The 118695-nt window shown below is 52.8% G+C and overlaps 8 protein-coding genes and 1 long non-coding RNA gene across 9 annotated transcripts in view; 6 read left to right on the top strand and 3 right to left on the bottom strand.

The window, feature by feature from the left end:
• Positions 1–3817: 3817 nt before the first annotated feature.
• LOC148593529 (uncharacterized) lies at positions 3818–69810 on the bottom strand. The gene is made up of 2 exons (XR_015913704.1): positions 69778–69810; positions 3818–3849 (listed from the first exon to the last, which is right to left on the bottom strand). It is a non-coding gene; the product is annotated as an uncharacterized LOC148593529 (long non-coding RNA).
• LOC104573719 (nuclear GTPase SLIP-GC-like) lies at positions 19012–35961 on the top strand. The gene is made up of 19 exons (XM_088530752.1): positions 19012–19039; positions 19422–19520; positions 20011–20125; positions 20761–20983; positions 21507–21713; positions 22277–22504; positions 23689–23864; positions 24007–24022; positions 24399–24401; positions 24890–24979; positions 28740–28845; positions 30611–30744; positions 31195–31359; positions 32146–32303; positions 33232–33361; positions 33826–33934; positions 34666–34802; positions 35444–35534; positions 35891–35961. Exons 1-19 carry the CDS (start codon positions 19012–19014, stop codon positions 35959–35961), a joined length of 2286 nt encoding a protein of 761 aa, XP_088386878.1.
• Positions 37043–48918, top strand: LOC104574874 (nuclear GTPase SLIP-GC). The gene is given in 20 exon segments (XM_088530751.1): positions 37043–37092; positions 38391–38438; positions 39320–39492; positions 39584–39689; positions 40335–40557; positions 40729–40944; positions 41219–41461; positions 41572–41747; positions 42755–42851; positions 43479–43565; positions 43921–44035; positions 44786–44919; positions 44980–45081; positions 45514–45672; positions 45962–46119; positions 46850–46982; positions 47267–47375; positions 47916–48052; positions 48603–48693; positions 48851–48918. Coding segments are annotated over 20 exon segments (2625 nt in total).
• SCARA5 (scavenger receptor class A member 5) lies at positions 50842–70789 on the top strand. The gene is made up of 7 exons (XM_088530734.1): positions 50842–50953; positions 51642–51770; positions 53086–53760; positions 57347–57427; positions 60354–60452; positions 69484–69678; positions 70593–70789. The coding sequence occupies exons 1-7, from the start codon at positions 50842–50844 to the stop codon at positions 70727–70729; spliced, it is 1428 nt and encodes a 475-aa protein (XP_088386860.1). The 3' UTR covers positions 70730–70789.
• A 2543-nt stretch (positions 70790–73332) lies between these two features.
• PBK (PDZ binding kinase) lies at positions 73333–78693 on the top strand. The gene is made up of 7 exons (XM_088530767.1): positions 73333–73381; positions 73468–73558; positions 73735–73877; positions 74583–74752; positions 75711–75840; positions 77102–77278; positions 78476–78693. Exons 1-7 carry the CDS (start codon positions 73333–73335, stop codon positions 78691–78693), a joined length of 978 nt encoding a protein of 325 aa, XP_088386893.1.
• A 1040-nt stretch (positions 78694–79733) lies between these two features.
• On the bottom strand, positions 79734–94709 carry ESCO2 (establishment of sister chromatid cohesion N-acetyltransferase 2). Its single transcript, XM_088530731.1, has 10 exons — positions 94613–94709; positions 91928–92951; positions 89655–89739; positions 87249–87309; positions 84634–84763; positions 83471–83602; positions 83051–83140; positions 81924–82067; positions 80924–81105; positions 79734–79917 (listed from the first exon to the last, which is right to left on the bottom strand). Exons 1-10 carry the CDS (start codon positions 94657–94659, stop codon positions 79755–79757), a joined length of 2058 nt encoding a protein of 685 aa, XP_088386857.1. The 5' UTR covers positions 94660–94709; the 3' UTR covers positions 79734–79754.
• Positions 94710–98889: 4180 nt separating this feature from the next.
• CCDC25 (coiled-coil domain containing 25) lies at positions 98890–105962 on the top strand. The gene is made up of 9 exons (XM_088530718.1): positions 98890–98949; positions 100923–100970; positions 101730–101769; positions 102386–102437; positions 102875–102950; positions 103482–103585; positions 104510–104712; positions 105675–105720; positions 105831–105962. Exons 1-9 carry the CDS (start codon positions 98925–98927, stop codon positions 105858–105860), a joined length of 624 nt encoding a protein of 207 aa, XP_088386844.1. The 5' UTR covers positions 98890–98924; the 3' UTR covers positions 105861–105962.
• A 2515-nt stretch (positions 105963–108477) lies between these two features.
• Positions 108478–112059, bottom strand: SCARA3 (scavenger receptor class A member 3). Its single transcript, XM_088530717.1, has 5 exons — positions 111966–112059; positions 111767–111886; positions 111401–111499; positions 110094–111137; positions 108478–108935 (listed from the first exon to the last, which is right to left on the bottom strand). Exons 1-5 carry the CDS (start codon positions 112057–112059, stop codon positions 108478–108480), a joined length of 1815 nt encoding a protein of 604 aa, XP_088386843.1.
• Positions 112060–116833: 4774 nt separating this feature from the next.
• The window catches only part of CLU (clusterin), a 5206-nt gene continuing 3344 nt past the window's right edge, over positions 116834–118695 (top strand). Inside the window, exons 1-4 of the mRNA XM_088530736.1 lie at positions 116834–116931; positions 117018–117166; positions 117247–117417; positions 118179–118584. Of these exons, the coding sequence (XP_088386862.1) occupies positions 116847–116931; positions 117018–117166; positions 117247–117417; positions 118179–118584 (811 nt within the window). The 5' untranslated portion in view covers positions 116834–116846. The remainder of the gene's footprint in view (positions 116932–117017; positions 117167–117246; positions 117418–118178; positions 118585–118695) is intronic.

The following is a 118695-nucleotide window of genomic DNA, read 5'->3' as shown; positions in this document are numbered from 1 at the left end:
ACTTGGACTTTCAACTTCAGGAGGGCAGACTTTGGACTGTTTAGGACATTAGTTGGCAGAGACCCTTGGGAGACAGTCCTGAAGAGCAACTATGGCTGAGACTATGGGGAAAAAAGAGGGTTTACCATCTTTGGAAGAAGGGGCAGGCAACATGGGAAGAGTACAAGGATATGTAGGGAGGAAACTAGAAAGGCCAAAGCTTAGACTGAATCCCGTGTGAACGCTGCTGTAAGACAACAAAAAATCTTTCTGCAAATCATTAAGAAGAGGGCCGAGGAGAATTTTCTTCCTTTATTGAATGAGGCAGTGAATATTGCCACCGAGCAGCAGGATAAGGCTGAGGTATATAATGCCTTCTTTACCTCAGTTTTTAAACACCTGGATCAGTTATATTCAAGGTACTTGGCCCCCTGAGCAGGAAGACACCTGTGCTGAGCAGAATACACCCCCCATATTCAGAAGGAAACAGTCAACAACCTGCTACTCCACTTGGACACCCACAAGTCTATGGGGCCACATGGGATCCACCTGAGGGTTCTGAGGGAGCTGGCAGAAGTGCTGGCCAAGCTGCTTTCCATCATCTATCAGTGGTCCTGGTCAATGGGGGAGGTCCCAGACAACTGGAGACTTACCAATGTGACACCCATCTACAATAAGGGTCATAGGGAGGATCTGGGGAACTACAGGCCTGTTGGCCTGACCGCAGTAAGGGGAAAGATTATAGAGCAGATGATCTTGAGGGCAATCACACAGCATGTGTGTGACCACCAGGGGATCAGGCCTAGCCAACAGGGCTTCATGAAAGGCAGGTCCTGTCCAACCAACCTGATCTTCTATAACCAGGTGACTCACCTAGTGGATGAGGGAAAGGCTGTGAATGTGCTCTACTTAGACTTCAGTAAGGCCTTTGACACAGTCTCCCACTGCCTTCTCCTGGAGAAACTGGCAGCTGATGGCTTAGACAGGGGAGCTCTTCTCTGGGTGAAGAACTGGCCGGGCCCAGAGTGGTGGTGAATAGAGTTAAATCCAGCTGGTGCCCAATGCCAAGCGGTGTTTCCTAGGGGTCAGTGCTGGGGCCCGTCCTCTTTAACATCCTCATCGATGACCTGGATGGGGGGACTGAGGGCACCCTCAGCCAATCTGCAGCCCACACCAAGCCGGGGGGAAGAGCAGATCTGCCTGAGGGTAGGAAGGCTCCGTGGAGGGAGCTGCACAGGCTGGATCCATGGGCTGAGGCCACCGTGGGAGGTTCGACACGGCCAAGGGCCGGGCCCTACTGGGTCACAACAGCCCCGTGCAGCGCCGCAGGCTGGGGCAGAGCGGCTGCAGAGCTGAGGGCAGGAAAGGGCCTGGGGGCGCTGGGCGAGAGCGGCTGAGCAGGAGCCAGCAGCGAGCCCGGGTGGCCGAGAAGGCCGAGGGCCTCCTGGCTGGTGTCAGGAACAGCGGAGCCAGCAGGACCAGGGCAGGGATCGTCCCCCTGCACTCAGCACTGGTGAGGCCACCCCTTGAACACTGTGTTCAGTTTTGGGCCCCTCACTATAAGAAAGACATCACAACCCCAGCCCTGGGGCTGCCACAAGGCCCAGGGGTGTCATTGCAACGTCACCATCACATCGCAACCCTGGGCCTGCTAAAGAGGTGGCCCTGGGCAGCCTCGGGTGTCGTTTCACCTGCGAGTGAGCGAGTTTGCGAGCGAGGAAGGGGTGAAGCGCGAGGATTCGAGCTGCCACCAAGGAGTTAGACAGCCGCCTGACAGTGTCAGTCTCCCGGTGTGGAGGATCACGTGAAGAGTGAGTGCAGAGCAGCGGGGCCGGAGTGGGTGCAGCGAGTCGGCCGGGAGCTGCGGGGCCAGGCTGTGGAGCTGCCGCCCGGCCTGGTGCTGGGTGAGGGTCGCTGCCAGGGGCACTCGCACCAGCAGGGCCGTGTTTTCCTCTGCAGACAAGACGTGGGCGCAGGCTGCAGGCTCGGAGCGCTGCCCTTGGCGACATGGATGCGCAAAGGTTGAGCGCCCTGTGCCTGCTCGCGAGGCTGAGCCTTCTGCTCCGCTCCCTGCTCAACGTCCCTTCGGCTTTGGACCTCCTGCTGCTGCTCTGGGTGGTCTTCATGCCCCAGGGGAGACCCCACTGGCCCAAGGTAGTAGCCCGGCACGGTGTCGACCCCAGCACTTCCCGCGCAGGGAGCGAGTCGAGTCCAGGACGGGGCCCATCTCCGGAACAGGATGGATGGACCTGGTTTGGGGATAGGAGAAGAGCCCCATGAGGACCCGTCTGGCTGGGCCACCCCCATGGAGCCTCTGGGCCACCTCCCTGCAGCCCGACCCTGCTGAGGACACTCATGTGCCCCTCTCACAGAAAAGATGAGTGGGGACATCCCCGGGCAAGAAATACCCCCTGCTCCCATCCTCCGCCCTGGAGCAGCTCCTGCACCCACGGCCCCCTCACAGCCTCCCCAAACCCTGCGCGCACCCTCATCTCCCTGCCCGGCCTCAAGGGCTCTGGAGGATGGGGAGGCTCCCTGCTCAGCACTTGCTGAGAAAGGTCATCCCTTTCTACCCTCTGGCAAGAGGATAGCGAATCCACAGGTGGATTAGGAGCGTCCCCCTGGTGCACTTCTTGAGATGACTGCAGGGGGCAGCTCCACCCGTCTACCTCTCTCTCGCACTCCCTCATGCTCCTTAGCGTTTCTGCCTCCTCCTTCCATTCCGCCAGCAGGTTGAGCAGCCATGAGGAGCGACGGCCTGCTCGCCACTCAGCCTGAGGGCTGCTCTTGTACGCGCTGGGACTGGGCCGCATTCCCTGCTGGCCCCCCACATGCTACTTCAGGGCCGCTTCTCGTGAGGGCCTTGATGCTGCCCACTTGGTCGTTCCCTTCAAGGTCAAAATAGCCAGATTCCTCATCAACAGTCTTGTTATGGGTCAGCCTTCACCAAAAAGGCCATAAATCTGGGGGCTGAGCAGTTGCTCAGCTGTGCTAGATGGACTGCAGGAGCAGTTGCTGTCCGCGGGGTTTCCAATGGGCACAGAGGACATGGTTTTCATGGAAGTACGCCTCACCAGTTCCTCTGCATCCTTGACTCTCTTCTCTGTGCAGCTCAATGTTCCTGCTGCCTCTGCAAGCGGGAGTTTATCTGACTTTCAACTATGTCCGCATCTAGGACAAAACAGGCAAGAGATTGTGCAGCATGGAATTTTTTCAGAAATTTAGGAGGACTCTGCCATGAAGATTCACCCAGGCTGCTTTGCCTATGAATTTCTGGAAAACATGTGAAAAAAAAGAAAGCAAGGGACCAAATACACATTGAATTGTAGAGTGCCTTTCGTTGGAAAGGACCTGAAAGTCAGTGGCCCAGCCTCCTGCCACTAGCAAGACTAACATCAAAATCCGATGAGGTTGTCCAGGTGAGTTTTGCAAGTCTCCAAGGATGGAGGTGCCACAGCCTACATGGGCCCTTTTCCCATGCACTATCCTCAAGGGAAAGATTTTTTCTCCTCTTGTTCCTAGGTAGCATTTCACCTTGTTCCTGGTGCTTGCAGTCCTTCCTCCCCATGCCTTTGAGGAGAGGACTGCTCTGGCTTCTCTGTAGCCCCTTTGGGGGGCCAGCCTATAGCCCCCTTGAAGGCCAGGTCAACACAAGCAGGGTTTCCACAAGAACAAGAGCAACAGAAGCAAGTTATTTTTGAACTTTTTTTTGGTATTTATTTATTATATTATTATTATAATTCTATCATTAAACTCTAAAGTGTGAAAGAGATGCAAGTCTGTCGGGGAAACTCAAAACATATTTCACAAAATCACAGAATTACAGAATGCTTAGGGCTTTAAGGGACCTCTAGATATCATCTAGTCCAACTTCCTGCTCTAGCAGGGACACGTACAGCATGTGGCACAGGGTGACCTCCAGGTGGGTTTTGAAAACCTTCAAAGAGGGAGACTCCACAGTTTGGACTGGGAGCATTTGTCCCCCACACGGGAAGGGGCACAGAGACACAGCAGGAGAAAACTGGGGGAGCCACAAGTGCCCATCCGAGACACGGAGCCACCAACTCATCTCCTCCCTCTGGGACACCCAGTGGTTTGCAAGGGAAGAGGATTTGGGGATTGCACAAACCTCACCATGGGATGCTCAGGGGAGGAAGCCTAGGTGGGGAAAGGGAGAAGGTGTTTTGGGAGAGGAACATGCATGGGAAAATAGGAGAGGGCACTTAGGAGGCGTTTGAAGCCTTCTGCATCTCCGCCTGTATCGTACTGATGAAGAGGAATTCCTCACGTAAGTCTGCAAAAAAAGAAGAGCACCTTCAAGACAACAGGCCAGGTACTGCATGGGCATGTTAGACATCTCACCACCTTGCCTCCGCCACAGAGATATGCCACAGAGCTCCCATCCACTGTTGGGGACAAGCTTAGTTGTCTTAAATGGTAAGCCAAGATGCTCAGGTGTTATTGGCCCTGAAGCAAGCACATTTTCAACCCATGGATCGGGTAGCTGGAGTTATCCTTGGAGCTTATAGACATGGCTGGTGCCTGCTGCCCCGAGGCCACGATACCCTCCATCCCCTGGGTCCGCGGGCTCCCAGCGCGAAGGCATCTCCCACCCAGCCCTGGAATCCTCGAGGGGGCTTGGACCCTACCTGTTAGCTCCCTATACCGCTCTTCCCACAGACAGAAGGCAAAGCTGAACATGTCAGAAAAGTCCTTCTCCAGCTTCCTGGTGATCTCCACCTGCAGCCATTGCATTGTCGAGCACATCAGGACATGACTCCGGGCTCCTCAGCCCCACAGAGCATCCCCGGCCCCATAGCCCCAGCTGGGCTCCTCCCTGGCCTCACTTGGTGGCACTCAGGCCATCCTGTCCCCACTCTCCCTCTGGACAATGTCCATATGGGCTGCTTGTTGTTGCTTGTTAGGTTGTGCATGAAGGAGAGGGCATTTTGCAGAGATGACTCTGGAGTGGGAAGGGTTAAATATTTCCATATCCCTTTTCAGGGCAGAGCAGAGCCCCTCATGCAAAACAGTGCTGGACAGAGCTGGGTGTTGCAGGATGTGACTCTGCAGCTCCGGTTAGTGCCTTGCATTAAAGGTGGTCAGTACTTGGTGGGCAGCTGTTATGGATTAATAACGTTAATAAATGAAATAGTCACACTTCAGATTCATCCCAAGTCCTTTCCCTGGCTCTGTGCATGGAATACAGCACAGGTGCAATCAATATATCCCTCAGACAATTTCCCAGGCAGCATTTTCTAGGGTCTTTGGCCATTAGCCTTAGCATGAGGCAGTCCTTTTCAGGATGCTGTCCTCTATCCTCAAAACATTATCTTCTACTATAAAGAAAGCCCTGCAGAAGAAGAAGACACGCAACTTACCTTCAGTTTCTGGAACTCCCTTTTCATTTGCTCTGTCGCTTTCTCAAACATTCCCTTTTCCACCTCACTCTTTATACCCTCGCGAATGATGTTCTGCATCCTCTGATAGGCTTGCGATCCTCGTATCTTGGCAGCCTCTGTGGTGGAGGAGGAAGAGCCACAATGATACCCAGACCCGGGACGGATGTGGGGAGAAGGGCTGGCACTCTGGCCTGGGGAAGGAGAATGGTGAAAGCCACTTTCTTCTGCACCAAGAGGCCAAGCTGGCACGGGACAAGCCATTAAGACAGCACTATTGGAGGACACCCATTTCCAGGACACTTGCCTACTCAGGGCAAAGTGTGACCAACTATTTCCTGGTGCCAAGAGCAGCTGTTCCTATTCAGAACCTGTTCATCGATAGACATCTCCACCCAGGTGTTTTTCTAAAGCAAACAGGAGTGACTTCTGGATCTTGCTTTTTCACTTGTTTTGCTTTCTGAGTATGCCACCTACTGATGTAAAAAAGCAAGCAGTGACAAATCCATAAGCTTTTTGCTGTAGCGTCCTTCCTTTGCCATCCTTGCTTTAGCATCCCGTCAAAGATATCTAAATAAGAATGACTTAAGTCTAGAAAAATACATCCTTAATTTTCAAGAAGAAGAAAATTAGAAGAGAGCAGGCAGCTATTTTTCCTTTATTTGAGCATAATCCACTTTGGACCTCAGAATCCTCTCTGAATGAATGATTAAGAAAGGGTCTTTTCAATCTCTGTTCCCAGGCTTTCTCTAAGCAAACTGTAAGCCTGGACGCTTCTTCTGAGCCCCCATTGGGATGATTTTGTATAAATCAAAACAAAACTTCCAGCACAAAAAGGAAGAAGGTGACTGCTCCTACCTTCATAAAATAGCAGTAGATCTCCTTGGATGGACAGTGCAAGGGAGCGATAAATATTTGCTTTCCTCTGGAGGATGAGCTGTTCAGTCTCACTGATAATGAAGTCCATCTGCAAGAAGAGTTTAAGAAGCTTGACATTGTCATTGTCATCACAGAAGTCATCTAAGCTAACGACCTCGTAGTGCTAATCTTATAAAAAAAGTCAAAATTTATGTTTGACGTTCAGCAGATGATGGTGTCAATGAACATCACCTTTCCATCATGTTCTGAACTATGGACGTGGGTGTCCATCCAGGAAGGCTGTGTCACAATTTAAGATCAAATGCATTAAGTCCATCCCTTCCTGAATACCATGCTTGCAAAAGACAAGTCAGAACTGCTCGTGTGATTCTTCTTCACTCACCCAGGTCTTGGCCTCCACAGGTCCTACAAGGACTATGCTCCCCTCCTTTCCCTTCTGCCATAGCTCGTTCCCACCTGTGGAACCCCCCACTGGAGAGCACCAGTCAGCAGGGCCATCCTCATGGATCTGAGCGTGCATGTTTCTGATACATCCCTCACAATGTGAGCCTACCTCCTGTTGGAGGAACTTGGGAAGGCAGCCGTTAGCCAACAAATTCTCCTTTTCTCCCATCTTCTTTTGCACCATGGATTTGAATTCAAGCAGATTGCCTTTCAGTGTGGCCCGGGTGCCCAGCTGGATCCTGAGAGGGGGATATGGGAATGACAGAGGAAACATGGACACAGCAACTTGTCCCCTCCCAAGTCACTCGCTCAGTGACGTGACCCAGGTTGTGGGGTGCTATGACATATTCCCACTCCCCACATCTGCTGTACACTGCAATCAATAGCTGCTCCATGGCATGCAGTGCTCTTTCATGTTAAGTTACAGGTGGAAAATGGTTTCCATTTTAGCTCTGTTGGGTGGTTATTTGCCTTCCTCTAGCGAGTCTTTCCGCCACTGGTCTTCCCTTTTGCTGTCTAATGTGAAGAAGAGGAGCCTAATGGGAACCAAAGTGCTCTCCGAGGAGAAACTAGAGCCCCATGGCTTCTTGGAAGGGGCTCACGGCCAAGTGCCCATGCCAGTGAACACAGATGGACAGTCCTCGTGTGGGCAGTGCCAGCCAGAGCCACAGGTCAGAGTGACAAATTCTGCGAAGAGCTGCACGGAGGAGGTGATCCATGGAAACCTCTTAAAACCCCATCATGGAAACACATTCCTCCTGCCGAACACCAGGGAGATGAACATTTCACAAGTGTTTTACTGCAATCCCTTTGGGTGCCCTGAGAAGGCCAGTGAGAGATCCTGGGTGTCCGGGAAGGGCCTTTAAGGGTTTGTTTTCAGTTGGATCAGTTTGTACAATGCTGGTCCATCAGAGGAGAAGGTGGGCACATGGCAGGCACATGCAGGGTCACCCTGACCTGGATGGGCTCTACAGCACTGCATGTACAGCACCTTGGGGGCAGGAGGTTGCTCTAGCAAAAAAGGGGGGACAGTCTTTCAAAACAGAGAAGTCCAGTAGAAATTAATAAAAACAAAACAAACTCATGCCAAGACAGAAGGCTTTGAGAGGACAAAGTATTATATCAAAAGTTACCTCACGTTGTTTAAAGCAATTCTGAGAATGGCTGATAACTTAAAGCGCCAAGGTTCAGGGAAAGGTATTTGGAACTGTACAATCTTCAGATCAGGAAATAAGAATGCCATCAATGCAGTCTGGCACAGGCTGAGAGATTAATGCTCTGGGAAAAGGGAAAAGCTCAACGCACTGCCACTAAAGCAGAATCATGAAGATGGCGTAAGGTCAAGGTGTGCTCAGAGTGTCAGCTCCATGCTATTTGATATGCTCAAGGAATCACAGAATGGATGATGTTGGAAGGGACCTCTAGGGATCATCCAGTCCAACCCCAGATGGACATGGAGCTTCCTGGGGTTCGATTTGTACCCCGTTACCCCTTGTCCTGTCACTGGCCACCACCGAGCAGAGCCTGGCCCCATCCTCCCTACATTCTCCCCTCAGCTACTTGTCCATGTTGCTCAGGTCCCTCTCAGCCTTCTCTTCTCCAGGCTCAACAGGCCCCGCTCGCTCACTCTTTCCTCACACGACGGCTGCTCCAGTCCCTCCATCACCTTCGTGGCCCTGCGCTGGCCTCTCTCTAGCAGCTCCAGGTCCCTCTTGTCCTGGGGAGCCCAGAGCTGCCCCCAGGGCTCCAGGTGCCTCCCCAGGGCTGAGCAGAGGGGCAGGATCCCCTCCCTGGCCCTGCTGCCAACGCTCCTCCTGCTGCAGCCAGGAGCCCATTGGCCTTCTTGGCCACCAGGGCACGTTGCTGCCTCACGGGGAACTTGGTGTCAGCCAGGACTCCCAAATCCCTCTCCATGGAGCTGCTTCCCAGCAGGTCAACCCCTAATCTGTGCTGGTGCCTGGGGTTATTCCTCCCCTGGGGCAAGACCCTGCACTTGTCCGTGTTGATCTTAAACAATGAATTTGGAGAGAGAGAGAGAGAGAAAAAAGCAATTCCTGAGGTTCTCTCAGGACTTCCCATAGCTCTTCTTGCACATTCTTGGACCCTCACTGCCCCCCTTCTCCTACCCTCTCCTATCCCATGACAGCTCCTTTTGTGGCCGTGCAGCCTCGTGTCCTTTGCCAAATCAGCCACGCTGTTCTAGTTGTGGGGATTTGTGCCAGCTGCTCCACAGTTCAGTTTGGGTCAAGAAGCATTCAGAGAGCCACGACATGGTTCACACAGAGAGAAAACCTGAATGTCACCTGTTTCCTCCTTGCTGAGCTTCTTGCCCTGCCAGTACTCCCGGGCGCTCACTGTGTACACAAGATCCTCCTTTTGCAGGACTGCAGAGTCGCTGGGAAGTCTTGCCTGCAACACAAATGTGACAAGCTTACATGCGTCACCTGCTAGTGGCACATATATTTTTAATATATTAATTAGCTTATAGTAATTGCTGGTGTGCTCTTGGGCAGCCACACTCCTGTCATGGACCAGCTCAAAGCTGATGCCATTGGTATTGCTGCTCTCTTTCCTTCTGTACCTACAACAGAGTGAGCTGATTTGGGTTCTTCCTTTTTTGTGAAACAAAATTGGAATCAAACGTCATCCTGGAAATCCAGCTACTTTCTAGATTTCCTGCATGTGGCCAAAAATTAAGCTGGGGAAGGCTAGGAAGACCAGTGAATCCCAAATGGAGAGATATGGGAGATTTGGGAGGGAATCAGAAGCTGCTAGATAATGACCAGCCTTCACGGGAAACATCTAATAATGATTATTACCAGAATGTCAAACAGACATGCCATCCAAATCTAAAAACGGGAGATTCACAAGATAGGCCAGACATGTCCTGGGTCTCTCTGCCCTTACCTGTAGTTTTCTCTTCAGTGATTCACTCTTCTTCACAGTTTCATTCTGTTTTAGGATGGCATCATGCTCATTTGTGATTGCAGGCTATGTATGAAAAAGCAATAGGAGTTATTACCTGCATTTCCCAACACACTAATCAGATCCCTATGATTTTAAGACCAAAGGGTTTCTCCCTAATACCAGGCAAAGAACTGCGTGGCCTTTCTGGTTTCTCCAACAAGTCTATCAGTTTGGTTCAGGTTGGATTAGATCATATGCAAAATCCCCAGTTTTCTTAAATACATGAAGTATCCAATCCGCTTCCTTGCAAACTGCTTGACTTGTTACAATTGCACACACTGGCTCTGCTGGTGCTAGCCTGAACCAGCTTCTCCTCATGTAATACTTGGAGGCTCTGAAGAAGTTGTGTTGTAACATTTGCTAGGACATAGCAATCAGACCATGTGATAATGAAGGGGTGGAGTTCTTGTATCAAAATTATGCTACAAAAATACTCCTTTTCTGAAAAACACTGATATTGTGACACTTTGGCATAGTCACATAAAATATAAGAAAAGGAAATCTTGTAAGTCCAGCCCCACTTGCTCTAGCCCTGCTCTGTTTTCTTAAGGCCAGTACTTTGCATTTATGTTGGTGCTGTGCAAGCAGGGATCACTTCATACCCATGACTGCTGCTTTGTCGATCTTTTAATTCACATTTAGCCTTACAGCTTCTACTGAAATATGGAGGGGCTGCATCTTTCTTGGGAACACAAAGTGGGGATATGTGGCCTGTGTTCCTGGAAAGCACACCTTGCATGCTTCAAATCTGAAGTGTAAAAAATACTCACATAGAATCATAGAATCATAGAATCATAGAATGCTTAGGGTTGGAAGGGACCTCTAGAGGTCATCTAGTCCAACCCCCTGCACACGCAGGGTCACCTAGAGCACGTGGCACAGGACTGCGTCCAAGCGGGTTTGGAAGATCTCCAGAGAAGGAGACTCCACAACCTCTCTGGGCAGCCTGTTCCAGTGCTCTGGCACCCTCACTGGGAAGAAATTTTTCCTTAAGTTCCTATGGAATTTTTGGTGTTTCAGTTTCCGGTCATTTCCTCTAGTCCTATCAGTGGCCACCACTGAAAAGAGACCATCACCGTCCTCTGCACTCCCTCCCTTGAGGTATTTATATACACTGATTAGATCCCCTCTCAGCCTTCTCTTCTCCAGGCTGAACAGGCCCAGCTCCCTCAGCCTCTCCTCATAGGGCAGATGTTCCAGGCCCCTGATCATCCTTGTGGCCCTGCGCTGGACTCTCTGCAGCAGCTCCACATCCCTCTTGTACTGTGGAGCCCAGAACTGGACACAATACTCCAGATGTGGCCTCACCAGGGCTGAGTAGAGGGGCAGGATCACCTCCCTCGACCTGCTGGAGACGCTCTTCTTAATGCACCCCAGGATCCCATTGGCCTTCTTGGCCACGAGGACACACTGCTGCCTCATGGTCAACTTGTCGTCCACCATGACACCCAGGTCTTTCTCCGCAGAGCTGCTCTCCACAAGCTCGGTCCCCAGCCTGTACTGGTGTCTGGGGTTATTCCTCCCCAGGTGCAGAACCTTGCACTTGGCCTTGTTGAATTGCATGAGGTTTTTCACCGCCCAGTTGTCCAGTCTGTCCAGGTCCCTCTGGATGGCAGCGCAGCCTTCTGGGGTATCAGCTACTCCTCCCAGTTTGGTATCATCAGCAAACTTGCTGAGGGAGCACTCTGTGCCTTCATCCAGGTCATTGATGAATAAATTGAACAGGACTGGACCAAGGACTGACCCTTGGGGGACATCGCTAGCTACAGGCCTCCAACTAGACTCTGCACTGCTGATCACCACCCTCTGAGCTCTGCCATCCAGCCAGTTCCTAATCCACTTCACTGTGTACTCATCTATCCCATACTTTTGGAGCTTGCCCAGGAGGATGTTGTGAGGGACGGTGTCAAAAGCCTTGGTGAAGTCGATGTGGATGACATCCACTGCTCTCCATTCCATCATAGAAGGCTATCAGGTTAGTCAAGCAAGATTTCCCCTTGGTGAATCCATGTTGACTACTCTTGAGCATCTTCTTGTCCTCCATGTGCCTGGAGACAACAGTCAGTATGAGCCGTTCCACCACTTTTACAGGGATGGAGGTGAGGCTCACTGGCCTGTAGTTGCCTGGGTCCTCCCTTGCCTTTTTTGAAGACTGGCGTGACACTGGCTTTCTTCCAGTCCTCCGGCACCTTCACCGTTCTCCAGGATCTTTCAAAGATGATAGAGAGTGGCTTAGCTATGACATCTGCCAGCTCACTCAGCACTCTGGGGTGCATCCCATCAGGGCCCATGGATTTGTGGGTATCGAGTTTCCTTAGGTGCTCTCTGACCCAATCTTCCTCTACCCAGGGCAAGTCTTCCTCTTCCCCGGCTTCTTCTCTTGCCTCTAGGGCCTGGGGCTCTAAAGGGCTGCCCTTGGTAAACACTGAAGCAAAGAAGGCATTCAGCAACTCTGCTTTTTCTGTGTTATTCGTAACCAGGGTGCCCACCCCGTTCACCAGCGGACCCATGTTTTCGCTGATCTTCTTTTTGCTGTTCATATATTTGAAGAAGTTTTTCTCATTACTTTTAATGTCCCTTGCCAGATTGCATTCCAACCACGCTTTAGCTTCCCTTGTCGCATCTCTGCATTCCCTGGCTACGGTCCTGTATTTCTCCCAGGGGGTCTGTCCTTTTTTTCACATTCTGTACACTGCCTTCTTCTGCTTGAGCATTGCCACAAGCTCCTTGCTCATCCACACAGGTCTCCTGCCCCCTCTGCCTGACTTCTTACACACAGGGATGCTCTTGCTGGGCGTGGGGGAAGTGCTGCTTGAAAACTAACCAGCTCTCTTGGGCCCTCCTTCCTTCTAGAGCACTAGCCCATGGGATTCTACCGAGGAGGTCTCTGAAGAGGCTAAAGTTGGCCCCCCTGAAGTCCATTGTTGCAAGGCTCCTTCCAGCCCTGCCTCCTCCTCGTTGGATCCTGAACTCCACCAACTCATGGTCACTGCAGCTGAGGCTACCCCGCACCTTCGCATCTTCTACAAGTCCCTCCCTATTTGATAGCACGAGGTCCAGTAGCCCACCTCTCCTTGTCGGGTCCTCCACAACCTGCATCAAAAACTTATTGTTGACGCTCTGCAGGAACCTCCAGGACTGTTTGTGCCTGGCTGTGTTGTCCTTCCAGTTGATGTCAGGGTAGTTGAAGTCTCCCATGAGAACAAGGGCCTGTGACCGTGAGGCAACATCCAGCTGACTATAGAAGGCCTCATCAACCTCCTCGTCTTGGTCAGGTGGCCTGTAGCAGACACCCACCACAGTGTCTCCCACATTAGCCTGCCCTATAATCCTTACCCACAAGCTCTCAACGTGAGCTATCTCAAGATATCTTTGACAGGATGCTAAAGCGAGGATGATAAAGGAAGGATGCTAGAGCAAAAAGCTTATGGATTTGTTACTGCTTGCTTTTTTACATCAGTAGGTGGCATACTCAGAAAGCAAAACAAGTGAAAAAGCAAGATCCAGAAGTCACTCCTGTTTGCTTTAGAAACACACCTGGGTGGAGGTGTCTATCAATGAACAGGTTCTGAAAAGGAACTGCTGCTCCTGGTACCAGGAAATAGTTGGTCACACCTCCCCCTGAGTAGGCAAGTGTTCTGGAGATGGGTGACCTCCAATAGCGCTGTCTTAATGGCTTGTCCCGTGCCAGGTTGGCCTCTTGGTACAGAAGAAAGTGGCTTTCACCATTGTCCTTCCCAAACCGGAGTGCCAGCCCCATATCCGTCCCGGGTCTGGGTATCATTGTGACTCTTCCTCCTCTGCCACAGAGGCTGCCAAGATACGAGGATCGCAAGCCTATCAGAGGATGCAGAACATCATTCGCGAGGGTATAAAGAGTGAGGTGGAAAAGGGAATGTTTGAGAAAGCGACAGAGGAAATGAAAAAGGAGTGCCTGAAACTGAAGGTAAGTTGCATGTCTTCTTCTTCTTCTGGAGGGCTTTCTTTATAGGAGAAGATTCACAGACTGGAACAGGCTGCCCAGAGGGGTTGTAGAATCTCTTTCTCAGGAGATCTTCAAAGCCACCTCTGTGCCCCGTGCTCTGAGTATCCCTGCTTGAGCAGATGTGTTGGGACTGGATGATCTCTAGAGGTTCCTTCCAACCTTAACCATTCTGTGATTCTGTGATTCTGTGATTCTGTGATAATGCTATGGACACAAAATATCATCCTGAAAAGCCCTGACTCATGCTGAGGCTAATGGCCAAAGACCCTGGAATATACTGTTTGGGAAATTGTCTGAGGGATATATTGATTGCACCTGTGCTGTATTCCATACACAGAGCCAGGGAAAGGACTTGGGATGAATCTGAAGTGTGACTATTTCATTTATTAACGTTATTAATCCATCTTGAGTCACATCCTGCAGCACCCAGTTCTGTCCAGCACTGTTCTGCCTGAGGGGCTCTGCTCTGCCTTGAAAAGGGATATGGAAATATTTAACCCTTCCCATTCCAGAGTCATCTCTGCAAAATGCCCTCTCCTTCATATGCATCCCAACAAGCAACAACAAGCAGCCCATATGGACATTGTCCAGAGGGAGAGTGGGGACAGGATGGCCTGGGTGCCACCAAGTGGGGACAGGGAGGAGCCCAGCTGGGGCTATGGGGCCGGGGATGCTCTGTGGGGCTGAGGAGCCCAGAGTCATGTCCTGATGTGCTCGACAATGCAATGGCTGCAGGTGGAGATCACCAGGAAGCTGGAGAAGGACTTTTCTGACGTGTTCAGCTTTGCCTTCTGTCCATGGGAAGAGCGGTATGGGGAGCTAACAGGTAGGGTCCAAGCCCCCTCCGGGTTGCCAGGGCTGGGTGGGAGATGCCTTCGCGCTGGGAGCCAGCGGACCCAGGGGATGGAGGGTATCGTGGCCCTGGGGCAGCAGGCACCAGCCATGTCTATAAGCTCCAAGGATAACTCCAGCTACCCGATCCATGGGTTGAAAATGTGCCTGCTTCAGGGCCAACAACACCTGAACATCTAGGCTTACCATTTAAGACAACTAAGCTTGTTCCGCAACAGCAGATGGGAGCTCTGTGCCATATCTCCATGGCACAGGCAAGGTGGTGAGATGTCTAACATTCCCATGCAGTACCTGGCCTGTTGTCATGAAGGTGCTCTTCTTTTTCTGCAGGCTTACATGAGGAATTCCTCTCCATCGATAAGATACGTAAGGAGCTACAGAAGACTTCAAATGCCTCCTAAGAGTGCCCTCTCCTGCTGCCTGACTTCCCTCTCCCTTTTTTCCCATGCACGTTCCTCTCCCAAAGCACCTTCCTCTCTCCCTTTCTCCATCTTTGCTTCCCCCCTGAGCATCCCATGGTGAAGCTTGTGCAATCCCTGCTCTTCCCTTGCAACCCACCGGGCATCCCAGAGGGAGGAGATGGATTGGGGGCTCCATGTTTCAGATGGGCACTTGTGACTCCCCTGCTTGCTGCTGCTGTGTCTCTATGCCCCTTCCTGTGTGGGGGGACAAATGCTCCCAGTCCAAAAACATTCTGAGTTTCCGTGACAGACTTATATCTCTTTTATATGTTAGAGCTTAATGATAGAAAAATCATAATAATAATAAATCCAACAAAAAAAATGTTCAGAATAAACTTGCTTCTATTGCATTTGTCCTCGTGGAATCCATGCTTGCGTAGATCTGGCCCCAAAGAGCTTTGTCCCTGTGAAAGGAAGTCATGGAGAATAACAGTGGAAAAAGATGGGCCCTAAAGGCACTCTCTTACCTCAGGGTTTGAGAGATGGCCCACGAGAAGCAGCTGAAGGTGATGAGCCCAAATAAGTCTTCTTGCACAGGAAAAGGGGCTACAGGGAAGCCAGAGCCATCCTCTCCTCAAAGGCATGGGGAGGAAGGACTGCAAGCACTGGAGATAAGGTGAAATGCTACCTAGAAACAAGAGAGGAAAACATCTTTCCCTTGAGGATGGTGCAGGGGAAAAAGCGCCCATGTAGGCTCCATCCTTGGAGACTTGCAAAACTCACCTGGACAACCTCATCGCATGTTGATGTTGGTCTTGCTAGCGGCAGGAGGCTGGACCACTGACTTCCAGGTCCTTTCCAACCAAAGGCACTCCAGGATTCAATGTGTATTTGGTCCCTTTGTTTTTTTTTTTCAATATTTTCCAGAAACTCATAGGCAAAGCAGCCCGGGTGAATCTTCATGGCAGAGTTCTCCTAAGTTTCTGAACAATTTCCATGCTGCACAGCCTCTTGCCTCTCTTGTCCTAGACGTCGAGGTAGTTGAAAGTTGGATAAATTCCCACTTGCAGAGGCAATAGGAATGTCGAGCTACACAGAGAAGAGAGGCAAGGATACAGAGGAGCTGGCGAGGTACTTCCATGAAAACCATGACCTTTGTGCCCATGGGAAACCTCACAGAGAGCAACTGCTCCTGCAGCCCGTCTAGCACAGCTGAGCAACTGCTCAGTCCCCCACATTTATGGCCTTTTTGGTCAAGACTGATGCATAACAAACCAGGAAAACCAGTGTGGTCTCTCTTGGAAAGCCTGATTTTGTTTCTGCAGCTCCCATAAGCCAGAAGCAAGAGTTTCTTCCTGCTGTTGCTCCACCCAGGAGGTTCTGTCCATTCTCCTGCCAGTCAGCATGTCTCCATTTCTCTTGCTTGGCTGAAGTGCAACAGAAATGACTGGCTGTTGAGGACCATGTTGTTACAAAGGTACCCAGCAAGTGCACAGAGAAAGGTGCAAAAGTGTCGCAGGTTCTACTGAACAGAGATATTCATCAAGGTGAAAAAAACAAAATTGAAACCAAAGAAAGAGGAAGTAGAGGAGCTGGCCCAGGCCCACGCCCAAAGAGGATGAGCACGACGTAGGGTGAGGTTCAGCAAGTTTCGTTTCTTCGGGTTCCACAAAGCAGAAGAAAAGCCACAGGAAACGAAACTTAAAAAATTTAAGGCCATTCATGTCTCTTTGCAAAGAAGTGGCAACTTTTAAGCAGCTCCACCAGAGTCGGAGGGTCTAGATTCATCATTCCAACATGATGACACACTAGAGGAAAATAAAATGAAATGGGTTCTTCTTTTTTAGCCTATTTGGAGTTTTTATCTCTACCCAGATTAACTTGTTTATTGTGCCGCAGGCAGAGGAGCTCTCTAAGCAGCTGGATCCTTATATCCAGAAGCAGGACAATGACGAGGAGGACCAGATGGATAGTGGCAGCAGCAGCATGAGAGAAGGGACATAGAAGATGCAGCTCTGGCCGCTGATCAAGCATGTAGAAGTGATTTTCCCAATGTCCAACCTGATTCTTGAGGGGGTTGTCTTTGTGGATATTGCAGGGATGGGAGATTGCAGGGATGGGAGATTGCAACAAAGACAGGGACGAAATGTGGAAAGAGGTGATTACTGCACGGGGAAAGGACTCTTGGGTGGGAGATGCTTCCTTGGCTGGTGCATGTGGTCCCATCACGCTCAGCGCTCCAATCTGCTTTTTCTTCTTTTACTCAAGAGTATCCTGGAGTGCTCATCCATCTGGATTATAGCTGATGTCGAACGTGTTTTTGGGTCTCCAACTTCATGTGATCAGGAGTAGTTAGCACGGATTCAACAAGTGGAAGTTATGTTTCACGAGCCTGACAGGCTTCTACGACGAGGACTGGATGGGTGAATGATGGGAGAGCCGTGGATATTGCCTATCTTCACTTCAGCACGGTTTTCAACGCTGTCTCTCATAACATCCTCATGGGGAAGCTGAGGAAGTGTGGACTGGATGAGTGGATAGTGAGGTGGTTGAACCCATGGAACAAGTTGAACCCATGGAACCCATGGAGCTCAGGAAGCTCCATGTCCATGTGAGGAAGAACAACTTTGGTTTGAGGGTGCCAGAGCCCTGGCACAGGCTGCCCAGAGAGGCTGTGGAGGCTCCTTCTCTGGAGATCTTCAAACACACCTGGATGCCACCCTGTGCCCCGTGCTCTGGGTATTCCTGCTGGAGGAGGAGGGGGTTGCACTGGATGATCCCTAGAGGTCCCTCCCAACCTCAACCGTTCTAGGGTTCTGTAGTCCCTTCATTCCTCTCAGGCAATGCCTGCGATTGGGTGGAATTGCCTTGAACCTTCACTATTTGGTCACAATTGCTTCTTGCAGGTTTTGACTCCACTTGCAGTTTGGGGCAGCGGCAGTGTTTAAGAAACAGGTAGATGAGGCACTCAGGGACATAGTTTAACAGGTATGGTGTTGTAGGGCTTATGATTAGACTCGATGATCTTGAAGGTCTTTTCCAACCTTAAAGATTTTACAATCCTCTGATTGCCAGTCACGGGTGCTCCTTCGAGCCCATAGGAGAGACCCAGCTCAATGTCTAGCTCCAAAGTCTGCTCTCAAATCTGGTGCTCCAGCCATGCCATGAAGTTGAGAGGAATTTCTTCCAAATTTGGTGTTTATTCAGTTTGGGGACACGGTGAGATAGCATCAGCAAGGAGGAAGGTGACCGAGTGCTCAGGGACCAGGGAGGTCTTAGCAAAGCGCATGGTCAGCGCAAGGCAAGGTTTGAGCGAAGAGCAACCCAAGAGCAACCTTTAGGGAAAGGCAGTGGTTGGTGGTTAGGGTGGCAGGAAGGCAGGAGAAGGAAGAAGGTGAGGAGTGGCCGAGGAGCATGCCCGGGCATCTGCAGAGGGAGGAGTTTCCCTCTGTGACAGTGCTTGCTCCAGGCTTCAGTTTCACTTCTGCTCTTCTGCTCTTTTGGGAGCCTTCACAATTCCCAAGGTAAGAACTAGAAATCACTTCAATTTACTTTGCTTTTCTATCAAAAAAAAAGTTTTTTAAGGCCATAATGATTCATTTTCTATAGGGCTCCTATGATCATTAGCACAGTATGTTTATGTAGAGCATGTGACAGTTATTCTCCTCAAGGATAGTTTGTGTTTAGGAGTAAGTTTTCCAGGTGTTGTTAAATCTACTTTGCTCAACAGTCACTCTCCGGTTACTTTTTTCCAAAGCTCTCTGTCTTTTGTCACTCCCACTCACTTAAAATTGTGCAAATGCAGCTGATTGCTGCTCCCAGGGAGACTTTAAGGGGATACCATGGTGGTCTGCAAACAAACTAGAAGCATAAAAATTCCTAAAAATCTTGCTGAGGAGCTGAAGGGACATCCTCCTCAAATCAAGGAGAGTCTGGATGAAAACTGTAATCGTGATGGGAGGAGTTTGCAATACTTTCACATCTCATACATATCTCTTTTCCTTCTGAAGCCACCAGGGTGCCTCCTGATCTGCACCCATCCTAACTTCAAATAAGTGGTCATCAGAGCCCATCAAGCTCGCTCAAGGCCACCCCTGGTCTAACCATGGCAGAGAAAATACCAGAACAACAAGGTAGGAGATTGTGTTCTGCTGTCCCACGTATGCCCTGGCATCTGCAGAGCAGGGCATCCTGGATGCAGTGATTTCCTGTTCTCCAGCTTGCACCTGGTGCAGAAGCAGTCCACAAATTCATAGTCAGCATCCTCTTTCCAAGTTCTGAAAAGAGAGATTTGGGGGAGCTCCCGTGTGGTCTCCTGTGGGAAATGGGAGCAGGTTTGGGTTAGGTAAGAGGCATCACACTTTTCCATCCTCAGACTTTGGCTCCCAGCAGGAGCAGCTAAGAGGTCAGGAGCTTAAACGGATCCTTTCCCAGAGCAGCCAGGCATGAGCTCTGTGTTGCAAAGTCTCTTGGGAGACTTAAGGTGCTGATGAGAATTTTGTCTCCTCTGGCAAGGTAACAATGATGATTCAGTGGTAGAGATTCCCAGGAAAAAGAAGAAGTTCTGCAAAGGTCCAAATTCAGATGAAGAGGGGCAAGAGGAACTGAGGAACTGTGAGTATGCCTAAGAGTAGTGTTGGCAGACCCTGGTGGGGCATGTTTGGAGGAAGAGCTGCTCTGCACATACATAAGGTGCCCCAGGGGTCAGCTGTAGCTTGTGGGAGTAAATGGGTCTGCATGGGATGGTGCCAGCAGAAAGTGATGTGGAAGCATCTGTGCTTGCCATGGGATTTCCTTGGCACCATCTCAGTGGCTCTCACACCTTTCCTGTTGCTGCCCCTTGAAAGGGTGAGGCAGTCCTCTGGGGCCAAGGGACACCATCCTTCAGGCTCTTCATTGCTGGTCTCCTGCCCACCAAACCACCCACATTAACCAAGTTTTGGAGTCATCCATGCTGCAAATCGCGTGCGCAGTGTTCTGCTTGATACTTGTGGGCTGGGTTTTGAGGGGGATTCTGCTGAGGGCTGCTAGTTTGGGAGGTGCCACACTAGGACATGGTGACATGGACACAAGCTCTGATTGTACAACCATGCCCTCCTTCCAGGTAAAAAGTTCCAAAAGGAGCTAAGATCCATCCTGGATCAGGCCTACGAGAAGCTCTCAGCGTTCCTCTCTCGACATGACACATCTGGGGCACCAGATGGGTTTCAATATATCAAGTGAGTTCTCAGCCCTTTTCTTTTTTTATTTTTCCTTGCAAAAGGGAATGTTTTATTGTTCTTTCATGGAAAGAGGACATCCAGAGTTCTTGCCTTACCCCTGGGTTTTTGAGCCAGGCTGCACTTGTCAGGAAAAAGAGGAAGTGCTGGGCTGGATGTGCAGCAGATATTTCAGGAAGATGTTTAGGAGTCTGGACAGTTGTGAGATACCCCTATTTCCGGGAAAGTTCTATCCTGCAGCTACACAACCTCGGAATGTATTATTATCTCAGGTAGCATCTCTTGATGCCACAAGGGCCCACTCTGACCAAGAAGCCTTCCTGAAAACCCACGGGCACGCTCCTCCCTAGACCCAAGGGGAAACTTCTTGTCCAGAAAGAGGTCCAGGTTGCAGCCAGAATTCTTGCTTTGCAGAATTTCCTGGAATTCTTTTCCAAAGACAGTAAACTCCATTTCCTGATAAGGAGAAATGCCCTTTAGAAGGTCTATATGATGTCCAGTGAGCCAGATCCCGCAGCTTCCAGCTGAAAATCTCCTCTGTAGATATAACAAAATGTGCTTCACCTTTTTCAAATGCAATGACTCCCTCCCAAGGGAGTCATTTAAATCACCCTTTCTTCCCTCTTCCTCCTCAGGAACCGCCTTGCAGGCCTGAAGCCAGATGTTTTGAAGGATCCCATTTATGTTGGTCTGTTTGGCAGCACCGGGGCTGGGAAAAGCACATTACTGAATGCCATTCTTGAAAAAAAAGACTTCTTGCCAGTATCTGGGAGCCAAACCTGCACGTCTTGTGTGGTGCAGGTCAACACAAGCCGCAACAAATACTATGAAGCAAAAATTTACCTCCTGAATGATGAGGCAAGGATAATATTCATGGTTATTGTGCCCTTGAGGGGGAAAGGAAGGACCCTCTCTAGGCAACCTGCTCCAAGTTGCTCCAATGCTCTGTCCCTCTCACAGACAAGATCTTTTTCCTCAAATTCAACTAGAGTTTTCTGTGTTTCACTTTGTGCCTATTGCCTCTCATCTTATTGCTGTCCAGCCCTGAAAATAGTCTGTCCTAGTCTTAGAGGGCTTCTCCAGAGGGAAGTTCAGCCTTCTGGAAGGGACTTGGGCATGGGGGAGGATTTAATAGCAGATGGCCAGAGTCTTCCTGGAGAAGTGTTCCTGCAGACCCTGGCAGTAGTTCCCACTGGTTTAGGTGCACAAATAGAGAAGCAATATGACTTCTTCCTTGCTCTCCTCTCCTGGAGGACCAAGGCACCTCAGCTGTGCCCATGTGCTGACTGTCTTGCTCCATCTTGCTTAGGCTCCATCCTTTCCTTCCCCCTTCCTGGCACTCAAGCTGTTACCGTTCTGTGTATTTGATGTGTGCCAACAGGAGTGGAAGGATGAACTGAAGAATCTGCTGGCACTTATGGAAACAGAGGAGGACGGCGAGAATGATGGTGAAAGAGATGAGAATGCCTTGAAGATCTGTGCAATCTATGGGGAAGGAGCTGAGAAGAAGACCTATGAAGAGCTGTGTGAGATGAAACCCATCGTCAATATTCCCCGTTCAAGATGCTTTGACTTCAAGGAAGCACAAGTGAGTATTCTGTGCCTTTCCAGGCCAAAACTCAGCTTGTGCCTTTGCAAAATCTCTGAACCCAGTTACTTGTCTGAGCTTCAGCAAGTGGGGTTAGTCTTTGGAGCAGGCCTACCTCTCTGGGAAGGATACCCAGGTGGTGCCACTCCACATCTTGTCAGCCTGTATGTTTCTGTCATGTCTAATCCTGTGTGCAGTGCCCAGCAGATTCCAAGGAAGGTGACTGCCAGGTGCCAAATGATCTTGGGGGCCTCCTGTTGCCCACTGGTTTTGGGAGGTGTTGAACTTTCCCCATCAGTTTGTTCTCTTCCCAAGGAATGTTCATCCTACTGGGAAGGGTTGGGATTTCTTGGGTTGCCCCACCAGTGTTAATGGTGAGGCATCCTGGGGAAGTCATTGTCCTGTTTCATAGTGTAAGGTCCAAGGTCATATTGGAGGTCCTCCAAGGAAAGGAGGCTCTGATGTCGCAATCACCCATGAAAGTTTTTCATGGGTTTCCTGTATCTCTGAGGTTCTTTGCTAAGGATGAGTTTTACTTTATTTCTATGCTGTGTCCTACCTAGGCAGAAGCGTTTTCTGAAAAGCTGGAACCGTATATTCGAACTCAAAGTAATGACGATGACACAGAAGAAGAACTAAGCAATGAAGACAAAAAGACACAGTGGTGGCCATTGATCAAAAATGTGGAAGTGACTCTCCCAAGGTCAAATGAGATTCCAGAAGGTGTCATCTTCGTGGATATCCCCGGGACAGGGGATTTCAATAACAAGAGGGATGAAATGTGGAAAGAGGTGACTGGCAAGCTGTCTCATGGGGCAGGGGGAGGACTTGTTAACTGTGGCTAGGAACTTATTTCAGCTGCAAAGGGGTTCTCATCCCAGAAGAGTGAGGGAGAGATTTAGAATTCTCTGCAGTGCAGTGGGGAACAGGGAAATCTTTTAGCAGAATAGTGGCCCAAAAGAGTGCTTCTGAGTATGCTGTAGGGCATGTCTGAGATAGTGAACTTTGCAGCTCAGATGTGGAAGAGTCATTCGACTTGTGCACTGCCTCTCTGGGCAGCCTGTTCCAGTGCTCCGTCACTCTCATGGTTAAAAAAATTTTCCATAAGTTCCTGTGGAACTTTTGGTGTTTCATTTTGTGACCATTACCTCTAGTTCTGTCTGTGGCCACCAGTGAAAAGAGGCCGGCCCCATCCTCCTCACTGCCTCCCTTGAGGTACTTCTAGACACTGCTCAGGTCCCCTCTCAGCCTTCTCTTCTCCAGGCTGAACAGGCCCAGCTCCCTCAGCCTCTCCTCATAGGGCAGATGTTCCAGGCCCCTGATCATCCTTGTGGCCCTGTGCTGGACTCTCTCCAGCAGCTCCACATCCCTCTTGTACTGTGGAGCCCAGAACTGGACACAATACTCCAGATGCGGCCTCACCAGGGCTGAGTAGAGGGGCAGGATCCCCTCCTTCGACCTGCTGGAGATGCTCTTCTTAACGTACCCCAGGATCCCATGGGCCTTCTTGGCCACGAGGGCACACTGCTGCCTCACGGTCAACTTGTCGTCCACCATGACACCCAGGTCTTTCTCTGCAGAGCTGCTCTCCAGAAGGTCGGTCCCCAGCCTGTACTGGTGTCTGGGGTTATTCCTCCCCAGGGGCAGGACCTTGCACTTGACTTTGTTGAATTTCATAAGATGCTGATACCATGTTCATTCTTCTTCCCACCTGGTGTCCAGCTGCTCCCAAATGCTTTGCAAGGATGAGCACTCATGCTCATTCCAAACTCCCCAACAGCTGCAGCATTGAGTTGTAGGATTTCATGATGGGTGGTTGAGGTCTCCAGCTGGAAATGCATTCCCACAAAGACCGCACAACCTCTTCATCAGCCAGTTCCTTGCCATTGAAAGTGTTGACCATTTCTGGCATTTATTGTTTGCTGATTTTTGTATCTTGTCTCTCTGGTCCCTCTTCCCCTACTGCCCCTTGTAGAACATCAACAAATGCTCTGTCATCTGGGTAGTCAGTGCTTTTGGGCGTATTCAAGGAGACAAAACCCATGAGAACATCCTGAATGAAGCCATGAAGGCTTTCCAGAGTGGGATGTGCAGGGACCTGTCTTTGGTGATCACAAAGTCCGATGACCTGGACCTTGAGGAATACAATAGGTAATGAAACAAGCTTTTCTTGAAGTCCAGGGGTCCTGAGGGAGTTGTGTGTACCAAGCCTGCAGTCAAACTGCAAGAGGAAAATCCCCTGCTGTCTTGTGACTGTCTCTTTTTGGCTTCTGGACATGAGATATCTTTGGAGTGAGAAAAAAAGGGGCGTTCTTGCAATACATTGAGTCCTAGCCATGAGTGGAGCTGAGCTGAGGGTGGGTGATGCTGGTTCTGATCTAGCATGACTGTGAACATGTGCATCTCAGCACTGTCCTCCTTCCCTTGTGCTGGCAAGAGCTGATGAGTACCGTCTGCTAAAATGGTCCTTTTGTTTTCATTCTTTTCAGGGAAGTAAGGAGCGTACACGTGAGTATTTTTTATACTTAAGATTTGAAGCATGCAAAGAGACTGACAAGGAGCGCTTGTCAGCAGACAAAGCAGCAGTCATCAAAGCAACAGTTGTGGGTATGAAGTGATCCCTGCTTGCACAGCACCAACATAAATGCAAAGTACTGGCCTTAAGAAAACAGAGCAGGGCTAGAGCAAGTGGGGCTGGACTAACAAGACTTTCTTTTCTTATATTTTATGTGACTATGCCAAAGTGTCACAGTATCAGTGTTTTTAGAAAAGGAGTATCTTTGTAGCATAATTTTGATACAAAACTTCATCCCTACATTATCACACGGTCTTATTGCTATGTCCAAGCACATATTACAACACAACTTCTTTAGAGCCTCCAAGTATTACGAGAGGAGAAGCTGGTTCGAGCTAGCACCAGCAGAGCCGGTGTACACAATTGTAACAAGTCAGGCAGTTTGCAGGGAAGCGGAATGGATACTTCATGTGTTTAAGAAAACTGGGGATTTTGCATATGATCTAACTGAACCAAACTGATGGACTTGATGGAGAAAGCAGAAAGGCCATGCAGTTTTTGCCTGTTATTAGGGAGGAACCCTTTGGTCTTAAAAACATAGGGATCTGATCAGTGTGTTGGGAAATGCAGGTAATAACTCCTATTGCTTTTTCATACACAGCCTGCGATCACAAATGAGCATGATGCCATCCTAGGACGGAATAAAACTGTGAAGAAGAAGAAGAGTGAATCACTGAAGAGAAAACTACAGGTAAGGGCAGAGAGACCCAGGACACATCTGGCCTATCTTGTGAATCTCCCCATTTTAGCTTTGCATGGCAGGTCTGTTTGCCATTCTGGTAATAATCATTAATAGATGTTTTCCAAGAACGCTGGTCATTATCTAGCAGTTTCTGATCACAGAATCACAGAACGGTAAAGGTTGGATGAAACCTCTGGAGATCATCTACTTCAACCTCCATGGTTGAGCAGAGACACCCAGAGCACGGGGCACAGGATGGTGTCCAGGAGGGTTTTGAAGATCTCCAGAGAAGGAGACTCCACAGCCTCTCTGGGCAGCCTGTTCCAGGGCTCTGGCACCCTCACAGCATAGAAATTATTTCTCATATGGAGATTAAACTTCCTGAGTTTCAACTTATACGTGTTACCCCTTGTCCTGTTACCTTGTCCTTGTCCAGGAGAGGAGCCTGGCTCCATCTTCCCTACATTCACCCCTCAGGTACTTGAACATATTGGTCAAATCTACTCTTAGTCTTCTTGTCTCCAGACTAAACACGCCCAGCTCACTTAGTCTTTCCTCATAAATTAGATGCTCCAGTCCCTTCATCATCTTTGTTGCTCTGTGTTGCACCCTTTGTAGAAGCTCAGTGTCCTTCTTGTCCTGGGGAGCCCAGAAGAGCACATAATACTCCAGGTGCCTCCCCAGAACTGAGCAGAGGGGCAGGATCCCCTCCCTGGCCCTGCTGCCAACGCTCCTCCTGCTGCAGCCAGGAGCCCATTGGCCTTCTTGGCCACCAGGGCACGTTGCTGCCTCATGGTTAACTTAATGTCAACCAGAACTCCCAAATCCCTCTCTGCAGAGCTGCTTTCCAGAAGGTCAAACATAATCTGTGCTGGTGCCTTGGGTTATTCCTCCTCAGGGGGAGGACCCTGCACTTGTCCTTGTTGAACCTCATGAGGTTCCTCTCTGCCCAACTTTCAATCATATCTAGGTCTTTATGAATAGCAGCACAGCCCTCGGACCTGTCGGTCACTCCTCCCAGTTTGGTGTCATCTGCAAACTTGCTCGGCGCCCCATAGACTCGGCCCCATTTATCATGACCCTCTGAGCTCTGCCATTCAGCCAGTTCTCAATCCACTTCCCTGTCCACTCATCCAGTCCACACTTCCAGAACTTTCCTATGAGAATGTTATGGGAGACGGTGTCAAAAGCCTTGCTGAAATCAAGGTAGACAACATCCATGTCTCTCTCATCATTCATCCAGCCAGTCACCTCATTGCAGAAGGCTATCAGGTTCGTCAGACATGACTTTCCCCATGCTGACTGCTCCTGATCACCTTATTTCCCTTGACATATCTAGGGATGGTCTCAAGGATGAGCGGCTCAATCACCTTTCCAGGGATGGAAGTGTGGCTGACCGTCCTGTAGTTTCCTGCCTCCTCCCTCTTGCCCTTTTTGAAGACTGGAGTGATGCTGGCTTTCTTCCAGTCCTCCAGCACCTCCCCCGCTCTCCATGACCTCTTGAAGATGATGGAGAGCGGATGAGCAATGACCCCCGCCAGTTCCTTCAGCACTCTTGGGTGCATCCCATCTGGGCCCTTAGATTTATGGGTGTCCAGTTTGCCTGAATAATCCCTACTCCAATCGTCCTCCACCAGTGGAAAGTCCTCCTCTCTCCCATTTCTCTCTCTTGTGTCCAGGCTCTGTAGTACATGGGAACTAACCTTAGCAGTAAAGGTAGAAGCAAAGGTGGCATTTAGTAACTCTGCCTTCTCTGCATCCTCCACCACCAAGGCATCCTCCCCATTCAGCGGTGGACTAACGTTTTCCTTAGTCTTCCTCTTGCTGCTGATGTATTTGTAGAATCCCTTCCTGTTGCCCCTGACATCTTTTGCTAACTCTAATTCCAGACAGGCCTTGGCCTTTCTCATTTCATCCCTGCATTCTCTGACAATGCTCCTATATCGTTCCTGTGTGGCCTGGCCCTTCTTTCACATTACGGACATGCTCTTTTTCTCATTAGGTTTGCCCAAAAGCTTCTTGCCCATCCACACAGGTCTCCTGCCTGCCTTGCTTGACTTTCTTCTTGTAGGAATGCACCGATCCCAAGCTTGGAGAAAGTGGTGTTTGAATATGAGCCAATTCTCCTGGACCCCTTTCCTTCTAGGACCTCAGCCCAGGAGTTTCCTCCAAGTTGCTCCCTGAAGAGGTCAAAGTTAGCTCTCTTAAAGTCCAGGGTTGCAAGCCTACTTCTTGTCCAGCTTCCTCCTCGCAGGATCATGAACTCCATCATCTCATGATCACTGCAGCCAAGGCTCTGCCCAACCTTCACATTTCCCACTACTCCATCTCTGTTAGTATTCAGGTCTAGCAGCAACCCTCCCCTTGTTGGCTCATCAGCCACCTCCATCAAGAAGTTACCTGCAATGTCCTGCAGGAACCTCCTGGATTGTCTGTTCCTAGCTGTGTGATTATCCCAGCAGACAGCAGGGTCATTGAAGTCCCCCGTAAGGACCAAGGCCTGGGATCAAGAGGATCAGCAGATTGCAGCTGCCTTTAGAAGGCCTTGTTCACTTCCTCTCCCTGACCAGGTGGCCTGTGGTAAACTCCCACAACTGTGTTGCCCTTGTTGGCCTGCCTTTTAATTCTCACCCACAGGCACTTGACCCGCGCTTCGTCCTCCCCTAGGCAAAACTCTATACATTCCAGTTGCTCTCTTACATAAAAAGCAACTCCGCCACCTCACCCTCCTGCTCGGTCCTTCCTGAAAAGCCTAAGGCCATCCATGGCCACTTTCCAGTCATGAGAGCTGTCCCACCATGTCTCAGTAATTGCAATGAGATCATAGCCCTGCAATTGAACACGCATCTCCAGTTCCCCTTGTTTATTCCCCATGCTGCGTGTGTTTACATAGAGACATTCGAGTTGGGCTCCCAATGTGCCTCTCTTTCTAGCTGGGGCAGCTGGAACTTGACCATGTGGCCTTCTGAAGTTCTCTTGTTTTCCCACCTCGCCTCTTTAGGCTTAGGGCACCCTACACAGGCTATGGAGTTAGGCAGCTGTGAGTGGCATGGCAGGCCATCGCCTACCCCATAACCTGCTTCTCTGATGATATCTCCTTCCCGCCTTCAATCTAGTTTAAAGCCCTCTCAATGAGCCCTGCTAGCTCATGTCCCAAGGCTCTCTTCTGCCTTTGAGAAAGATGGATCCCATTAGATTCCATCATGCCTGCTGCTATGCAAGGCTTCGTATTAGCGAAAAAAACAAAGTTGTGGCAATGACACCAGCCACGGAGCCAAGTGCTAATGGACCATATCCTCCTATTTCTTTCTATATTGCTGCCGACTTTGGGAAGAATGGGGGAGAATGAGACCTGCACACCAGAGTACCTAATTGTCTGCCCCAGTTCCCTAAAGACTATTTTGATCACCCTCAGGCTGCAAGGATTACCTTCCAACACTCCCATATCTCTCCCTTTGGGATTGGCCGGTCTTCTTAGTTTCAGCTTAATTTTTGGCCACATGCAAGAAATCTAGAAAGTAATTGGATTTCCAGGATGACGTTTGATTCCAAATTTGTTTCACAAAAAAGGAAGAACCCAAATAAGCTCACTCTGTAGGCACAGAAGGAAGGAGGCCCGCAATACCAGCAGGATCAGCTTTGAGCTGGTCCGTGACAGGAGTGTGACTGCCCAAGAACACACCAGCATTTACTATAAGCTAATTAATATATTAAAATATATGTGCCACTAGTGGGTGACACATATAAGCTTGTCACATTTGTGTTGCAGGCAAGACTTCCCAGCGACTCTGCAGTCCTGCAAAAGGAGGATCTTGTGTACACAGTGAGCGCCCGGGAGTACTGGCAGGGCAAGAAGCTCAGCAAGGAGGAAACAGGTGACATTCAGGTTTTCTCTCTGCGCGAACCATGTCGTGGCTCTCTGAATGCTTCTTGACCCAAACTGAACTGTGGAGGAGCTGGCACAAATCCCTAGTACTAGAACAGCATGGTTGGTTTGGCAAAAAAACAGAACAAGGGAGCTCTGGTGGGATAGGAGAGGGCAGGAGAAGGGAGACAATGGGTATGCAAGGTGCAAGAAGAGCTATGGGAAGTCCTCAGAGAACCTCAGGGGTTGCTTTTTTTTTTTTTTTTCCCCCCCCTCCTTGAATTCATTGTTTAAGATGAACACGGACAAGTGCAGGGTCCTGCCCCTGGGCAGGAATAACCCCAGGCACCAGCATAGATTAGGAGTTGACCTGCTGGAAAGCAGTTCCACAGAGAGGGATTTGGGAGTCCTGGGTGACACCAAGTTGCCCATGGGGCAGCAACGTGCCCTGGTGGCCAAGAAGGCCAATGGGCTCCTGGCTGCAGCAGGAGGAGCGTTGGCAGCAGGGCCAGGGAGGGGATCCTGCCCCTCTGCTCAGCCCTGGGGAGGCACCTGGAGCCCTGGGGGCAGCTCTGGGCTCCCCAGGACAAGAGGGACGTGGAGCTGCTAGAGAGGGGCCAGCGCAGGGCCACGAAGGTGATGGAGGGACTGGAGCAGCCGTCGTGTGAGGAAAGAGTGAGCGAGCGGGGCCTGTTGAGCCTGGAGAAGAGAAGGCTGAGAGGGATGTGAGCAACATGGACAAATAACTGAGGGGAGAATGTAGGGAGGATGGGGCCAGGCTCTGCTCGGTGGTGGCCAGTGACAGGACAAGGGGTAACGGGTACAAGTTGAACCCATGGAGCTCAGGAAGCTCCATGTCCATGTGAGGAAGAACAACTTTGGTGTGAGGGTGCTCGAGCCCTGGCACAGGCTGCCCAGAGAGGCTGTGGAGGCTCCTTCTCTGGAGATGTCCAACCCGCCTGGATGCCCCCCTGTGCCCCGTGCTCTGGGTGTCCCTGCTGGAGCAGGGGCTGCACTGGATGATCCCTAGAGGTCCCTTCCAACCTCAGCCATTCTGGGATTCCTTGAAGATATCAAATAGTACGGAGCTGACACCCTAAGGGCACCCTGGCCTTGTGCCACCTTAAGGATTCTACATTAGTGGCAGTGCGTTGATCTCTTCCCTTTCCCCAGAGCATAAATCACTCAGCCTGTGCCAGGCTGCATCAATGGCATTCCTATTCCTGGATCTGAAGATTGTACAATTCCAAATATCCTTCCCTGCACCTTGGCACTTTAAGTTATCAGCCATTCTGACATTTGCATTAAAGCAATGTGATGTGACTTTTCACATAATACTTCGTCCTCTCAAAGCCCTCTCACTTGGTATGGGTTTGTTTTGTCGTTATTTGTTTCTCCTGGACTTTTCTGTTTTGAAAGACTGTCCTCCCATTTTTGCTAGTTAAACCTGGTGCAACCCAAGGTGCCGCTACTGTGCTGTGGAGCCCATCCAGGTCAGGGTGACCCTGCACATGCCTGCCATGTGCCCACCTTCTCCTCTGATGGACCAGCATTGTACAAACTGATACAACTGAAAACGAACCCTTAAAGGCCCTTCCCGGACACCCAGGATCTCTCGCTGGCCTTCTCAGGGCACCCAAAGGAATTGCAAAACACCACTTGTGAAATGTTCATCTCGCTGGTGTTCTGCAGGAGGGATGTGTTTCCATGATGGGGTTTTAAGAGGTTTTCATGGGGTGCTTGGACTTCTAACTCAACCTGTTTGCATGCTGCAGAGATCCCAAAGCTGAGAAAGTACATCTGGAATTTTTATGCATCAGAGAAGAAGAAGGAGCTGAAGGATTACGTGGAAGAGACTTTTGTCATTCTTTGTTTGTTTGAGAATCTCAAAGCCAACCAAGACAAAGAGGTTTGTCAAGAACGGCTGTAGCAATTACTGTGATGGTTGTTATTGGCATTGCTGGGAGGGTAATAAAAACTCCTGATGGGACTTTCTACTTCCCTATGCCTTTGAGCAGGCAAGGTGTAATGTGTCCTTCTCACATGACTAGTAAGATATATTGCAGTGGGTAGACAAGGGTGTTGATGCACGGGTGGCCCAGACTGTTGCTCACTGGCATCTCCTACATCCTTCCCAAAAAGAGGTATCACAGGCCGTCCCTTTGCTCCTGGGGGCAGAGAGCAGCCCTTTTGCACACGTTTTTCTGAGCAGGGTCCCAGGGTGTGTGTAGGGCAAACTCGCCTCCTGCTCTGCAATCCGAGGAGAGGGAAAATCACACAAAGGTGGGAAAAAGGGCAGAATTTTCCCCAACACAGCACGTGTTCAGTGATTTTTTTCTCTCTTGTCCTTTTGTTTCAGGATTTGCATGTGAAAAAAGGAGTCTTCAAAGACTTAATTGTGGAGAAGATACGTGAGCTTGAGAAAGATATTGAGAAATATTTTGCACTTACGGAAAAGCCACTCCAAGAAGGCATAGCTGAAGCCAAAAAATCATATAAAAGAATTATGAAGAAGTTCCTTAATGTGGGTATAAAGGAGTGTTTTTTGAATCCTAGCACAATCTGATTAGGCAAGGACTTCTGGAGGTCTGCAGCCCAGCCTCCTGATGCATCACACACAGCTGGGTCTGGCTTCTTCAGGCAAGTCCTGAAGATCTCCAAGGAGAGAGTGCCTACAGCCTCTCTCAACCCCTTTCCCAGGGTTTCACTGCTCACAATGCAGCAGTTTTCCTTATATCTAGCAGGGATTTTCCTTCCTGAAGACCCCTGTCTCCTGTGCTTTTGCTGCATGCCTCTCAGAAGAGTCTGTCTCCTTCTCCTCGATTACGCGCTCTAGGCAGCTGCAGACACCAGGCAGACACCCCTGTTGGCCTCCTCTTCTGCAGGCTGTCACACCCTCATATTCCCTTGTCTAAGAGAAATAGCAAGTGTCCTCCATTCTCTGGTGAGCAGCACGCTCTGTTAGCCACCCCTCTGCTGCTGCTTGCCCACTGCTGGTGTTGGGCTGAGGTCTGCATGTGTTAAGGCAAGGTCCAGGTCCTCAAGGCAGGGCTGCTTTGTGACTCGCGCTGTGATATCTCTCCTGCAAAATGCTGAAATAGCCCATGCAATCTGTAATGCTCCCCTTGCTCCTCCACACATACAGTTTGTAAACATGGAGAACATCCGCTACCCTCTGGGAAAGAGGGTGAAAAGCCCTTCCTTCCCCTTGACATGCTGGAGCTTCCATCTCCTCCAGTTACTGCAATGCAAATAGCAATCACTCATCTGCCCTATGTGCATTTGATTCCTTGTGCTTCCTCTTCTGCAGCGAGACCATGGGTATCAGGGCTACCACAAGACTCTCAAAGCCGTGTGCCTGAAGAAAGGCGTGTATACCTCCCGCAAATTTGACCGGATAGACGTCAATGAAGCTCTGGCTCAGCCCATCTATGATAAAATCGACGCAATATTTGGAAATATATTCAGGTGAGAAACTCTTGTCCCTGCTTGAAATCAAGCTGTGAAAAAAGGACCTTGAGCTACTGTAGTTCTTGCCCCGTCCCACAGCACGACAGCTGTGTCTAGCCTGTGCCTTGCAGATGTTTGTGTAGCCTATTCCTATACCTCTCCGCTAATGACCACCTCCACTCTCCCTACATAATCTGCTTTGCAAATCCTCATTTCAGCAAACTTCCCCTAACATCTAACTTTAATGTTTTCTCTGGATCACCTCCCAGCTCTCTACAGCTCTTCCCCACAAAGAATTTGTCACTCTGACATGTGGCTCTGGCTGGTACTGCCCACACCAGGACTGTCCATCTTTGTTCACTGGCATGGGCACTTGGCTGTGAGTCCCATCCAAGCAGCTTTGAGGCTCTTATTTCTCCTCTATGAGCCCTTTGGTTCCCATTGGACTCTTCCCTCAATCGCTAACCCTTTTGCTCTGCTGCAGACCAACACGTCCTTGTTGTGAGCTCTCTGAGGTCTTGCATGCCTATGCTTATACTCTGGTAAGCCTTAGACCAAGGCCTGGACATCTGCTTTGGTTGCAAGCTTTAACACCTTTAAGCACAAGGAAGTCGGTAAGAAAGGTGCAAGGCAGGTTTCTGTCTGCTCTGTCTGGCACCGTAGACAGCAAAAGGGAAGAGCAGTGGGGGACAGGAAAGACCCACAAGACGAAGGCAAACAACCACTCCACAGAGCTAAAATGGAAAGTGTTTTCCACCTGTAACTTAACCTGAAAGAGCACTGCATGCCATGGAGCAGCTATTGATTGCAGTGTACAGCAGATGTGGGGAGTGGGAATATGTCGTAGCACCCCACAACCTGGGTCACGTCATTGAGCGAATGACTTTGGGAGGGGACAAGTTGCTGTGTCCCTGTTTCGTCTGTCATTCCCATATCCCCCTCTCAGGATCCAGTTGGGCACCCGAGCCACTCTGAAAGTCAGTCTGCTTGAATTCAGATCCATGGTGCAGAACATGATGGAGGAAAAGGAGAATTTGTTGGCTAACGGCTGCCTTCCCAAGTTCCTCCAACAGGAGGTAGGCTCACATTGTGAGGAGATGTATCAGAAACATGCACGCTCAGATCCATGAGGATGGCCCTGCTGCCTGGTGCTCTCCAGCGGGGGTTCCACAGGTGGGAATGAGCTATGGGAGAAGGGAAAGGAGGGGAGCATAGTCCTTGTAGGACCTGTGGAGGCCAAGACCTGGGTGGGTGAAGAAGAACCACACGAGCAGTTCTGCCTTGCCTTTTGCAAGCGTGGTGTTCAGGAAGGGATGGACTTAATGCATTTGATCTTAAATTGTGACACAGCCTTCCTGGATGGACATCCACCTCCATAGTTCAGAACATGATGGAAAGGTGATGTTCGTTGACACCATCATCTGCTGAACGTCCAACATAAATTTAGATGTTTTTTATGAGATTAGCGTTAGAGGTTGTTAGCTTAGACGACTTCTGTGATCATAATGACAATGTCAAGCTTCTTAAACTCTTCTTGCAGATGGACTTCATCATCAGTGAGACTGAACAGCTCATCCTCCAGAGGAAAGCAAATATTTATCGCTCCCTCGCACTGTCCATCCAAGGAGACCTACTGCTATTTTATGAAGGTAGGAGCAGTCACCTTCTTCCTTTTTGTGCTGGAAGTTCTTTTTGATTTATGAAAAAATCATCCCAATGAGGGCTCAGAAGAAGCATCCAGGCTTACAGTTTGCTTATGGAAAGCCTGGAAACAGAGATTGAAAAGACCCTTTCTTAGTCATTCATTCAGAGTGGTTTCTGAGGTCCAAAGTGGATCATGTTCAGATAAAGGAAAAATAGCTGCCTGCTTTCTTCTAATTTGCTTATTCTTGACAATTAAGGATGTATTTTTCTAGACTTAATTCATTCTTATTTAGATATCTTTGACGGGATGCTAAAGCAAGGATGGTAAAGGAAGGATGCTACAGCAAAAAGCTTATGGATTTGTTACTGCTTGCTTTTTTACATCAGTAGGTGGCATACTCAGAAAGCAAAACAAGTGAAAAAGCAAGATCCAGAAGTCACTCATGTTTGCTTTAGAAACATACCTGGGTGGAGGTGTCTGTCGATGAACAGGTTCTGAAAAGGAACTGCTGCTCTTGGTACCAGGAAATAGTAGGTCACACTTTGCCCTGAGTAGGCAAGTGTCCTGAAGACGGGTGACATCCAATAGCTCTGTCTTAATGGCTTGTCTTAATGGCTCTTGGTGCAGAAGAAAGTGGCTTTCACCATTCTCCTTCCCCAAACTGGAGTGCCAGCCCTTCTCCCCACATCCGTCCCGGGTCTGGGTATCATTGTGACTCTTCCTCCTCCACCACAGAGGCTGCCAAGATACGAGGATCGCAAGCCTATCAGAGGATGCAGAACATCATTAGCGAGGGTATAAAGAGTGAGGTGGAAAAGGGAATGTTTGAGAAAGCAACAGAGCAAATGAAAAGGGAGTTCCAGAAACTGAAGGTAAGTTGCGTGTCTTCTTCTTCTGCAGGGCTTTCTTTATAGTAGAAGATAATGTTTTGAGGATAGAGGACAGCATCCTGAAAAGGACTGCCTCATGCTAAGGCTATTGGCCAAAGACCCTAGAAAATGCTGCCTGGGAAACTGTCTGAGGGATATTTTGATTGCACCTGTGCTGTATTCCATGCACAGAGCCAGGGAAAGGACTTGGGATGAATCTCAAGTGTGACTATTTCATTTATTAACGTTATTAATCCATAACAGCTGCCCACCAAGTACTGACCACCCTTAGCGCAAGGCACTGACCGGAGCTGCAGAGTCACATCCTGCAACACCCATTTCTGTCCAGCACTGTTCTGCCTGAGGGACTCTGCTCTGCCTTGAAAAGGGATATGGAAATATTTAACCCTTCCCATTCCAGAGTCATCTCTGCAAAATGCCCTCTCCTTCATATGCATCCCAACAAGCAACAACAAACAGCCCATATGGACATTGTCCAGAGGGAGAGTGGGGACAGGATGGCCTGGGTGCCACCAAGTGGGGACAGGGAGGAGCCCAGCTGGGGCTATGGGGCCGGGGATGCTCTGTGGGGCTGAGGATCCCAGAGTCATGTCCTGATGTGCTTGGCAATGCAATGGCTGCAGGTGGAGATCACCAGAAAGCTGGAGAAGGACTTTTCTGACATGTTCAGCTTTGCCTTCTGTCTATGGGAAGAACAGTATGGGGAGCTAACAGGTAGGGTTCAAGCCCCCTCTGGGTTGCCAGGGCTGGGTGGGAGATGTCTTCGCGCTGGGAGCCCGCGGACCCAGGGGATGGAGGGTATCGTGGCCTCGGGGCAGCAGGCACCAGCCATGTCTATAAGCTCCAAGGATAACTCCAGCTACCCGATCCATGGGTTGAAAATGTGCTTGCTTCAGGGCCAATAACACCTGAGCATCTTGGCTTACCATTTAAGACAACCAAGCTTGTTCCGCAACAGCAGATGGGAGCTCTGTGCCATATCTCCATGGCACAGGCAAGGTGGTGAGATGTCTAACATTCCCATGCAGTACCTGGCCTGTTGTCATGAAGGTGCTCTTCTTTTTCTGCAGGCTTACGTCAGGAATTCCTCTCCATCAGTACGATACGTGCGGAGCTGCAGAAGACTTCAAATGCCTTCTAAGAGTGCCCTCTCCTGCTGCCTGAGTTCCCTCTCCCTATTTTCCCATGCACGTTCCTCTCCCAAAGCACCTTCCTCTCTCCCTTTCTCCATCTTTGCTTCCCCCCTGAGCATCCCATGGTGAAGCTTGTGCAATCCCTGCTCTTCCCTTGCAACCCACCGGGCATCCCAGAGGGAGGAGATGGATTGGGGGCTCCATGTTTCAGATGGGCACTGGTGACTCCCCTGCTTGCTGCTGCTGTGTCTCTGTGCCCCTTCCTGTGTGGGGGGACAAATGCTCCTAGTCCAAAAACATTCTGAGTTTCCGTGACAGACTTATATCTCTTTTATATGTTAGAGCTTAATGATAGAAAAATCATAATAATAATAAATCCAACAAAAAAAATGTTCAGAATAAACTTGCTTCTATTGCATTTGTCCTCGTGGAATCCATGCTTGCGTAGATATGGCCCCAAAGAGCTTTGTCTCTGTGAAATGAAGTCATGGAGAATAACAATGGAAAAAGATGGGCTCTAAAGGCACTCTCTTACCTTAGGGTTTGAGAGATGGCCCACGAGAAGCAGCTGAAGGTGATGAGCCCAAATAAGTCTTCTTGCACAGGAAAAGGGGCTACAGGGAAGCCAGAGCCATCCTCTCCTCAAAGGCATGGGGAGGAAGGACTGCAAGCACTGGAGATAAGGTGAAATGCTACCTAGAAACAAGAGAAGAAAACATCTTTCCCTTGAGGATGGTACAGGGGAAAAAGCGCCCATGTAGGCTCCATCCTTGGAGACTTGCAAAACTCACCTGGACAACCTCATCGCATGTTGATGTTGGTCTTGCTAGCGGCAGGAGGCTGGACCACTGACTTCCAGGTCCTTTCCAACCAAAGGCACTCCAGGATTCAATGTGTATTTGGTCCCTTTGTTTTTTTTTTTCAATATTTTCCAGAAACTCATAGGCAAAGCAGCCCGGGTGAATCTTCATGGCAGAGTTCTCCTAAGTTTCTGAACAATTTCCATGCTGCACAGCCTCTTGCCTCTCTTGTCCTAGACGTCGAGGTAGTTGAAAGTCGGATAAATTCCCACTTGCAGAGGCAATAGGAATGTCGAGCTACACAGAGAAGAGAGGCAAGGATACAGAGGAGCTGGCGAGGTACTTCCATGAAAACCATGACCTTTGTGCCCATGGGAAACCTCACAGGGAGCAACTGCTCCTGCAGCCTGTCTAGCACAGCTGAGCAACTGCTCAGTCCCCCACATTTATGGCCTTTTTGGTCAAGACTGATGCATAACAAACCAGGAAACCAGGAAAGCCAGTGTGGTCTCTCTTGGAAAGCCTGATTTTGTTTCTGCAGCTCCCATAAGCCAGAAGCAAGAGTTTCTTCCTGCTGTTGCTCCACCCAGGAGGTAGACCTGCTGTTCATTCTCCTGCCAGTCAGCATGTCTCCATTTCTCTTGCTTGGCTGAAGTGCAACAGAAATGACTGGCTATTGAGGATCATGTTGTTACGAAGGTACCCAGCATGTGCAACGGCTTAATGTGTGACCTGGCTCCACGTGAGCTGAACGTGGTGGGAAAAACACCTGCATGGGTCCCAAAAGCACAACAGCTCTGCCCCAGCACCTTTTCTGCACCCATTAGCTGTAATCTAAGTCCATATAATTTGTTAGCTAAACTAAGCATGCACTTTGTCCTCTAGCGAAGAGGTCCGTTTGCAAGAGTGCATGAGCCTGCTGTAAGATTTTCTAGGAACCTCCATCTTCTAAAAGAAAAACCTGTCTCCACACTCAACAGGGGCTGCAAACCCTTCCTCGAGGCGGGGACAGGGCACATCCCCTGCACATCTCTGTCCCAGGTAGATGGGCAGATGGCAAGTGCAAAGGAGGGTGGTTTGTAAAGGGCCTTCCTCGGTCCTGGCTCTGCTTTCCTTCAGAGGAAGAAAGGGCAGAGCTTTCTGCTCTACTCTGAGCTACTCTGCAGGGCTTCCTGGAGCTCAACGTGCCGAGAAACTCACACACAGAGAAAGGTGCAAAAGTGTCGCAGGTTCTACTGAACAGAGATATTCATCAAGGTGAAAAAAACAAAGTTGAAACCAAAGAAAGAGGAAGTAGAGGAGCTGGCCCAGGCCCCAAGAGGACGAGTGAGACGTAGGGTGAGGTTTAGCAGGTTTCGTTTCTTCAGGTTTCGCAAAGCAGAAAAAAAGCCACAGGAAACGAAACTTAAAAAAATTAAGGCCATTCACGTCTCTTTGCGAAGAAGTGGCAACTTTTAAGCAGCTCTAGGGCAGGAGATAGACAAAGATTTTTATTAAACCATTGATAGTATCCTTGCTGATTCTCTCCAAAGTTTGGAAGTCGTCGTGGAGCACAGGTGAGAAAAGCTGCTTGTTCCCTTTACCGGTGTTTCTGCGGGTGCATTTGAAGCTGTTTTTTCCCCCTCACATCTTTGCAGGTTTATGAGCGCGGACGTCTCACTGCCGCGGTTCAAGTTGAAGCTGGTGTGAGCTCGGTGGAGGGGCTGGTGGAGGGAGGGCTCCCGGATGTGATGACCGGGAAGGCGTTGGGGTCTCGGCACTTGGGGACGTGGGGTCCTCTCTGCCTTTCCACGGTCCTCTGAGACCTCATCTCAGGGAGCTCAGCGACAGTACCTGATCCCACATCTATTGATCTGGAGGAGGGAGAAGCAGCTGGGGTTTCTTCAGCCGTGCCAAGACCCCTTTCTGGGGAGAGTTTTGACATTCCTGTTCCTCTTTCACTCTTTCCCAAGGGATTGCAGCCCTGTGGCTCCAACAGCAAGCAAGAACCAGGAAAGAGAGTGGGTGCAAAGAAAGAGGGGAAAACAGGGCTTGTGCTCAACAGCCTCAGTAGGAAAGCCGTTGACCATCAGCTGACCATCCCGCAGGCATTCGTAGGATATAAAATCATTTCCTCTCCCCCTCTGTATATAAGGTGCTTTCTGTTTAAAGATTGTTGACCCAGCACCCCTGAGGAGCTGTATTAGCAGCTGCCTTGAACACGAAGCTATTGCATGTCACATAACCACGATGATACAAATGAAATTGCATCAATACAAAAGGGATTGTCTGGAAAAAAAAGTCATAATTATTTGTTTCTTCTCTCTCTGAAGCGTTTTTTGGATACTGGTGTCTCTGTCAGAGTTCTTGCTCGCTCTGAGCACAGCTTGGTGAAAAGCCAGGGGTGACCCAGGACTGCACGGAGTTGCCTCAGGCTCTGGGGATATGGCAGAGGCTCAAGGTGAGAAGGTTTCCCTTGCAACCATCCCATGTTTATACAAGAGGGAGGCTCCCCAAGTCACCCTCTAACTTACAGGAGCTGAGTAAAAGTTATTCCACTTTTGAGTTGCTTGCAAATTTCTGAAAGAGTTGTAGGTATTTTAATATTATACCCTGTAACTCTCTTTGCTTCTTGTGGTAATGTGGATGTCCTTCCAACATGAAAAGGTGCAGAAAGGGGAAATGCAGAGGAAATAGCTCGGAAGCGGCCCAGACTACCTCAGGCTTTCCAGGACGATGAGCAAAAGCTTCTTAAAAATTGTGAGTATGAGAAGCCAAGAGCATGTGTTGGCACAGGCAGAGACTTCCCTAAGCCACAGCAGGCTTTGGAGAGACCACATCTCCCTTCTAGATGAAAACATCGAGTCCAAGGCCAGAAAAATTCTGAACCTGGTGTGTGAAAGGATGGAATTTGTGGATCAACTGGGTGATGCGCCCAGCCAGCTGACATATCTCAGGTGAGTCTGCAGCCAAAGGGATTGAGGCAGAGCTTCCTTCCCTGATAGAGGGCTTGGAATATGCGTTGTGTCCAGCTCCAAGGTACTGCCGGGCTTGAAGGGCTTGAAGCGGGCTTGTTTCTGGAGAGGAGAATGGAACAAGGAATTACCTACCTGGATCTCTGCAGAAGTGTGTGTAGAGCAGATTTCACTCTCTGACTGCAGCCAGGGAACAACTTCTTTCCGTAGGAAAAATTAACCAACCATCTTGTCACCCCTTGGGAATATCAGGGAAGACATAAGAACCAGGGGCAGAAGAGGACCCATCCGGAGGGGTGACAGCAACTTTGGCATCCTTCTAGCAGTGCAAATGCAATAGGAGCCCATGGCTCTGAGTGAGGCAAGAGCTGCGTGCAGCATGGTGAGCATGGTGCCATGGCCTTGTGGAGCTCACCAGGGCTACTCCCACGCTGGAAAGGGCTGGAGCAGGGTTTGGAGCAGGGAACTGAGGGAAAGCTAAGGACAGCAGAGAGTTGAGGCTGTGCTGCAGAGGAAGCTCCCTTGCGAGGCTGTTTTTAACAGAGTGATTGCACTTGCAAAGGGAAAAACTCCCCTAATGTTTGTGTCTGCTGCGGTGGCATTTCTCCTTGCTTCCCTGCTCTGCAGAGACCGCCTGACCACGCTCCAGGAAAAGTCTACCTTCAGCGTCACCAGCATCGGCCTCTTCGGCAGCACTGGCGCAGGGAAGAGCACGCTGCTGAACACCCTTTTGGGCAAGGAGTACTTTCTGCCGGTCTCAGGGACACAAACCTGCACCTCTTGCCAGGTCCGGGTCAGTGTGTGCAGGAGCAAAGACTACGAAGCGAAAATTTTTCTTCTCTCAGAGCAGGTGAGGTTTCTCCACCACAGGTGTCTAACAGGGTCCTTTCCATGGAAGCTCTTTTTGGCAGTTGTCTTTTGGCCACCACATGGAGTGGGTAATGCTAAACTCTAAAGCGTTTGGGATGGATGCACCTCATAACAAAACCTGAACTGTTCCATTAAATAACCATTTTGGCAGGAATGGAAGGACGAGCTGGAGCATCTCCTCGCATTTTTGGAAGAACATGAGGACGACGAAGAGGATGAGAGCAACAAAGATGTGGAGCTTGCCATTTCCAAGCTGCGCACTGTTTATGGGGAAGGAGCCGAGAGAAGAAGTTATGAAGAGCTGCTGAGAGCCACCCCCAAGGTCAACATCTCCTCCACAGGACTCATCGCTTTTCAGAAAAGAAGTGTGAGTGCAGCGTTTTGGGCTAGGAAGACCAAAAGTTCTACTTCCAGATCTGAACATGTCAGAGGTTGAAAAAATTGTGTAGTTGAGCGTTTTCCTTTACTGACCTTCTTGTCACTCTGTTTTGAAGACTCTTCTCTCCACTAGAGTTGGAGGGTCTGGATTCATCTTTCGAAGCATGGTGACACGCTAGAGGAAAACAAAATGAAATGGGTTCTTTTTTAGCCTATTTGGAGTTTTTATCTCTACTCAGATTAACTTGTTTGTTGTGTCGCAGGCAGAGGAGTTCTCTAAGGAGCTGGATCCTTATATCCGGAACCAGGACAATGACGAGGAGGACCAGATGGGTAGTGGCGGCAGCAGCATGAGAGAAGGGACAGAAAAGATGCAGCACTGGCCGCTGATCAAGCATGTAGAAGTGATTATCCCAATGTCCGACCTGATTCCTGAGGGCGTTGTCTTTGTGGATATTGCAGGGATGGGAGATTCCAACAAAGACAGGGACGAAATGTGGAAAGAGGTGATTACTGCACGGGGAAAAGGCTCTTGGGCGGGAGATGCTTCCTTGGCTGGTATGTGTGGTCCCATCACGCTCAGCGCTCCGATCTGCTTTTCCTTCTTTTACTCAAGTGTATCCTGGAGTGCTCATCCATCTGGATTATAGCTGATGTCGAACGTGTTTTTGGGGCCAAAACCCAAGAAATTATGCTACGAGAGGCAATTAAAGCTTTCCAGGCTGGGAAGTGCTGTGATATCACCTTTGTGGTGACCAAGACGGACAACATGAATGTTGAGGAATACTTAAGGTAAAGAGCAGCTCCATCGTGTGCAGGGACTTGCAGGGCCTTGGCCTGCCTTTTCCTCCAAAATGCCACCACTCTGGCTGCTTTCCAAGCTGGCTTTAACCCCTGAAGCTCCCAGTGAGCACAAGAGCAGGGGCATTAAGCCTGAGACCTTAGGGTCCAAACTGAGTTGCTACTGCCACCGAAGGTAGACAATCCCTCTCTGTTACTTAAAGCTGTAATAGCCTCCGTGCATGCTCCAGGTCCCAAAGAATGGATGCTATCAGCCTGTGACAGGATCAGATCTTGTTGGTAGCCACTTTGCATATGGAAAATGGCATTCTCATACAATAGTTATTTCCCAGTGACATTTTAAGATCATTATGCATTTACAAACATAACTCCATTGACACCCAGACCATTTCTGGGATTTACAGCCTAGCCCCATCTTTATCCCAGCAAAATCTGTTTAACTGCCTTTCTCAAGAGAGATTTTGCCCTCTTCTGCTTAAACCCTTTTCAGGTCAAGGCACAATCCTGCCTCATCCCTTTCATTATTTTTATTTCTGTCTTTCTGACCAACACAAGTTGACCATCTCCTTTTGCCATCCATACCAATAGTATTTCTGTGCCCAGGATACTCAAAGAAATTGTCCTTTTCTTCTGCTGTCTGTGAACAAGAGCATGGCCTCTTGTGGAGCCCCTCGCATGAGCTGCCCTTACTTCAAGGCAGCTTGAAAGGAATGAGATATTGCATTGGCAGCCCAAACTAAAGCATTTAAGCTTTAAAATACTGAAGCCGACTCTGGGTCTGATGGGAGCTAGTAGACCCTGTGACTATGATGTGAGTGGAGTGGCTCTGCTGTCTGCTTTTCCATGCACTTTGCTGTCTATTCTTGCTAAAGAACATGATATGTTTACCATGTTTGCTCAAATGACTTTTTTTTTTTATTTATTCCCCTAGGGAAAAAAGAAGGCCAGAAGTGAGTATTTGCTCTTTTTGTGATCAAAACCCTCATTCCTTTTATAAGCCAGTGTTTCCAAAGGAACAGAAATGAGAAGCACCAGATTAAGGCTTTGAAGATGACCACGGTCTCCAATAGCTTCCAGACAGAGCAGGGAGTGATGGTAGGGACAAGGGGCCTCTGCTCATCAGGAGCAGAAGTGCAGGGACGCTGAGCATTTCACGAAGGCAGATTAGGCATTTCTCCACGCATGCCACTGGGAGCAGAAGACCTTGAGCTCTGCCTTGGTCCTGCATTTTGGTGGGGTAAAAGGAGGCAGTCTGGATTCCAAGCACCCTGGCAGATTGATTAGCTGGAAATGGGAAGATATGACAAGAAATGGGATGATACGGCAAGAAACTAGCGCGCAGCAAAGTCGTGGTGGGGAAGAAAGTCAGCTCATGGGCAAAGCCAGCTGTGGCCTCCTATTTGCTATATTGAAAGCTGCCAGATTCATCCTTCACAGGCAGAAATGTGAATTAAATCCAGGTCATTGTTTCAGGGGCAGGTTTCTAGACAGCTGCTCCAATAACTTACCTGACAATGGCAGAGGTTTGACCATTGACTGAAATTGTGATATTCCGTGTTTTCCTTGGAGAGACGATGAAGGTCTGGGTACAGCACTGTAGTTTGTGTGGAAGATCTGAGGGTCCAGGACAGAGCCTTGTTTCCAATTTTGTGTTGGTCTAGGGGCAATTTTCTGGTTTTGGGAAATGCCTCCTGTTAACATTCATTATCTTTTGAAATCTAGAATTCGATGAGCAAGCATGATGCCATTTTGGAGCATAACAAATATCTGAAGAACAGCAAGGACAAATCAATAAGATCAAGGATACAGGTAGGGTCAAGATGCAGAGTTTACTCGTTACAAATGAGCATCTACTTTTTCTGTTTCGGTAACCAATGTGTTGGCTACGTAATCATCTTTAAGCTTGCTTCTTTTCTCATGAAATACCATCTTTTCCTTCCCATTTCTGTTATGAAAACATAAACAGCAATGGCATCCATGGGGTGTGAATCGGGAGGTCCACAGCGGAGCAAGTCCAGGAGGGAGGAGGGTTGATTGAGCAGGCAGCACTGTGAACACCTGCTCTCTGCGGTGCTCAAGGAAGGTTTGCAGGGTTGCAATGTTGTATTAGGGTCTTTGCAGAGATGCCCATGCATGAACGGTGATACATGTGCATGTGTTTTAGAAAAGTCTTCCCAGCAGCGTAGAGGTGCTGCAGAAGCCCAACCTGGTTTACACAGTGAGTGCCAGAGAGTACTGGAGGAGTGAAATGACTAAAACACTCAACAAAGAAGAAACAGGTAACATGCAGGCTGCCTTCAAGCCACAGTTCTGCATACGGGAGAACATTTATGGCCATCGCTGTCAGATCTGGTGGCATGAGCTGAATTCAGGGTGCTCTCTCATGAGCTGCTTGAGTCTCGCCCTGATGGACTCATGGCATCAGCTGGCAGCTGAGTTTAAGGCACTCATTTGTGGCCTTCCTGTGGGCAAACAGTGGGAAAGAATGGTTTGCATCCTTCTATCAGCAATAGGTTATCATCCTATAAATGCATTATTCATCCCTCCCTCAGATAAGGAAAATATTTGCTGTGTACATGACCTGGCTTCTTGATCTTTCCTGGCTTTCCTAGAATTGCTCCAGGTCATTCTTCTGGCATCCCCATTCCCTTCTGACAGGATTTTCTCTGGATCCTGCATATGACCAGGTGTGAAAGGGTTCTCCATCCCCTCAACCATCACCAAGCTCAAGTCTAATCCCTGGAAGACCTGGTCCCACTTGTTCATAATGACTCAGTCCCTCCCTCCCTGCAGATAGCGAGGCCAGTCATTGCTAGGAAACGCTCCAACCTGGTTGTCCTTTGGTTGGGTTTTCATGATAGACTTTATTAAGGGTACAGCCTCTTTTATTTCTCTAAAGAAGTCTAGAATTCTGATTTGGTCAAAAAAAAAAAATGGAAGTTTGGGGTTATAGCAAGTGCCTATATCGAGTCCTGCAGGGCAATCCCTGCTACCCAGGGTTTAAAGCATCCCCTCTCCTTCCATTGCAGAAATCAACATGCTCCGAGACCACGTCAGGAAGCTCCGCCTGAATATGATGAAGAACCAGTTACAGAATTACGTGCGTGAAATCTATACCATTTTCTGCCTCCTTGATATTTACAGGAACGAGTCTGTTGAAGAGGTACGTGTATCCGTGCTACCACTGCCAGCGTGATGTCAGCAGCCAATATTGCCTCTGCAGCTGCTGATGTGCGAGCTGCCTTCTTCTCCTTCCTCCTCCTGGCATCTGAGCTATGGAACCAGCACCCTGGTCCGAATGCAAGCCTACTCCCCATACACTGGAGTAAGCTAATTAGGGGATTATTGCATAAAACCCCTAATTATTTTGGGGTTGGGGGTCACCCCTAGAGCAGTTAGGGCAATGGAAATCCTTTTGCCTATTTTGTACAGCTGAGAGGATGCACCAGGACTGAAGTCTAGTTAGCAAGTTGGTCTCTTCAGAGGGTGCAAAGCAGAGTAGGCAAGGAGATGCAGAAATGCAGCGAGTTACTCCATCCCTGAAGCCCCATCGCTTGGTCTTGTCACCGTCTCTCTTCTCCCTCATCTGCACAAGCCACTCATGTGCTGGTTCAGGACAGGCTCCTTCTCTCCTTGGTGCCATTCCTCTGCTTTCCCCCTTCTCAGCCATGATTGAACTCCGAGCAGTCCATAAATTTCCTGTTTCCATTACACTGGGCAGTCCAAGGGTAATGTTTGTGCCATTCTGCTGTTGCAGCGGGATCAGTCCTTCTCACTGGGTGAATATGTGAAGCTAAAGATCCAGCAGCTGGGGACACAGGCTGGGTACATCTTTGATAAGATAGACTTGCACCTTGACAAGGGAGTTGGGTCTGCCAGAAAACTGTACAAGAAGAATATGGAGAAACTCTTCAACGTGAGTAGCAAAAGTCTGATACTGTTACTGAGACAGGGTAAATTTATTTAATTTTCTGATCTGCAACTGTCTCCACCATCATCCACAAAGGCGTTGAGATCTTTGGGTAAGAGAAAGGCAATCAGGGATATTTTTGCTGTGCATTTTGTGTTACTTTAGCTTAGCTCTAATTTGAAGTTCAACATCCTGTAACACTGGGAGGAGAGTAGGTATTCTGCAGCCTAGGCCATGGCGCTGCTCTCATGCTCCACTCGTAACATTTCTATTTTTATTTTCCCTCTTTGTGCAGAAAGGTCAGAAATCCCGCGGATTCCACAGGACCCTGAAAGCCTTGTGCAGGAGGAAAGGGGAGCTCGTATCCCGGGTCTTCGGCCGCCTGGACATCAACGACGTACTGGCGCAACCCGTCTACGAACACATTGACGCACCTTTTGAGACCATATTCAGGTGAGAAGGACAGGGCCCTGCTTGGAGGGTAGAGCCCCAGCCTGCATCTTGCTCCAGCACAGGAGGGAGCCTGCAGGAGGATGAGGCATTGCCCAGGCAAAGCTAAAAGCATCTCTCCCGTCAGCCTCTTACTTTGGGAACACTCCTGATGGACTGGAGCATCTCAGCAACTCACTCATCTTTCACATAGTTGCTACGGACATTCCCATGGTCAATAGTCCCCAGGATCGGGACCGCTATGTTGCATTAACTGGGCAACATGTGTATATTGCCCCTCAATCTCTCTGCCCCTTCTGTTCTCTGATTTGCATGGGTTTAGACAGAAATAAGGAAGAAAACTAGTATCTCCTTATCTCCAGTTTCCAGAAGAAGAGGGATGTCAGTGAGCCCAGGTTCCTGAAGAGATTCCTGCTGTGCAGCTGGAAAGGCTTAATGAATTCATCTCATGTCTTCCTATAAAAGAAAATTATCTTGATTGGCACAGATAATAATAATGATAATAATAATAAAGGCATCAATTAAGTTCTCAGCCTGGACTATCCTGAGGATGGGGTCCTAGAGTTGCCCTAGAGCACCCTTTAGCAGCAGTACCCCAGCTGTCTTACCCCGGATCCCCTTGTGTTGCCTATGTGACCAGTCTTCCACAAGTCGGAGAGAAACACGTGCCAAAGAGAAGGTGAGTGTGCAGAAGGCCTTGCACTTACCAGTCGTTCCGATATTTTTCAAATAGAAAACAGCAGCCCATGAATGAGAGCCTGCAGTTGGTCATGGATGGTTTCAGCACTGAGATAAAAGATAAATTCAAGAGCTTTGAGAATAACACCGCTCTGAAGAACTTCAGACTCAATTTTCTCCTGCAAGAGGTGAGGTTGCAAGTGGGTAGGAGAACCCCAAGATGAGTGGCCAGGATCACTTGCATGGCTCATGGCCATGGCTTGAGTTGTATAGGTGCTTCCTCCTACCTCTCATTTTTACCGAAACTCTGGTCTTAGAACTGCCCTCACATGCCATCCCCATCCCACATAGAATGGCTGGATGGATCTGGGTCTTCAACCTGCCCTGGTGCTTTACCCCATTTGTTCAGCTCCTGTTTGCAACCGAGGGTTTGAAGTGAAATGGGTTAATGTTCTTCCACCAATTTCTGCAGACGGACAACATCATGAAAGGCCTCGAAGGAAAAATTCTTCTGAAAAAGAAGTCTATCTACGAGTCGTATGTGCTGGAGATCAAAAGCCGCCTTTCGCCGCATTATGAAGGTAAGACCGGGCCTCTAGCCTGGCCTCGCCTTGGGAGAGGTTTTCCTGGGTTTTGCAGAGTCCCATCACAGTTGTGCTAACTGAAGGACTGGGAGGAGAAGTAAGTGAATATGTCACCCAATGCCTTTGGGTGACGTATTCACTCGGCCACTATGGCATCACCAGGGAAGGAAATGCTATGCTTCCAAAACCTGTTCTGCTTGGATCCGCTTTATTGTTGCCCCACCATTAATCATTAAACCACATAAACACATCATATGTCTCTTGTGAAACAATTAAAGGAAGGCGAGAGTAGCAGGAGGGGTTGGAGAGCTGAGACCTTGCTTGAGTTCCAGAGCTTCAGGAAACCTACAGCTTAGCTTGAGTATCTGTGGAAGGGCTTGGCTCAAAGTTGTTGAGACGAGCAAAGGAAATTTTTAGGGGGATGGAAGGTGCTTGGGAAGAGGGGGCATGTGTTCTGCACCTACCATTCCCAGCCCCTATTTGCACATCTGTTTGGGGCTGGCAACAGTGTTGTGATGTTTCCCACCATTGCAATAGAGGCATCTAGGATACGCGGGGAGCAGTCAAGCCAGAGGATAATAAAGAAACTTTATGAGGCTGTTGACGAGCAGGTGGCCAACAACATGTTTGAAAGGGCAAAGAATAAGATGAAGAGCCAGTTCCAGGAACTGAAGGTGAGTTCCCTGGCTTATTTCCCCAATCAACCCTTGTGTTGCCTTAGTAAGCAAAACTTTAGATTTCAAATGTTCTAGTTGGGTCCCTTTATTTCCTGCTTTCTGACCTCATATGATCTCTTCTACCTCATCTCTGCCTATCTGCAGTCATTCACATGTGTCCCCACCAGACAGGTGGAGGTGATCACACACACCAGGTCCATCATGGTTATTTGCACAATGTTTCTTTAGGACACCCAAAGACTGTGCAAACCTTCCTTGACCAAGGAAGACCGACAGAATGGGTGGGCTCACCTGAAAAAAAGTCTCACCTGCTTTGGGTATTGCCCATCATTAGTGTGGGCACTGCCCAGCAGCTTGCATGAGTGGGCAAACACTAGAGCTGCCCTCATGAACACGGCTTGCCCCCTCATAAAGTCCATGCAGTTCTGTGCCAGGTCAGCACTGGGCTTGACGGTCTTAAAGACAGATTCACTCTTAAAAAAAATACAAAAAGCGCCAAACAATTAAAAAATCAAAATGATAAGTTCCTCATTTATGATGGGTGCAGGAGGAGATGACCAGTAAGCTGGAGAAGGACTTTTCCGACATGTTCAGCCTTGCCTTTTGCCCGTGGAACAGAATGTGCGAGATGGTGCCAGGTAGGGTCTTTCCCCACCGCTTATTCCTTCGTGAGCATCCCGGCTCCGTGACAGCAGGCAGGTCCATCCATCCGGACCGATGCTTGTACCGGGTCCTTCCCCCTCCGAGAACCAACGAGGCTACCAAGCCACTTTCATTTTGCTCTTCTCCTTGCAGTGTTCGCCCAAGAGCACCAAGAAATAGAGAGTTTGTTCAGAAGTCTCTCAGAGCCGCACTGCCCCTAAAGGCCTGCTGGAGACCTTCCCTTCTGCTTCATTACTTAGAAAATAATAATAATAAAGTTATTTTTGGCTCTTGCCTTTACTTGCACTCGACTGATCAACTGCATTGACCACCTTGCGTGCAAGCAATGTAACAACCTGGAGCTCCCACCCTAACACCTCACTGAAGGGCTTCCAGGAACCGGGGTGATATTTACCCTGCCTCCCAGTTCCATCACTCTTGTATTAAGTGTCGGGAGCAGCTTGCGTGTCGCTTTTGTGAAGGAAAACACCGTTTTTCCCGGCAGATCTCAGCGCTCAGCTCCGCAGCGACTCCTTTTCGTGCTGCAAAAGGAGGAAGCGTCCGGGAGTTTTCTGTTTTCTTCCCTGGGTTCAGCTGCACGCCTGGAAGCGGCGGCGGGGCCGGTGGGCGGCGCGGAGCCCGTCCCCCCCTCCTCCTGCAGCTCCCTACAAAACGTCGCGGCGCGTCCGGGGCGCAGCGGCGCTCGCAGCGCCGGCGGCTCCGCGCAGCCCCTCGCCCCGCGGCCACAGCGGCCCCTCCATGGGACGGGGGCAGCCGCCGGCCCCCTCGTTGCAGCCCGGCGCGAGGCGCAAGTGGACGAGACGCCCCGCAGGTGAAGGGGCCGCTCGGAGGGGCGGTTTTGTTTTGGGAAGAGCGGGTGGGAGGTTTGGGATGGGATGGGTCTGGAAGGGCGGTATGCGGAGCGGGAGGAATGTGGCGTGCGGGAACAGGACCGGAGTGAAGGTGTTGTGTTGTCCCGGCCGCCGCGGAGCATCCCGGTCCCTGGAGCATCCCTGTCCTGGGAGCCTCCTAACCCTTCTACTGGGGAGCATCTCCTTCCTGGGAGCATCCCCTCCCCGGGGAGCATCTCTATCCTGGGAGTATCCCGGGAGCTGGCTGTGTTGGGGGGAGCAGGAGGTTGGACTCCCCAAAGTTTGCATAAAGTGCTGTGAGATCCCTGAACAGCTCTGGATCCCTCCCCTCCTCCGCAGCCAGGATAACCCCGGGAGCCCCTGCACTGGGACAACCCCCATCCCTGCTCCCCCTGCTCCTCCAAGGGGTCAGTTTGGGCTGGGAAGTGCAGGGATCTCCCCTCTACCACCCCCAAGGCTGGATCCGGGATCCCTGCAGAGTGTGTCCGGACCCAGATGCGCTGGCAGCGAGGGGCGCTCGGGGCAGCGGGGGCTGCAGCCAGCTGGCAAGGGCCGTGCATGACACGAGCTGGGGAGTCCTCAGCGGATCCTGCCCGGCAAGGCCAGCGGGGAGGATTTTAACTCCTTCTGGGCTGGAGCTCTGCTGGGACAAGGGGGGCCCATTCCCTGCAGGAGCCTCTGGACCTTGTGCAACCTCCATGGTGGCCAAGGTGTCACCTTGCCAGGGCTGGCTGATCCCTAAGGATGAGGAGAGCCCTGGGACCAGCTGGGTTTGGCTGGGAGAGGCTGTAGCAGCAGGTTGGAGCCCTTGTTCTCCAAAGGCTCTTCCACCCCTTGTGCTGCATCCTGAGCACTCCCAGACCTGGGGTGGCCGCAGGAGGACCCCAAGTGCTAGGAAGGGATCAGATCCACACGCTCCTTGTCCAGCCCTGCGGTGGGACAGCCTGGCTCGGAGCAGAGGGACAACAGGTTGCACGTGGACCCGAGTGGTGGGAGCCCTTCCCTGGCCTCAGAGCAAGAGGTCTGTGTTGGTGGGAAGGGGATGGTGGCCCTGACACGGGGCCAGCACACGCTGAGATGTAGCAGCCAGCATTAACAAGGGAGAGCCAGGGGCACCCTTGGTGGCAGGTCTGTGTCCTCAGCACCAGAGCGGGGTGCCCAAGCTGTGCACAGCTGAGGAGCAGACAGGGTTGGGGTCCTGCCCCATCACCACGCGCCCTCACCACCCAGCACCTTCTCACGTGTGCGTTGTGCCCCTCCGGCAGCGGGAGGATGGACAACAAGGCCATGTATCTCCACACCTTCGGCGAGAGGGAGAGCGGCTCCGTCTTCGAGGAGCCCTTCGAGGGCAGGAGCCTCTCCAAGCTGAACCTCTGCGAGGACGGTGAGGTTGGATCCTCCTTGCTTGGCTCGGCGGGGGGAGCTTTGAAGGCAGAGGCACCTGGGCAGCTCTTGATGGGGATCCTGGGGGGTTCATGGGCATCACTTTGTCCCCCTCCCCGTTTGAGGTGGGGAGCCCTGGATCTGCCAGCGAGGGGCCGGGGAACGGGGCAGAGAGGGAGGGGGAAATATTTTGCTTTTCCCCTTGGTTACGGGCGGGCGCCCGCCCCGGTGACGCAGCCGCGGTCCCTCCCGCTCTCCGGAGAGGCGGCCGGGAGGAGTGGGTGGTTCAGGGCCCAGCGCCAGCTCCTCCCGGAGCCTCCCAGGGCCGATGCAAGTGTTGAGGGCAGGAAAACTGCGGCATCCCAGCGGCGCCGGATGAGCAGGGGCTGCCCCAGTCCCCGCTCATCTCCCACCGGAGGATCCTTTTCCAGTGATGGGCAGGGAAACTGAGGCATGGAGCCAGATGCCACGGAAAAGCTGGAGAGGGGCTGGGGCACGGGAATTAAGCCCAGCATCCTGGGATACAGCCAGTCAGGATCCAACTTCGGCCACCCAGGTGCTTTCCCAGGGATGCTCTTGGAGCAAAAACGGGGAAAATAATAAAAGCTGGAGGTGGACGGGGAGGAGCGGGGTCCTCTCCCGGAGCAGGCGGTGGGGATGCTCTGCTGACCGCCCGCTCCCTCGCTCAGCTCCCGGCAGGAGGATGACGGCGGCCGGGCGCTGCGGCCGGCTCGGCTCCCTGGCAGCGCTCAAGTACGCCGTGCTGGGGCTCTACCTCCTCGTCTTCCTCATCCTCGTCGGTGTCTTCATCCTCGCAGGTGAGGGCTGTTCCAGAGCCGTCACGAAGCTCCCTGCCCGTATGGGCTGGGAACGCCGGTGCCTCCTCCCTTTCCGCAGCCGCCTCCTGCTTTTGCTTAGTCTGCACCCAAATTAAACTGGTCACGTTGCAAAGGGTTTCACCATCCCCGCTTTGGGTCTCAACATCCTCGCGCCCAGCACAGGCTGTTTTCAGCTCATGCTCCGGGCGCTCTTGCAGATGCACACGCATGTGCATGCACGTGCAACAGCATCGCTGCCCTGCATACATGTGCAAACACAGGACACACACAAAACAGGTATTTTCCTCCTTGTAAGAAGTCTCCTGGGGTGTTTCTGACTGAGGGACCCTGCACATGGGGCTCTTTTCCCCTCGGTTTGGTTGCATGAAAGCCGTGGTTGTGTGAGGACCCGAGAGCGCCAGGTCCTCGCGTGTGCACAGCTTCTCCCACCGTATATTTGCTCTTAATGCAAACCAAATGTGCTCGCCGGGTTTCTCCTCCTTGGAAAGGAGCCGTGGGCAGCTGCCAGGCTGGTGCCGGGCCAGCCGGTGGCCGGGGGCCAGGTGAAGCCCAACGGCAGCTCCAGAAATGATAGTGGGGGGTTTAATTCTTATTATTTAGGTGGGTTTGGCTCCATGTCCCCCCAGCCCAGGGCTGCACTGGTGACTTGTGGGCGATGCAACACAAAGGGAGAAGAGCAGCCTTTGCAGGATGGTGTCGTGCTGGGACCCTCCGTGTATCTCCAGCCTCCCCCGTGCGTCTCCAATGGGAGCCAGGATGGGGAGCAAGGAGATGCAGCTGGAGCATTGAGCTGGGGGTGGATCCTTGCTTCCCATTCCTTGGCATCTGGGAGGTTGAAAACCACATGCAGCTCAGTGGCCAGAAGGGGAACCTGGTTGTTAAGCAATTAAATTGGGTTAAAAAAGGACCAGAAAGGAGGAGTTTGAGCAATTTTTAGGCAAGGGCGGTCCAGGCAAAGCCACGGTGCTGAGCATCATGCCCAGCTGCCCCAGCAAGGCCCTTCCTGTGCCCAGAACCGTCCCAAAACCCGAAGCCACCACGGGCCTTTCTGGTCCATCCTGAGCAAGGTCCATGGGAGCCATCTCCTTCTCCAGCCTCCCTGCAGCCATCCTGTTCTCGGGGACCAAAGCCGTAGGGCCAAAGAGGAGATGGCTCTGTGGGGATGTGCAAGGAGCCTCGGCTGTCACCTCTGAGCGCTGAGTGAGGTTGTCCAAGTGCTCCTCAGTGGAAAGAGGGTGGCATGTCCCATCTTCATGGGCTTCTTGCTGATGCCCCTTTGCTCTCCCCCTCGCAGTCTCGAGGCCGCAGACGTCCCCCGAGGACCTGAAGGCGCTGATGGGCAACGTGAACCGCCTGAACGAGAGTTTCCGGGACATGCAGCTGAAGCTGCTGCACCTACCTCTGAAAGGGGACGTGCTGGATCACATCTGGAGGCTCCAGGACCTCCTGCAGAACCACTCGGACTCCTTGTTCCTCATGACGGGGTCACTGCAGAAGCTGGAAGGGCTTCTCTGGAGCCTGCAGACCCAGGCCAGCCAAACGGACAAGGCCGTGTCCAGCTTGTGGGACAGCTTGGCTCACCAGGGTGACATGGCTCAGCAGGAGATGTACAAGCTCTCCGTGGAAGGCAACAGCAGCCGGCTGCTGCTCCAGCACCACGACCATCTCCTGGCCCACCTCAGCAGCAGGGTGGAGAGCCTGAGCGACCAGGTGACGGCAGCGAGCGGGGCCGTGGACACCATGAACAGGACCTTCTCCTACGACGTGAACATCCACCACACCCGCATCCAGGACCTACAAGTGCTCATCAGCAATGCCACCGAGGACGCCCGGCAGATGCGTCTTATCCACATAGCCATGGAAGAGCAGCTCAAGCACGAGCTGGCCATCCTCAACAACGTGACGGAGGACCTGCGGCTCAAGGACTGGGAACACTCAGTGGCTCTGAAGAACATCTCTGTGATACAGGGTAAGCTGAGCGTCTCCATGTGAGCTTCCCCTTTGCTCATGCATGAAGTCGTCCTGGAAGGGCATGCGTGTATGTCCTACAGAGATGTCTTGGATATTCTTGGGTGTATCAAACCCATTAAGCACCTACCTTTTGGTGTCTGCAATTTTGGATGTCTATTGGACTTCCTTTGCAGCAAGTGAAGGACTAGTCCATTAAGGAGGTGGAAGGGGTGCTGTGTTAGGTGGTCCAAATGTTGGCTGGTCAATATTATGAATAAATCCCCCAGGGCTTCCTCGCAGATGCTCAAGAGAGCTATTTCAGGTCCTATCTGACCATGAAGGTGAGCCACATGTGTGTATGGCAGTGACCAAACAGATGTTTTCACTCCCACATCCTTCTCCTTTACCACCCTCCCAGTAAACAGCCCACCCCCATCTATTCTTCGCCCATTGCCCCTAGTTTTGCTGATATCTTTTTTGGGTGTTTGTGACATGGTTGCCTTGGCAATCCCCCCTTAGTCACCAACCTGCTAAGCACCTTCTCTCCCCCTTTTTTATTATTTATAAGGTCCAACTGTTCCTCACGTCATTATCTTCTTAGTTCACCTATACAGTTAGGGTGAGCCGTCTGCTTGGGCATTCCCTCCCTTCGACAGCGGGAGTTTCTGCCCGTTTCTCCCATTGCTCTCCTGGTATCCCATACAGCTGGGATGGGTGGTTTGTCTGCACTCCCCAGTGTGGTCCATGCAGCAAGTGACTGCACAGCCTACATCTCCTTGGGCATAAGGAGCTCAGAAGTGGCCAGCTCAGATGGAGGTATCTGCACTGGAGAGACCCATGTGACAGGTCCCAGCCCAGTTGCATCCTCTGTTGCCTTCCCATCACCGCCACGTCCCGGCTCCACGTTTTCCTCCTTTTCCCTCTCCCCATCCGTCCCCCTTCCCGCTCGCTGTGTGGGCGGCCGCATGATTTACGAGTGCGGTGCCCGCCTGGTCAAGCTGCCTTCCAGGAAAGAGCTTTATCCCCAGCTCCGTGCGCTCCCGGCGAGCCCGGGGGGGATTGCAGGGAGCAGGGAGCCAGAGGCTGCCTGGGGCTCCCGCTCCTTCTCCAGGCTGTTTTTTTGGGACGAGGTCCTGGGGACACAGGCACAAGTGCAGCTGGGCTGCTGTTTTCCAGGCCCAGGCAGGGTGGGGACCGCCTTGGCCAAGGGTCTGCAGCGCTGCTCATGATTCCTCATCTCCGGACCGTGGCCTCTCCCAGCCACCCCTCCCAGGGCTCCTCCGGCCTCGTCCCGGCGCCTCCATCCTCATCCCAGCTTCTCCCCGCTCCCCTGTCCCACCATGGGTTATAGCAAGGAGCATCCCAGCTCTCCGGACATGCTGCTGTGGCCAAAGGATGCTCTGTTGGCTTAGGGGCCACAGAGGAGCTTTTTGGCTCAAGTGCTTCCAAGCTGGATGACCCAGAGGCCGCAAAGCAGGGCCAGCTGCCAGATCTCTGCTGTTCGGCTGCGGATACGCCGGGATAAGACACGTCCAGCATGGCTCTCCCCGGGTCTACTCTCCCATTCTGCAGCACCCCGGGATCAGAGAAGGTTGACACTTATTGTAGCCCTGCCCTCACTCCTCTGCCTTAGCCTGTGGCCTCCCTGGTTCTGTGGAGGATGGTTTTCCCACCCTTCCTGGAGATGGAAAAGCTCCACTCGACGCATGAGCCCACCTAGACCTTGGGCTATTTCCATCAAATGAGCCACCCAAGGTGGCCAGGGGCTGGTTTTAAGGCCAAAGGCCTCTGAGATGTGTCCAGGGCAGGCAGCTCCCAAGTCTTTGTGGAAATGAGTGGTGCCCTTGTGTGGGTTATTTCCTAGAGCATCTGTAAAAAACGGAGCAGATGAAGTCTTTGGGGCCAGCGCTTGATGCCTGCAAGAGCTTCAATCCTGTCCCACCAGTGAGGGCTCACCAAAGCGAAGGGTGTTTAACCAGGGAGGATGTGCAGGACAAAGGAGGCATTTTTTTTCCGGAGATGTTTCCAGCACTGCTCTTAGTTCTGCTGATACTGAGAAAACGTTGTGTTTAAGCAAGTGGCTTTTCAGAGCCCTGCTCTGCTGGGGAGCGCGTTTGGGTCCTGCAGAGCTTCCCTGGGCAGACCTGGGTCCAGAGGCTGGAGGAAGCCGGATAGGAAGCACTAAAGTCACGGAGATGCTGACACTCAGCTCGCAGCCCCGTCACCAGTACCAGGATGCCGCTCTGCTCCCCGAAATGCTGCAATTAGCGGCATCCTGCTTGAAATCTCTGTGAGATTCTGCATTAGCTCCTTGTTTCAGGTGGGACTGAGCTAAGTGAGGCAGACTAAACGCATCCCCATGTTATCCAACTTTGACAAACTGATATGGTCCAAAGTCCCTCTTGGCCACTTGGGACAAGCTGACAACCAATGGTGGTGCTTAGCACCGTGTAGTTATGTAATCCCAATCTTCCTGCTATTTATTTGCCTAATATTGATACTGTCTGTTTGATTCTCCAGACTCCAAGGGATGGGTAGCACCAAGAGGATGGTTTAAGCGAGGTGGACACCTAGTCCATCCATCCGTCCAGCCTAGTCTGTTTACCCAAGGGTGAAGCCCTCTCCCAGCCTCTGGCCACCTTCAGCTGGGGACGTTTCTGAGCCTGTTTGGGTTCATCTCCTTCGGAGCCATGGGGCCCTTCACCCCTGCATGGCATCTGCAGCTCCAAATAGCTCCTCTATTAGGATCCTAAGCCTCCCTCCTCTCCCTCCCTCTGTTCTTTATTACCACTTTGTCCCTAACCCCGGCCAACTACTCACTCTGCACAACTGTGAGTTTATGGCTTTTTGGATTTCTAGGAAAAACAGTGTTTAAAAGTTTCCAATTATCCTCGTGCCTTGGTAGGACAAACACCAAATGACCCCTTAAAGCCTCTCTTTGCCCAATCTTCTACAATCCCATGAGTCATTTTTTTTCTATTCTTACTCTGTCTTCCAATCGATTTAGTTCCTAATTGTTTTCAGCTTTGTGGAATTGGCCCTTTTCAAGCTGATAAATGTAACTCTATCATAGTCTGGACTTTCTGCTTGCATATACAGTGATGCTGCAGCAGTTACACTGAGGCCACCGCTGATGGTTAGCTCTGGACTGGGGTATTCGCCAGCAGTGATGAGTTCTGTGATGCAAATCCCCTTCTAAAGGTTCACCTATATATTTCCAAAATGCATTTCCTTTTTCTTTAAGTAATGTCATTCAGAAAGCCACGATTTGGGGTTTAGAGGAAATTCCAGTTTCCTGGAATTTCCTTTGGAGCCTCGTTCAGGTGGAATCACAGGAACTGCAGGGTGAAGCTTTCTGGCACATAAGGCAAAACCTGGAGAGTCGCTCTTGGCCTTTAAAATCCGCAGATCACGGAGCGAGGCTCCTGGCAAACTGCCCCGCTGTCACTTAGCTCCTCCGTGGTGGAGATTTGTGTTTATTGGAAGCCCCTGGATACCTGGTAAACAATAACGGCCGGCGCAGGAGGCGCCTGTGCACGTGTGCGTTGTCCATCAGCCCAAGGGCGGTGGGAGGATCGCTGATCTCCGTACCCGTTATTTTCCAGGGCCTCCGGGACCCAAAGGAGACCAAGGCAATGAAGGAATGGAAGGCGAGCCTGGCCTTCCTGGCCTCCCAGGGCTGCGAGGTAAGGAACAACATGTCCTGCTTATGCATATGATGGGTTTACAGCTGGACTTGATGATCTCGAAGGTCTCTTCCAACTGTAATGACTCTATGATAACCCAGCCTGACTTGACCCAAAGTGCACGGAATCAATGGGACCGTTCCCAGTGACTTCTCCAGGGTTCCAGTGTGACCATTGGGACCTTGCTGGTGTTGCAAAAAGATGAAGTAACATCAGGATGCAGCTGCCAGTGTGCTGGGGCTGTTCTTTGCAATAGATCCCCCTATTTCTTGGCAGCCTTTCACTCATTGAAGACTCAAATCACGATGTGTCCCCCGCATCCTACAGACTAGTCTGTCTTCTGAGGTCACCACATCTACCCTAAGTCCAGCTTATCTTTTCCTAGCTATAATTCCACCGGCTATAATTCCATCAGGCGTGCATGAGACTCAAGGAGGTTTTCCAGAGCCTGCTGTCCTTCTTTCTCCTGGGTATGAGGATGTGGACTGGGTAGGACACAGCTTGCAGTGTCTAGTCCCAGCTCTGACATGGGTTAGTTATGAGACCTTGGAAACTACTCCATGTTTGTAAGCTTGGGGGTATTAGCACCAATCCTCTCCAATATGGGATCCAGATGATCTCTGAAAGCTCCTAGGTCTTCTGGTCCCTGTTGCATCTCCTCACAGCACCGTTTCATTCCCTTTTTACATCCTAGATTGGATGTATCCAGGATCTCTTCCCCATCCGTGCTGACCTTGTTTCCAAGACCGCGTGACAGTTCCTCTCTTCCTTTAGCTCCTTAGCAGCTGTCCCTTCTCGAAGTCCGATATTTGGTAGGTTGGAGCTATCCCAGATCACACGGGTTTTATGCCAATGTGCACCTCGGGCTCCCACCATTAGCAGGGCAAATCTGCAGGACTCAGGATCTCAGTGCAGTGAGACACCAACCCTAGAGAAGCTCCCGCTTGGATACACTGTCTCTTCCTTGGGTGCAGAAATGCCAGTCTTTAGAGGCAAAAGTCTTTCACCTCTTCCAGCTTATCCCTTGGCCTCCTTCCATCCATAACTCAAAAGACAGCGAGAGCTACACGAGTCCTTTAGTGCCTGCATGCTCCTTTGAAACAGCCACTCATAAAGCAAAGGGTGATGTTTCTCCAAGCTGGAGACACACCAGAGGGGTTGGCAGCCAGCCTGCAACCAAAGGTGGGGAGGATAGACCCAGCTCAGGACCCATCCAGCCTGTGGGAGGAGACCCCAGTCATTGGCAAGGCTGGGAAAGTTGAGTGTTTGCTATGACACGTCTTCAATTTCACGACTGCATTCTTCCTTTTTCCTCTTAATTCAAACCATTGTCTTTAAGAGAAACTGAATTTAAGAAGCACCAATCACCCACCTCGAGGAAAACATGCTTTTTTCTAGCTAATAAGAACCCCGCTCTGTCACATCAGAAAGAGCCGTGAGGAAGAAGCTGGGTTACCCCAGTGGCTGCAATGGTGCAGACAAAGGCTCTGGCCAAGTGAGCCTTGACCACAGATATTCTGGGAATGCCCGGCCCTCCGGACAAGTGTTCAGCTTGAGCCTGCTTCTAATTTTAAGTCAAACCTGGAATTACTGTGTTTACACCCAAGCCTTGGATGTGATGCAGAGCTTGCTGGAGAATCCCTCCCGGTAAAGACCTCCGGGCTGGTGGCTTCAGGCTCTTCCCTGTCGAGATGACGGGATGCTTTCTGGGATGTCGTGCTGTAGTCCCCCCTCTCCATCCTCTTATATACGGAGAAGAAATCCAGATCTGACCATCAACCTCCTGTTGTGCCAGGGAATTAAACCATGGTGGTCCCTACAGGCAGGGATCCATGGGACAACGTCCCACCCTGGCACTGATGAACGTGATGGTGCAGATGTGACCTGTGTAGGGAGCAGGTAGGGTTTGGAGCCCAGATCTGAGCTGTTGGTGCTGGTGTGCACATTTCTGATACCCCTTTACCCATATTCCCAGGAGGATGGTGGGACCGTCCAGGCTTGGCAAAGCCACATGGGAAACCTGATCACTCTCCGCAAGCCCTTTTCAGCACTGGCTGCCCCTGCTCGTTCCATCGGCAGCTGTTTTATTTGTGCTGACAGATTCATGGCTGTTTTTCTTGGGTGTAACAAGCATCAGAAATGCATCGTCTGGCTTCTTTCCTTTTTCGCTTGAACGAAACAAAGCAAAACAAAACGATTCCTGGAGGGTTCACCTTTGGGAATTGTTGCCAGAATAACTGTGATTTCTAGCATTTTGATCCTTCTTCCTTTCCCTGGTGCTTTCCCAGATCGTGTCCCAGCTCTTTGGGTTTGGGGAGCTCAGGTTCAGACATGAGCAACATTTTCAAGTACATCTCATGAAGCTGCACTGCCCTTCACATAATAGATGGGCCCCTCTGGGCTTCCTTTCACCCCATGGGTCTCACCCAAATTTGGTGAGACGGGATGGAGAAGACCTGGCCAGTGTGGCTGAGCAGCACTTGCATTGTGGATAGCAGATGGCTGTGGTTCAAACCATAGGAAGATATGGATTGAGGCTGGAAAAGGCAAGCCCCGGAGGGACACGACGCTCCGTGCAAGGGGAACTTGGATCCATGCAGAAGGGCATCAAATCGAGATGCATGGATGCGAGGGGTGCACAACACTCAGCTCTTCCTGTAGCACCTCACGGCTCCTTGTGGTCTCCATCCCTCCCTGACCCCTCTATTCCTCACTCTCCAATCTCAGGATCTGGCAGCTATACAAAGAAATGATGGGCTAAACTCTCAGGTGTGTCATTCTGATGATCCTCAACTGTTGGTAAAGAACTTCAGGCCAACTAGTATTTCTGGTGGCAAGCAATGCAAGCGTGTCTCTGTGCAAAGCTGGTTGATGTAGGTTGATCCCATTGCAATAGGATCATTTTGTCTCTTTGCCCCTGCTCCAGGGCTCCCCGGGGAGAGAGGACCACCAGGACCACGTGGCTTGAAAGGGGACAGAGGAGACCTTGGCCCTCCAGGTCCAGCAGGGCTGCGGGGATTCAGAGGTAAGGACCAACCTCGGTGCATAGGACAGGTCATGGGTTTGGGATGAGCTTCCTGCAACAAACTGGCTCTGGAAAGCACTGCCAAAAAGGCAGAGATGCTGGTCAGGACTGTGAGAATGGCCCATCTGCCCTGGCTTGGACCCTCCTGGAGCCTCCTGGGTGAAGTGGGAAGCCTGGCGAGCTCGGGACGTGCCCACAGGCTCCTGTGCACAAATAGCATCTCCGCCACGATCCTTTCCACCAAGGGAGACAGTGCAGAGCTTGGAGGTGGAGGGTCCTGCAGCTCGTGGTCCTGCTGGCTCCCCCAGGCATCCGTCCTCCCACCCAGGCCCCGGGCAGGGTTTCAGCGACAGGAGGCAGCGCAGACTTTGGGTTTCCGCTCACCCTCTCTGGCTCCCTGTGGTTTTGCAGAGTGTCACCACACCCGGGCTAAGAGCAGAGAGAAGGTCCGCGTGCGGGCGATGTCTCTACACCTCTTTAGCAGGACGGATTAGTCCCAGGAGACCTTCCAAAAGAAGTCCCACGCAACGACCCAAAACAGAACCAATAATCCCAGTTTCCAAAACATGCCTTTTTTTGCCTCAAAACACCTCGGGCGGTGTGAGGTAGACAGGAAGAGCCCAGCCCAGCAGCAGTGGTGCTGTCCTGGGCAGAGCACCCAGGGCTGGGATGTGCCACGTTCAAGCATCACATACGTGTCTGTCCTCGCTCCCCTCGCCTCCTGCTTGCGTGGGTGATGTTGCCCTGGGACGTGGCCACTCCGGCTCGTTTGGGTGCGTTGGGTTCTCCTGTGCATCCTCTGAAGTGTTTGGTGCCGCTCGTGTCCAGAGGCAGGGACATGGAGGACACCTCCTTATCCCTCCTTGTCCCTCCTGCATCCAGCCTGATCATCCCTCCTTCTTTTGTGGCTAGTCCCTTCTTCATCCCCCTCTTGCACCAGGCACACCAGCCAAAAATCCTATTGCACCCTAGGGGTGGGCACAGATCACCCATCCCTTCTCCATTTCATAGTGTCTTTGTGCACAGGACCTTCCTAGGGACACCCCATCTGCTGCCAGTTTTGGTCCCTGACCATGCAGCCCCAGAAAGCTTCAGCTTTCCACCTTTTCCAGGTGGAGATGAGATGTAGGAGAAGGGACCCTTCCAGTGACATCCGTGCCTGGCACAAGAGCAGAGCACGTGCAGCACTCGTCCTTCTCCCACTCGGATCTCCATCATTTTGCTGATGCAGCTCCACGTGCTGGTCCCACGTCCAGCAAGGGCTAATCCTGGGCACTCCTTCCCCTTGTCCCCATGTCCCCATCATCGATCCAAGGAGGCCATGGGCACTGCCGCGGCAGGGAGGCATCACCCCATGGCTCGCGGCGCTTGCAGCGGGCTCAGCCAGTGGCATACGGGGCGGCTGTGCACAAGGGACGCGGGGACACGTGTCCGGGGCTGTGTGACGAGCTGCGGCTGTGCTCTGCAGCCGCCTGCTCCCAGCTGCAGCCCAGCTGCGCTCTGCTCCGTGCGCTCGTGCTCCCGCTCCGCTCGGCGCGGCGGGAGATGCCGGCAGCGCCGCGTCCTCCAGATGGGGAAGCTCCGCTCCGGGCCGGGCCGGGCGCTCCGTGTCGGCAGGCAGCAGCGAAGCACGAGCGAGACACGTTCCCGTTCCCAGCACCAGCAGCGCGGATGGGGGCCTCCGCGATCCGCCACGTTCTTCTCATACCAAACATCGCTGCAGCTCTGGAGGGGGTTCAGGAGCAATCACCATCACTCCCGCTGATGACTGATCCCATTTCCCTCGAGACATCGCTGCTGTAACCACCTGGCTGACTGACACGACAGCTCTATTTATCCCATCTCTTTCCCACCATCCCAACCTGGGAATGAGCTGGCCTTCCAAGACCCGTTTACCAATGGAGGTGGCTTCTCCGGGCCACTAGGCTGGATAGATGAGGGTCTAGATGTGGTCTAGGACAACTCAATGCTGCAAGTCTCCATCTCCCCTTCTCATGCAGCAGAGCTGGGGGAGCCTTGGCTGCCCATCCGAGCAAAGAGCCGTCCATGGCACGTGCTGCCAGAGCAAAAACACACAGGAACTGCAGCATTGCAAGAATTTCTCACCATTTTCCAACATCCTCTTTCAGCCTTTTTGGAGATAACTCATAGCCTTTAGGAATGCAGCTTCCCAGCAGTGATACGGATGTCCCGAATGTGGGTCTGTTTCCAAACCGGGAAAAGCTACGGCAGGAGCTGTAGGATAAAAGCGCTTGTCCTGGTCTTGCAGGATGTCACCAAAACCACTCGGAAGGGGTCGGCCAGGAGCCCTGCAGACCCGTGAGCGCCGCAGAGCGCGCGGGAGGCAGGGGCTGCGCGAGCGAGCGGAGCCCGAGCTGTTCCTGGCAGCAAATCAAACGAGCACCGCGCGGACGTTCGCCAGCCCAAACCCACACGCTCGGGTCTGCGGTTTCCTGCCTTCCCTCCGAGCAGGGCTAGGCAGGTTTTCCTCCCTGGCGGATGCTGAGCAATGGTTTGACAAGCAAATCGCAGTGAAAAACCCGGGGGAATTAAGCTGTGTTTCAGGGGGATGTTGATGAGGTCGTGGTTTGAGCTGCCTAGACTGCAAGAATGGGGGACCTTCCATGAACTTCATCCTTGTAAGCATCGGGGAGCATCGTGCTCTTCCGTGGCCTCCTGCCCTGTCCAGCACAAAGGCAGGTAGTGGTTGCAACCTTCCTCCCAGTCTTGGTTGCTGCTGGTGCCACCAACACCATCATCACGGGGTCCTTCCCTCCACGTCCCCTTTCCAGCCCCCTTGGTCCAGGGCTGGATGTGTCTTGCCCCAAAATGAGCCCTGGCTCCTGAATCACAGCCTCCCTCCCCGTAATCCGCCAGGGATCAGGGTAAAGGGGGCTTCAACCCCAGTGCTGTCCAATAAACAGCGAAACGCTCTGGCAGCGAGTGCTGCATTTCTCCGGTTTATGGGATTCTCTGCGATTTATAGGAAACAGGTACGGAGCGAGGCAGCGTTCCAAACCCCGGCTTTAAGGAAAGGCCTGTTTCCCCCAATGCTGGTCTTACCCTTCTCGAGTAGTTTTCATCCAAGTCTACGGCAACCTCTGCTCACTGGGCAGTGCAGCCTTCTTGGGCACTGAAATCCCAACGATCCCGATGATCTCTTGGAGTCTTTCCAGCAGGTCTGACCTCACACACAGGGATGGGGTGATCCAGTCCGTGCTACCTCTTGCTCTTTTCCGCTCCTTCATCCCGTCCTTCGAAATCACCCCTGGAAAGTATCATTTTCCTCGTTTCCATGATGGGAAAAAAAGAAAGACTGTGGAAAGCGGTTGTAAATCAGCCTGTGGTACAGGGGAGCACATCTATGAGGGAACAGCACTAACCAGCCTCAGCACTGGTTGCTAACCTATAGGTGACTTGGTGGCCACGGGGGCAATCCTATGTCCTTTGGTGTTGCTTCAGCACTGGAACATTGCAACATTGCAATATTTCTGCATTGAATTAACTCAGCATTTCAGCATTCTGCATTTCTGCATTGCCCTATTTCTGCATTGCAATACTCACCTGTCCTCGGAGCTCCCAGGTGAGCAGCATGTGGCCCTGCAGGCTCGCGACGATGCATTTCACCTCCTTGTCGGAGAGAGCCCTCGTGGGACAAAGGCTCCTCCGTGGGGGAACTGCTGCCGGCGCCGGCCGGGATCCCCCTCGCTCACCCTGGAGCAAAGCGGCGCTTGGCTCCGGCGCTGCCGTTTCGCCCCCGCCGTCCGGGAGCCCTGCGGAGGGTCTGGCAGGTGTCCAGCCTCCAAGGCCGCTGCAACAAGAAAAGGAAAAAAGGGGGTGATTTTTGCCTTTTGCCTCAAAAAATATCCCTCTTTGGAGCGGCCGCTTCTGGTTTGCATTACCTATATAAAACTCCATTGCGTTACCTATATAGATTTCCATTGCATTACCTAAGGCAGCTCCGATTTTTGGGTCCCTGCTGCAGTTTGCAGCGCTGGGGAAGCCGGGCAGCGTTTTGGGCTGAAACGCAGCAGCTCTGGGGGCTCTTTGCACCATCCCTCGCCTAGGAGGGCACGGAGAGCATCGCTGCAGGAGCAGCATCACGTGCAGCATCCCTGGCCCCACTCCGGCTGGTGGCATCTGGTTCCCATCACGGAGCAGGCTCCAGGCAGCCTCACTCCATCGGACACAGCTGCGGCTGCCCAGGGGAGCAATCCCGGCTTCCCAGAGCCTCCGAGTTAAAGGGCAGGAATTTCCTGCCTGCTTTTTTTTCTCCCTTTCGGAAGACCTTTGGGCGGGCGGGCGCACGGCGCGCGTTGCTTGTTGTTATTGCGCGGAGACAGAAGAGGAGCAGATGTCCGAGCGGGGCCCGAAAGCCGCCTGGCCGCTTGCCGGGGCTGCGCGGAGCCATCGCCAGTGGCACCGGCACCGCATCCGAGCCGGGACCATCCCAACGGCTCCTTCCAACCCTCATTTTCTTCTCCCACATCTTTTCCGCTGCGGGAAGCAGCAAAAGTGCCCAGTTGCTCCCTGGCAGGTGGTGGGAGATGCCAAGGGCAGTTCCAGGACACACGCAGATGCCACCCGGACTACTGGGTATATTCCTAGCTTCTCCACCCCCCAAATATTCCCAAGCTCTGAGGAACACTGGAAAACTGCTCCTCTCCAGGGAAAGGCTTCAGATTCAGCAGCCGGGTGGTTCCCGGTGAGAAGAGCCATTTGCCACATTGTGCCTCAGTTTCCCCCCCTGTAAAACGGGGATAAGGCCCTCGGGGGCTGCCAATGCGCAGCAGAACATCGGAGCTGGGTGGGCTCGTACGGGAAGATGGGGATGGCAAAGGGACTCTCTGCTCACGGTGGCTCCTTCCCTTTGCAGGCGAGAGAGGCCCCAAGGGCGAGAGGGAGATCGCGGCGGGGACACAGGTGAGCAGCGCCGGGACACGGAGCGGGAGATGCCAGGGCATCCCACTCGGCCCTGGAAGCCCGGAGACGCTCGTGGTCTCCTCCAAGCACAGGACATCCCTCCTTCTTCACCCGAGGCATTCCTCCTTCCCCACCTGGGACATCCCTCCTTCCCCACCTGGGAGATCCCTTCTTCACCTGGGACATCCCTTCCTCACCTGGGACATCCCTCGTTCCTCACCTGGGACATCCCTTTTTCACCTGGGACATCCCTCCTTTCCCATCTCAGATGTCCCTCTTTCTCCAATTGGGACATCCCTTCTTTACCTGGGACACCACTCCTTCTTCACCCGAGTTATCCCTCCTTCTTCACCCGAGTTATCCCTCCTTCTTCACCTCCGTGCAGCACCACAGGCAGGAGCCAGGGAGGGCAAAAGGCCGTGGGGACAGGAGGGGACACGGCTCCCTGGGAACAGGCTCCATATGGGTGGACAGCTCCAGTGGTTTGGATGGTGGGAATGCCAGGAGCGGCAGCGGAGGAGGCAGGGGATGCCACACTGGAGACATCTCAGCTGCTGCCTCTCGAGATGTCTCCTCCTGGCACGGGATCCCAGACACATGGAGGAGATCCCCCCTCCCCATACACCCACATGCCAGCGGGACCTTTGGTTCCCTGGTTGAGGTCCCAAAAGCCCTTAGCACATCCCAGAGCTTGGAACTCTCCGGCAGCAAAGGATGGACGGATGCATGGGCCAGTCCATCCCCTCCGGGGGAGGCCGTTGAGGTGCACCTCCGGGATGCACGGATCAAAGCCCGGCCAGGATGAAGGGGAAGCCGGGCAGCGCCGGCGCCGAGTCTTCCTCCCACGGCGAGCGGGCAGCTGCTCTCAATTACCAGGCAGGAGACACTATCTCGCCGCAGCTGCAAGGAATCAGGCCCTTGTTTACCCAGGCACCGGGGTTCCTCTCTGCTCTTCCTTCCTCACTTGGCGTCGGCTTTTCGGGGCCCGAGAAGGTTGAAGGGGTTGGGAAGTTGCTGATGTGGTGAAAACAAGGACGGGAAGAAGATGGAGGAAAGACCTCGGGGTTTGTTGAGTGGGATGCAAAGGGGAAGCTGATGGGAAAGGGGGATGTGTCCATGGGCACTGGTGCCACTTCTGGATGGGCGGGCTGGCTCCCTTCCCAATGCGCCCATCCAAACCTCTCTGTGATCCCTGCCTGGGGATGGGCACATTGGCTCACGCCAGGCTGGGAGGTAGGTCCAGCTTGTGAAACCTCAGAGTAGTGCTTGGTTCATACACCTGGATGCCGTGGTGAGGATGTGGTTGAGCTTGGAGGTATGGAGAGATGTGGGAAGTCAGTGGCAAAGGGCTGCCCCAAGGGGTCCCAGAGCTGTCCCAAGAGGTTCCCCGGTGCCAGCAGAGCAGAAAGGGACCTTCATGGCCCCAAGGCATCTCAGGGTGGCATCACCTCATGGCCAGACCAAGCTCCCAAGCATGACCACGATGAGGATGTGGCCAAGGGCCACCAAGCACCTGGGGCACCCCCGTGCAGCTTGGAAGGTCACCTCATGTGGCTCACTGCCTCAGGGACGAGGAGCAGGACCAAAACCACCCAGATCCTGGGTTTCTCTGGCATGATGCCGTCTTCCTGGCTCGAGGTGGGTGACTCGTTTGGAGCAGGGAGGCTTGCGAGACGGGGACATCAGTGCTGATCCAGGCATGAGCTCGCGTTGGCAGCGGCAACCCACCCAGCTGCCATCCCAGCCCAGATTGCAAACAGGTTTCTCAGCACGACTCGTTGGAGATAACTTGCATAATTTATGGCCCTGTTGCTTGAGAAAGCCCACGCCAGTGAAGAGCCCTTTGGCCCCCTGGACCACGGCGGCGTCCCAGAGGAGGGGACTTAATGGCTCAGCTGGCCCCAAGGCGAGGGGTTGTGCAAAATGCCAGCGAGCCGATGTAGAGGCGACGTGAGATGTTTCCTGGCTCCTCTGCGGACCTGACGCTCAGATCCAAAAAACACGCTCAGGGTTTCCAGATCCATTCCGGAGCAGGTCCTGGAAGCAAGAGACCAGCGTGCGCCGAAGCCAAGCAGGGCTTGTGCTCTCAGTGGGTCGTGGGAAGAGGTGGCCTTGTTTCAGCTCGGAGCGAGCCAGGGAAGGGCTGTGAACCTGGAGACCGACACCATGAAGAAACTGGGCAGGGGTCCCCGCCAGCTGGCAGTGCCCACGTTGCTGGCAGTGCCCATCGTGTCTTGGCTGCCCTGGTCTCCAAACGCCACGTTAGCTCTGTCGCAGCTGCCGCGTCCCTCTGCTCCGGCCGTGTGTCCCGGCGGGGACGCGTCTCGCTCTGCCCGTCGCCAGGCAGGTGTTTGGGCTGCTCTTCAACCTCGCGGTCTTGGTTGGCTGAGGTGCTCAAGCAAGTGTGAGCCAAACGCGGAATCACACAATGGCTGAGGTCAGGAGGAACCTCTGGAGATCACCTAGTGTAACCCCCTGCTCAAGCAAGGTCACCAATGGCCCATTGCCCAGGCTCTTATCCAACACATGGCCTCCTGGCACGAAGAAGACCTGGTTAGTGGATGTCCAACAAGGGAAGTGTCAAATTCCACCCAAGTCTTTGCAGGTCCCTCAGCAGCGTTCACCTCTTGGCATCGAGATCTTTGCACTTTGTCATTTGTAAGATTGCCACGGACCAGCAAAATCGTGGGGCAGGAGAAGCTGTGGCTCCTGTTGGCTACGCTCATGGCTTTGGCTGGAAGAAAAGGGACAGCAAGAGACTGACGAGCTGGTGAGGGGAGGTTTGGTTTGGATTTAAGGAGAGACTTCCCCATGATCCCCCTCACGGACAAGGGGTGACCATGGAGGTGGAGCTGGAGCAGGGAGCAGGTCTCAATGCTTGGCCATTTTTGCCACAATTTTGGTTAATGGGACAAAGTGGAGAGCAAGACCCCAAGCAGCTCCCTCTACCTGGGGAATGTTCCAACTCTGGCTGGGAAAGCAAAAACTGGAATATTTGTGGCAGTCAAGGCAGATTGCTCAGTCTAACTGGAAACATTTCATGCAGCGATCCAAAGCCCATTCATCTTAGCATTTGAAAAGTAATGTCATTGAGTATTTCCAATGGGAATGTGTGTTTTGATAGGGGGGGAAAAAAAAGCTGGCTTTGAGAAAATTTTTCTTAAATAAGAATCTTCAACCAGCTGTAATATAACCTTGTTTCTGGGGAGCCCAAATTCCATCCTCAGATGCTGTCCCAGCACGCAGTGAGTCACGGAGCCAGCCCAGCTGCCTGAAAGCTATTTTCTCCGTTCGAGTCCAACCCATGTATAATCCCAAATAATGGGATTTGTGGGATGTTCACTTCGATTTGTTTTCCCAGCCCTGAAGGAGACTTTGGCTGGGCACGGAGAAAGAACAATTGTGGTTTCCTTTTGCTGTTGAGCTCCTCAGTCCTTCCCCTGCCACATAAATCACGGCTGCCCTTGGCCAATGGACAAGGAAGCCCATGCACGATCCCAAGTGGTGCCAACGATGGTGAGGAGGAGGAGGAGGAAGGAGCACAGATGGGAATTGAGGGTGGGCAAGCAGGAGTGTGTCCTCCTCCAGACTTGGCATTTGTGGTTTCTCCTTCTCACTGCTTTCCCTCGGATGTGAAGTCAGGGTCCACCTCAGCCATGTGGATTTCTACAAGGCTTGGAGGTCTCCAGGCTGGCTGGGAAGAACCTGGCTGAGCTTGGTCTTCTCCATCACCTGCAATCCTGTCTCCAATCCTGTTTGGAGACACTTCTCTGGCTTTGGTTACATCTTAGTCCTTCCTTGTGGTTTCTTGGACCTCCTACCTTCATGTCGTGCTTGAACTTGATCCTGTAGGGCTCAAAGTGCTGCCGTTGGGGTTGACTCTATCTCTGCAGTGCAGTTGTGCATGCCAGCAAGCTGGATTTGGGGTCGGTGGCACTGCCTATGGTGGGGGACAGTGGTGGCCTTTGGTGGATGCACCAAAATCCCTCTGGGTTCTCCAAGAGATGGGGCTGTGTGGAGTTCCCGTATGTGGAGGGGGGACACAGGGGTGGCTGAGGTGGCTATGGGACATCCGAGCGCGCTCCGACATCCCTCATGCTCCTCACAGCAGGCACGGAGGAGGGGGCGATCCGGCTGGTGAACGGCTCGGGCTCCCACGAGGGCCGCGTGGAAGTTTTCTACGACCGCCGCTGGGGCACCGTGTGCGACGACGGCTGGGACAAGAAGGACGGCGACGTGGTGTGCCGCATGCTGGGCTTCCGCGGCGCCGAGGAGGTCTATCGCATGGCCAGGTTCGGACAGGGTAAGGAGCAAAACGCGGCCCCGCACAGAATTCCTGAATGGTTCAGGTTGGAAGGGACTTCTAAGGATCACCCAGTGCAGCCCCTTCTCCAGCAGGGACACCCAGAGCACGGGGCACAGGGGGGCATCCAGGCGGGTTGGACATCTCCAGAGAAGGAGCCTCCACAGCCTCTCTGGGCAGCCTGTGCCAGGGCTCTGGCACCCTCACACCAAGGAAGTTCTTCCTCACATGGACATGGAGCTGCCTGGGGTTCAGCTTGTCCCCGTTACCCCTTGTCCTGTCACCGGCCACCACCGAGCAGAGCCTGGCCCCATCCTCCCTACATCCTCCCCTCAGCTACTTGTCCATGTTGCTCACATCCCTCTCAGCCTTCTCTTCTCCAGGCTCAACAGGCCCCGCTCGCTCACTCTTTCCTCATCTTTCCTTCTCCTTTCTCAGAGAAGCGCTTTGCTTTTTCAGCTGGACACGATTCCCCGTGTCCCTTCTCCCTGTAGAATGGGAAGAAAAGCGCTTTAAAAACCCAGCGGAAATGTCAGCAACATGTTGGCAGGTGGAGCGAGGCCCTTTGCCCCGCGCCGTTTGGTGGCGGGTTTCTGTTTAGGCCAGCGCTCCTCCCGGGTGGACCTTTAAAGTGTTGGAGCTGCCTCCCTTCCAACCGCTGGCGTTTGCCAAGGGAATGACAAATCCTCTCTCCAGGGGCCGTGTCCGTCTCCCAGCGGCGCTGGCATTTCCCGGATGCACGGAGGAGACCCGGGGCTCTTTGGACGATGCTCGCAGCGAACGAGCTCATCCTCATCCTTCACCCTGGTGTCAGCAAGACACCAGTGGCCGTCGTCTCTCCCAGACGGACGTTTTCTCGCCGATCCCTTCACAAAGGGGCATCCGGGGGCTCACGGTGGTGTTTTTTTCCCCAGGCACGGGCAGGATCTGGATGGACGACGTCTCCTGCAAGGGCACGGAGGACAGTCTCCTGCACTGCAGCTTCTCCAGCTGGGGCAAAACGAACTGCGGCCACGCTGAGGACGCCAGCGTCAAGTGCCTGGTGCCCTGAGCGCCCCGACGCTCTGCCCTTCGTCCCGGCACGGGGACGCCCCGGCCTCTTCCTCGCCCGGTGCCGGGGCTCGCACGGGGCAGGCGGACAGACGGACGGACCCCCACACCCGGGGGCGCTTCCTCAAGTGTTTTATTAGAGAAATAAATACCTTTTCGGGATGGTTTTGGCGGTGCGCTCTCGCCCGCCCGCGGGGACGCAAGCAGCGCCCTCGACGTTGCTTTTTTAAAAAAAATAAGGCGAGAAAGCCATTTCTCCACATTTTGGGGCGGCTGGGCTTTGCCAAAGGGTCTAGCCAGGGGAATCCGTGTGCAGCTCCGTGCTGGCGGGTGCCGGGCCGGCTCCGGGCATCGCTGCGGGTGGCTGCTCCCGCAGAGCCAGGCCAGCCGCCGCGCCGGGCAGAAACACGGCGTGTTTTGGTCTGGCGGCGATGTCGAAATCTGGGTGGGAAGAGAAAAACATCTCAGGGTGTTTCCTGAAACCGAACACCGCGATGATGCGGGTGCTGGCCGGGATGTAACCGCGGATGGGTGATTAAGCGCTGTTACCGCCCCTCCCCGGGGCAGATCCTGCCCTCGAATCTGCTTTTGGTTACAGGTTACGTGTCCTGTTTGGTCTCTGCGGGAAGCGGGGAGGCCGTCGGCTCACAGAAACAGCGGCTGCAATGCCAAGAAGAGAGATGTTGGGGACCCTGATGCCCCCTCCGTGTGCCCCGCTATGGGTTTGGGAACCCCAAGAGACCCAGATGGGGCCTTGGGGACCCCAATGCTCCCCACGTGCCTCCCTATGTGTTTGGGGATCCCGATGCCCCCCCCCAGACCCCCCTATGGGTTTGAGGACCCCAAAAGTTCCCTACACTTCTTTATGGGTTTAGGGATCCCGGTGCCTGCCCTCTACTCACCTAGTTGTTTGGGGACCCCTAAGAGACCCCCCCAAAGGGCTTGGGGCCCCAGTGCCCTCCCGTATCCCCTCTATGGGTTTGGGGAACCCCAAGAGACCAGCCCCACTGAGGCCTCAGAGCCCCAAAGGTCCAAGTTTCTCCCTTATGGGCACCCCCATATGCCCCCCTGTGGGTTTGAACCCCAAAAGTCCTGGGGACCCCAATGCCCCTCTTCCCTCCGCCATGTGTTTGGTCATCCCCAAGAGATCTCCCCAAGGCCTGTGGGATCCCCATGTCTGCTCTGGCCACCAAAGGGTTGGGGGATCCAGTGACCCCCCTGCCTTGCCCCTCCATGGGTTTGGGCATCTTCAAGAGATACCCCCCCCCAGGCCTTGGGGCCCTCAATGTCCCCCATTAACCCCAGCTGGCCTTGGGGACCCTAATGTCCCCTCTCTATCCTCCATTGGATTTGGGGGACCCAATGCTCCCGTTCTACACCCACTACGGGTATGGGCATCCTCCAGAGATGCCCCAGGCCTTGGGGCCCTCAATGTCCACCCCTCAACCTTCCCCAGCCGAGGGAACCCCAATGTCCCTTCTCCATCCTCCATTAGATTTGGGGGACCCAATGGCCTCCTTCTACTCTCCTATATGTTTTAGGCATCTCCAAGAGATCCCCTCCAAGGCCTTGGTGACCCTGATGTCCCCTCTATCCCCCAATGGGTTTGGGGGAGCCAGTGACCCCCCTCCATGCCCTTCTATGGCTTTGGGGACCCCCAGGAGACCCCCGCAAGGCCTCGGGGACCCCAAGGTCCCTCCAGGCACCCCATGAGGACCCTAATGTCCCTCCTAGTCACCCCATGGGGACCCCTCTGCCCCCACCCCCATTCCCGGGCCACCTCCTTGGCCCTGTCCCCTAAGCCCCGCCCTCTCGTTCACTAGACCCGCCCCTCCCCTCAAGCCCCGCCCCCTCGCGACCCGCCCCCGCCCCGGCCTTGTCCCTCCCACTTTCCCTCCGCCCCCTCGCGTTTGGCGCCGTTTTGTCCCGCGGCGGCCGCCGTAGCGGGAGGACGGGGCGGGCTTCCCGCGCGCGCCTCCATTCGAACGGCGGCGGGTAACGGCCGCGGGGGGAGGGCTCCCGATCCCCCCTATTCCTTATCGGGGCCCCGGCGTCCTGGGGGGCCTCATCGGAGACCCAGGGGTCCTGGGGGGCCTCTCAGACCCCGGTGTCTCCGCCTCATTCCCCCCTCTCCGCTTCCCCCCAACAGGGTCCGGGGGGGCCTCCGCGATCCCCCCCCTTCCATCCCGTGACGGGGCGGGGAGGCCTCTCCTCTTCCCCCGACCCCAACGGGGACCCAGAAGGCCTAGGGGGGCCCCCCCATCCCCTCTGGTGTCTGGGGAGGGGCTCCCCGTCCTCCCCGCCCAGGGGGGCCCCGGCGTCCGGGTGGATCCTTCCTTGTCCTCCCTCCCTCTCCAACAAACAGGGATCCAGGGGGGCTACAGCTCCCCCTCCCCGTGCCCCCCCCACCCTCCCCTCCTTTTTGGGAGCCCCCCTCACCCCGGCGGGGACATCCCTTCAAGGAGGGGGGTGTCTCCCTGTCCCCCCCAGCAGCAGCCGGACGTATACAGGGATGTCTATATATATATATAAGGAAGCCTTAACGTGTCCCCGCAGGTAGCAGGTGCCCGGCGAGGGACGTCCCGGGGCTCTTGCACCCCGGCCATGGCAGCCTTCAGGTCCCCGCGGTGCCCGCGGGGCGGCCACGGAGCCGGTGAGTGGCGGAGCGGGTCCGAGCGGGGCCGGGGGCTCCGCGGCGGCTCCCGCCCGCGGCCCGTTGCATTCGCCCCCTTTTCGTAGACGCGGGGGCAGCCGCCGTCACCATCCCGGCCTCCCCCTTCATGGAGAAGCTGGGGTACGGCACGGGGGTCAACGTCTACCTGATGAAGAGGTAGGTGCGAGCGCGCGGGTGCAGCCGCGTCCGGGCGGAAAAGATGCCGCAGGGTGGGAAGCGATTCGGTTTCCTTTTAAATTCCACCCATCCCAGCCCTTGGGAATGGCTCCTTCCCTGGCTTCGGAAGCTGGGGCAGTTCAGCATTCCCAGGGGTGTCCCCTCTCGCCGTGCAGATCTCCCAAAGGCTCCTCGTCGTCCCCGTGGGCCGTGAAGAAAATCAACCCCCAGTGCAATAAGAGCCAGCAAAGCATCTATCAGAAGAGGCTGAACGACGAGGCCAGGATCCTGAAAAACCTCCAGCACCCAAACATTGTGGGTAAGTGCTCTGGAGCCGCAAATACCTGCGGAATTGCAGCCTGTGCCTTTATTGCACCCAGCACAGCTTATTAAACTAACCTGGCTACTAACTCATGGACTTACCTTTGTTACGGGCTGCGATGGGCTCTAAGTGCCCATCTCTTGGCTGTCGGTGTTAGAAACACCTTGAGAAACTGTTTTGTGGCTTATTTTCAGCTCTAATCTTCCCTAAAATCTCTCCTGACAGCTGAAAGAGCAACTCTGGCTTTCTCCTTACTTTAAGATACGTAGGTGCTGTCACTTCTACTGGAATTTGCTACGTGTGACCAGAAAACTTGGCTCCCTTTCATGCCTTTAAATTGGAGAGTTGGGAATTTAAGAGCAAAGAGACCTGTCACATCGTGAACGTTTTCATTGCCCTTTGTAAAATGTGCCGTAAATCACTTGGAGAACGAGGCTTTTGCTGGGCTGTTCTCAAGATTTTTCCATTTATGCTTCCGCCTGACAAGCCATGTTTAAGGGTGGGAATAAAGCACAGAGGGAGAATGATGAAATGAAGGCAAAAACGGGGGTGTCTGTGGCAGCTCCTGCTCCTTGTTGCGGAGGGTCTTGCCTCCAGGTTTGTGGCTCCTGTTCTTGCTTCTCAGTGCGGCTCCTTTGTCAGATCAGGGGTGTGAGATGGGGAATTGCCTCTTCCAGCTCTAACAAACATCTTGGTCCGCAGGTTACCGCGCGTTTGCCAAGGCCCACGACGGCAGCATGTGTCTTGCCATGGAGTACGGAGGAGAAAAATCTCTCAACGACTTAATTGAGGAGCGGAATTCGGAGCACTTGGGCCCTTTCCCTGCTGCTACCATCTTCAAGGTCGCCCTGAGCATGGCGAGGGGGCTGCAGGTATGTTTAATATTAACCTCTGCTGTTCGTTTGAGAACCGCATACACTGGTGAGAATGGAAAAATAAACATTTTTGGTCTGTGAGAAGGCTGAGTGCAGCACACGTGAGCAAAAACTGAGGTGAAAACCAGCCAGTCTGAGCCCCAAAGTGCTACTTACCGAAGTAATATGGAGTGTTTAATTATATAGTGAGAATCCACGAGGCAGAGCTGATGCTGCCCTTCCCTAGGGCTACCTGCTGGCCCTGCTCACTAGCCCAGCAGCACGTGGGCTGCTCCTGGGGAAAGTCTGCAGGTCCTGGGTGGTCACAGGAGGGAATGAAGAAGGCAGGGACATGTGTTAACCTTCTGCTTCCCTCCTCGGACAAGCGGGAAGAGGCTGGGATGCTTCTTCCAGCTCCCAAAGCAGGGACACGGAGCAGCCTGATGGGAGGATCAGCTTCCTCGCCCCAGCTCCTCCAGGTTCTGCTGGTGGTCAAAGCCACACGCAGGTTTCCCAAGCCAGGACAGAGGGTTTGTTGCCACCAAGGAGAGACGACTCCGAGCTCCTGAGATTAAAATCTGGTGTGTGCTTGGCCACCAGCGGGTGCCTTCTCACACCTTCTCCAATATCTGTTGCTGTGCTTGAGATGGGGTGAAGTTCTTTCCTAAAAGGTAGCTCTAAGTCCCAAACTGGGCTGAACGGAGCAACGTGCCCCGTGCAAGTTCAGGCTTTGCTGTTAATAATGTAAAGTGCTCGGGGCCGCTCTAACCCTTCCGTGCTCCCCAGCTCAGCCTGCTTGTCTTGAGTGTTTCCGTGGCTGTTATATACGTGGTGCAGTTGAACATTGTGATTTTAAGGCTAATTGCCTTTAATATTAAGGTGTCGCTGCTCTGCTGTCTACGTCTGATGTCTCCTCCTGTCTCTGTGTAGCTCAGTGCGTGCGCAGGTGCTAACTGCCTCTCTCTCTGCCTCCTAGTATCTCCACAACGATAAGAAGCTGCTCCATGGAGATATCAAGTCGTCCAACGTGGTGGTTAAAGGTGACTTTGAAACCATAAAGATCTGCGATGTCGGCGTGTCCCTGCCCCTGGATGAAAACATGACGGGTAGGTTGGGCTGCCAGGAGGGGACACGAGTGTTTGGCTTTTGGCACGTGGCTTTGTGAGCGGGGAACACGGGCCTTGTGGTCTTGTCATGTTTGCTCTGCGTGTGGGTGAAGACGATCAAGGAGCTCCCTGCCGAGCCGTGGGCAAGCGGCCACGTCCGTCCATCCATCCCGCTTTTCCTCTAGCAAGGAGGTAGGACCCTTCCCAGTGCGAAGAGCTGCCCCTAGCTCAGCCTCCTGCCAGCAGGAGGAATCCCGGCATGAGGAATAACGGGATCAGGCCCCGCCGGCCGCCCATGAGGAGATGCTCTTGCCAGAGAGTTAAGTAAACGCGTCTTTCTCACGGGGCTGGGAGGAGGCGTGAGCCAAACGCAAACATTATGAAGGCTTCACGTCAATGAGAAGCAGATGCCCGGTGGCGTCGCGGCTTGGCCGTGAAGGGCAGGAATGTGTTTGGGTTAATTACAAGAACTCGCTCCTACGCCGCCTTCCGCAGCGCCCGGGCCTGCAGCAGCCTCGTAATTTATAAAGCTGCTCTCTTATGGTTTTATTAGTTGCTGCTGCCTTTTACGAGGAGCAGGAGAACTAGAGGCAACGCCCCGGCGTAATCTCCCAGAGAGGAGTGTGGTTAAAGCATCAGTTTTGGGGCAGGAAGACGTCCTTTTGCCTCAACCCGATTTTGGCTTTGCCTCCTCGGGTTCTTCAGGAGACGACATCCACCCACCTCGCAAGGGATGCGGGTCCCTGCGGAGCGTTTGGGAATGTCGGCGTTTGCTTCTCCTCACAGACGGGGCTGGTGAAGCGCTTGGTTGTCTGGACGCTCCTGAGGCTAAATAACCTGCCGAGATGTTAAATTAAACTGGCAAGAACTTGACTTGTGCTGAAGAAAGCAAAGGGACGGTGTGGCCAGCAGGAGTACTGCGGTGCGGGCAGCGATGGGGCCAGGCCGGCCCTGGGAGGCCCTGGGAAAGGGAGGTCCGACCTCAAAGTGCTTCTCTCCCTGCTCTCGCATCCCTCGAGGAGCAAAGCTGGGAAGGGGAAACACCCGTGTCAAACCCAGGCCCTCGTCTCTTCCTTGGAGGCTTCCTCGCAGTAGGGATTGAACCACAGAGCACAGCGGATCCGGTTCTCGGATGCGAATTTGGCCTCCGAGCGGCTCCGATGCGAGCGGGAACGCTCGGAACGGCCCCTGCGGAGGGCCGTGCCGCCGTGCGCCGCGTTTGCGAGCCCCAGCGCTGCCCACGGCCCTCGTTCCCTTGCAGTGAGCGACCCGGCCGCGTGCTACATCGGCACCGAGCCCTGGAAGCCCAAGGAGGCGCTGCACGAGGGCGGCGTCATCACCGACAAGGCCGACATCTTTGCCTTCGGCCTCACGCTCTGGGAGATGATGACCCTCTCCGTGCCCCACCTCACCCTGGGAGGTGACAGCGATGACGAAGGTTGGTCTTTATTTTTTTGCCAGCTTCTTGTGGGCTGCCAAGCGACTTCCGTTCGTGGAAGCGTTTTATTTTCCTAGTGGAATTGAGTTTTACAGTTCATGTGAGTACCACCAAAATGACCAGTGTTGAGCATTTGCCAGCCCAGGGCCTGGCACCCGTCCCATCTGTCCACACAGCCAGAAATCCATCAAAGCCCAGGGGCTGAATCCGCTTGTCTTGGGCCTTTGGGGCTCCTTAAGGAAACGGGAGCAGCCGCAGCGAGGCCTAGGGAGCAGCCCTGCCTTTTCCTGCCGCCTGTAACCCCGTGTCGGCCTCGCTGCCCCGAGGACTTTCCGTGTCCCTGCCAGCTTCCCCGAGTGTTTTTGCAGGTGGCTGGGCCGCTTTCAAGTTTGTTTGGCTGTTTAAACCCAAAGGGCGAGTCGAGTAATGATGGTAACTAGCGGCGGCGCGAGCCGGCGCTCTTTGTAGGCGCTCCAGCTGCTCCTCAAAACAGCTGGAGAGGGCTGGAAAGGGGGCTGCTTGCCACACTGCCCTGGCAGCGGGGCTGGGAGGTGTCCCCGAGCTGCACCACTGTCCCCTGAGGTCCCAGGGACGAGCTCTGCGCCCGTTTGGGGCCCTCAGAGCGGCGGGGTGGTGGCTGCTGTGTAGTTGACACCGCCACGATGCGGTCGGGACGCCTGAAACTGCCATCGTGCTCCAAGGGAAGAGCAGAGCCGCGTCGGGTAGTGGCTCTTTTCGGAGAGGAGAAGCCTCCACGCTCGTGGTCGGAAGCTGGTGCCAGCCCCAGGGCGGGCAGGGGACTCTCCTTCCCAGGCTGCTGCCTCCGGAGGGGCAACTTGGCTTTATCCCGCAGGGAGAAGCGAGGAGGATCCAGCTTTAAAATAAGCGCCTTGCATCAAGGGGGAAATAGAGCGAACAGAAGTGGGTTTGGGGCTGGATGATGAGGTGAGAGGTGCTGGTTAAAGCAGTAGACTCAGTACCTGGGCGGCAGGAGCCCTGAGGAGGGGTAATGGGTGCCAAGGGTGAAGCTGCAGGAGCCAAGAGAACCGAGGTTGATCTGGGGCGAGTGAGGGTCCAAATCCACCATCCTGCGTTTTCTACAAAAAAAAAAAGGGGGTGGAAATGAAGGTTCAAGGTGTAGCAGAAGCCCCGGGCAGGCGGGCGCTGCCGTTACCACCGCGTTGTGTCCTTGGCCAGACGCCTCCTTCGACGAGGACGACTTCGACGAGGATGCCTACTACGCGGCGCTGGGCACGCGGCCGGCCCTCAACATGGACGAGCTGGACGCCTCGTACCAGCCCATGATCGAACTGTTCTCCGTGTGCACCGGCGAGGAGCCGCGCGCGCGCCCCGCGGCCGCCGACATCGTGCGCGCGCTGGAGACCGCGCTGCCCCTCTACCCTTCCAGCGGGTGAAGGCTCCCCCAGTGCCTCCACCGAGGCTCCGTTCTGTAAGGCAACCCCCTGCTCTAGCACTACTTAAGATTAAGGACAGGCCTGGGCCTTGTGACCTCCCTCTAAGCTGCACTTAAGTCCTTAGGGGCCTCTTATGTCAGTTTTAATTGTTGCATCCCCGTTGTAAATAGAGTATCAGCCCTTGTAGGTGTCTGTTAGCTCAGTTGTTGCTCTGTTTTGTCTCTCTTTTCTGACTGAAAGGTCCAAAATAAACTTATTTCCCACAAAGGTGGAGAAGGGGCTGCTGTTTTCCTCCCGCCTCTCCCTCTGGGGTTGTTCCCAACCCTCCCCAGGTGGGTGGGCACCAAAGGGAGGAGCGCGGGGAGCAAACAGGGCTAGGTTAGGAAAGCTCTGACTCACAGCTGGAGAAAGGCAAGGTATATTCCTATATTTCCTTCTGCCTCCCTTTTAGCCACTCTTTGGAGCTCAAGAGCAGAGCTAGCACCTCCTTCCCCTATCACCTTTCAAAGATTTGGGGAAGTTTGGGCTATTTTCCCCCCTTACGGTCACAGAAGCTCATGGAGGCAGCTGAGGTTTCACAGTTTATTGAACAGGCGCTGCCAGGACCAGCTTCCCTACCCCAAACACCCCCTTTCCCCACGGCCCACGTGTCCCCTGTGTCACATGCCGCAGCCCAGGACTTTAGGGCAGCTTTAGGGCTGCTCTTGCTCACCCCGTTTGCACAAATTTGCAGCCAGGTTAAGGTCCAAGGTTAAGTAGCCATCCAGAAACAAGAACCATCTTTATATTAATAGAACTTTTAAAGAAATTAAATTACAATAAACTCTAGATTCTGAATAAACATTTGAAAAACCATCTGGCTGATATCCAAGCAAGCTTTTGGTTGCTTGGCTTCACAGCATCCATTAAAATATACAACAGTTCTGTACAGAAAGTGACCCACCTCCTTGCTCCCAAGACAGAGAGAGGAACTAGCGCTCAGTAGGAAAATGCAGTTTGGCCCAGGAACACCACTTAAAATAACATTTAAAAACAGATGAATTAATAAAGTGAGCTTTGATTCAGCTTACGCTAGCCGACGCGGGTTGATTACAACAAATAAAATTGTAAACAAGGAAGTTGGGGGTTTGGCAGTATTTCGTTGCGAAGAGCTTGCCGTCCGGTGTGGGATCGGAGAAGGCGATTTCGTCCGTGCTTAGGTAGCAGCCGTACGTGAACGTGCTCCTGGAAGGGAGAACACAGCAGGTAACGGGTGTTTTATGCAACTTGTGGAACGTTCCACCCTGGGGATCCCCTCTGGGCCCTTCTCCCCGGGAGCTGGCTCCATTTATACCCTTGTTTTCAACCCAGAGGGGATGGGGGCGAGATGCCACTTTGCTGTCTTGGATTCTGGAGGAATTTTAAGATTAGCAAAAAGGATACACAAGATAGATACAGTCAGAGAACACCTCACACCCCTTACAACCCTAGCAGGGCTCACATTAGGGCCCAGGGCACCCCACCAAGGCGGTCCTGGGCATCTAGGGGTCCCCGAGGGCCCTTTGGCTCCTATTTCTGGCAAGCCAAGCACTAACCACAGAACAGAGCAAAGGGAAATCAACCCCTGGCTGGTGAACCCTGGGGATACCGAGCTGTGTTTACAAACACAGAGAGCAGATACTACACACAGAGACCGTGTGCGTGACTCAAGGCCCACTGACCACCATCACGTTTCCATATTCAGGCATGGGGAGCCTTCCCAAAAGTGCTCTTTTCAGTCCCAAAGCTGCCTGCACTTGAAACGCTTGGAGTTTCCCACCTGGAAAAACTCAAGGTTTCAGGCACATCAACGTGTTCAATTAAGAAAACATATTCCTTTCCAAGCAAAATAAGTCTTCTTTAAAAGTCCTGTCAATGTAGTTCTCTGTTCACGTTACACCCAGCACTTTGTAACTTGGCTCACGCTCACGTTATGTATTTTTATGTTTTTATGTGCCGTTTTCTGTCAATACTTGGTATTTTTGTGCTTTATGTGTCAAGTTAGGTATTTTTAATCCACTTGATACCACTTCGCTGGCAAGGGAGGATTTCAGACTTGCGAAATGATACAAATCTCCACTTTTCCTTTAGGGAACAAAGCACCCATGTTATTCTAAGTGTTTTTTGGGGTATTTCTTTTCGATGCGGTCTCGCTTCCCCCTCAAGACCAAGGGGCCCCTGATCCCTGCACCCGCGGTGCCGCGTTCCGTACCTGGCCGCGTCCACCATGCGCCGCGCGACGCCCTTGCCGCGCGCCAGGCTGAACACCCAGACGCGGCTGACGCCGCACAGGGCCGGCTCGGGCTCGGCGGAGCAGCGCCAGGCGCGCTGGGGCTGCAGCACGTCCTGCCCGGGCGCCTGCGCCGCTGCCGGCTCCGACAGCACCCGGAAAGCCTGTTGGGACACACAGAATGGTTGGAAGGGACCTCTAGGGATCATCCAGTGCAGCCCCTGCTCCAGCAGGGACACCCAGAGCACGGGGCACAGGGGGCATCCAGGCGGGTTGGACATCTCCAGAGAAGGAGCCTCCACAGCCTCTCTGGGCAGCCTGTGCCAGGGCTCAGGCACCCTCACACCAAGGAAGTTCTTCCTCACATGGACATGGAGCTGCCTGGGGTTCAGCTTGTCCCCGTTACCCCTTGTCCTGTCACCGGCCACCACCGAGCAGAGCCTGGCCCCATCCTCCCTACATCCTCCCCTCAGCTACTTGTCCATGTTGCTCACATCCCTCTCAGCCTTCTCTTCTCCAGGCTCAACAGGCCCCGCTCGCTCACTCTTTCCTCACACGACGGCTGCTCCAGTCCCTCCATCACCTTCGTGGCCCTGCGCTGGCCCCTCTCTAGCAGCTCCAGGTCCCTCTTGTCCTGGGGAGCCCAGAGCTGCCCCCAGGGCTCCAGGTGCCTCCCCAGGGCTGAGCAGAGGGGCAGGATCCCCTCCCTGGCCCTGCTGCCAACGCTCCTCCTGCTGCAGCCAGGAGCCCATTGGCCTTCTTGGCCACCAGGGCACGTTGCTGCCTCACGGGGAACTTGGTGTCAACCAGGACTCCCAAATCCCTCTCCATGGAGCTGCTTTCCAGCAGGTCAACCCCTAACCTAATCACACGGATTGTGGTAAACTACTCTTTCCTGAAGGGACATACAGCAGCCACCACATAACTCCTGAACATTTTGCCTGAAATTTTGCCCCCTGCCCATACAATTAACACCACGTACCTGTTTGATGGATTCGGTCACTAAGCACCCAACTATCATCTTCTCATTGGACACAAACAGATACATTTTGGTCTTGGCTGGGCAGTTCAGCCTAACTTGCTTAAATCCTAGTTCGTTATCGACTATTTCCCGCACCTCTTCTGCCTAAAGAAAACAAGCACAGAGTTATGCGAGCACCCAGTGTGCACCTCCTTCAATTCGGGGTGAATCCTGCCAGAAATGGGGTTTGTTCCCCCAATATAATTCAGTGGTGGCCCAAGGCAAGGCCTCACGGTGCAGCTGCAGGATGCTTTGCACCTCCCTATGACACCGGGGTTTGTGCTGCCCATGTTGCTACTCCTGCATTTTGTGCCTACTATTTAGGAATAGCCTCTTCAGAAGCAGTTTTTAAGCAGGGGGCTTAACAAGAAACCCTGTAGCACAGCAACGACCTCCTTGTACACGGGCAAATTACAGCACAGGTGTCCAAAACCTGCTTTTCTCCACAAAGCCTGTCTAAAAGGAGTCTCTGCAGCTACAAAGAAGTTCCTTGGACAATGTGCTTAACTATCCTTGCCCTGGCGTGCACAGCAGTGTTTTCCAGCTTGTGCTGTACTGAGCTGATGACACCAGTTGGATTGGGCAGAGCGTCTCCATCATTGTCCTCGTGCTGCTCCATACTCCATCCCACCCCAGCCCTCCAGCTGCTCATCCCATTTCTTGCTGCAGCAATTTCAGTGCCAGGTAACAGGTTATTCACTCCCTTCAAACAAGGGCATCTCTACAAAAGCCACAGCAACTGCCCTCGTGAATAAACAAACGCTCAGGGAGAGCAAGTGGCTCCTATCTCAGCATCGAGGAGCTAAAGCAACTGCAGATCCCTCCTCCTCGCTGCAGCAGAGATCAGGTTATGTTGGGCATTTAAGGGTAAGAGGTTGGGTGCTGGGAGCAGAGCTGCTGTCCCTCTCCAGGGGAACAAGGCCAAAACAACCTGGATTGCTCCAGTCCAAGCCGTCACGCTCCCACCCAGCTCTCCTATTCCCTCCTGTGCACTGGCAAGCAACACATGGTCATGCACACTGAGGTAGTCTGTGGAGTTGAGCCAGCAGAAAGCTAACCCAGGACAAGCCCGGGCTGAGAAACGGCACCTTCTTCACTGCGTATTTTGGGTCGTCTGGAAGAATCAGTACAATTTTCCCATCCCAGAACTCTGCCACAACCCGCTCTTTCTTCCAGCCCTGCCAAGGGGAAAAAAAAAAAAAAAGAAAAAGAAACAAAAAGAAACAAAAACAAATAAGTCAGTGATCCAGCAAGAGAGAAAGTGATTCTGTGAAAACTTTGGCAGATGAAGGTGTAATTTGAACCACTTCAGTTTGCAGGAAGAAAGTCAAGTCACATTTATCAACGTGATGAACAGAGACAGTTGTTGGGATTGCATGTAACGCATTTCAACCTCCCCTTTGGACAACAAATCCTGTTGTGCAGCTGCCTTCACTTTGTACCTGAATAACACGCACAACTTCCTCCGCTGTCCCTTAGCTCCCATGCAAATGCAACCTTTGCCTCACCACATATCTGAGTCCCTCGAGGAATCTGTCGTGGTGCTGGATGTGCTGGGCTTCGTCCTCCGGGCTAGCAGCTGTGTAGATCATGCCGCACGACTTGCAAATAACAGCCCCAAAATGCTTCTGCCCAGCATCCTGGAGAGAAACAGGGTCAGCTAAGCAGCAGCACTGAGCAGCTGTTCAAACAAATAACCGGCTTAGGAATTAGGTGAAGAGTTAGGTATAGGAGCAACTAAAGACTCAAATATTTGGTTTCATTTGAATTTGAAAAGAGAACAAGCTACTGCTTATTTGCAGAATGTTTTAAACTATGCAACATTTCCTTACTTGAGGCATTATGATAAATCTGTTACTTTGAACAAGAACAAGCCTTGCAATCGGTACAGCAAAAACCTTGGAATAAATAAACAGGTAACTTGTAAAACAAAGACCATTGTTTTGCTTATCTGGAAAACAAAAATGCCCTGCTTTGTCAGGGCACAAGGAGGGGAAAAGAAGGCACTAAATGTCACTAGATGAGGGGTATCCTGTAACTTCCTGCAAGTGATTTCAGGCAACAACAGAACAGCTGCTTAACAGGCAACCATGAACAGACCTAAGTTTCAGGTTAAACTCTTAGTTACAAATGATTCAAGGAGAAAAACAGAAAAAAAAGAGAAAACAAAGAGAGGGTGAGGGGAGAAAGCACGTTCCTGCTTCAGAAGAGCCCTTGCTGACACCAGGCGTTTGCACTGTGGTTGCAGACTGTGCTGACTCTGCTCACAAAGCCGTGGGAAAGGAAAAGGAGCCAAACTAATTGACTCCTATAGCATCCATACTGGTTTGCTTAAGTTTTCCTTTTTTTCCCCTCCTCTAATATCATGTTCCATAAACCTCTTATTACTTCTGAAATGTAAAAAAGCGTTAGTCCCAGGGAAACCTTAAAAATGTATTTCCCAGCTACTCCTACTATCCTAGCATCTGAATTGCTGGAAAAAGATGTATTCAATACTCAAAATTGAGGACAGTGCTGAATACGTTAATCATTGTCCCGTTACGTGACTTGTTGGAGGTTTATATGCCAGGAAATGCACTTATTGCCCAGCCTCAAGACATATTTCTCATTTCTTCTTTACTATAGCCACAGGCTTCCCAAAGGACCCAGGACACCCCAAGGGGAACCTTACAATTATCATCTGATCCTTGGAGCGTTTGCAGAGCCCTTTTGTCTTCTTGCTTTTCTGCAGGTTGAGAGCCAATCTGGGAGGTGGGTTGGATCCACACGGAGTAGCCAGTTCCTCCAGGCTGCCCTGTGTCCTGAAAAGCCATTTTGGAGATAATTGAGTCATTTGGAGATAATTGAGTCATTTGGAGATAACTTAGTCATTTCACACACAGGTTCAAACTGCAAGTTGGGAAGCCAGGACAAAGCAGCTGCATTTATCAGAGAATATCCCAACTAAATCAGATTCAGCAAAGCCAGTTTCCTGCAATGCCAAGTCCTCCAGAGGGAACGTGGGCTGCTTCAGGACAAACAGCAATTGCACAAGGAGCGCTAAATACCTCTCATCAAGCACCTCTCATTCCCCAAATGTGCTTTTTCAAGGACATTGGGGCACCACCACCAGCCATAACGAAGCAGTTCCTAAAGAAGTCAAAGTGATACAGCACAAAAACTGAGAAACTCCAAATCCTGGCAGAGCAGCACGGCTGCACGACACCATTCCAGCAGGAAAACTGAACTGCAACAACCAAAGCACTTCCACAAAAGGCACACGAGAATTTTGGACAGTTCTGGCCAACGTTTACTGTAGCTTGGTCTGAAGGCCACGCTCCATATGGGCTCCCAGGATCATTTTCCCACCCGTTGTCTGCTTCAGCTCTATAAATCCAGGACCCTCCTGCTAACAGCACCTGGAGACAGAGAGATCTGCAGCATTTCTGGAAAAATCCCCTGGTGCTGGAGGCAAAACCGAGAGGATTTTTCATATAGCTACAGATCCACGTGGAGTCTTTATATGAATTTGTAAATTTATGACATGGGCTTGAGCTACTGGGAAGTACGTATTAGTTATTAATAATTACACAGTATTTTTCTAACATTACCCTTAGATCTTTGTATGTAAGGAGGCATTTCCCATGCAATCCTAAAGTGCTATAGAGCCACAAAACTTATTCCCAACCTGAGAGACACAAAACGAAACATTTTTCTCAATTTAGATTCTAAGGAGAATTTCCAAAGCAGCGACTTCAAGTAGGAAAAGTTTGTGCTCATCACTTCCCAAGGGATGACAGCAAATCCAGGATCGATTCTTAGTTAATCGCAAACACTGGGATTTTCACATCCTCCAGAATTCCACTTGCACCACGGAAGGTATTTGAAAAGCCACACGATGAAGCAAAGCAAACACTGCAATCGGATCTCTCTTTCGACACTTCTCCGGGACAGAAGACTACAACAGCATGACAAACTTTGGAAGGTTTATTTTGGCTCTTTCAGAAGTCATTTCAACTGTTTATGTTCACAATAAACCAGGCTCAGAATGTTTTTGTTGTTAGCAAAATGTATCAAGAAGTTGACTCAATAAGGGAGAGGGAGCAATAGCTCTGGTTCTTGTGTGAGGAAACAGAAGTCTAAGAGAATGGCAGCAAATTAGTTGAAGAAATAAACTCATTGGAAGCATGGGCATGAGTTAGTACAACTATACAAGTGAAACAGTCCTTGTGCCTGCAAGTAATTAAGCAGTTTGTGCACAATTTACATACTTGTGTTTCACCTATTTCATGCTAAATACCAAACACAGCCCAACAGACTTACAAAAGACCCACTCAGGGGCACATGGGCAAGTGGAAGAGACAAGTAGATGCGTCAATTAATTCTTTTTGCCCATTTTTATAGTAACTTGTGTCTCATCTCTGGCAGCCACATCAAATGGCAGAGGTTTTGAGCACACTGCTGCCTGGTGCTGCTGCATGAAACTTCTCAGCAGGAGAATGCAACATGAAAACACCTCACTAGTACCTCAGATCTTCACATTTCAGGTGTCTTCTCTACAGCAGTACCTTTTACAGAGATACTTCCCAGAGTGCAAACCCTGAACAGGGTGGTCAGTGCTAGGCACTGCACTGTAATAATGACAAAAACATACCTAAGGACAAGGTAGCATAGAACAGCAGGGAACCTAATGGAAAAGTAGCATCAACTTGACACTGGAGTCAAAGAATATTGCAGAACTGAACCCCAGGACAAGGAAGGGAAACAGACTGGCTGGTGATGAACATGTAGTAAAATTATGAATATACAAAGAACAATCTGTTCTGACAACCCTGATATCTAATCAGAAAGTGAATGGAGAAACACCACAGGCCCAAACAGCATCAAGGCTGCGTCGTTCTTGAATATACCCAGAATCAGTCCCCTAGCTCTGGGGATCAATAGCATGAATGTTAACAACGGCTAAGAGAAAAGTACCATTACTTCCTTCTCAGTTGGAAAAAAGTGAGGCCCATTAGCTCTGTAACCATAAAATGCACTAAAGACAGGTAGAAAGGGGGTAATTCCTTATTTTCATACTATTAGCACCATAAACCAAGCAACATTAACCTTTCATCTTCACACACACACAAAAAATACCCCACAGATTCTGAAAGCTTCCGAGAATTATTTCTTTTGTCTTGATACAGTGGCACAGCCAGGGAAGGTATCATTACTTTTAGAATGAGTACTATTATTTCTTTGATAATGCTTCTGCAGATTCTGCTCTTCTGATCACTGTGGCAATGTCTGCAAAGGTTAACATACCTTTTCTTGCTGGCAGAAGCTGCACTGAATATAGGGTAGACAACAGCAGTTGAAGAGAATTCTGGAAAAGATTAGTAAAGTTATCGTGGTTTAAAATAATTTTTAGTTACAGAACATACGGATATACGAAAACAGAAATTTAGGAATCAATGAGACTTTGATATGAGACACAATGATGAAACCCCAGACTCCTGTATATAACAACTCATGAAAACAACAATATTTTATTATATTATGGTGTCAACAACTTCCTGGTACGTGACTGACATCCAAGAAAAGTTACCTGCAATCCACTTCATTGATCAGGTTATCCTACACTTTACCTTCTCACACTGGAATTCTGGACAATTATATCAACCAGGAAACCCTGCTGCAATAGGGTAGTGTTTCCTTGGCTATTTATAAATTATTACAATAAATAACAGTAAATCAGGCATAGGTTTCCACTCCTATTTTCCATCTCTTTGGCTAAAACTGCCTTTCTTCATCCTGGAGAAGGTGGAAAAAAGCACGGACTCGAGCTAGGTTGCAGTGTACAAGATGCACGTCTGGGGATAATTTTGCAAAAGTGGTAAGGAAAGACAAGGAAATTATTAGTTAGCAATATTTTCCCTCCAAGGACAGAAAGCTTAGTCGCTGGCTGCTTGCTGCTCTTGTAATATTTTGACTGCACATAGACAAAGATTCCTTAGTAACAACAGCAAACACCTACATAAGCAAAAAAAGATAGTCCTAACAGCCTCCTAAAAACATACCATAACATCAAACCAGTTGTTTTTAGGAAATAGGATACCCCCAAAATGTCTCTTGATAATATCACAAATGGAACAGGAGTCTTGAGGATACTAATACTTGACAAAAAGCATAAGACTTCATGTAAATGCAGGATGTTACCGGGCCCAGACAGCACTTGGAACAGTGACAGAAAGTGTTGTTCAACAGGACGATGGTGTCAGAGCTTCAGGAATGGAATGAGGAGAGTTTTTCCTGACAGATTAGGCCGTAGTGATTGAAATTCCACAGACAAATCCATGTAAATATTGAACAGGACAGCTCGGAACAGCTACAGGTGGAGAAAATGAGGGAGTCTTGCAGTGAAGAGGTGGAGATAACGGAAAGAAATGTGGCTGGCAGCAACAGGGTAAATGACTCCTCGGAACAAGAGGAGGAAGTTCGGCAGAGAAACAGTGACCTTCAAGAAAATAAACTTCACCGAGTTCCAAAGAAATCGGATAAATCAGTTCCCATGGGAAGCAAGTCTAAAGGGGGGGAAAAAAAAGTGAAGGAGTGCTGGCAACTTCTCAAGAAAATGATTAAGACCAGATGTACAATTTACCCTAGCATGGAAGAGGAGAATTAAGAGGTAATTATGGCTAAATCATAAGTTCTTCACCAGCTGAGAAGTAAGGAAGCACATGGGGAAGAGAAATTCAGGGAGAACACAGCAACAACATGAAGGATTGGAATCAGAAATGCCAAAACACAGTGAGCTGTACCTAGAAAGGCCACAGCAGCAAGAAAGCAGTCTATAATATGAAGACCACCACCAAGCTTCTCTTCCAGAGGGGAAGGCTAAGAGAAGGGAATGCTAAAACAGTTGATAAAGTAAGACAAAAATATTTAATGCCTTTTTCAGTTCTGTCATCAATAAAATACTTAGCTGTGATCAGCTGTGATTGTGTTATCATAGCTAATACACAAAGGAGGGTATCAACTTGGACTGGCCTAAAGAAAGATGTAAAGAGAACAATGAAACAAACAGTTTAATATTAGTTAAGATTAAATTAACCCCAGGCTTCTGAGGGAATTTGGAGAACACATAAAGGTTAAAATATTACTTATCTTTAAAGGAGGAAAAACGGAGAAAACAGGAAATGGGTGAGCATCAGGAATAAACAATTTAAGGAATTGCCTTGTCCCCTACTCTTGCCCCTGCGAGTAGGGGCAAGATAGGCTCAGTCTGAACAGGAAAAAAAAAAAAATGAAACAGATCCCTAAAAAATACAAATCACAACTTAAAAGGAAACCTAAAAGAACCAAGCTAACTTAGCCGGGGGAGAAATTAATGTGGAGAGATTTAATAAGTTTTAAATATTATAAGTATTATCACTTCTCAAATCCCCCTGGGAGTGAGGTAACTGGAAAGGTAAAGGGGAAAGATAGGTTAGATATTAGGATAAATATAAATATACGTATGGTTCAACATTTAAACAGATTTGTCAGGGAGACTGTGGAATCTCAGTCGTTACTGCCCAGCCTATCCGAAAAAAAGAAAAATCTGTAACTTAATAGTTGGTCCTGTCGGGGAGAAGATAATCTAAGGCTTTAAATCCCTTAAAATCCTTTCCACTTGATTTTCCTACAGCAACAAGAGGCACTCGCCAAGTCACACACGATCAGACTCACCTTTCTTGGTCCCCTTACGTGGAGACTGGCTTGAAGGAACAACCTCCTGATCATCTGAATCACAGACTACGATTTCATCAGAATCCTAGAAATTAAGGCACAGTTTTAGAGCTAAAAGAAAACTCTGTGTGTGATTTTGAAAAGTGAATCAAATATAGTTCAGGTGTGTTCTTCAGAATAGTTAAACAGCATTAAAAAATGTTACTACTGGTTGTATTTTTCAACAGCAAAGCAGTCTTAGTTGACTACCCATCGTTATTAATGTAGTAACTCCATGGTGAATTGATTCGCTTGCCATTGCCTCTTAGTAAACCTTCCCCCCAAAAAATAAAAACTAAAACTAAAAAAAATCTTAGACATACGTGTTGTTATTACTTCCCCAGTTTAGCATTTCTGGGGCCCTGCTTCGTTTTCTGCCTAGAACTATGCATCTTCAAAGCTTTTGGAAGCCTCCAGCAAATATTCAATAAAAATGAAAGCTTGCCAAGTTGATTTTGCCTTAAATGCTGTTTTGGGTTTTTTTTTTTTTTTTTTTTTTTTTTGGATGTGACTAATATTTCCTATCTCATCAGGAACCCAGTGAGTCATTATATAAAAGCAACTAGCTCTGCCATGAACTGAGACTAGATTGGGTTATATCAATTTTGCCATTTTGCAATAGCAGAGTCACTGTATTTTTTTGGTGCACTCTTCTTGCAATTATCCTCCCAGAAATAGTTTGCCAATGCAAAAGCAGCCGCAGCAGACCCAAATATTTTCAAATTGTAGTTTGTTTTACTGCGTGTGCAAGATGAGGTTGCACAAGCCAACATTTGTCTTCTATTAACGCTGCACTGTAAAAGCAAATTCATAATCAGATCAGGCACGCGAGAGGTTGCTCATACAGTGCAGGTGAACAAAGCGGGCCATAAATTTTCCTTTATTGATCTAATGCAGGAATATTAGTCCTGTACATATTAGTCCTATAAAAAAATCCTTCCCACCTTTTCACTGTTTCTTCTCAATGCCAAGCATGAACTACTACTAATGTATTCCCATGTCCCTTCCTACTTCCAGACACTTTAGATGCCAGAATGCAACAGCGAAATATGGCATTAAAAGTAATTGAAATACTATGAAAAGCTGTTCCCATTTTGTGTTTTAGAGCTACGCTCATTCCAGGGCCACCCTTACCTTTCACACTGAGGCACCAAGTTAGAAAGCAACATCCACATCCCAAACTAAACAATTCTCTAGCAAATCATAAAATTAAAAGTGAGGTCTGCCAAGAATTAAATGGTTGGCAATGAGCTAGACTCATTTCTAAGCTTAACCATTCCAACACTGCTGGATTTGCAAAAGAATTAAAAGTATGTTTAAAAACATATATGCTCTCGCCTCTTTTTTTTTTTCCCCAATAACTATTTTGACAGAGGTTTCCTAAAAAGGAAGAGGATCCCAGAAAACCACTTGGAACGTAAAAATAAATAAAAAAATTGCTTGTCCTTCTTTAATAATACACTAAGATTGAAATTCTTCTGGTCTGTATGACCAACTCGGTAAACTCATTATTGAAAACTGGTTTTAGCCTCACTTCCTTGGTTAAGAGCACTGCAGAACTAGCACACGTGGTTTCTAACAAGAAAACAATTGCAGATTTCTGCTCTGCAGAAAACAGCAGATCAAAACCTGGGAACATCCCTCAAATTATTGCAGAGGCTGTGCCAGTAAACAAAATTCTCATGATGCAGAAGAAATCTCTAAATAAAGATCAATTTTGCTTTCACTGACCAGCTGCTTCACTTGTTGAGAGGCTTAAGGCTAGGAAAAGGTAAAGGGCAGGGGGTCTTCAGGGAATGTTGAAGCAGAGTTCTTGAGAGCTCTCTCTCCCTCCAATTTTGAGGAAATATCTATTTTTCTTTTGGAAAAAACAAGACATTTTTAAAAAATTGTTTTCCAGCTTTGCTCTTGATGGTGGAAAAAACAATAAAAAAATACAGATTAGTTTTTGCAAAACACCACCCCAAAAAGCTTTCCTTCCAGCTATCACAAATGGAGTATTTCACTGTGCTGTTCAGTAGCTATAGAGAGGGATGACAGCAAGAAGTTGCTAGAGGTTTGCTACAGTTTTATGCCTTCATAAGGCAGGAACGAATCTGTTGAAGTTTTCCTAGGCCAAAATCACCAACACGTACCCCTGCATGCTGAAGGACAAGAGTTATCCTGCCTTGCTAAGCCAGCTCAGTGCACGGCCCCCAAAAAGCTGCACCCGCCTCGGTCATTCCTCTACCTACCACGTTCTCTGCATCAGTAGCTTCCCCAGCAGGAGGTTTTGAGGTGCAAAACGGAGCCTGGGCAGGGTTTCTGCTGCTGCTTTGCTGTGGAGATGCCTTTCCTTCCCCAACGGCACCTCTCTCTTCATTTTTGAGGCTTGTAAATTCCTCCCTGGGTTCTTTTTCCTTCTTCTGAGGCACCGAAATCCTTCTCAATGCACTTCCAGCTTCAGGATTTTTGTGTGTGTCCCCTGAATTAGGCTGATTAGCTGTTGGCAATGCGGGCTGATCCTTTCCTTGTGGGGTCGCGGGGAGACCCTGGGGGGCCTTGTGGTCTACGGGTAGTTTTTTAGAACCAGAATGTGATTTCTTTCTGGCCGTAAAGAACGCTGCTCCTGACTGGAGTTTCAGAGCGGGTTTAACTGTCATGCTCAGGACTCGGAAAGGCGCATCCATTTTCTTTTTAATTAGGGAATTCGCGTTCTCTTTCTCTGCATTGGCTTTACCAGGTGCTATATCTCCCTTAGCCTTCTTAAGCTTTTTGGGAGGAGCTTTGCCCTGTCTGGAATTTGCGGTACGCTTGGCTGGTCTTGAGCTTATGTTCCTGCTGAAGTTCACCTGGGTCTTCTCAGTCCTGCTGGCAGCTGGGAGATTTTCACTGTTTTTCCTCTCACTGAGAAAGAAGTTCTCATTCAATTGCTTCCTCTCAAGAGGAGTGAGGTATTGCTTTTCCTTCCTGTAAAAGGACATCACAGGCACCACAGGCTTGTACGAGGCAGCAGCTTTTGGGGATAGATTGGAATCTGAGAACTCCCTGGATGCAGCTGTGGGGACGCTGGCTGTCTGGAGGGGGGATCTATCCAGCTTCCTTGACAGGGGGGATTTTGGGGGAACAGCCTCATTTTCTTTTTGATCATCACTGGAGCTAGATGACCAATTTATCTGAGAAGCAGACCAATGACTTCTCGATTTCTTGAGTGGAGACAGATCTTCAGCAAAGTCTACAATGAGTCTTTTCACTGGAGTCGCAAATACTAAGGATCCACTACAAGAAAAAAAAAAAGAAGGAAAAAAAAAAGATTAAAATGCCATCTATGCTATGGGGAAACCTTCCAGTAACCACTTTGCTTAAATAATACCGAAGCTTAGTTCAATATAGTTTCCTCTATTAGTACAGACCCTGTAACCAACAGGAACAGGGATCAACACAGGAATTGGTAAGAATTTCTTGCCATTCAGGCCATTTCTTTTTTAAAGAACTGATCTATTTTCCTGCCTAAACATCATAAAGTGCAGGGAAACAAGAGCCATTTCATTTTCTGGAATGCTGCTGGCATAGTCAGTGCTGTCAGTGATGAAGCAGAAGAAATGCTTGATACGTTTCAGACTAACCCCATCAAATGAGATTTGTGCATCTGTAAAAGATTCCTTTTCCTCTCCCTTCCCCATCTGTATGATTGATAAAGTGGGAGGAAAAAAAAAAAGAAAAACCAGATTCCCACATTTTTTAATATCATTTTCCAAAAAGGCAAAAGCCTTACACCACTCTAATGGCTATGTGAGAAGCTAAGTTTGTCAGTTCCTCACTAAAATTATCTGGCCAAAAATATGTAGATATATACAGTTTATATAAAGGACACATGGAGCTGTTCTTCTTCCTGCCGTGACTTATTACATATGATTGTTTGGTTCCTAACTGAGCGAGGTGTTTCTTCAGCAAGGACCAAAGCAGCGCTCACTTTCCCAAGTATGTGTCATTCTCATTCACAGATCAAACCTCACTCTTGGTCTCCACCCAGAAATATTTTTGTGGGGGAAATACAGGGCAAACATGAGAAATATCTGTTCAGCTAGTGGTTTTGAAAGAACAAAAAACAAGCTATTCTTTGAGATTTAAAACTTTTTTTGTTGTTTTGTTCACGGACAACGGCTCCTCCTTTAGCAGATTTAGGGTAAAAATAATAGATACTTTTTTATTTGTGCACACGTGCACATGTTTATGTGTATATATACAAATAAAGGATATCTTCTTTCTATTAACACTTGAGGAATATTCAGACCATCTGTGCAGTTTTATGTATTTCTCAACTGTATATCAAAAGCTTTCCATGTAGGATTTTCTTCTTCTGAAATACTACTGCAAAGAAATGCAAATGCCAGGGGTTTTATTTCTTAAGTTTCTTAGCAATTAGTTAACAACCACTCTCTACCGTTTCTGTGACCTGCTTAGGACTAGGGCTATGAGCAAGTGTTGTGTATATAGACAAGCACTTTATGAAGGTGACTATCAAAACTAGGTAACTTTCTTTTCTTTAAAATAAAAATAATAATAAAAAAAATCTCCAATGTACTAGTTCAAAATAGTAATCTAGGCCTGCAAGATATGAAAACAGTGTAATGGCTTTTACTCATTTCTCAGCCTATGTTATGCTATTAGATTGATGATCATTTTTAATGTAGAGTTCCCTATATGTTAAATGAAAACTTCCAAGCTGCTCAGTACAATATAAAGCATTAGTGACCTTACATGATAAACATGGGTGAATGATAGTGCATTTTATAACTACCTTGATATGCCTTCACTTTAAAGCTCTGAGAATTTTAAACATTCATTTTATTCTCAGTATGTGAGGAAAGAATTAGAGAATTGTTTATGGAAAAAAAAAAAAAAACAAATAAAAAAATATTTATGCCTGGTTAACATACCCATCAGTAGAACTACGGTTCCTTTTTCGTGGAGTGACAGTTGCCATCTTCACCAGAGTGCCTGAAAAAAACACATTTTAAATAGCCTGGAAAAGAAGGCTTAGTAAAGAAGGAAAAGGCAATGAAAGACTGGAAAAAAAAACATTTAATGGAAACAGTTCAAGTATGACCGAGCGTTATAACTTTTGATAGAATGACAGAGATGAGAATAATTTGGGGTTATGTTTCAGCTGAGTTTAAGCTGTAACAAGGTAGACACAGAGAGGATCCTCTGGTTCATGTCCAGTCCTGTCATTGTGGGCAAACGCACCATTAAAAAGTCCCCTTTCTAAAACCAGAGTCAGAGAACTCAGAAATTAAGTTTTTCCTTTTGGAAAGTTAATTTTAGACCTCACTGCTGTGGTTCCTATAAACATCCTTGCTCTCTGCCTACAAATATTCACAGTCAGCTCATTCCCTGGAGCGTCTTATGTTGACATTTACCTTGAAGTGGAAAGAGCTCATTCCTCATGTTCACACCCAGTGGGCCTAGAGAAAAATCTCTCATCTTGCCAGATGCAATAAAGCAATTATTTAAGCCTTCATTATCAAAGTAGCTTGGCATAAGTGTCGCATGACATTAATTTTTCTGGGGTGCTACTTGTCGTGCAAGAAAGACAACTGAAACAGCCATCTCCAGGGTCCTGTATCGAAGATGACTAATGGTAAGACATTCAAAACGTGCTTGAATAACTTATTTAATAACCTATTCAGAAATCTGCCAGTAGAGGGAGGTTCTCCACAACGTGTGCGTGTTTATGCCGCTTTCGGGAAGCGGTGACCGAGTGACCCGCGAGCGACAAGCTGTTTTGGGCCACAACACAACCCCTTGGCAGGGATTCAAAACCACCAGCTGTGTAACTAGATCAAGGGCTGTACGATTCCCGAACGCAGCAAGGGGGCATTACGAGGAAAGGGGGGCTGCACAACCGCGCACACGGCCACGGGCGCTGGGAGCACGGAATAAAGAGCCCGGATCGCTAGAGAATGGGATAGCAGACGTGGGAAGAAGTTGAAGGGACTTAAAAGTTTCCCACTGTTAATCTGCAGATGCCATAAGCTGTTCCAGGACAACTCGTAGCTTTGCCCCAAAAACTCCCGCTAATGCCCTGCACAACAAGGGGGTGCCAGACCCTCACGCTGGCACCTGCAAGAATCCTGCACATCAAACAGTCAAACAGTCCCCTCTAGATCTGCACCTTGCACAGGCCCTGGGCCACAGCAGCCCACACGGGACACTGCGCTAGGCTCAACCCAGCATCATCCCCCCGGCCCAAATATACCCTGAATCTGGCACTACCCAGCACCCCCTCACCCCACACCAGACCCCCTCACCCCAGCTCCCCACACACCCCACCTGACCTCTCCCCAGCTCCCCACATTCCTCACCCCACATCACACCCCCCCAGCTCCCCACATTCCTCACCCCACATCACCCCCCCCCAGCTCCCCACATTCCTCACTCCACATCAGATCCTCCCCAGCTCCCCACATTCCTCACCCCACATCACCCCCCCCCAGCTCCCCACATTCCTCACTCCACATCAGATCCTCCCCAGCTCCCCACATTCTTTACTTCACCTCAGATCCTCCCCAGCTCCCCACATTCCTCACCCCACATCACACCCCCCCCAGCTCCCCACATTCCTCACTCCACATCACACCCCCCCAGCTCCCCACATTCCTCACCCCACCTCAGATCCTCCCCAGCTCCCCATATTCCCCATATTCCTCACCCCACATCAACCCCCCCCCGAGCTCCCCATACCAGACTCCTCCGCAGCTCTCCACACCTCACCCCACACCAGCTCCCCTCTCACCACACCAGAACCCCCCCAGAAGTCCCCATTTCCCCACGCTCCTCAGCTCACACCAGAACCCCGCAGCTCCCCCCACACACACACCAGACCCCCAACCCAGCTCCCCACACCCTTCGCCCCACACCAGACCCCCTCACACACCCCCCCAAGCAGCCCCTGGTTCCCATTCCCGTCGCGGGGCTGGCCACACTCCTCCTCACCTCAGCGCCGCCTCAGCCGCCAAACCTCCCGCGCGTTCAAAAGCGCGCGGGCTCTCCCGCCCGTCACGGCCCCCTTCCCTCTGCTCCCCATTTGCCCAGCGCGCTGTCACTCACCGCGAACCTCGCTCCCATTGGCCAAAGCGACGCGCGTCCCTTTGGACCCGCCCCACGGCTTTGCTCGCCGCGCACCGCTCACGGGGGAACTACAACTCCCGGCATGCCTCGCGCGGCACAGCGCGGCCTCCGGGCGGGGTGGCGCGCGGGGCATGCTGGGATTTGTAGGCGGTGGGGGGGGGCGCGCACCACCATGCACCTCCTGTGGCCAAAATCTTCCCCAAAACCACCAATTTTGGTGGACACTTCTTGTTTTCAACCCACTGCTCTTCTGTGCGTGCGAGATAGGCAAACGGGGTGGGCACATGTGCTCACTCAGGAATTCTGGCAGGGCAGCATAAGGGCCGGGCTGTCGGGGTTATCCAGCAGCTTCTCCAGTGGGGAGACTTAATTTTACATATCTCGAGTGCCAAAAGAAATATCCTTAGATCGTGCAAAAGGAAGCTCCCTCGGAAGAGGCAAGGGAGGTGTTTGGCTTATGAAGCCGATGAGAGGAATTCACATAGCTTGGAGCAGTAAACGTGTGCTTTGCTTTTAAATGGGCCATCTGAGCCCTGCAGTTAAGAGCATCTCCCATTAACGATGGTAACTTGCAACTGAAAAGCAACATTCCCAACCCATAACGAGCCGGAGGTACCCAAAGGAGCTGGATATGGCCGTGGTGATGGCTCTGCAGCATTTCTATGGCTGGGCCATACAGAAATCTAGTGCTCGGTGCTATGAAATCTGATTACTACAGATCCTGTTCTCCCATCTGCTAAAGGATAAACTTAAAATTCCAGCGTTACCTCTGCCGAACAATAATGTAACAGAAGGGACCTTACAGCACTTTGCTGAAACCTGCTCTCACTCAGAAACTGTGCACACTTGGCCCAAAGTTGGAGAAAACTATACTGGACCGTAGGATGTAGAGGTTGCACCATGGGGCTGTTGGGGTGAACTCATGGAGTGGATGGGCTTCCACAATGGACACCCGCTGTTACTACATGAAACCACCAGAAGCCTCAGGAGGCTTCCTAGAGCCAACAGGGTAGGGGGGTCTCTCCATTCTTGAACATGGTCCCCTCGGCTAAATGTCTCTAAGGAAGGAATAGCCAGTGAAACAGCCAGGAATACAGAGTTCTTCCTCCATACTTCTTTACTGTGAGGGTGACAGAGCCCTGCCCACAGAGGCTGTGGAGGCTCCTTCTCTGGATATCCCCAACCCGCCTGGATGCCCCCTGTGCCCCGTGCTCTGGGTGTCCCTGCTGGAGCAGAGGGTTGCACTGGGTGATCCCTAGAGGTCCCTTCCAACCCTAAGCATTCCGTGATTCTGTGGAAGCCAAGGCAGCAGTGGCACCAAAGACGAGTATTCATGAAGCCAAGAGAGCCTCCTCCTTCTCCCGAGTGACAGTGCATCCCCTTCTGCTGCTGCAGGACAGACCGCTCAGCAAATCTGTTTTCCCCCGGGTTATTTCTCTACCTGCTGCCCCTGTCTCCCACCCGTGACACCCCTCAGGAGAGCCATGACATCCCCATGATGGCCATGAGGACTCAAAGGGGCTCGACTCGGGCAGAGCAGCGCCATGGACGCAGCCCACTGAGGCCCACCCTCTAATGTCAATTTAAGCACGTTCGGGCTCTAAAGTTGCCTCTGGTCGCAGTTCTTTCCTCAGCGCGGCCACGCGTCGCCTCACACGCACCTTGCCGGGGGGGGGGGAGGCCGTCGGAGAAGTGGGGGGAGTCGTTTTACGCATGCGCACAAGGCTCGCGGCGGGAGCACAGGTCAAGGCTGCACATGCGCAGTGCTGCTTGCCCGCGCTGCCAGGCACCGGAGCGCATGCGCAGAGCTCTTCTCGCCCTCACCTTGCTGGCAACGGTGCGCATGCGCATTGCCCACTGCCCTCACGGCTCAGGCAATAGGTCGCATGCGCAGCGCTCACGGCGCGGGAGCGAAGCGCTGGGCGCATGCGCACGGAAGGGAGGCGGCCCCTCCGCGCCGCTCTGCGCACGCGCACTTCGCGGCCTCCCCGGCGCTGCCATCAGCGCGCATGCGCCGCGCTCCGCTTCCGGAGCTGGGCGCTGAGGGGAGCGCGGCGGCGGCCGCCGAGCGGAGCCCGGGCCCGGCCGCGCTGCGACCCGCCCCCCCGCGCCGCCGCCATGGTGTTTTACTTCACCTCCAACGGTGAGAGGCCGCGCAGGGGCGGCTCCAGGCCTTCCCGCGCCCGCCGGCTCGATCCCCCCGCCCGTTCCCCGACGGCGACACATCCCCCTACCGGCCTCCGGGCCCGCGAGGCGCTGCCGCCCCCCGAGCCCTTCCTGCAGAGGCGGCTGTTGGCCCGTAGCCACCTCCGCGAGAGCCGCTGAGCCGCGGCCGGGTGAGGGCAGAGGCAAAGGGGCCTTTAAAGCTCCCAACGCGGGGGTCTCCACGCGGAGGATCCTCCGTGCGGCTGCGGACGGGCCCGGGGTGGGGAGCAGCGGTGCGAGCGGCCTCTGACACCGTTGGAAACGCGAGGGGGTGGGTGCAAAGCGTGGAGAGTCTCGTTGCTTTTGTCTGAACAGCTAGAAACACTTATGTTTTGCCCTTATGAAATTATTGGCTCTTTCCAAGGCATCTGGAAGCTGCAGTTTGGGATGATATTACGGTGAACAGTGTAGGAATATATATACAGAAACATATAATAGTTTGTTTTTTGCACCAGTTCATTCCACCAGCATATAACCTGCTCGTTTAAGTTCCTGCTGGGCTTTTACAGTTTACCCACTCTCTTCCCAAGCTGGCACATCATCTTCCTCAGCTCTGGAGGTGAAGCTCTTCAGCGAGACGCGTTTCAGTGTCCCATATCTTGTCTTCCTTGCACAGGGCCAGGCTTGCTGGTTTTGATGTTTCCTACATAAATTTGTTCTTGGGCTCAGTTTAAAAAAGTTCTGATGCAGAAAGTGGAGCCTCTTCCGCTCTCATGAGCCGATGTGCTGATGATACCCCCTGAGAGTTTAATTTGATGCTGTAACATAAGCACTTGCTGCTGATGAGCGGCTGCTATTGGGAAACTCAAAACGATTTCTGTGTTTCCTGACCTACAAGATGACTTTTCTCCTGGGAGGAAGGAAAAGGGACATGATCTAATGCCTTGCAGCTAAGGGGGATGACTTTGGTGGTGCTGCAAGCAGACAAACTGCAGTAGTATGGTCATTATGTGGGCTAAAGATACAAATTATATCCTTTAAATGATAGTTCATGATAGCAAAGGGTTTCTGGCATTGTTGGTTGGTTAGGTTGCCAGAGAGACGGCTGTAATTATGAAGTCCCTTACAGTTTGCTCAAAACGTGTTGTACTGTTACCAAAGTGTTAAATCGTACAGACTGGAAGTAACGTCCTTCTGTATTATTCTATTATTGTAGAATAATAAGAGAATTATATTTCATTCCTGCATCACTTCTTTCTGACATAAACAGGTAGATGGTTGGTATTTTCCTGTGGCTGTTCATGAAAACATTTTTTTTTTGTTTGGTTGGTCGAGGTTTCAGGTTGCTCAGGGGTCTCTGTAATCAGCTCTCCTCGACTGTAGCACATTGTTGCTTTGTGCTGGTCTTTCAGCTGTACTGGCCCAAGGGGCTCAAAGGGAGAGTTGTTGGGTTTTCCAGAAACAGGGAATGAGCCCTGAAGAAGAGAGTGACGTTGTTCAAAGTGCCCCCAAGCAGCTCAAACAGGACTGCAAGTTGTTACCTGGTATTTGTGCCGTTGGTTGTTTCGGTTGCCTTGCGGAACGTGAGGGCTCTGAGGCAGGTCAGCAATGTCCTCCTGACAACTCCTGGCATTTCTGGCTCACAGACCTGCATCTTTGCACAGATTTTATCACTCTGGTTGTAGAGGCCGAAGCCCGTGGATGACCAGGGGTGTTTTGCTCGGAAAGCCCTTCCTTCTTGGGTCATCATCCCTGGAAAACGGGTGGCAACACCATTCCGAGTGTCCTCTTAAACACATGGAACGTGGAGCAAATGCCAAACAGTCTTCCCTGGGCCCCAGGAGGGAAGTGGAGTGGATCAGATGTTTCTCATTCCAATTTCAGTGACCGAAACTGGTGTCTCCTTCACTGCCTCCTTGCACAATTTGTCCAAAACCCCCTTTGATTTGTTTTCCTCTTTCTATCCCTCAGTTGTTCCTTCCGTTTACACCATTTACATGGGAAAAGATAAATACGAAAGTAAGTATATTAATATATGTGAGAAGCTCCTAACAGATTGGGTTTGGATTTGTGGGGTTTAACACTGTTTGAAAGAAGGTCTTTTTTTGTGTGTTGAATTTGTATATTGTTTAAAAATGCTTCCACCCTTGCAAGTTATTATGACTTACACGTGTGGAATTTGTAGTGTTAGTTTTAGCAAGGATAGCTAAAGTTTTATGATCCTCCAAATAAATAAGAATGATTTAAATAAACTGAAAAAATTGTAGATAAAAGTTGCTGCTTTTTGGTTTGTAATTGATGATCTCCCAGCTTCTGCTTAGTCTGTGTTTCTGTGCTCCCCAGTGGTTGCTCATACCCATAGGTTTTCTCTTCCTGTCCTTCCCCATGAGCTGAAGGTTGCAGCTTTGCTGCATCTCCTGTTTCCAAATCAGCACCTGATGTGAAACCAGGTAATCTCACTCTGAGTGAGGAGAGCTTGTATTGCTGTCCTGAAGACCTTCTCCGAAAGAAACTCCATCTCCATTAGTTAGATACCTGCAGAAATATTTTAATTTAAATTTTTTGGAACACTGTGATAGAGGTGTGTCAGAGGAGAGGGGAAATAGGACGTATTTGGAGTCTGGGTTTGCCAAAGCCGCTGTGTATTTTGGAAATGGTGACTCTTAGCATGGGGGTTGTGTCCTGCTGCAGTCAGCGACAGCGTGCAGGCCCCGTTCTGCTTCTGTGTAACTTCTGGGCAGTGTCTAACCTTGCTCGTTGCTGCTTTTATTCTTGCAGACGAAGACCTAATAAAATACGGCTGGCCTGAAGACATCTGGTAGGTACTGGAGCACCTTCTGCATGTTCCCGTGCTTGGAAACAAATTGCCTCTCCCGAAGCAGCCGGGTTGAGTGATCGCATCGGCCTCCTCCCTTCTGCAGCCTCCCTTTCCCAAGGCCAGTTAGCAGCTTAAATGCAACCCCAGGGTTGGAGGTCCAAAGGTGGCATGAATTCAGTTACCCCTCCTGTCCTTGGAAGGGAAGTGGGTGATATCAGGAGTAGAAAGTAGGTTTTGTAACTTGTTTTTCTTTTATTTTTGCCGTGTGAGCTTGAGACCAGTCATATAAGTCATATAGCAGCAGCTGCTAAAGAGTTTGATAGTTTGCTGGTTCTCCTAGGAATATGCACCAAAACACTGCACATGGAGACTTATCCACTGAGTGTTGTCTGAGGGTCGACTATCACTTAAAACAGGGAAGGAAGGTTTGTTTTTTGCTCTCATTAAGGTGCTGCTTCTTGAAGGATAAGCTCAGGCTTCCTGAGGTGTTTCTAAGTGCCACGAACATTCCTGCAGATGTCTTTTCCATGGAGCGGCCGCTACGTCGCTTGTTGGGAAGTAGACCTTTGGGAACAGATTGCCAACTCGCAATTAAATGTGCTTTTTTGTTTTATAGGTTTCATGTGGATAAGCTCTCCTCCGCGCACGTGTATCTGCGGTTACACAAGGTAATCCTGCAGCTCTTAATGAGTCCTAATTAACGTTTGCATGCGTAAGAATTGCGAGGAGCTGCTCTGCAGCAGGTGCCTCTTGCCTGCATGAAGCTCTAGAGTTGGGGGCTCCCTCGGGATGCAGGTAATGACCATGTGGAGAGGAGGAATTTACAGCCTCCGTTACGAAATGCTGGGAGGAGCGGGGAATTTAATGGGCCCAGGACTGTCGAGTGAATGATTTCTGGCCTGACACCAGGCGTGTGCCTAGAAACAATTTCTGCACTGAAATGGGGAGGATATCATTAGGAAAAGCAGGATGCGAGTCGCTGTGGTGCTCGGAGCCTCTCCTTACAAGCTCTGTGTCCTGTAAAACCTGCGGTGTGGGATATTCTGGGTGCGGAGCCGATCCCTCGTCCTGGCCTCGGTGCTCACGTCGCGTTGCTCTGTCGCAGGGGCAGACGGTGGATGACATTCCCAAAGAAGTTTTGATAGACTGTGCCCACCTAGTGAAGGCTAATAGCATTCAAGGTAATATTAATTACTGATACAGGGAGGTACTAATTGATACCGGGAGATACTAATTATCTTGGTGCTGCTGGGGTGTCTGTTGGGAGGTAGGAGAGAACATGTGGGTTTGGGATCAAGTGAAGCTTCTGCATGTTCTCCGTGCCGGACACTCTTACGGGAAGCGGGTGCCGCTCCCGGGGCTGCCCGTTGCGCTCGCGCAGGGAGGAATTCTGAACGTCCTGGATTCCTGGTGGAGCCTCCACGCCGCTGCCGGAGCCAAAGGGGCCGCCTCGGCACCGCCTGGGGCCCCGTGCGCAGCGCTCGATCCTCTGGCGCAGGCTCCATCCATCTGGATTTCATTAGCGCCGCTGCAGCGCTCGCGTTACTGCGGAACACGACGCGGTCGGTTACTCCGTTCTCCTGTGACACTGGGAGCACTTTGTCCTTTCCGCTGCTTTCTTACCTGGCTGGTAACGGTGGGGAGTCAATCACGCAGCTTTTCCACGCTCACTTTTAAGACGTTTTCTCTCTTTCTTTCCCCCTGCTTCTTAGGCTGCAAGATGAACAACGTCAACGTGGTTTACACGCCGTGGACTAACCTGAAGAAGACTGCGGACATGGATGTGGGACAGATTGGATTTCACAGGCAGAAGGATGTGAGTGCTGGGTGCCAGCAGGTCACCTTCACTGACAGGCTGCAAGTTTTCCCTGCCCGTAACGTTCCTGCAGTAGGAGGTAGGGAAATTATCTTCAGAGCTTGCCTTGGAGCAGGAGACAATCTCCCCTGAAGGCTCAGAGAGACCCCAGGAGATGCGTTTGGATATATGAAAAATAAATTGAAAGCCTGTGGCTGGAGTGCACAGCACGTGTTTCAACCAGCAGCCTGTGCAGCTGATGCAGAACGGTATGAAGTGTCAGGCTGTGCTGTGTGCTCGAGTTTATTGCTGTTGACAACATATTTTAACTCGCTGCAGACGGACACCTGCATATAAACATGTTGAGAGGCAACTTCCTAGCTTTGGTGTGGGCTTGGGCGTCTTCCCAAGCCCCAGTTAGTGTCCCCATATAATCTTAGGCTTAAACTGGTAGTGTCACAGCTTGGCTCTCGAGAGAGGCAGCTGTTAGGATAAAACACATCTGTGCTGGGGCAGGAACGGGCCAAACCAACAAACCCCTCCAGGCTACAGAACAAGAACTGCAGGCTACAGAAGCTCAACATGCGAGTTTCTCATGCCAAAAAGGTCTGCAGAGATCTGCTACCAGCCCTTTAGGGATCAGCAGAGACCAGTGCTCGCTGCCTGGCCTCTGTTGAGACATGCAGCAAGAAAGCAAATTGGAAATGCTTACGCACCCAGCAGTGCTTACACGTGGTGGATACAGCTTGGGGGTGCTGGGAGTGGGTCACTCTTTGCTGTTACACAACCTGCTGAATAGGCTGAGGTGGCAGTTATTTTTCTTAGCATCTGTTTTTGTGGGTTTCAGTCATGTGTAAAGCAGAAATAGGGTGTTTTCTTTCCATTGAGAAAGTGCCAAAATAGAAGTATTTTTTTATAAGGATCATAGCTCTTTGCAATCCAAAGGTGAAAATGCTGACGGTGGAGAAAAAGGTGAACGAGATACTGAACCGCCTGGAGAAGACCAAAGTGGAGCGTTTCCCAGACCTGGCTGCTGAGAAGGAAGCCAGGGACAGAGAGGAAAGGAACGAGAAGAAAGCCCAGATCCAGGAGATGAAGCGGAAGGAAAAGGAAGAGATGAAGAAGAAGAAAGAGCTGGAAGAGCTTAGGTGAGTAATAAATTGCAGTGCCAGCTTCCAGCTCGTGCAGTTTCCATCAGCGCAGGGGGAGAGTCGTGGGTCAGCAGCTCCGACGGGGCTGTCTGCACGGCCGAGTGGTTCCCTTTGTCCTCAATGAACGCGCTTTCCCAACTGCTCCTAAAATAAACCCGGATGTTAAGCCATTGTTGGAAAGAAGAACTGTGCCTTTTCGTGCTTGTCCTCGGGGGAAGTTTGGCAAGGTGCTTGGCTCTGCCTGTGCGCTGGGAGGAAACTCGTTAGGTAAAGCTGAGCATGAGGTAAAGCTCCACGTTGCACCACGACGGGAGCTTAAAACCTGTGCGAATCCTCAGTCTTCCCTAAGCCACTGCACAGTGCTTTAAACAAAGAGCGAGTGTTTTGAAATGCAGGATTGACCTTTCTGCCATCTGAGTCAAAACATGCAGCAACGCACGTGGGTTTGTGCCTCGGCACCGGATGCATCAGCTCACTGGCCCCAAAAGCTTGCTTTTAATGTGTGAAATTCCTTTTGTCACAGTAAGTCATGCTTATCTGTACATGATTGTGAAAGTGGTATTTGAAAAACCTCCTGTGTCTTGCTGAGTGATTCAGCCCGTGTAGAGATCAGCAAGAGGACTTGGCTAAGAGTAAGAGAAGTTACCAGCAGGCTTGTCCATGTTACAGAGCAAGGGGCCTGCCTGCCTTCTTGCCCTTCTCCCCGAGCTGATCCTTGACCGTCCCCCCCAAAAAGTAAAGGGTTTTCTTCCTCCTGGGATTATCTAGTTGGTAGTTTCTAAGCCAAACCATGGAGATTGTGTGTGCTGGGCTTTCTGCAGCCAAACCGTGGGAGAGTGGCAAGCATTGGTCTAGCCTGTCTGAATTTAGAAAGGCAGAACCTTCTTCTGGTCTCGTTTTATCAAAATACTCCTTTGCTGGTGGCTTCTAAACACGAGATGTTGTGGTTTCCCTTTCAGGAGCTACTCGTCGCTAATGAAGGCTGAGAACATGTCCTCTAATCAGGTGAGCTCTGGTGCCACAGGAGCCTTTTGGGGATGGGTGAAGGACAGGGCCCTTTAGCCACTTCCCGTTTCAGTGTGTGCAATGATCCCAATTTTCCTTTTTTTCTGCAGGACGGCAACGACTCGGATGACTTCATGTAAATAAGGTCTCACCTTTCTCCACCTTGAGGGGATCTGGGATGTCTTCGTGTGTGACCGTCACCAAGAATGCCAAAAAAAAGAGCGAAAAAGCAAACTCTGACTTCATTTCTTCAGAACCCAGTTGGTTCTGCTGGTGCTCTGACCAGCTCTGTGCCATGGACAACCTTTGAGCAGAGAAGATCTCCATATCTGCACATGCATCTCTTTAAGGGACGCGGGTGGAAGAAAAAAAAAGAGAATTGGATTTCAGTCCACAAAGACGATGATATTTATTGCGGGGAAGGTGTTGGTTTGGCTTTTAATCCAGGGTGGTTTAAAAAAAGAAATAGAAAAGCAGTTGTGCTGTCTCCTTGCTGTCCCGTCGGCACTGAGACTGCACCAGCCCCGTCTGCACGGCCGGAGCATCCCGGGGAAATGGGGCCTCATCCCGACACTTTGGCATCCCTGCCCGGTCCCGGCTGCTGGGAAATCTCAGGCCATGACGGTGCTGGTGCAGCCCCAGCCTGTGCCCCGCTGGCACGAGGTGAGAATACACCCACGTTGCTTTTTGTTTTTCTTTAATTGCTTTTGGTTTCTGGGCCGTTCCCTGGAAGCCTCCTCTGGAGCGCGAGGAGCCGGCAGGGAAGAGCCGAGTTTTGCACAGTTCGGTTCCGAGCGCTCTGCAGGGCGCCGCGAGGAGCGTGTACGGAGCAGCACCTGTATCTGCGTCACCAATAAATTCATACCATGCTGGTGCCACGTCGCTTTTAAGAGAGGGCCGCCTCCTGTGTTGACATGGGATGGGGTGTTGGGGACAGAAGCCTTTCCTGGCACCCCCTGCCCCATCCTCCTGTGTTGCTCCATTTCTCTCCTTCCCCTGTCTGCTCCCGGGGAGGCCCATGTTTGCGCACAGCTCCTCTGATCCCAGGATAATTCCTAACCCTTCTTAGCTTTCCCACATCCTGGTCCAGGGTGGGAGCTGCCTGCTCTTCCCGAGCCCCCAGCACTGTCACCCTGGGACTGGGGGACTTTGCGGGTATCCAGATTTGGGCGACAGAAGGTGAAGCCGGGATTTTCTTCCCGGCTCCAGCCCCGCAGCTGCTCCATGGGAGCCAAGCGCTGGGAGGTGACAACCAAGATGCCCCAGGGTGAGCACAGGGGACCCCGACCCCTGTCCCTGGGGATGCTGAGTCACAACCCCCAGCCCCACACGCAGCCAAGGGGCCCAGGAGTCCGGGCAGCACAGGGCTGGGCTGGCTGCCCAAGTGCGGCCGCTGCTGCCTCCTCCTCCTCCTCCTCCTCGCCGCAGTCAAAGGGCCCTTTCAGCAACCCCGGCCCTGCAGCTGCACCGTGTTGTGCTTGGCGCCCGCTGCCCGCCCGGGTCCCCCCCGGCCGCCGCGTGTCCCCTGGGCGCCGCATCCGCCCTGGCACCACGGGTGAACGTCCCCCCGACCCGCTACCATTCCCATCCCGCGTCCCCCCGGCACGGATGCAGCCAGGCAGCTCGGGTGGAACATTTTAATCCCCCTGAATCCCGGGAATCCCCGGTCCGTGTCACGAGCTGCCGGGTCTCTGCTCGCCGCCCCGGCGCGGAAAACAGGAAGCGGCCGAGCCAACAGCAACAGCGCCGGGCCGGCCGGCAGCGCGCGGGCTCCGGCACGGGAATGGGGCGGGAATGGGCACGGAGGCGGCTGCGGAGCGCGCAGGGCGCAGCGAAGCGGCTCCACACGAGACACGATGCCAGGGAACCTCCACGAGTGTGCACACGCGTGTGCAAATGTGGGGTCTGTGTGTGCGTGTGGGTGTGCTAAGGTGTAGGCAAGCCCCGGTGCACAGCGAAGCAGCTCTGCGTGTGCACACGCGTGTGCAAATGTGAGCGTGCGCAGGCCCCGGTGCTGGTGCACAGCGAAGCAGCTCTGCGTGTGCACACGCGTGTGCAAATGTGAGCGTGCGCAGGCCCCGGTGCTGGTGCACAGCGAAGCAGCTCCGTGTGCATGTGGGTGTGTGTGGAGGCTCTGTGTGCGCACACGGGCGTGCAAATGCGTGTGTGCAAGCCCTAGTGCCGTTAAACGTGGAAGCAGATCTGCGTGTGCACGCGGGGTGTAAAAGTGTGTGTGTGCACAACCTGTGCATAGCAAAGCAGCTCTGTGTGTGCATGCTCGTGCACGCGTGTGTGCAAGCCCCGGTGCCATTACATGTGGAAGGAGCTCTGCGTGTGCACGCATGGCACGTGTGTGTGCAAGCCCTGCTGCTGGCGCATAGAGAAGCAGCTCTGCGTGTGCACACGTGTGCCATTACACGGGGAAGCAGCTCTGTGTGTGCACACGGGGGTGTAAAAGTGTGTGTGTGCACAACTCGGTGCATAGCAAAGCAGCTCTGCATGAGCACGCATGTGCACGTGTGTGTGCAAGCCCCGGGACCAGTGCACGGCGAAGCAGCTCTGCACGTGCACGCGGGTGTGCAAACGTGTGCGTGTGTGCATGCCCCAGTGCCAGGGCAGTTATGCAAAGCACTCTGCGCGTGCACGCGTGTGTGTTTGCACACGTGTGTGTTTGCACACGCGTGTGTGCAGGCACATCTTGGTGCCCGGGGACCAGCCCCGAGCGGCCGCGGGGTCCCCCCGCTGCCAGCGCCGCTGTCACTGCCCCGCAGGCCCCGGTGGCCCCGGTGGCCCCGGTGGCCCCGGTGGCCCTGGTGGCCCCGGTGTGCCAGGCTCCCCCTTGGCTCCCGCCGGGCCCATCCTGCCGGCGGCTCCGGGTTTCCCCGGCATTCCCGGCTTGCCCGGCGCTCCGGCGGCTCCCGGCGCTCCCGGCGCGCCGGTGGGTCCCGCAGCGCCCGCGTCGCCCGGCGCTCCCGCTTGCCCCATGGAGCCGCTTTGCCCCCAGCTGCCCTTGGCGCCCTTGAGGCCGGGGAAGCCCTTGGCGCCCGGGGGGCCCCGCTCGCCCTGGGGGCCGGGGGCTCCCGCGGGGCCGGGGGCGCCGGGGGGGCCCGGCGAGCCCAGGCTGCCCCCGTCGCCCTTCTCGCCGGGGCTGCCGCCAGGGCCCCTGGTGCCCGCGTCGCCCTTGGGGCCGCGGGGCCCCGGCAGCCCCGGCGCTCCTGGGGAGGGAGGGCACAGGGTGAGCGGCCACGGGGGGGGTTAGGGGACCCCTCAGCCCCGCGTTGGCGTTCGGGGGGAGCTTTTCCCTGGGTTGCGCTTTGCAGCCCTCATCGGGATGCTGCCAGGGTGCTCCATCCCCATCCGCATCTTCATCCCCATCTTCACCCCCATCCCCATCTTGATCCCCATTCCCATCCTCCTTCACGTCTTCATCCCCATCTTCATCCCCATCCCCATCCTCATCATCCTCCACATCTTCATCCTCATTCTCAACCCCATCCTCATCTTCATCCCCGTTTTCATCCACATCCCCATTCCTACCCTTCTCCTCCTCCAAGTCTTCATCCCCATCTTTATCCCCATGCTCATCCTCCTCCACATCTTCATCCTCATCTTCATCCTCACCCACATCCCCATCCCCATCTTCATCCCCATCCTCATCCTCATCATCCTCCACATCTTCATCCTCATTCTCAACCCCATCCTCATCTTCATCCCCATCTTCATCCACATCCCCATTCCTACCCTTCTCCTCCTCCACGTCTTCATCCCCATCTTCATCCCCATCCCCATGCTCATCCTCCTCCACATCTTCATCCTCATCCCCATCCTCATTCCCATTCTCATCCTCATTCCCATTCTCATCCTCATTCCCATTCTCATCTTCATCCTTATCCCTATTCTCATTCTCATAAGCAGCTTCATTCTCATCCTCACCCACATCCCCATCTTCATCCCCATCCCCATTCTCATCCTCATCCCCATCCTCATCCTCAACCCCATCCTCATCCTCATCTTCATATTCATCCCCACCCCATTCCCATCCTTATCCTCTTGACCAGAGAGGACCAGGAGAATTCATGAACCCCAACATGGGAGATGCAGGGGAAGACGACTCCTCTGTCAGGCCCATGGAGGAGGAGACCCCAGACCACCCAAGCCCATGGGAGAGGCCTTGGGCACCCTGCGCTCCCCTTCCCAGCTCGGGAAGCTCCCAAGGGCTCAGCTCCCGCTAGGGACCACAGGAACCCCATGAAACAGCCCCAAATTTTCCCATGCCCATGGCCACCAATGCACCCATCCCTTCCCATGAAGGGGCATCCCCAAGGCTCCATCCGCGCGGGGACACAGAGGGTGACAAGAGGCGCGCGGCTCACCTCGCAGCACGGTGACGTTCCTCAGCATCTCCCCGTGCCGCACGTCCACCGCCTTCATCTCCTCCATGAGCATGGAGAGGTTGCGCACGTCGAAGTCGAGGCGGGCGCTGAGCAGCCCGAAGCGCTCGCGCAGCAGCTCCGTGGCGCCCTGCGCCAGCCGCAGCGACCGGTTGAGGTAGCCGAGCTCCTCGGCGTGGCTGTGGAAGCCCAGCGTGCAGGAGAGCCGCACGTCGTCCAGGTAGCGCAGCATGCTGTGCACGTGCCCGTCGGTGGCGTTCACGTTGGCCGCGATGGTGCCCAGCTCCAGCTCGTGCGCCGCCATGCGCCCCTCGAGGCTCTCGAAGCGCTCGGCCGTGCGGTTGCGCGCGTGCGCGCTGTGGTAGCGCAGGTCGTGCGCGTTCTCGCCGTGCTCGTCCAGCGCCGCCGACACGTTGTCCAGCTGCAGCTGCAGCGCCATCACGTGCAGCACCAGCTCGTGCATGCCCTCGGCGTTGCGGGCGGCCTGGCGCGCCGCGGCGCCGGCGCGGCCCTGCGCGCTCCGCAGCTGCTCCGCGGCGGCCGTGGCGGCGGCGCGCAGGGCGCCCAGCGCCCGCGTCTGGTTCTGCCACTCGCCCGCCAGCGCCCGCAGCGCCAGGGCCTCCTCGTCGGCCTGCGCGCGCAGCAGCCGCAGGCGCTCGGCGCTCTGCGCCGCGCTGCCGTTGAGCCGCTGCGCGGCCGCGCGCGCCTCGGCGCGCTCCTGCAGCAGCGCCCGCAGCGAGCGCCACAGCTCCGCCGTGGCCGCCTGCCAGCCGCCGAGCTGGCCGGCCAGGCGGCCCGCGCTGCGGTTCGCGTGCGCCGCGGCCGCGGAGCAGCCGGCGGCCTCGCGCGCCGCCGCGTCGCCCGCCGCCGCCAGCCGCTCGTGCCCACGCGCCGCGCGCGCCAGCTGCGCCTCCTGCGCCTGCAGCGTCTCCTGCAGCTCCCGCAGCTCGCCCTGCAGCCCGCGGAGCTCCTGCCCCAGCTGCCCCGTCTCGCGGCACAGGGAGCAGTTCCCCACGGACTGGGCGTCTGCGGGGCGGAGAGAGGGCCCCGTCACGCCAGTGCCACCCAAGGGAGCGGCGGGACAGGGGACATCCCGAGCAAGGAGCCATCTGCACCCTATGGCCCTGCCACACACCAGAGATGTTGTCCACAACCACCCATCCCAACATGGGATGAAGGACCACAAGCTCGGGGCTCTTCCTGCTCCTTGGGAACGTCGCCCATCGCTTCCATGCAGCAGGTCCCCCTGGTCCCCACCACAGGGGATGGTTGGGACGCCCAATGCTCACCCAGCTCTTGGAGACCTTCCTGGATGGACGAGATCTTCTTCTCATAGTAGCTCTGGGCCGAGCTGATGTCGCTGGAGATAGAGTCAACCTTCTTGAACACTGTGGGGAGAAGGTGGGCACTGGACCACGAGCATCCCAATCTCCTCCCGGGACACTGGGCCGCAGTTGGAAAATCCATCCTCTTCCTCCCAGAGATGGTTCCGACTCACAGGCGACTTCAGGTCGGGGTGTTCCCGCTGTCCCTGCTCCAGCCCGGCTCCCTGCCCACCCCAGGACTCCTGGGCCCATTGCGGGCAATGCGTGATGGAGGGAAGGAGAGAGGGATGGAGAGAGGGAAGGAAGGAGGGGCGGCCGGGGCAGACTCACCCACGGAGGCCAGCACGGCCACGGCCACGGCGAGCAGGAGGGCGAACGCGTAGAGCGCCCCGACGGCCGCCCGCAGCGACAGGTTCCTCCGGCAGCGGCTGCAGCCCGGGCGGCTCCTGCCTGGGGCCGGGAGGGAGGGATGGGGCCCTGGCACCGGCACGGCCGGAGCCGCGGGCGACGCGGGGGCCTCGGCCTTTACCGTTCACCCTGGAGCGGAAGGATGGCATCTCCTCTTCCTCGCCTCCGATGAGCTCGTCTGCTGCAAGCAAGCGAGGGAGGGTCCTGAATCCCATGTTTCCAGCCTCAAAACTGTTACCAGCAACAGCGCAGGCGGCACGGAAAGTGGAGGATGGGGGGGACATCCTGCCTCCTTAGGAAAACCTGGCTAAATCCCCCACGAGCTGCCCCAAGCTCCCTGTGAGCTGAGCTCCAGCCTCTCCAAGTGGGGTCTGGAATCGGGCTCTGGGCTTACTTCATCCTGCCCCAATCTCATTCCCAAGCCGTCGGATCCCTCCGTTTCAGCCCCAAACCCACATGGATGCCAAAACTCACCCAGTGCCCCGGTCCTGCCCCATGTGGATCCCGCTGCTCCTTCGGCCTCGCCAGCTTGGCCCCCACTCCCTTATGGAGCTGCAGCAGGAACTGGGGGCTCCTGTCCCTCCCCTATCCCAGTTTGGGCTTTTCCATGCGGTGGGATCTGCGATTGCCCCTTGGACGGGCAGGTGGCCGTGAGGAGCCCCATGCTCCAGAGCGAGGGAGCGGAGCGCTCCGGGAACGGAGCAAAGCGCTCCGGGATGAAGGGAGCGAAAGGCTCCAGGACGAAGGGAGCGAGGCTCTCCGGGACAAGGCAGGGATGAGCTCCAGGACGGCTCCGGCATGCGGAGCAGTGGGAACCCATATCCCAGAGCAGCAGAGGGACATCACGGAGCGCATCCCGTCCAGGATCCCCCCGATCCCGAGGCTGCCCGGCCTCACCTTTCATAGTGGCGGCTGCGGAGCCCTCGGCCCCAGCGCGGAGCCTCCGCACGGGCGCTGCGGCTCCCGGCCCGCACAAACTTCCAGAGGAGCCCTGGACTGCCCGGACCCGGCCCGACCCGGTCCTGAGCCGGTCCTGGTCCGACCCGGTCCCGAACCCGGTCCCGGACCTGGTCCCGGTCCCGGTCCCGGTCCCGCCACGCTCGGCGCTGGGGAGGGAGGGATGGAGGGAGGAGGGATGAAAGGAGGAGGGATGGAGGGAGGAGGGATGAAAGGAGGAAGGAGGAGGGATAGAGGGATAGAGGGAGGAGGAAGGGAGGGATGAAGGGAGGGGAGGGAGGAGGGATGGAGGGAAGGAGGGGAGGAGGGAGGGAAAGAGGGTTGGAGGGAGGGAGGAGGAGGAAGGAAGGGAGGAGAAGGGAGGAAGGAGGGGAGGGCTGCGGCTGCCCCCGGCCCCCAGCAGCCCCCAGCCCCACCAGGCCCCAGCCCCAGGGGTTGAGGCGCTCTGGGTGCTCCCATCCCACACCGAGGACATGGGGAGCAGTGAGGTGGCATCTGGGATGCTGCTCCAGGGCCATGATCCTGGGTCTGGGTGCTGGGTTCAGGATCAGAGATGCAGGGAGTGTGATTCAGGGTCTGGGATGGGATCTGAGATGCTGCTCCAGGGCCATGGTCCTGGGTCTGGGTGCTGGGTTCAGGTTTGAGGATGTGGGGAGCAATAATTTGGTGTCTTGGATAGTGGTCCAGCACTGCGAACCTTGGCCTGGGTGCTGGGTTCAGGTTCACAGATATGAGGAGGACTAATCTGGGGTCTGGGATGCTGCTCTAGGCCCATGATCCTGGGTCTGGGTGTTGGGTTCAGGATCAGGGATGTAGGGAGCAGTGACTTTGAAGCACCAAAATTTCCATAGGAACTTAAGGAAAAATTTCTTGCCAGTGAGGGTGCCAGAGCACTGGAACAGGCTGCCCAGAGAGGTTGTGGAGTCTCCTTCTCTGGAGATCTTCAAACCCGCTTGGACGCAGTCCTGTGCCACGTGCTCTAGGTGACCCTGCGTGTGCAGGGGGTTGGACTAGATGAGCTCTAGAGGTCCCTTCCAACCCCAAGCATTCTATGATTCTATGATTCTATGACTCGGGGTCTGGAATGCTGCTCCAGGGCCATGATCCTGGGTCTGGGTGTTGGGTGCAGGATCAGGGATGCAGGGAGCAGTGACTCAGGGTCTGGGATGCTGCTCCAGGGCCATGATCCTGGGTCTGGGTGCTAGGTTCAGGATCGGGGATGCAGGGAACGGTGACTCAAGGTCTGGGATGCTGCTCCAGGGCCATGATCCTGGGTCTGGGTGCTGGGTGCAGGATCAGGGATGCAGGGAGCAGCGATTCGGGTTCTGGGATGCGGGTTAGGGACTGGGACTCGCTCTCGGTCCTGAGGGGCTGCAGTTCCGGGTTGAACCCTGGGTCCCACCAAGGTTCTGGGCTGGGGGGCTGTGGGCTCCTATGGGGACCCCCTGCTCCACAGGCTGCTGCTGCCCTCTGCCGAGGCCCGGCCTCCGCTCGCTTCCCTGCCCTAATTCCATGTGGGAGAGCCTGGCACTCCGTGGGCGATGGTTTATCCCGCAGGTTTCGGGATGCGCTGCCAAGGCCTCTCTCCTCCTTCCTCGTCCTCCTCCTGCGCTCGAGGGCTCCCTGCAGCATCCCCGGGCAGCGCTGCCTCTCGAGGCACCTTTGGGTGCCAGGAGGAGGAGGAGGAGGAAGGGCTCTGGCTGCCATTCCAGCCCATGACGCAGCTTCCCCTCCGCACGGGAATCAGGGAAAAAAAAATAGAGGAAAACAGGGACGAAGGCAGCCAGGATCCCGGGGGCGGGAGGGGGAGGGGGGGGCAGACATCACCATTTTGGGTCCAAAAGAGCCAGATCCGGCCCTTGCAGCGCCCGGGTGGGGGCGGCCGCGCCCATCGCCGCAGCGTCGCGGCGCCCCCCCCGCCGCCTCCGGGCCCTGCGCTTCCAGAAAGCTCCGGGGCCGGGAAGGGCCCGGGAGCGGGGCCGGGAGCGGGGCCGGGAGCGGGGCGGGACCCGGGATAAATATAAATAGGGGCGGGCGGGGGCGGCGCGGAGCAGCGCGGAGAGCGGCGGCAGGTACCGATCCCTTCCCTTCCCTTCCCTTCCCTTCCCTTCCCTTCCCTTCCCTTCCCTTCCCTTCCCTTCCCTTCCCTTCCCTTCCCTTCCCTTCCCTTCCCTTCCCTTCCCTTCCCTTCCCTTCCCTTCCCTTCCCTTCCCTTCCCTTCCCTTCCCTTCCCTTCCCTTCCTTCCCTTCCCTTCCCTTCCCTTCCCTTCCCTTCCCTTCCCTTCCCTTCCCTTCCCTTCCCTTCCCTTCCCTTCCCTTCCCTTCCCTTCCCTTCCCTTCCCTTCCCTTCCCTTCCCTTCCCTTCCCTTCCCTTCCCTTCCCTTCCCTTCCCTTCCCTTCCTTCCCTTCCCTTCCCTTCCCTTCCCTTTTCCCTGTTGGGATGGGCGGGTGGTCCCTATGGGGTGGGAGTTTCCCACAATGCCATGGGGCAGCTCAGGGATGGGACAGGCAGGAGGGGGCCAAATTTGGGCTGGAACTGGGGGATTTTGGGCGCTGAGGGCAGCGCTGGCACTGCCGGGGCATGGGGCCAATGACACATTGTCGGTGGCCATGGGGTTGGTTGCCACCATGAGGGGCTGGTAGCCACCATATGGCTATAGCCCCTGGTGCCGTGCTAGTGAGGCTGGACAGGGGCTGGTAGCCACATTGCAGCTATAACCCCTGGCACGGTGCTAGTAGGGCTGGTAGCCTCTGTGAGGGGCTGGTAGCCACATTACAGATATCCTTGGCACGGTGCTAGTGGGGTTGGTAGCCACGGTGCGGGGCTGGTAGCCACCATGCGGCTATAGCCCCTGGCATGATGCCATCACTGGTAGCCACCATGCAGCTATAGCCCCTGGCACAGTGCCATGGCTGGTAGCCACCATGCGGGGCTGGTAGCCACCACGCAGCTATAGCCCCTGGCACAGTGCTGTGGCTGGCAGCCACCATGCGGCTATAGCCCCTGGCATGATGCCATCGCTGGTAGCCACCATGTGGGGCTCGTAGCCACCATGCGGCTATAGCCCCTGGCACAGTGCCGTGGCTGGTAGCCACCATGCGGGGCTGGTAGCCACCATGCGGCTATAGCCCCTGGCACAGTGCCATGGCTGGTAGCCACCATGTGGGGCTGGTAGCCACATTGCAGCTATAGCCCCTGGCACAGTGCCATGGCTGATGGCCACATTGCAGCTATAGCCCCTGGCACAGTGCCGTGGCTGGTAGCCACCATGCAGGCCTGGTAGCCACATTGCAGCTATAGCCCCTGGCACAGTGCCGGGGAGCTGGCAGCCCTGCAGTGACCAGCCCAGCACACAGTGCTGATGGGGCTAGTAGCCCCATGGCTGCTAGCCCCTTGCGCTGTGCTGGCTTTGGTTTTAGGGGGGCTAATAGCCCCACAATTGCTAGTCCATTGCACTGTGCTGGATTTGGTTTTAGGGGGGCTAGTAGCCCCACGGTTGCTAGCCCATTGCCCACTGCTGTGCTGGGGAGCTAGTAGCCCCGTGGTGGCTATAGCCATCATGCAGTGCCTGAGGAAGGGCCAGTAGCCACCGCACGACTAGCCCATTGCAAGGTGCTGAAAGGGGATGAGGAAGCCCCAGGGCAGCTTGGCCACCGCGCACGTCCCTCGGGGAGGGGCTGCTAGCCCAGTGCAGCGGGGCCATTGCACAATAATTTGGAGGGGGGGACAAGTAGCCCGGTGCAGCTGGGCTATTGCACAATATTTCGGGTCGGGGGGGCGGACTAGCAGCTGGGCTATTGCACAATGTTTTGACGGGGGGGATCAGTAGCCCAGCGCAGCCGGGCTCTTGCACAATATTTTGACCAGGGGGGGACTAGTAGCCCAGCGCATCGAGGCCATTGCCTAATATTTGGAGCCGGGGGGGTGGTTGGTAGCCCAATGCAGCGGGATCGTTGCGCAACGCTCGGTGACACCGGGGTGGCCGTCGGGGGTGGTGGCCTCACGCCGCTCTCCTGCCCTTGTCCCGCAGCCGGATCCAGGACCATGGCCCTGCTGGGGCTCGCGCTGCTCGTCGCCCTCCTGGCCGCGCCGCCCGCGCGGGCCCTGCTGCCCCCGAGCGAGCTCAAGCGTAAGCGGGGGACAAAACCGGGGGGGATGACGGGGCCGTGGCGGGGGGACCCGGCGGCGACGCTGCGGGCGCTCGTCCCCGCGCAGAGCTCTCGGCGGCCGGCAGCAAGTACATCGACGGCGAGGTGGAGAACGCCGTGGAGGGCGTCAAGCGCATGAAGGCGCTCATGGAGCGGAGCAGCAAGGAGCACCGCGCCGCGCTGCAGAGCCTGCAGGACACCAAGCGGCACAAGGAGGTGAGCGCCGGGAGGAGGAGGAGGAGGAGGAGGAGGAAGGCGGCGGTGGCGGGTGCTGACGCTCCGCGGGCGCCGCGCAGGAGGCCGTGCAGCGGGCGCGCGCGGCGGAGCAGCGGCTGGCGGAGCGGCAGGCGGCGTGCAACGGCAGCGCCGCGGCGCTCTGGGAGGAGTGCAAGCCCTGCCTCAAACGGACCTGCGTGCGCCTCTACTCGCGCGTGTGCCACAGCGGCTCCGCGCTGCTGGGGCGGCAGGTGAGACCTCCCCGAACCCGCGCGTCCCCGAACCCGCATGTCCCTGAACCCACGCGCTCCCAGACCCGCGAGCCCTAAACCTGCGCGAGCCCCCAAACCCGCGAGCTCCAAACCTGCGCGTTCCAAACCCACAGACTCCAAATCTGCGGGCTCCAAACCCATGTGCTCCCATACCCACACGCTCCCAGACCCGCAAGCCCCAAACCTGCGTGCCCCCAAACTCGTGAGCCCCAAACCCGCGCGCTCCCAAACCCTCAAGCCCCAGAGCTATGCACTCCCAAACCTGTGCACTCCAATCCCATGCACTTCCAAACCCATGAGCCCCAAACCCATGCGCTCCAATCCCGTGTGCTCCCAAACCCGCGCGCTCCAAACCCATGAGCCCCAAACCCACGCGCTCCAAACCCGCAGACTCCAAACCCGCAGGCTCCCAAACCCGCGAGCCCCAAACCTGCACACTCCAAACCTGCAAGCCCCAAACCCATGAGCCCCAGAGCCGTGGGCTCCCAAACCCGTGCGCTTCCAAACCCATGAGCCCCAAACTCACGCACTCCAAACCCACAGACTCCAAACCTCCAGGCTCCCAAACCTGCACACTCCAAACCCTCAAGCCCCAAACCCTCAGGGTCCAAATCCACAAGCTCCAAACCCACGCGCTCCAAACCCACGAGCTCCCCGGAGCGCACGCAGGCTGCGAGCTCCCGTGGGCACCGAGGAGCCCCCGCGAGCTCACCGGTGCCCACCGCGGTGCCCGCCCGCAGCTCGAGGAGCTCCTGAACCGCTCATCGCCCTTCTCGGTGCGCGCCGAGGGCGAGCGGCTGGACGCGCTGCAGGAGCGCGCGCGCTGGCAGGAGCGCCGCTTCGAGGAGCTCGAGGAGAGCTTCGACCTGCTGCGCGACGGCGTCGACGACATCTTCCAGGAGAGCGTGCGGGTGCCCGTGCACCCCCTCCCCCTCCTGGCGGGGCCCTGGCGTCCGGCCCCCCGCCGCTTCGTGGCGCGGGGCCGCCGCGTCGCCCGCGAGCTCCGGCCCTTCTTGTCGCACCCGCACCCCGGCTTCCACCGGCTCTTCCAGCCCTTCCTGGAGCTCACGCAGCGCATGTTCGAGGACGCGCAGCGCTTCACCGAGAGCGAGCCCTGGAGACACCCGCTCACGGCGTTTGCGGCAGGTAGCGGGGCGCCCGCCTCGGTTTTTGCAGCGGGAGCTCAACCCCAATACAAGACAGCGGAGAATCCACGTGGATTTGGGAGTTGGGGGGAAAACCTGCTCATTTTTTGGT

The sequence above is a fragment of the Tinamus guttatus genome, unplaced genomic scaffold (genome assembly GCF_059628265.1).
Source record: "Tinamus guttatus ecotype Peru unplaced genomic scaffold, ASM5962826v1 Tinamus_guttatus_pri_ptg000386l, whole genome shotgun sequence".
NCBI classification, from domain to species: domain Eukaryota; kingdom Metazoa; phylum Chordata; class Aves; order Tinamiformes; family Tinamidae; genus Tinamus; species Tinamus guttatus.
This window is presented reverse-complemented; position numbering and strand designations above follow the sequence as displayed.

Bases quoted from the DNA above. Each gene is read 5' to 3' on its own strand.
- CCDC25 (XM_088530718.1), top strand. From the start codon at position 98,925: ATGGTGTTTTACTTCACCTCCAACG. The intron at 101,770-102,385 runs GTAGGTACTGGA...TTTGTTTTATAG, and splicing joins GGCTGGCCTGAAGACATCTG to GTTTCATGTGGATAAGCTCT. The intron at 104,713-105,674 runs GTGAGTAATAAA...TTTCCCTTTCAG, and splicing joins AAAGAGCTGGAAGAGCTTAG to GAGCTACTCGTCGCTAATGA.
- SCARA3 (XM_088530717.1), bottom strand. From the start codon at position 112,059: ATGGGATTCAGGACCCTCCCTCGCTTGCTTGCAGCAGACGAGCTCATC. The intron at 111,887-111,965 runs GTAAAGGCCGAG...TCCCGGCCCCAG, and splicing joins CTTCCGCTCCAGGGTGAACG to GCAGGAGCCGCCCGGGCTGC. The intron at 111,138-111,400 runs GTGAGCATTGGG...TCCGCCCCGCAG, and splicing joins GGAAGGTCTCCAAGAGCTGG to ACGCCCAGTCCGTGGGGAAC.
- PBK (XM_088530767.1), top strand. From the start codon at position 73,333: ATGGCAGCCTTCAGGTCCCCGCGGTGCCCGCGGGGCGGCCACGGAGCC. The intron at 73,382-73,467 runs GTGAGTGGCGGA...CCCTTTTCGTAG, and splicing joins GCGGGGCGGCCACGGAGCCG to ACGCGGGGGCAGCCGCCGTC. The intron at 75,841-77,101 runs GTAGGTTGGGCT...GTTCCCTTGCAG, and splicing joins CCTGGATGAAAACATGACGG to TGAGCGACCCGGCCGCGTGC.
- SCARA5 (XM_088530734.1), top strand. From the start codon at position 50,842: ATGGACAACAAGGCCATGTATCTCCACACCTTCGGCGAGAGGGAGAGC. The intron at 51,771-53,085 runs GTGAGGGCTGTT...TCCCCCTCGCAG, and splicing joins CGGTGTCTTCATCCTCGCAG to TCTCGAGGCCGCAGACGTCC. The intron at 60,453-69,483 runs GTAAGGACCAAC...TGCTCCTCACAG, and splicing joins AGGGCTGCGGGGATTCAGAG to CAGGCACGGAGGAGGGGGCG.
- LOC104573719 (XM_088530752.1), top strand. From the start codon at position 19,012: ATGGCAGAGAAAATACCAGAACAACAAG. The intron at 31,360-32,145 runs GTGGGTATAAAG...CCTCTTCTGCAG, and splicing joins TTATGAAGAAGTTCCTTAAT to CGAGACCATGGGTATCAGGG. The intron at 35,535-35,890 runs GTAGGGTTCAAG...CTTTTTCTGCAG, and splicing joins ACAGTATGGGGAGCTAACAG to GCTTACGTCAGGAATTCCTC.
- ESCO2 (XM_088530731.1), bottom strand. From the start codon at position 94,659: ATGGCAACTGTCACTCCACGAAAAAGGAACCGTAGTTCTACTGATGG. The intron at 87,310-89,654 runs GTGAGTCTGATC...AATCTTTTCCAG, and splicing joins ACGTAAGGGGACCAAGAAAG to AATTCTCTTCAACTGCTGTT. The intron at 83,603-84,633 runs GTAAGGTTCCCC...GTTTCTCTCCAG, and splicing joins CCAAGGATCAGATGATAATT to GATGCTGGGCAGAAGCATTT.